The 121896-nt window shown below is 36.8% G+C and overlaps 1 protein-coding gene and 1 long non-coding RNA gene across 2 annotated transcripts; one reads left to right on the forward strand and one right to left on the reverse strand.

Moving 5' to 3' along the window:
- The first annotated feature begins 31897 nt into the window (after positions 1–31897).
- Positions 31898–36510, forward strand: TAS2R16 (taste 2 receptor member 16). Its single transcript, XM_021936237.2, has one exon. It carries the CDS (start codon positions 33835–33837, stop codon positions 34708–34710), a length of 876 nt encoding a protein of 291 aa, XP_021791929.1. The 5' UTR covers positions 31898–33834; the 3' UTR covers positions 34711–36510.
- A 30769-nt stretch (positions 36511–67279) lies between these two features.
- LOC116274486 lies at positions 67280–121371 on the reverse strand. Its single transcript, XR_004183152.1, has 3 exons — positions 121232–121371; positions 110402–110505; positions 67280–68894 (listed from the first exon to the last, which is right to left on the reverse strand). It is a non-coding gene; the product is annotated as an uncharacterized LOC116274486 (long non-coding RNA).
- Positions 121372–121896: the final 525 nt, after the last annotated feature.

Genomic DNA, 121896 nt, shown 5'->3' on the forward strand with positions numbered 1-121896 from the left:
GTTCCAGACCAGCCTGGCCAACGTGGTGAAACCTCATCTCTACTAAAGATACAGAAAAAATTAATTAATAATTAATTTTTTAAAAATTAGCTGGGTGTGGTGGCAGGTGCCTGTAATTCCAGCTACTTGGGAGGCTGAGGCAGGAAAATTGCTTGAACCCGGGAGGCAGAGGTTGCAGTGAGCCGAGATCGCATCATTGCACTCCAACCTGTGCGACAAGAGCAAAACTCCATCTCAAAAAAACAAAAAGAAAAGAAAAGAAAAGAAAAAGTCAACATCATTTTATTTCCATCAGTCACTTCACATATCTGGTCATGTGTCTTTAGTAACTTTGATTTTCTGTACCAACAGAAAAATGAAAAGGTTTGCTAGTCCTGTTGCTTCCTTTATGAGGACACATTTCTGCATCTGCTTTGACAAGTATTGGCATATGAACCTGTCTTTAGTCAGGGCAAACATTCAATATCTCCATGCTTGTTTGGCTTTAAAAAGATTTGTGAAGTGCAAGTCTGGGTATTGTCTGCACTTCATTTTCCTTCTTTCTAAGTGGCATATAATACTAAACAAAAACTGATCAGAGGTTTAGAATTATCCTTGGCCTATTGTGTTTCCATGGTTACAGGTCTGTGTTGTTCATCTTCCAAATTCAGCCTCAATGACTTAACCTGCCTTTGTGACCCATGCTTATTAGTTCTTGATTACCATGTTCCATCTGCATTGGCTGCTTAGTCACACACCACAATCATCTCTGAAGAAGGCAGTCTTCTTATATTGTGATTGAAGCACCTGAACACAGACATCATTTTTTCAATATTTCTCCCCTCACATGACAAAATCCACCCTAAAATAACTGACCCCTTTTCAAGCTACTCTTGCAACATTTCTTAGCTTCTTTTACCAATGTTATTACTTTACACTTCTCTGCAATGTATGATCCACTTTTCTACCTTCTTATGTAACCAAAGTATGACTTGTTTGTTTGTCTTGCTACTGGGATGATGAATGGATTAATACAATAAGTAAAACAACGAGGTTGTGCTGCCAACTAAGTAGAATATTATAACACTAATTAATAGCAAATATTTTGAAAATAAAAATGTAATTCAACTCATTTGGAGTGCTTACTGACCTTTGTGCGTAAAACTTGGAAAATATTTAATAAGTATGTACATAAAGTAGATAAAATCGAATTCTCAAAGGAAGTTAACTGAAAAGCATTCAATGTCAGATAAGATTTGGCACCTTGCATGTAACTCTAGCAACAACAATAACAAGAAGGCCAGGCTCAGTGGCTCATGCCTGTAACGCTATCACTTTGGGAGGCAGAGGCAGGAGGATTGCTCGAGCCCTGGGAAAGGAGTCCCTCCTGGGCAATATAATGTGACCCCCATCTCTACAAAAAGTTTAAAAATTAGCCTAGCATAGCGGCATGTGCCTGTAGTCCCAGCTACTCAGGAGGCTGAGGCAGAAGGGTTGCTTGAGTCTAGAAGATTGAGGCTGCAGTGAGTTGTGATTATACCACTGCACTCCAGCCTAGGCAACAGAGTGAGATCCTGTCTTAAAAAAATTAATTAAAACAATAACAAGAAAAATAACAATATCTTAAGTAAAATAGCTTATTTCTCTCATTAAAGAAAACTAAAATTAGGCAGTCCACGAAGGGATGGCAGCTCCATTGTCCTCAGGCTTTTGGTACCTTGCTGCCACCAAATCCTTAGCAGACAAGTTCAAGATCCAGTATGGCTGCTGGAGCTCCAACTCTCATATCCACATTCCAGGCAACAAGAGAAAAAGGGTCTCCTTGTAACTTCATTCATTATGTGTGCTTACATATTGGCCAGAACTCAGTTGTATGATCACAAGTAATTGCAAAGCAGGCTGGAAAATGTCTCTTAAATGGGCTACAAGTGACTGATATAGTTTGGCTATGTCCCCACCCAAATGTCATCTCGAACTGTAGTCCCTATAATTCCCATGTGTCATGGGAGGGAACTGGTGGGAGGTCATTGAATCATGGGGGTGGTTCCGTCCATGCTGTTCTCATGATAGTGAGTGAGTTCTCATGAGATCTGGTGGTTTTATAAGAGGCTTTTCCCCCCACTTCACTCTGCACTTCTCCTTGATGCCACCATTTGAAGAAGGGCGTGTTTGCTTCCCCTTCCGCCATGCTTGTAAGTTTCCTGAGGCCTCCTAACCCTGTGGAACTGTGCATCAATTAAATCTCTCTCCTTCATAAATTACCCAGTCTCCGGTATGGCTTTATTAGCAGTGTGAGAATGGACTAATACAGTAAATTGGTACCTGTATAGTGGGGTGCTACTACACGGATACCGAAAAATGTGAAAGCAACTTTGGAACTGGGCAACAGGCAGAGGTTTGGAACAGTCTGGAGGGGTCAGAAGAAGACAAGAAAATGTGGGAAAACTTGGAACTTCCTAGAGACTTGGGGGGCTCAGAAGACAAGAAAATGTGGGAAAGTTTGGAACTTCCTAGAGACTTGTTGAATGGCTTTGACCAAAATGCTGATAGTGATATGGACAACAAAGTCCAGGTTGGGGTTATCTCAGATGGAGATTGGGAACTTAAGTAAAGGTCACTCTTGCTATATAAGCTAACCTTTTGAAATGGTTATAATTATATTCCCATTTTACAGAAAACTAATTTAATGAGGCAGATAACTTCACCAAAGTCATAGAACTATTAAGCTGTGAAGCCAGGATTCTAATTCTCACTCTGACGAGGAAGTTTCTGTTCTCACTATATCATTTAACTGCTTTACTTACTGTACTTGTTTTTTTTTTGTGCTATTTTTATATAAAATGCTTACCCCGTGCCTTATGCTTTTCTATCCAATTACATTTTTTTCTACCCATTTTCCAACCAACATTAAATAAATAACGTAGCCTTTCTACTTAGAAGCAATCTAGGGTTAGTTGGTGTGTTTATTGTCTTATTCTCCCTCTTCACTGCCTAATTTCCTTGCATAAAGTAGGTTTTCATGAAATAATTAAGGGAAGACTAAAGGAATGCTAGAAGAAGGTAATTGGTGATACACTGGCAAGTGGTTTCCTATGAGTGGTTTCAGGCACATGGGGAGAAATAATTTATAAAGTGTAAGCATAAATAAAAAGTATAAATGTTGAGCGAGTCTACACCCTTGAGTTCTACATTAAAAGATTAGCAGTTAAATAAAGACCATAAGGATTCTCAAGGCTTTGTGCAATTTTGGTTCTGATTGTTTGGTTTTGTTTTGATATGATCATTTGGGCCTACTGAACATACTTGAGGGTAGAAAAATCCTAAGGAGATAGAGAGAGAGAAATAATGTTTGCAAGGAAGAGGACAAAACATGAAAGTAATCCCAAAAGAAGTGGGACAGCATAAGATGAGAGTGGCAAATGTTGAACAGAATCTCAGCAAAAAAAAAATCCATTTTCCTGAACTATATGGAAAGAGAGATGCAGGAAGAATGATTAACCTTCTTCACAAAGACTTAGTTAGGCACTATTGTTAGTTGAGGCATTGAAGATCGGAGAGGAAATATAAATGAAAGTGAATGAAAGAGGAAAAAATGTTGGTGTCCAACCAAGATGTGACTCATGGCTGTGGACTAGACATGAGAAGCTAAGGTATAGAAAAAACATCAAGCATATTGTTGAAGGTGGGAAAGTCAGTATGGTAGCAAGAATAATATTGAAGTAGCTGATCAAGAAGTCACAAGGGTAAAGTGAGGCTACTAATGTGAAAGGGAGCAAAGAAAATGGATGAAGATAAAGGGTTACTGGAAGCAGAGTTAGGGTATCTGGAGAAGGAAACTGGAGTGAGTGGGAGAGACGAGAGGTAAGTAGACTTTTTTTCTGATAAACGGTCTTTAGTTAGGTCATTGCATTCCAAGGTAATTTTTTTAAATGTGCTATTTTAGTGATGACAACAGAAAAGAGAAAGAAGAACATCCTGTACAGATTTAATCTTTGAAGTTATTCAAAGCAACAGCATATCTTTATTATCATATTTCATAATCACAGAGTCATTATACCCAACTGACATTTTTCTCAAGTACTCCTTCTATTTTCCTCATCAGTACTACATTTACTTCCATGATGCTGTTTACAAACTTACCTCTTTGGTTAAATTAAATCTAGAAGTATTGCTTCAAAAAATAATGAGTTAGTCAGTATATACTCCAGACACAAAGCTAAACTGCCACCAGTGGCAACATTTAGTTGTGTTAATGCAGACGCTAGATTTCTCCATGAAGACATTCTTATATTTTCAGTATAATTATAGCATTTCTGTTGAATCATTTCCCCAAGACGGATGGATTTTCAATCATCTGTTCACATTCCCTTGTCTGGTCCTCTTTGTAGTAATGAGCACACATTTTTAAGAACTTAGAAATATCCCTAGGAAAGCCTAAGATAACATTATAAAACTTCAATAGATAATTCAATAAAATGTTCCCTAGGCTCTCATTATGATCTAGACACTTGAGGGCAGTGGAGATACAATAGTGCACAAAACAAAGTTTCTGTTCTTGTGACACTTCTATTCTGATATAGAGAACAGACACACTAAATAAATAAGTTAGTATATGGTATTTCAGATGATAATAGGTGTCATGAGCAAAGAGTAAGAAGAGAAAGATAGGTCCGGTGAGGTGGGAATGAGGACGGAGAAAATGATATCTTTTTTTCTAGACAATGTGAAGGCCTCCTTGTGAAGGTGATATTTGAACAAAGATTAGGAATCAAGACAATAAAGTAGATATCTGAAGGCGCAACTTAAGTGGAACTGGGAATAACAAATTAGACTCTAAGAGACCCTGAAGTTGGACTCCGCATAGTCAAAGAAATGATAGGATGCAAGAAAGGAAGCTCTTAAGATGGGAAGCTATTGGAGGATTTTGTGCAGAGAAGTAACATGTTTGAAGTACATTGTAAAAGGATTTCTCTGGACATTGTGTTGAGAAAATACAGCGGATGGGCAAGAGTGAAATCAGAGAGACAGTAGAAAGGCTACTGCAATACCCTTGAAGTGAGAAAGCATGGCAGCTTGTTCCAGAATAGTAGCAACAAAAGAGGTAGGAAGTGACAGATTTCTGGGTATAGTTTGAACATTCATATTTGCCAATAGGTGTAATGTGGAATATAAAAGAAACAAGAAGTCAGAAATTATGCCAATATTTTGGCATGAGCAACTGGAAAGTTGGAGTTGCCATTTGCAGCAATGAAGATGACTGCAGGAGAAGCAAGTTGATGCTTTTCTATTGATAGAAAATTACACTTTAAAAAAATCAATTTGAATGTTAAGAAACACCACATAATTTTTCCAGATGACTTGAGTTACTTAGAGGAATAAATACTCAAGGACAGTTTATCCTAGTCCAGTTAAATACACAGCAAAATTGAATACTCATCAAGCCCAAACTCTTGAAACAAAGGCCAATTCTTTGTTTTTTTGTTGTTGTTGTTGTTGTTTGAGTCGGAGTCTTGGTCTCTCACCCAGGATGGAGTGCAGTGGCACCACCTTGACTCACTGCAACCTCCACCTCCCAGGTTCAAGGGATTCTCCTGCCTCACCTTAGCCACCCAAGTAACTGGGATTACAGGTGCACACCACCATGCCCAGCTAATTATTGTATTTTCAGTAGAGACAGAGTTTCACCATGTTAGCTAGGCTGGTCTTGAACTCCTAACTACAAGTGATCTGACCACCTCGTCTCCCAAATTGCTGGGATTCCAGGCATGAGTCACTACTGCAAAGGCCAATTCTTTTTGTTCCAAAGAACAAAGTAGAAGAGAAAAGTCCCACTCCCCACTTCCTCTATCTGTCACTTGTGGTTTTCTGAGAGGTTTCTCTCTCAGCTAGGGTGTCTTCCCTCAGGCTGGGGGACAGAGGCAGTGGATATAAGGCTCATTGTTCCTCTTGGAGTAGGGTTTTATTATGATGCAGTCCAGTAACATTTTCATAGCAAGAGTAGATGGTGAGTAACCAAAAACTGGAGATGACTCTCAAATTTTTATTGAAACAAGGATTTTAGAATCTTTTTTCCTCCTGTTCAGCATCATAAATAAGGATGTGAACCTTGTTTGTCCCATCTACCATCACCTCCCATCCCAGGTTGTTCATTAGTAGCAGGAGTTCACTTCCAATTTGCATATTGATGTCTAAGAAAAATTAAATTCTGATAGAGAATTCTGAGAACATGGCAGAGTAGGAAGCATTAGAAATCTGTCTCCTTACTGAGACAACAATTTTCCTGGAAGAACCTCTCTGACATAACTATTTTGAAATTCTGGAGTCTATTAAAAGTTTGCAACTTCCAGGGGAAGACTGGGATGGTAAATTGTGGCTAATTTCAGTCCATTTTGACTCTAAATACCGTAGCAGCTACTCATTCTGCACCCCTCATCCACATGGCAGGCAGCTGTGTGTTCCTGGAGCAGCTTGCAAACAGCTTGCTGGAGCCAGAATGGGCAGAAAAAAAAAAAAAAAAAAAAAGGTACCCTTTTCTCCAAATATTTGGGATCTGTGCTCTCATTCCTAATTGCTGCTTCTGATCACAGAGGTGCAAAAAGGTAAGTGGCCATTGTTGCTGCACCTCCCCTCATTATTACAAGCTCTTTTCCCTTTCACTGAAGTGACTTCCAGGAGATTTACAAGGCTAGTGCTCTTTACCCCCCATCTATTTTTTTTTTCTTTATTGTCTTTTGAAAGCCAGACTAAAGACTAGGGAATTTTTAAAACACAACTTCATCTAGGGAAAATTAGAAATTGACCATGCATGCCCAGTGAAAGACTAAGGAAAGACCCAAGAGGACCTTAAGTTTATACCTCAGGACAATCCCTAACACAGAGATCACCAAAAAACAATTAAAAAATAAAAATAATCAATAAAACCATAACAAAACCCAGCAAACTTTAGGAAACCTGATTTCTGGAGTTGCCACATTATTAGATTCAGACATTCAGTTTTGACTAAAAAATGTTAAGGAACACAAAGAAATAGAAAAATATGGCCCAGGCAAAGGAGAAATAAAAAAGAAAGAAACAGAAGTAATCTCTGGAAAAGACCTGATAGTAGATATACCAGACAAAGAATTTAAAACAATTGCATTAAAGATACTCAAACAACTGAAGGAAGACATGAAGAAAGAAAAAAAAAGAGAGAAAAAACTCAACAATTTATAAACAAAAAATTGAAGTATCAATAAAGAGATAGAAAACTTAAAAAGAAATAAAAAAGAAATTCTGGAGCTGAAAAGTACAATAACTAAAATGAAAACTTCACTAGAGGGATTCAAAGGCAGATTTAATCAGGCAGAACAAAAGCAGAATTAGTGAACCTGAAGAGAAGACAATAAGAATTTTTTAGTCTGAGGAACAGAAAGAAAACAAATTGAATAAAAGTAAACAAAGCCTAAAGGACTTGTGGAACACCATTAAGTGAACCAATACACATTGGGGGAATACCAAAAGGCAAAAAGAGAGAAAGAGACAGAGAGAATTTTGAAGAATAATGACTGAAAACTTCCCAAAATTGATGAATTACACGAATTGATTAATTACATGAATGTAAACATCAAGAAGCTCAACAAACCTCAAGTAAGATGAACTCAAAGAGAATCTTAAAAGCAGCAAAATAGAAGCACCTCATCACGTATAAGAGATCCTTAATAAGATTATCAGCAGATTTCTCATCAGAAACTTTGGAGGCTAGAAAGCAGTAGCCAATATATTCAAAGTGCTAAAAGAAAAAAAAAACTTGCAAAACAAGAATCCTATATCTGGCAAAATTGTCCTTCAGAATGAGGGAGAAAGTAAGACATTTCCAGATGGAAAAAGGCTGAGGGAGTTTGTAACCACTAGACCTGCCCTGCAGGAAATGCTCAAGGGAGTCCTGCACAGCAAAAGGAAAAGACGCTGTACAGTCACGGAAAACTGTATGAAGAAAAAAAGTTCTTAATAAAGGTAAATACACTAGCAATTACAAAAGCTAATATTATTGTAAAAATGCTTTGTAACTCCGCTTTTTGTTTTCTAGGTAATTTCAGAAACTGGGGTATTTAAAATAATTATTAGCTTAAGTTTTTGGGTACACAGTGTGTAAATATATAATTTTGTGACATCAATAACAAAAAGCAGCGGTGAGGAAGCTATGAAGAAACAGAGTTTCTGTATGTTACTGAAGTTAACCTGGTAGAAATTCAAGTTAGAGTGCGAAAACTTTAGGATTTTAAATGTAATTCTCATGGTAACCAAAAAGAAAATAGTTACAAAATATACACAAAAGGAAATTTAAAACAACATATTATACCAAAAGAAAATCAATTAACTAAACACAAAAGGAAATGAGGGACAAAACAGCTATCTGGCATATAGAGGACAAACAGTAAAATAACCAAATCCCTTCTTATCAGTAGTTACTTGAAATGTAAATGGTTTAAACTCTGCATTCGAAAGACAGACATTGGAAGAATTAATAGAGATACATGATTCAACTATATGCTCTCTATAAGTGACTAACTTTAGATCCAAAGACACAAATAGACTGAAAATGAAAGGATGAGAAAAGATATTCCATGCAAATAGTAATCAAAACAGAGCAGCGAGGGCCATAATATTAGTCAACACACACTTTCAAACAAAAAAGTTTACAAGGGAGAAGGAACATTATATGCTAAGGTAAGTTTTAACATAGAAAGATGCTTATAAAAATTAATAGAAATGCATAGAAAATGCTTATAAAAATTATAAGCATTTACACACCCAATAACAGACCATCGAAATATATGAAGAGAAAACTGACAGAATTGAAAAGAGAAAAAAAAATTCTATAATAATAGTTGGAGACTTTATAGATCCATTCTCAATAATGGGTGGAACAGCCAGACAGAAGATAAAGGAAGCAGAGAACTTAAATAACACAATAAATCAACTAGATCTAACATAGAGATGCAGAACACTCCACCCAACAACAATGGTATACACATTCCTCTCAAATGCTCATGGAACATTTTTCAGAATAGACCATATGTTAGGCCACAATTTGTTCTCAACACATTTAAAAAGAGAGAAATAATACAAAGCATGGTTTTCTTATCAAAATAGGATAAAGTTACAAATCAAAAATAGAAGTAAAACTGAAAAATTCCTAAATATTTGGAAACTCAACAGCACACTATTAAATAGCAAAGGGATCAGAGAAAATATCAGAAGAGAAATGGAAAAATGCTTAGAGATCAATGATAATGAAAACACAACAAACCCAAAAGTATGGGGCAGAGCAAATGCTAAGAAAAGAGCATTTGACAAAATTCAACACCCTTTTATGATAAAAAGTACTCAGCTCAACAAACTAGGAATAGGAGAAAACATTTCTAAAAGGGAAATTTGAAAATATTTACATTAGAAAACAAGAAAGATATCAAATCAACAACCTAACTTTGCAGCTTAATAAACTATAAAAATCAGAACAAACGAAACCCAAAGCTAACATAAGGAAGGAAATAACAAAGATTACTACAGAGATAAATAAAACAATGAATGGCAAAAAAAAAAAAAAAAAAAAAAGGAGAAAATCAATGAAACCAGAAGTTGGTTCTTTGAAAAGATGAACAAATTTGACAAACCTTTAGCTAGATGAAGTAAGAAGAGAGAAGGTTCAAATTGGTAAAATTAGAAATAAAAATAGGGACTTTACTACCCATTCCATAGAAACTGAAAGAATTACAAGTGACTACTATAAACAATTGTATCCCAAGAAGTTGGATAATCTAAATAAAATGGACAAATTCCTAGAAATATAAAATGTAAATCACAAATAAATAAATCTCTGAATAGACTTAAAATAGTAAGGAGATTGAATCAGGAACAAAAAAAAATCTCCTAACAAAGAAAAGCACTGGATGGCCTCAAAGGGAATTCTACCAAACCTTTAAGGAATATCTAATACCAACCATTCTCAATCTTTTCTCAAAAATTAAAGAGGAGGGTAGAGTTCCTGGCAAATTCTATGAGGCCAGCATTACTTTATAGAATACCAAAGCCACACAAAGACACCATAAGAAAACTACAGACCAATGTCTCTTATGAGCACTGATGCAAAAGTCCTCAATAAAATATTACTAAAGCAAATTTGGCAGCATATTAAATGATAATACACAATGATCAAGTGGTATATTTTGTCTTAGATGCAAGGATAGCTCAACGTTTGAAAATCAGCTAATGTAATACACCAAATTAACAGAAAGAGGGGGAGAAGATAACCACATGATCTAAGAAAAAAGTATTTAACAAAATTCAACACCCACTATGATGAAAAATACTAAATAAACTAGGAATAGAAGGAAACAATCTCAATATAATAAAATCCATGTTTTGGCTGAAACTGGTGGCTCAGCCTGTAATCCCAGCACTTTGGGAGGCCAAGGAGGGTGGATCACCTGAGGTCAGGAGCTCGAGACCAGCCGGCCAAAACAGCAAAACCTCGTCTCTACTAAAGATACAAAATTAGCCGGGTGTGGTGGCAGGCACCTGTAATCCCATCTACTCGGGAGACAGAAGCACGAGAATTACTTGAACTGGGAGGTGGAGGTTGCAGTGAGCTGAGATCGTGCCACTGTACTCCAACCTGGGTGACAGAGTCAGACTCTGTCTCAAAGATAAATAAATAAATATAAAAGACACGTTTGAAAAATTCACAAGAAATATCACACTCAATGGTGAAAGACTGAAAGCTTTTATTTTAAAATCAGGAAGAAAACAAGGATGCCCTCTTTCACCACTTCTATTCAACAAAGCACTGGAAATTTTAAACAGAGGATTAGACTAGAAAAAGAAATAAAAAGACATCCAAATTGTAAAGAAAGAAGTAATATAATCTCTGTTCACAAATATTATGATCTTATAAATAGAAAGCCCTAAATATTCCACACAAAAATGTTAGTGTTAATAAATGAATTTAGCCAAGGAACAAGAAACAAAGCCAACACACAAAATCAGTTTTATTTCTATACACAATGAACAATCTGAAAAGGAAGTTATGAAAGCAATTCCACTTGTAATAGCATCCAAAAAATAAAATAGTAAGAGTAACCAAGCCGATAAAACATATGTGTAATGAAAGCTGCAAAACATTCTGAAAGTCATTAAAGAAGACATAAATAAATGAAAACACATTTTATGTTCATGGATTGGAAGACTTAATATTGTTAAGCTGTCAATACTACTCCAAATGACCTACAGATCCAATGCAATCCCTATCAAAATCCCAATGATGTTTTTTGCAGAAATAGAAAAGCCTATCCTAAAATTTATATCAAATCTCAAGTGACTTCAAATAACCAAAATAATGTTGAAAGAGAAACTATAGCTGGAGGATGTATACTTCCTGATTTTAAACTTACTACAAATATGGAGTAATCAGAACAGTGTGGTACTAGCATAAAGACAGACATACAGGCCACACACACACAGAGCCTAGAAATAAACCATCACATATACAGTCAAATGATTTTTTTTGGAAAAGTGCCAAGAGGAAAGGACAAAGGGCAATCTTTTCAACAGATGCTGCTGGGAAAACTGGAAATCTGCTTGTAAAAGACTACAGTTGGACCCTCACCTAACATCATAAACTAACTCAAAATGGGTAAATGACCTAAGTGGAAGACCTAAAACTATACAACTCTTAAAAGAAAACATAGTACAAAAGCTATTTTGGACAAATTAGACAAACTGGACTTCATAACAAATTTTAAAATGACAACAAAAGACAATTTTAACAGAATAAAAAGGCATCCCAGAGAATAGGAGAAAATATTTGCAAATCGTATATCTGATAAGATATTAATATCCAGAAAGTGTAAAGAACTCCTGACTCAATAACAGCAAAAAACAAAAACAAAAACAAAAAAAAAACACGAATAAAAATGGGCAAATCCATATAGCCAAGACAATCCTCAGCAAAAACAACAAAGCTGGAGGCATCATGCTACCTGACTTCAAACTATACTACAAGGCTACAGTAACCAAAACAGCATGGTACTGGTACCAAAACAGATATATAGACCAATGGAACAGAACAGAGCCCTCAGAAATAACACCACACATCTACAACCATTTGATCTTTGACAAACCTGACAAAAACAAGAAATGGGGAAAGGATTCCCTATTTAATAAATGGTGCTGAGAAAACTGGCTAGCCATATGTAGAAAGCTGAAACTGGATCCCTTCCTTATACCCTATACAAAAATTAATTCAAGAGGGATTAAAGACTTAAATGTTAGACCTAAAACCATAAAAACCCTAGAAGAAAACCTAGGCAATACCATTCAGGACATTGGCATGGGCAAGGACTTCATGACTAAAACACTAAAAGCAATGGCAACAAAAGCCAAAATAGACAAATGGGATCTAATTAAACTAAAGAAGTTCTGCACAGCAAAATAAACTACCATCAGGGTGAACATGCAAGTTACAGACTGGGAGAAAATTTTTGCAATCTACCCATTTAACAAAAGGCTAATATCCAGAATCTACAAAGAACTGAAACAAATTTACAAGAAAAAATGAAACAACCCCATCAAAAGTTGGGCAAAGGATATGAACAGACACTTCTCAAAAGAAGACATTTATGCAGCCAACAGACACATGAAAAAATGCTCATCGATACTGGTCATCAGAGAAACGCAAATCAAAACCACAATGAGATACCATCTCACACTAGTTAGAATGGCAATCATTAAAAAGTCAGGAAACAACAGGTGCCAAAGAGGATATGGAGAAACTGGAACACTTTTACACTGTTGATAGGAGTGTAAACTAGTTCAACCATTGTAGAAGACAGTGTAGCAATTCTTCAACTAGAAACTAGAAATACCGTTTGACCCAGCAATCCCAAAGGATTATAAATCATGCGACTATAAAGACACATGCACACGTATGTCTATTGCGGCACTGTTCACAATAGCAAAGACTTGGAACCAACCCAAATGTCCATCAATAATAGACTGATTAAGAAAATGTGGCACATATACACCATGGAATACTATGCAGTCATAAAAAAAGGATGAATTCATGTCCTTTGTAGGGACATGGATGCAGCTGGAAACCATCATTCTGAGCAAACTATCACAAGGACAGAAAACCAAACATTGCATGTTCTCACTCATAGGTGGGAATTGAACAACGAGAACACTTGGACACAGCGCGGGGAACATCACACACCAGGGCTTGTTGTGGGGTAGGGGGATGGGGGAGGGATAGCATTAGGAGAAATATCTAATGTAAATAACGAGTTAATGGGTGCAGCAAAACAACATGGCACATGTATACATATGTAACAAATCTGCACATTGTGCACATGTACCCTAGAACTTAAAGTATAATTTTAAAAAATGGGCAAAGAACCTAAATAGACATTTCTGTAAAGAAGATATTCGAATGACCAATAAGTACATGAAAATGTGCTCAATACCACTAATCATTAGGAAAATGCAAATCAAAACTATAATGAGATACCACCTTACACCAATTAGTATTGCTATTATTTTTTAAAACTGACAAAATAACAAGTGTTGGAAAGGATGTGGAAAAACTGAAACCCTTGTGCACTGTTGGTGGGAATTTAAAATGCACCACTGTGAAAAACAGTATGGCAGTTTCTTAAAAAATTACAAATAGAATTACCATATAATCCAACAATTCCACTTCTGGGTATATACCCAAAAGATCTGAAAGCAGGATTGCAGAGATATTGTATACCAGCTTGATAGAAGGTTTATTTACAATAGCTAAAACATGAAAGTAACCTAAGTATCCACTGACTGAGGAACAAAGAAGCAAAATATATATAAACAATGAGATATTTTTCAGTTTTAAAATAGGAAGTAAATTCTGACATATGCTACAACATAAATGAACCTTGAGGACATTATGCTAAGGGAAATAAGCCAGTCACAAAAACACAAATATTACTCTCACTTCCATGACATAGAGTATTTAAAATTGTAGAGATAGAAAATGGAAAGGTGACTGTCAGGGGGCTGGGGGAGAAAGGAATGGGGAGTTATTGTTTAATGGGTACAAAGTTTCAGTTTTACAAGCTGGAAAGAGTTACAGAGAGATGGATGGTGGTGATGATTGCACAACATTATAAATTTACTTAATACCACTGAACTGTACACTTTAAATGGATAAAGTGGCAAATTTTATGTTATGTATAGTTTACCATAATAAGAAACTTTGAAAAACTCCAATACTAATGGATAACTTTTTCTTATTATCTCAACTGGCTTACCTAATAAAGCAAAGTTAAGTGATTCAGAAAGTAAAACTGCCGCTACATAAAACGTGTACATGCTTTTCTTCACATCAAATACTGTATTACTAACCTAAAGATCTTTCATTCCTCCTGTTCTATTTCCCTCTTTTCCAAGAAAGACTGTCTTTAAAATATTTAATAAAAAAAAAAAAAATCCCCAAGTTAGAAATGCTCAGTCTTAGCTCAACTAGTCAAGGTAATATTAAGCAAAAAGAACAAATCTGGAGGCATCAGGTTACTAGGCTTCAAACTGTACTAAAAGCCTACCGGATCTAGAACAGCATGGTACTGATACAAAAACAGACATATAGACAAACAGAACAGAATAGAGAGCTGAGAAACAATACCACATACCTACAACCATCTGATCTTTGACATAGTCAGCAAAAACAAGCAATGGGGAAAGGCTTCCCCATTTAATAAATGGTACTGGGATAACTGGCTAGCCATATGCAAAAGATTGAAACTGGACCCCTTCTTTATATCATATACAAAAATCAACTCAAAATGCATTAAAAGTGAAACCTAAAACTATAAAAAAATCCTGGAAGATAACCTAGGCAATATCATTCTGGACAAAGGACCTGGAAAAAATTTCATGACAAAGATGCCAAAAGCAATTGCAACAAAAACAAATATTGACCAAATGGGACCAAATTAAACTAAAGAGCTTCTGCACAGCAAAACAAATTATCAGCCAAGTAAACAGACAACCCACAGAATGGGAGAAAAAATCTGCATCCAACAAAGGTCTAATAACCAGAATCTATAAGGAACTTAAATCAACAAGCAAACAAACAAACAAAAAAAAATTAAAAATGGGTAAAGGACGTGAACAGATACTTTTTAAAAGAGAAGACACATAGACATACGCATGGCCAAGAAGCATATGAAAAAATGCTCAACATCACTAATCATTAGAGAAATGCAAATCAAAACCACAATGAGATACCCTTTCACTCCAGTCAGTATGGCTATTATTAAAAAGTCTAAAAATGGGTCAGGTGTGGTGGCTCACGCCTGTAATCCCAGCACTTTGGGAGGCCGAGGCGGGTGGATCACAAGGTCAGGAGATCGAGACCATCCTGGCTAACATGGTGAAACCCCATCTCTACTAAAAATACAAAATATTAGCCAGGCATGGTGGCAGGCGCCTGTAGTTCCAGCTACTCACGAGGCTGAGGTAGGAGAATGGCGTGAACCCGGGAGGCAGAGCTTGTAGTGAGCCGAGATGGCGCCACTGCACTCCAGCCTGGGCGACAGACGGAGACTCCGTCTCAAACAAAAAAATAAAAGGAAAAAAATAACACATGCTGGCAAGGTTGTGGAGAAAAGGGTATGCTTGTATGCTGCTGGTGGGATGTAAATTAGTTCAGTCATTGTGGAAAGCAGTTTGGCGATTTCTGAGAACTCAAAGTAGAATTACCATTCCGCCCAGAAATCCCATTTAGGGGTATATAGCCGAAAGAATATAAGTTGTTCTACCATAAAGACACGTGCATGTGTATGTTTATCACAGCACTATTCACAATAGCAAAGACATGGAATCAATCTAAATGTCCATCAACTGAATAAAGAAAATGTGGAACATACACCTCTTGGAATACTATGCAGTCATAAAAAAGAATGAGATCATGTCCTTTGCAGTAACATGGACGGAGCTGGAGGCCATTATCCTAAGTGAACTAACACAGGAACAGAAAATCAAATACAGCGTGTTCTCACTTATAAGTGGGAGCTAAACATCAAGTACATATGGACACAAAGAAGGGAACAACAGACACTAGGGCCTACCTGTGGGTGAAGAGAGGGAAAAAGGTGAGGATTGAAAAACTGCCTATCAGGTACTATGCGTGTTACCTGGGTGGTGAAATAATCTGTACAACAAACCCCCATGACATGCAATTTACCTATACACCAAACCTGCACATGCAACCCTGAACCTAAAATAAAAGTTTACTAAAAAAATAAATAAATAAAAGCTCAGCCTTCACAGTCACTCCCTGTTTCCTTTTTTTCTCACTTTGACTTGAGTTGTGGAGCATCTTAAAGGAGGACAGTGTGGGTCAGGCAGAAACCTGGAGATCCTGGTCTGGATACTGATTCCTCAGAAACCCTGTTCATGCTGCCGTGGGAATAAAATTTAATTTATAAACTATTAAGTGACCAGCTATTTCATCTAAGCTATGCATCCTTACTCCTCATTGGGTAGGAGGGTACTTTCTCCTGTTTACCTAGATGCAAATAAAAAAAATAAGCTGATGAATCATACTCAAAATAACAGATCAGTCATGAAAACCTGGAAAGGGATATTGAAACTGTCACGCTGTAGTTTTAACATAATTTGATTGAATCACATACATATGATAATATTTCAATTAATTTGTATCTTTTTGCACCCAATATCTTTCTCCAGGAGGAGATTAAAGGTAGGTATAAGAGACTAAATTTCAAATATCCATATATATATATGAAAAAAAGGAGCGAATACAAAACAAGTGAAAGTTTATGCTAACTGATAGTCAAAATATGTCACTAGTTTGATATAGTCTCCAAGGACTATATGATCTGTTAATAGAAATATTGTAGTATTTATAAGCAAATGAAAGATTGCAAATTACAGGTGGGAAAACTTTTCTTCAGAATTTTATTAGATGTTATACAAAGTCTTTGCTTTTACTAACATAATAAAAAGCATTATTTTTTTTTCACCATGTATATTTTCTAACAAAACTATACAGAAACTCTTAGATTTACAGTCTAAAATCAATAAAAAATATTTCACATTTTAGAGACTTATTTTTATGCTTCTTTTTGTTACACCTCATACTTACTTTTGAAGAGGATTTTTGGCAGAAGAATGGGTATTTCAATAATTTCAATAACTTGCATCATATTCTTAATACTTGTGGGTCATAGGCTACAATAGGAAAGAGCAGAGGCTCTGAGCCCGAATCCCCTCACCTCTACTAGCTGTGCAGCAGGTTCCTCACTGGTAATATAGAGTTAATGACAGTACCTATCTCATAAGATGATTTGCAAGTTAAGTGAAAATACTTATAAAGTAATTAAAAGAGTCGCTGGCACATAGTAAAGCATTCCTTTTGTTAGATTTTATTTTTGATGTGATATTTACACAGAGTAATAAAGATTTCTGTCTCTTCCAGGCAAGTCAAATGGACAATGACTAATCATGACTGGATAGGCTGAATAATGGTTCTGCACTGAGTGTATAAAATATTAAATTTGTGCTTTGTTCTTAAATCTTTAAGTTGTGATAATGAGGTAGGCAACCACTTATATAAAAATAGCCTAGAGAAAATGACCATAAAGAAAACCTAATATGGCAAGATTTTTCCACAAAATAGGAAATACCTTAATCCATCAAATGATCATATCTAAGCTGGGGAGAAAACTGAGAAAATATATTTTTTCCTCAAGGTGGGCAAATATCAAAACTCACATGACATCTTAATCATTATTTCTCTTTAATATTAAAAAAGAATTATTAAATATTCAGAGAATCCCAGAAAAAAACCATAAAGTCTTCCATATCTTAAGCTCATTCCACTCAAGGCTACAACAAGGGGAAAGAAGAGCATGTCTAAAAACATAAAAAAACGAAAGCTCATCTGTCAGAAATAGATCTCATTTCATACAACAGTTATTAGTGGTATGTCAACAAACAAGTATTCTCTAGACAAGTAGAACTAAGTGATAATTAATAGGAAGTTATTCCCTTATTCTTCCTTTGATTGATATAAGACTTAAGACTATGGTTAACGGAACATTTTATTTTTGCTGACAGTGTCTTTCCCTAGTAAGTTGACTAAATAATGTCCTGTTCCTCCCCTAAATCACTCAAAAAAGATTTAGGTAACCATATGTATTTGACGTATTTTCTTATTTCTATTATGCTAGCATCTATACACATTTTAGACTTTTAATTACAGTTGTAATCTCTAACCTGCAACTGAGATTCTCTATGTATTCCCTCCTGCCACATAGCGTAAATTCAGCCTTACAGCCTCCTGATTATCAGAGTCAATTACTCTGGCCATGATGATGATGCCTCAGCTGCTGGTTCTCAACACAAGCAGTATAAAGTGCCCTAGTGGTAGCTATATATTATAGTTCAATGGGACCCTGATCAGTCCCTTTGCAAAAACATGCCCTTATTGGGATTCGGCCCTCCAACCCTGAAGAACCCAGAGTTGCAGGTATATGAAGCAAATAATCTCCGGTAGATTTTTGGGAATAATACTGAGATCATTCCTACTTTGGCTCCCAGATCCATATATTCTTCCTATTTGTGCAATTATGCCATAGATAAGTCTCTAACTTCATGTATATACTACATCCCAAAGGATGGCATTCCATCCTTTTAAATTCTTGCCTCTGAGCTGACTCTGTCACTCTATCTTTAGAAGTATATTTTTTTCTAGATGTTGTGATATGTGATCAGTGGATCCCATGGTCATGGGTCGATTTCTATACCACCTTTGCTGTGATGTGCAACCTCCCACTTGATTTAAATCTGTGCTCTACAAGATTCTGTACATGTGGATCAGGCATTCCATTGTTTCCTACCAGAAAACTTTATCATTCCTTTCTTTTTCTGGTCTATACTTAATGTACCCTTTTTCTCTGGCTAGTTTTAAGAGTTTCCCTTTATCACTGATGTTAAGAAATTTCATTATACTTTGGTATAATTATCTTCATGTTTCTTGTGTTTAAGATTCATTGTGCTTCTTAGACCCATGAGTTGATAATTTTCACAAAATTTGTAAATTTTTTCTACTATTATTTTTAAGTGGATTTTATGTTTTAGAGTAGTTTTAGTTTCACAGGAAAATTTAACAGAAATTAGAGTTCTCTTATACCTCCTGTCACCAAACGTGCACAGCCTTCCCCATTGTCAACATCCTCCACCAGAGCAATACATTTGTTACAATTCATTAATTTACATTAAAACATGATTATTACCCCAAATCCATAGGTTACATTAGATTCGCTCTTGACATTGCACGTCCTATGGGTTTTAACCAAATGCATAATAACATATATCTAGCCTTATAGTATCATACATAACAGTTTCATTGCCCTAAAAATCTTGCCCCTGGTACCCACTGATCTCTTCATTGTCTCTATAGTTTTCCTTTTCCAAAAGGTCATATAGTTGGAATCACAGTGTATAGCCTTTTCAGATTGGTTTCCTTCACATAGAAATATGCATTTAGGGCTTCTTCATGTCTTTTTTTGGCTTGATAGCTCATTTCTTTTTAGTACTGAATAATATTTCATTGTATGGATGTACCACAATTTATTTATTCATTTACCAACTGAATACATAATTATTTTTTAAAATATCTTAAATTTATTTTCTGTTCCTTCCCCTCATCTTATCTCCTTCAAGTACTCCAATAATACATATATTACACTACTTGAATTTGCTCTACAGTTTTGTTCTCTTTTTTCTCAGCTCTTATTTACTCTGAGTCTTATTTTGGACAGTTTCCATTGTTAATTCCTCAAGTTTATTAATCTTTTCATCCATAGATCTAATCTGCTATTAATCCATTTAACTAATTTATGTAGTTTCTTTCATGATTGATCCCTTTTCTTTTTTATCAGGCCTGTCATGTCTGCATCTAGATCTTGCTGGGATTTAACCTTTGTTATCAGCCTGCCACCCAGGGGAGGAGATGGGGCAGCTGCTGTGGGCTGCATTTGTTGCTTTTTAGGGAGAGTATTCTGTAGCATCTTTTAGCATGGAAGATGAGCTAGCTCTTACCGGTGGAATACCTTTGAAATTTCTGAGTGTTCAGTCGTGTTTGTATAACCAAAATTTTCAGGAGCAGACATTCAGATATCTTCTATCCCATGTTTAAGTATCCCAGGTTTTTCAACAAGGGCCCTGACTTTATACTAATAGACCTGCCTTGGTCAGATATTTAAATGGCTCAGAGTCTCAGCAACACCACTAGCTATCAAAATTTCTTTTCATTGCTCAGTTATGTCTACTCTTTGTTCTTTCACTATAAGAGATAAGGGCCTCATTGTAAGCTGCCAAACATGCCTCTTACACTTAGCCTTCAACTGCTTATCAATGGCCCTCAGTATCTTTTTATTTATCTACAACTTAGTAGTAACTAACCAACTCTTTGTAGGTATTGTTCCTTCTGTATCTTTGAAATGACTGAATCATTCTAACTGCACGGACAGTTCATTCAACTGGGATGTTTTCCCGGGCCACCACTTGTAGTATCTTTAGCGACTAGGCCACAAAATTGTGTAAGAGACTATTTCTGCACCAAATAGTACTCACATTGAGGTCTTCTTTGCCTGATAGGATGAGTAAGTCCTAAACCCTAAATCCCATCTTATCATCTGTTTTTTGGACCACTCCTGGTACAACCTGGAAGTACAGACTTCCAAGAAGCAGACATCAGAACAGTATTAGATGTGCAAGAGGTTTATTAGGGAAAGTCATGCAAAACAAAATGGGGAAGAAGCTATAAAAGGCAGAGATAGAATTCAGACTAAGGTGCAAACCTGACATCTACAAAGGAGAAGTGGAGGAAAAAGAGTAGGTAGAAAAATTCTTAAACTACAGTTTTAAGAAAGTTTCGCCAGGGCTTGATAAGATTGTCCTACAGCCAAACTCACACAATCGAGGAGTCCCCCATCTCCCAGGAATGGACCTGCATTAATTCTCCTTCTACTCTTTGTGCTTAGTCGCTAAGTGAGAGCAGTCCATGGGGAGCATGGCTTTTGGTGCAAATGTGTTTGTGAATCTAGGATGGCAGAAGCTGAGGGCACTAGTCAATCAAGTTTCCAACAGCAGGGAATCTGACCAGCACATGTTCATACGCAGAGCTGCCACCACTTCCTTGCTGACTAGTCTATGTAAATGCCTCCCTCTAGAGTTCTGCAAGACACAACCCTCTAGGCATCCCTGACCCCTGAATATCTATGACACAAATTAATCTCTCTTCAACACTTCAAGTTTCATCCCTTCCTCAATCTCAGTGGGATCTCGCTTCCTATGGTAGAGAGAAAATAGGCACAATAAGAAAAGAACTTCTACATGCTATCACCATGTGTATACATCTTTTTCTTGCTGTTAGGGGAAGAACAGGATTTTATACAACAAAAGCCAACTCCTTCTCTTGCCTACTCAAGGTCAAAGTCTCTCTCTCTCTCTCTCCTTGTCCCCCTTGCATCATCAATCCCCCCACACACACTAGATCTAGATCACTTCCATCATATACAAATATGCTGTTGTTAGTCTTCAAAAAAGTTTACCCCCTTTCCCTTCCAGGAAAAAATCAATATATCTGTTTCCCTATACTTTTTTCCATTTCCTATCCTTATATTCTCTCTTGAACCAATCAGACTATTATTCCAGTCAGACTACTATTCCCACAATTCTTTCAAGACAGCTTTTCACATGACGTATTAGTTATCTAGGGCTGCCTTATAAAGTACCACAGACTGGGTAGCTCAAAAACAGAAACTTACTTTCTCATCACCCTGGAGGCTAAAAAAGTCCAAAATCAACACATCATCAGGATAGGTTTCTTCTAAGGCCTCTCTCCTAGGCTTACAGATGGCCATCTTTTTTGATAGGTTTCTCAAATATGGGTGCATGTTTGTGTCCCAATTTCCTCTTTTTATAAGGATACTAGTCATATTGGATTGGGGCCACCCTAATGAACCTATTTTAAGTTAGTTACCTCTTCAAAGACCCTATCTATAATACAATGCAGTTACATTCTGAGGTACTGGGTGGTTAGAGCCTCAGCACATGAATTTTGGGAAGCTCTAATTCAGTCCATAACACATGGTTACCAATAACTTTCATGTTGCTAAAATCCAATGGTCAATTCTCAGGGGTCACCTTACTTCATCAATCAACTACATTTCATATAGCTGACAACTCAGACCCCTGTGACACACTCTTTTCTTCTGCCTTACTGGGCATGCCTTATTGGTCTCCTTTGTTGGTTCTTCATCAGCTTGATCACTAAAGATTGAAGTATGCATGGGCTCAGTTCTCAGAATGCTTATTTATCTACAGTCATTCACTAGGTGATACCATGCAATCCCACAATTTTAAAGAACATCTAGATGTGTAGAGGAGTCCCAAATTTATATCTTCAACCCAAATCTTATCCTTGAACTCTGGATCTATATACTCAACTGCCCACTCATTATTTCCAAAATAATATCTAAAATAGGTATCTCTAATTTAACATCCACAAACTCCTTCTCCTTTCCCTTCCCCAGAGCCCAGAAGAGAGCCAGAATCATGATATTAATCAGATGCTTGATAAATATTTGCTGAATGAATAAATGAACACAATTATAACTCACATAGATTTCTCTTTCCGGAGGAAATTATCAGACTTGTGAAGTATATTAAGACCAGCTAAATGGTGTTTGCTTCCTTTTCTAGTTTGTGAAATTGAAATAGCAAGAAGAAACAGGATGCTCTTTGTTCCCAGTGACATTGCCTGTATGGATCCCATTGTTATATTTAGAATTTGTCTTTTATTTAAGAATAACTTTTTGAAAATTGTGCCTCATGTTTGCATTTTAGAATTTTCTCATTGTTTTCATGAAAAGGCTTACATGAGTATGTTCTAATTCTTTCTAAACCTATTCACAAGCTTCTACCTAATGCATATTCCCTTGTCAAATTGTTGGAGTGTTTTTGTGTGTTTTTTTTTTGGAGGGGAGTGTTGATTGTTTTTTATTATTGGCTTAAGTTATGTCATGGGTGGGGTGACTTGACTTAAAAACATTGGGTTAGACGAGATATTCACCTGATAATTTTCAGCCTTTGAATTTTTGAGAAAAGAAGTGACACATATTTATCAGGTATGTTTTGATTAAAGGCAGTTTACACTATTATACCCTCTTTTCCTGCTGTGAAATTATTAGCAGCTTCTATTCTTCTGTTCTTTGTGTGTTTGGGTACTAAGGTTTGGGGAGTGGGGGATGGGTCTAGCAGGAAAATGGCAGATGCATGGCATTTTTACCCTAGAGAAATTATCATTTTCAAACTCCATTTTTCCAGAAGCATCATCCCAACAGAGCCTTCCCTGCCTCTGCAAAGAGGTTGAGGCAGCCTGTGAAGGACTCTGAATAACTAGGGTGGCATAAAGGCGAGGAGGCTTGGGGACTCTTGTCCTTTCTCTTTTTAATTCTTACTCTTTCCCTTTTCTTCATTTTTCTTTCTCTCCTTCTTGCTATTCTCATTTCCCCATTCCTTTTTACCCATGCATATCTTTTGGGTCACACCAGGGTTCCAATGCATCCAAGGTATCCATGAGGGCTGGCATCCAGGGTTGACGAGACATCAACCTGTAATTGAGGAAGAGCCCGAAGATGACCAGGGGAAGATTTCTCACCGCTCCTAAGCAGCCCAGCTCCCTCTCATTCTTCTTTACCATGTATTACCAGGTAGGTATTTATTCAAAAGCCTCTCTCTAAGGCAGTTGAGTTCTGAGAATGTCATATTTCCTCAAAATAAGAACAAGGATATTTTCACAGTGGGGAATCATTTTTTAAAAAATGACTCACTTCAGCCAGGCATAGTGGCTCATACCTGTAATCCCAGCACTTTGGGAGGCCAAGGCAGGCAGATCACTTGAGGTCAGGAGTTGGAGACCAGCCTGGACAACATAATAAAACCCCGTCTCTACTAAAAATACAAAAAATTGCTGGGCACATGACTGTAATCCCAGCTTGATAGGAGTCTGAGGCAAGAGAATCGCTTGAACCTGGTAGTTGGAGGTTGCTGTGAGCTGAGATGATGAGACAGCATTCCAGCCTGGGCAACAGAGCCAGACTCCTGAAAAAAACAAAACAAGCAAACAAAAACAAAAAAACAAAAAAACACCTCACTTCACTTCTTTTATGTTTGGGCCCCTTTTATCTTCCACTGGAGACAGACAAATCTATTTATAACAAGAACCTCCTGAGGAATAGCCTGAATGTGCAAGAACTGAGTCATCCCAAGTCTAGAAGGAACTAAATGGTGTGTTTATATCCATGATTCTCAAACTTTATCAAGCATAAAAATCACCTGGAAGGTTGTTAAAATTCAGATTGTTGGGTCCAATCCCCAGAACTTCTAATTCAGTACATCTGAGATAGGACCCAGGAATTTGCACTTCTATCCATTTTTTTTTAGGTGATACTAATGCTGTTAATCCACGGAAAGCACTGCTTTAGGCCTTAAACAAGAGAGATGTTTCTGAGGTTATCGTTCTGCCCTAACCTCTCCCAGCCTCACAGATTTGTAGTATATCCCTGGAGAGAGAGGCAAAGTAAGTAAAACCTCTCTGAAGCTTGGGAGTGTGTGCTGAGCATTGGTAACCCTCTAATAGAATATAACCAGGAGAGGAAGGAGAGTTATTCTCTGCCACCTTCCTACAGATCACCAAAAGCTCTGCACTTTAAGTGTTCAGAGGTTCCAGGCAATCATGGATAGTGCTTGGTAAGAATTATAAAAGCAGGGGTAATGCCCATTGGGGTTACATACATCACCTGAATCTTAGATGCTTAGTTGGTAGTGGTGGTGGTTTTTAGCTCCTTTTGGTCAGAATTTACCTAAGGCCTGTGGATGGCTTCATTTAGTATTAAGTTACAGTTCTTGTATTTTCTATAATTTGCAATCTGCCATTTGACTAGGTACCTGCTCCCAGGGTTTCGGTAATGCGTACATTCAATAAATTGGAGACTAAACAAATTAGTGCCATGATGCTTATTTAAAGAATGAGATAAAAGGCAAAGAAAAAAATGACTTGCTTCAGGCCACACAGGTTGGTGGTAAAATCAGAAATATAAGAAAGGATGTTCTTTAACCTCATACTTGGACAACCTTGCCTTTTAGTTACTATTAGATATTCTTATAAAATGCAGATCATTTGGGAGCCATTGCCACATGAAAAAAATATCAATTCTGATTGTTATTGAATGTTAGTAACACAGGAAAAAAATGTGTTTGGCTAATTGGAAAATATCTGAATCTACTGTTTTGTTTTATAAATCTGTGATCGCTTTAACAAGGGTCAAAAGCACAAAACTGCATGACAGGCCTGTGGGGTAAGGAGTTCCAATTTTCAGGAAGGGGGTGTAAAAAGGGGAAGGCGGATAAACAAAATGTGCTGTTCCTTCTGAGGTGAGGATGAAATAGTTTTTTCCACAGTCTTGAAGGATGGTTGCAATCTTCTTCCACAGAACAGAAATATGTACTGGGAAAAATGAGTCTGAGTCACAGGCTGAAAAGAAGCTTCTCATACTATATGTAGAAGCAAGAGTAGATTTAATTACCTCTAAAGCTGAATTATCTCTGGATTTATGTAACATGGGGTGGTTAAAAGAGACATACAGAGTGTAAATTTTCATAGGATCTTTAGAGAAGGCTTTGTTTAGAAACCATGGTCCTTCATTTGCATAATGTGCAGGCTCTAATGCTCAGATAATTAAAGCACACATGGAGTTCATGAATGCTTTGAAAAGATTGAAGTACAGTATAGAGCATTAAACATTTCATTTGAAGTCACAGAAAAAGTGTAGCTTTTCTAGAATAATTAAGATATGCGATTTGGAGATGACATCAGAAGATTCTGATGTATCTTCAAAAAATTGGAGTGAGATTCACATTGCATGTATGAACTTAGGGATAAAATTGTATTTAAAGAGGGTCATCTTCAAAGTATGGATCAACAACAACAAAAAAACATTTTCCAGAGAATTTGACACCCCTGTATTTCTTCCAACTGCTGAAGTTACAAAATTAAGAACTCACTCTTCCCTACAGATTATTTTCAAGGTAAAAGTACATGTAGCAGGGTTTTTTTTTATTTTCACCACCCATGTAGGATATTTTTTTCTACAAAGGTAGCTCTAAAGCAGTGGATCTGAAACTGAGCCACCCTTTAGAATCAAGTAGAGAGAAAAAGGAACACTTATACACTGTTGGTGGGAGTATAAATTAGTTCAGCCATTATGGAAGACAGTGTGGTGATTACGCAAAGACCTAAGACAGAAATACCATTCGACCCAGCAATCCTATTACTGAGCATATTCCCAAAGGAATATAAATAATTCTATTATGAAGACAGATGTACATGTGTATTCACTGTAGCAGTATTCACAATAGCAAAGACATGGAATCTAAGTTCATCAATGATAGACTGGATAAAGAAAATGTGATACATATACATCATGTAATACTATGCATCCATAAAAAAGAACAAGATCGTGTCCTTTGCAGGGACATGGATGGAGCTAGAGGCCATTATCATTAGCAAACTAACACAGGAACAGAAAACTAAATACCATATGTTCTCATTTATATGTGGGAGCTAAATGATGAGAATATATGAACACATATAGGGGAACAACAAAACAACACACACTGAGGTCTTTCAGAGAGTAGAGGGTGAGAGTAGAAAAAGGATAAGGAAAAATAACTAATGGGTACTAGGTTTAATACCTGGGTGATGAATAATCTGTACAACAAACCCCATGACAGAAGTTTACCTATGTAACAAACCTGCAATTGTACCCTTGAACTTAGAATAAAAGTTAAAAAAAAGAAAAATTTAAAAAAAGAATCAGGTGAGGTGATTTTTAAAATCCTGACACCTACTTATACCCCAGACAAATCAGAATATAGAGATTGGACCCATGCCTTAGTTATTGCTTTTGAAACTTCCCAGTTGACTTCAAAGTGCAACTCTGATACTTATAGGCCTTTCCGGTGAAACTCAAGTATACAATAAATAGTTCCTAAATGACCTATCTTTTTGTATAACCCAATTTATCTCAGTAGTCTCAGTCTCTTCTGTCTGTTGTCTTTTCCCTTGTGTATAAACTCATTATTTTCCTAGTTACTAAGTATAGGTGCCTTTACATTACAAGTAAAGTAACACCAGTGTTTGGTTACCTGGCTCTTATAGTTGCTGTGTGTATTACTTTCCTATTGCCACTACAACAAATTACCACCAACTTAATGGCTGAAAACAATATAAATGTATTATTTTACAGTTTACAACTGCAAAGTTCCACTTGTCATATATGCTAATGTATTCACAGGTTTGGGGGATTAGGATATAAACATTTAGAGGAACCATTATTTTGTCTATATAACAATATAAGGAAACTAACATGTAATGGGGGCAAGACCAGAAAGAATGAATTCAGGTTGTGTTGACTTGTCACATCCATTTTACCAATCTCATTGGTCAAAACACTGCTTACCAATATACATTTCACAGTAGATCATGAGAACGACTCTTATCATAATGTTCATGATTATATATGATGTAGAAGAACTTATAATCACCATTTGCCTTATTTAGTTTTAATGTATTGTTTTCAGGTGAAAAGGCCCAAGACATAAGTTTCTCTCTAAAAAGTAGCCAATTTGGGCACACTTATGTTTTGGCATCTTTGCCAATTCCAGTTATTTGAATGAGTTAGGAATGTAATAACAGATAATAACAGTGTGTATTTCTCTACTATGTTAGGAAATTTGTTATATGATTTTATAGGCCCTTGCACTTGTAATATAGTAGAAAATAGAGTTGTCTAGTCTATTCTCCTTGTACTCATCACTCATTCAACAGATAATCTCTAAGTACCTACTCCATGCTACCATGTCCTAGTTGCTGAATCAAGGGACCTATGAACACCCATTTTATGTAGCATTTTACCTTCAAACCAAAAATTAAACCCGATTGTCAGTGTTCCCACTAAAAGCCATTGGTCTCTTATCATTGATTGACCTAAGTAAATATTTTAATTTCTATATAAGTAATACATAATTTATAATTATATATTATAATTATATAATTTATATATAAGTAATAAAGGTAAATTTATATAGCTAACAATTAGTTAAATGTAAGAATATGTGTGTGCACATGCACATACATCTTGTTTTGTTTTGTTTTTCGCTGATCTCAAGAGGTTTTTCTGCCCTCATATACCTAAAAGGACTATATGGACTTAAATATGGGGATTCTATCTCATCTTCTCCTGTGAAGTCATAGTTCTCTGTATTGGACCTTATTTTCCCTAGTGCAATCATTCAGGGATGCCCTTGGGTTACCATGTTAATATAGAGTCTGGGGGCTAAATACTGTATAACACTAGGAATTTAAAGATTGTTGAAGAAATGAGTGGAATTTCCAACCTAGGCTTTTTCTAAGACATTCTCCACTTCTGAATCAGTACTCCTCCCTCAGGAATCTCATGCCTACCCATGAGGAAGCAGCATTTTCAGGAAAATAGGCCACTCATTTCACCCCCTCCTCCCAGGTTCTTAGCTCCTGAAAGGAAGGAAAGTTGAATTAGTGGGTCCACTGACCTTATTGCTTATGGATATGAAAGTGTTTATCACTCCAGTTTATCACTAATTTCTCTACCAAGTCCCTGGACTTTCTGAATCTGGGGGGATTCAGAAAGAAATAATAAGCAATAATCATTACTTATTATAAATAATAAGCAATTTTATAATTACTTATTAAAACAATAAGTATTTGAAGTAATAAGTAGCTCTTTCTGGAGATAAATAATAAGTATTTGAAATAATACTTATTTCAAAGTATTATTGAAATAATACTTATTTCAAAGTATTATTGAAATAAGTATTTGAAATATACAAGTAAGTATTTGAAATATACAAAATAAGCATTTGAAGTGATGGATATTTTAATTAGTTTTATTTGATCATCCCACAAAGTAAATATGTATTAAAACATCCCATTGTACCTTACAGATATATCCAATTATTTTTAATTAATTAAAAATAAAATGGGACATGAAAAAAATCTTAAATTCTTCTAGCTTTGTCTGAAATACCCTAAAAATCCAAACCAATGCCTCTCTCATCCTGTAACGTTGTCTCAGCATGTCTGTTCATGTTGTATGACTCTGGAATAGAATTCTAAGAAACATTCTGGCATGGTTCGACTTGGCTTCCACTCCTTTGCACGAGTTTGTCAGAAATCAGAAATGCTTAATGCTGCACTTTGGGTCATCCATCCTAGGATAATTTAATCCCGGATATTGTTGGTTACCCTTGTAAAGAAACCAAAAATATAGCTCAATCATCACGTGAGCCTTTGAGATCCAGGTAAAGTTTGACTGAAATCCCAATTCTAGACTTGGGGCAGTCTGAGCTTTTCCAACAAGACCCGCACCTCACTTTCTCAGCTTTTCAAGACTGTACTCCTGAGTCCACAGGCATTTCTCAATCACTTCTCTCCTCAGAACCAGATTCAGAGTCCCTTCCCTATGCAACTCAAAAGTACTCATATTTGTGTTAGGCTCTTTCCTGTAAGTTTCTTGAGTTGAGCAGAAGAATCACATGACATAAGGCACATTTCTATTTCTTGCTGGGAAAACTTTCTCTGGCCTCTCTACTCAGTACCCGGTGCTCCCTCTGTGATGTCTTCCATCCACCTAGTGCAGGAGGGTAAAGTGTGGTCCTGTTCCTTGCTCTGGCTGCTTCACTTCCTGGGAATAACCAGACACATTGATCTGCTTTCCCCCACATAAGTTAGAATGCTGGTGAATAAATTTCTCTTTATACTATTTTCAATTTATATTTTTATGGAACACATGATTTATGTATGAACATAGGAACACACTTACTGCCTTATCTGCATATTATAATCTATGTTTTTATTGGATCTTGGTGATCATTTTTATCATTCCTTATGTTTTACTTGTGGAACTGAGGTACATGGAAATAAGTTTATTCAATTAATTATACTCCTGTGTGAGGGGAAAATATTATCAAATAAAGCACTTTCTCTTTCTCCCTTTCAGTGTGATCCCACCTGCTCAGTCCCACATGCTAGTTGTAAGTGGTTTAATCTATCAGAGTATATTCTGCTCACATAACAGGATATCAGAGGTACTTCGGCCCAGTACTAATAAGCATTACACAAAATCAGGCTCTGTGTTAGTTTCTTTGCAGTTTCCCCTGTTTTCCCTTCAGGGTCACAAAATGTCTACAACAGCTCCTAGCGTCATGCACAATACAGAATAACACCTAACACAGGATGAAGAGGGAAGAACCTCTCTTCATGAATCTCTCTGTTCTTATCAGAGAGGAGGTCTCAGCAGGCTTCTCCTCTATTCCCAGTGCCCAGAATCGATTCGTGTGCCCAAACTTAACAGGCAAAGAAGACATTAAACGAAGAGTCTGGCATTTAAAACCTCTCCAGAAAGAGACAGGTTCTGCCTATAAGGGAAAAATGTAGCAAATTAGCTTGTGGGGAGGCAAACATCTACATGTGTTTAAGGCATCATATGATTACACCACATTTTATCTATTATTTAACTGATGGTCAGGTACATAGTTTTCAGTCTTTGGTATTACCACAGTTCTGAAATAAACAGACTAGAAAATTTCTCCTTTTGTTATATATGTGTAAGGATTTCTCTGTAATATACAATATATACCTAGAAGTAGAATGTCTGCAAAGTAAGTCTGTACATTTTCTATTAAATATGACCAAACTGTTTTCCAATGTAACTATCTTAATTCATATTCCTTCTAGTGGTTCATAAAGACTCTGATTTTTTCATATCTTCTTTTAGAGTTGATATTCAAATTTTATTTTGTTTTTGCAATGAGAAAAATGAAAAGTGTCTACTCAGTATTATTTGTATTTTTCTTATTACTAGTGAGGTTAAGCATCTTTTTATGAACTTATTGGTATTGTTGTCTACTCTTTGGTGAATTGCCTGCTCTTTTATTTTCCTATTTTTAAAGTTTTTTAATGAAACAAACACATACATCAAGAAAGATTAATATCTAGAAACACCCTTAATTTATTATATATGTGTGTATATATACATATACACATATATACTGCATATTATCATCTATGTTTTTATTGGATCTTGGTGATCAGTTTTATCATTATCATTTATCATTAATATATATGTGTATATATACACACATGTATACACATATATAATAAATTAAGGGTGTTTCTAGATATTAATCTTTTATATATAAATATATGTGTGTACATACGTGTGTGTGTGTATATGTGTGTGTGTATATCTATAAAATATTTGCCTGACAATAGTAAAATCTAGAATCGAGCAAGTTATTCCTACCAAATTTGCAAATAAGATACAACAGTCTGCCTCCATCAGGCAGAAGTAAATAAAGTATTAGAGGAAACTAGGAGTATGCTCAGGGATAAGAAAAAGACAAAATCTCTAACAGTGAAGATTGTAGATGCCTACAAACATAAACTGGCATTCCTTTTCCCAGTGGGACATTAAGAAAAAAACTGGTGGGCCTTCCCTCATGTCTGTCTGAGAAGGGCGAAAGAGAACTGTAGAAATGACAGAGTAGAGAGGGGAAACAGCATGGGCCAACCTGCCATTGATCATTTTTACTGAAAAGAATGCCTGAGTTTGCCATAGATCAAGTGTATACTGCAGAAGGCAGCTGAGCTTCAGTCACCTTGCCAGCACCTGACCAACCAGGACTAGTTAATGAGCAACAATTCCCTGTCTGATAAGGGAAAGGGTATGAGCTAAAGGAGAGTGGAAGAAGGCAAACCAGAATCGGGATCATTGCAATGAGGAGACCCCAGGGGTGGCCCCAGAAGGTTCACATGCGCACATGGTAAAAGAGCCAGACTCTCAACTCTGAACCCCAGGGAAGATCAATCACCAGTCTAAGGACACTCTGTATGTCTCACCTTCAAACTTTCCCAAAAAGAGTATCTGGGTTATTTAATCAGCCACTATCACATAGAAAACACTCCAGTGGAATAGAGTAGTGCCAGGCCATCTCTCACACTGCAGGCCAGTCTATGAGGGGCTGCTTTGGACAGAAACTCATTCCTGTTCATGCTGTTGTGGCTGGAATCCAGTCATGAGGGGTGTAGTATGGTTGCCACACTTTCGGAACCCCTCAGACAGTGATTGAGAGCATCACAGTCCTTCCGAGTTTACTCAGAATGGGGCAGTGTATACAGCTGGCAACATGCTCAGTGTATTCAGGACATAAGGCAGAGGTTAATGCTATTATTGCATGTTTCACATACCAACATTTAATATCTCATCTTTCTCTCTTCTTATGTCTGGATACATCTCAACCAATTCACCTTTTAATAATATTGTTTTGTCATCTCAGTTTTTTATTTCCTGTTTCTTGCATTTTATTGAGAATGCAAAGCAGATGCTTCTTACACTTAATGCTGTTTTCTGGTGTAATTTTTTAAGCTATTGCTTACCTTTGCATCATGAGTTCAGTAGTGTCTTGTTTTGTGTTCAAGAATTGTAAGCTTCATGTTTGCTTGCTTCTGTGTTATCTTCCTTGAATAACTAAAAGTCCATACAGACTCCAAATTTATTATACATAAGGTCAATGACTTTCACTTTGTCTCTGTCACCAACTAGCAATTATTAGAATAACCTCTCATTTCTGAAGTCACTTATTACATGTTTGGTGTCTATTTGGAAGAGTTGTCCTGAACTGAAGGAAAATATATTCCTTTTATAGCCTTCTTGTAGAGCTATGAAATGATTCCTGCACATTTGGAAGTAATATGCTTTACTAGTGGTAAGAGGGTCCTCTTTCAATTCTTCCTGAGCAATGAGAGCAGTGACAAAAAGAACCTAGCCATGTAAGAGAGAAAAAAAAAACAAAAAAAACCCCACAAAAAACCACTGATGTTAATGGGACAAGAACAATTCCTGAAAATACATAAGGTATATGCTCAAAGCATTGGAACTGGCAGAAGAACAATAGCTAAGAGGGGCTGTGTGCGGTGTTTTATCTGCAGTTTGATTTCTCTGGGTGGGGGAATTCAATTGACAGTTATGCGAGTGGCCTGCATTGGATGGAAATACTTGAAGGTCTGGAGTTCAGCAATTTTGTGGAATTTCAGAGGAAATTCCCTCTGAATTTTTATTTACCCTCACACTTTGGTTGTAGCATCCACCACTAGCTGCCATGAGAACTGGGAAGATAGGGCTTCTGAGGTTCGCTTTGGTACTGCACTCAACAGAGCAAAAACATCATGCAGGACATGAACGAACAGGGAAGGATTCATCTTTCCTGTGGCTCAAATTTTAGGTTAAAAGAGTAAAGATGTCATTTAACAATGATAAGGAAGTAAGCTAAGTGCACCTCAGAAAAAAAGGAAATAAACATGGTTAGGAAATACGTATGCCTTTTTGGAATAATCAAATCCATCTCAGGAGCAGGAATCCACATTTAAACAATATTTCCCTACATTCAGATGTGATAGCAACCAGCAAGCAAAGCATAAACAAATTCTATGGATAGGAAAATGACAAAATTAAAAATGAGCTTGGGAAAATTTGCTTCCAGAGGGAGGGGTTTTCTTGCACCAGACAGTGGTGGAATCGGGAACCCATTCTCTACCTGGAAATTGGTACAGAGATTCAGTCTTTGTCCAGGAAGACACTTTGGAGTAGAAGAATGATACCCATCCAACTCAGTGTCTTCTTCATGATCATCTACGTGCTTGAGTCCTTGACAATTATTGTGCAGAGCAGCTTAATTGTTGCAGTGCTGGGCAGAGAATGGCTGCAAATCAGAAGGCTGATGCCTGTGGACATGATTCTCATCAGCCTGGGCATCTCTCGTTTCTGTCTACAGTGGACATCAATGCTGAACGATTTTTGCTTCTATTTTAATTTTAATTATGTACTTTGCAACTTAACAATCACCTGGACATTTTTTAATGTCCTTACATTCTGGTTAAACAGCTTGCTTACCGTCTTCTACTGCATCAAGGTCTCTTCTTTCACCCATCCCATCGTTCTCTGGCTGAGGTGGAGAATTTTGAGGTGGCTTCCCTGGCTATTACTGGGTTGTCTGATGATTACTTGTGTGACAATCATCCCTTCAGCTATTGGGAATTACATTCAAATTCAGTTTCTCACCATGGAGCATCCACCCAGAAACAGCACTGTAATTGACAGACTTCAAAAGTTTCATCAGTATCTGCACCAGGCTCATACAGTCGCGTTGGTTATTCCTTTCATCCTGTTCCTGGCCTCCACCATCTTGCTCATGGCATCATTGACCAAGCAGATACAACATCATGGCACTGGTCACTGCAATCCAAGCATGAAAGCGCACTTCACTGCCCTGAGGTCCCTTGCCATCTTGTTTATCGTGTTTACCTCTTACTTTCTAACCATACTTATCACCATGATAGGTACTCTATTTGATAAGAGATGTTGGTTATGGGTCTGGGAAGCTTTTGTCTATGCTTTCATCTTTATGCATTCCACTTCACTGATGCTCAGCAGCCCTACATTGAAAAGGATTCTAAATGGAAAATGCTAGGCCTAGAAGTTGCCTGAGGCACAAGGTACAAGACTCCCGGGCAATTGATATAATTAATACCAGTAAAGAGTATTGCTCTTATCAATCAATTCATTGTGAATCACCATGAATGCAAGCCTCATTCTCTTCCATCTTCGCAGCCATCTATTTCTAAATAATCAACCCTTTCTCCATCCTTTTCCACTGGTTTCCTTTCCCTTTCACAATCCTCAGGTTGGTTCCAACTTGCTCAAGACTGCCCCATCTCTCCTTAGTCCTTGCCAACTCTGGAATCGTACACCTGGTATATTCTACACAAGACAGTCAAAATCATGGTGTCCACACATTAATTTAACTTTCCCATGACTGCCAGTTACTTCACACATGAATATGAATACCATCCCACAAAAACGTATTGCTTGTACCCTGAATGCTTCCCATACTAAGCCTTCAATTGACTTTCTTTAGTCAAGGGGTCTCTTTCTCTCTCTCTCTCTCTCTCTCTCTCTCTCTCTCTGTCTGTCTGTCTCTCTCTCTCTCCCCCTCTCCATCTCTCTCTCTCTATCCCCTGGCTGTTTCTGGACTTTTATCTAATGATACAAATTTTCTTATTTGCTTCTCTTCCAAATGTCATGTCTTTATCTCTTCAAAACTCAAGTCAAAATTTAACTCTTTCTTCATTTCCATTAACCAAAACATTATACTCTTCCCCAGAATAGCAGACAATTTGCCCAATCCAGATTCATCCTTAATACCGCCCCAAATATTGACAATTTAATTGTGTCAACTATAAAACTATAAATGGTCTCCATTGGCTCAATTCTTGCCTCTCTATTGCATTATAAGTTGGAGTTAACTTGATGGAACATCTCTATATTGAGACATAGTTGATTTTTTCCCATATACAACCCAGATGTCAGCTAAGAACCACTCTTAGCTCATAACATCTGAATGGCATTGGCTTACATTTTCTACACTTTTTTATTCTGTGCAAAGCCCTCCCAAAATGAATAAGAATATAGAAATCACACAGTAATCAGTGAAAAATCACCTATAAGACATACTCATTCTTTAGATGTTCTTTCTGCCTCCCTGACAGCTTTCTCTCATACCTTCTTCCCTTGCAGGACCCCATGTTGCCTTATCTCGAAGGCATCTCACTCCTCATTTATGTCCTCTTCACCCTTACCTACCAGCAGCTATGTGTCTTGGTAATGTCCAACCACTAGGCCTTTGGGTCTCAGCCTCTGTCCACCCCAGATAGTTATTAAGGTATTCTTCTTAAAGTCAGTTGCATCTCTTACACCCTTCTGGTATCAAGTGTTAATAATATGATATTTTCTACACTTTGTATATATTGGGCATGTCTGGTGAACTTCTAGCTCTGCCATTAAAAGATTGAAACACCTCCTGAAAGCAAATTATCCTATGGGGAAAAGGATGCAAGTATCTCAGGCTTGACTGAAAGAATGGCTTAGTCCTGGAAAGGAATGGAAATTCTGATCTGCTTGTGGGTTTATCACTCTGATTTGTCTCTGAGTCAAATTCATATTTGAAACTGAGGGTGTGAAACATAAGTGAAAACTGAAAGACCACTTTTACCAAAGACTCTGTGCCATTTGGCATATCTCAGCAGCATTCCTACTGTTGTTCAGAGAAGGGAGTGAAGCATGCTGTCCCACTCCACAGAAGCACCCTGTCAGCCTTGGCATCTCCTTAGGGCCAATGGTTTCACTGCAGTAGAAGGTGGAACAAAACCTGGTGGATGCAGTAATGGCTGGGGAGCAGAGTCCTAACCATGGGTCTGAGAAGAAAAAAGGGGGAAAAAAAAAAAAAAAAAAAGGTAGATATTGGCATTGAGTTGACTCCCAGGAATGCTTAGGAGGCTGGTGGGGAGGTGGGTTACAGGGTTTGGGATCCTGCTGGAATAGATTGAACAAGAGCCAGTGAAATTAGGATTCTGTTGCTATTTGTCACTTGTATCCACAGCCAGATGAGGTCTTGCATGTTCAAAAACCTCAGATAGCTGAAATAAATAGAAACCGTTCTTCTCATATGTGTATAAATAGAGAACAGGAAAAAAAGAACACCCCCTCTCCCCACAATCACACACACAGACACTATTCCAGAAGCTGTTAAATATTTTTAGTACTCTCACTGTCTTCTTTTGAGAAAAGTGCAATGGAAAACTTATCCAGGATATGCATAATGTGGGAGTGTTAGAAGCAGTTGAAGGGATCCAGAAATCAGAAAAACATAAAATACAAACAGACATAATAACTAACCTTTATATTAATGGCACCTAATAGTTCACAAAAATATTTTACTTACATTTTCCTATTTTGGACTAAAAGACAAATCAAGGTCACTTAATCCAAACTAGTTGGAAAATAAACCTAATAAGGTCAAGTGATTCACTTAAATTAACACTGCTGGTTAATGCCAAATCTGAAGTCAATGGAAGAGGAGAGGGAACCAAGAGATAAATTTTAAAGGAGCAAAAAATTTAATTTGGAAAAACATATGATTTAAAAAGCAGATGCTGGCCAGGCACAGTGGCTCATGCCTGTAATCCCAGCACTTTGGGAGGCCGAGGAGGGTAGATCACCTGAGGCAGGAGTCTGGGACCAGCCTGATCAACATAGTGAGACCCCATCTCTACTAAAAATACAAAAAAAAAAAAAAAAAAAAATTAGCCAGGCATGGTGGCAGAAGCCTGTAATCCCAGCTACTTGGGAGGCTGAGACATGAGAATCGCTTGAACCTGGGAGGTGGAGGTTGCAGTGAGCCAAGATAGTGCCATTGCACTCCAGCCTGGGAAACAAGAGGGAAATTCTATCTCAAAAAAAAATAAATAAAAAGGAGATGTTTTGAAAAGAATTAGAAAGATTGTGACCAAAAGCTAGGAAATTTTTTTGACAGCTTCCTTTAGCTAGATATGAAATTAAGATACCCAGGAGCCAATGCACCTGTGTTGTTCAATTTGTAAATACTTTATCCTATATTATGCTTTTTATTCATAGTATAGTGTGTTGGTTGATAACTCACAAACACACACACACACAGAAAAAAAAAAAAAAAACAAGAAGGGAGAGGATGTGATAGGGGAGTAAAATAATTTACCCCGCTTTCTTCCCTGCTGTTCTCTAGCCTCTATACCACGCCTAAGATAGGAGAAGAGAAGAAGCCATTAATTGGGTATGAGATTAGTGTTTGATTTAGAATCTTTAAAGTCTAAACAGGAGAAAATTCTTAGAAAGCTATGGAATCTATAATGCCATCAAGGATTGGGAAAGGGTCATTTTAGGAATATTTTTGAACACAGAAGTCAGAGAAAAATTTGTTTCTTTGGAGCACAACCTATTCAATAACTTTGTTACAGGAGACAAAAAAGTCAGTAAAATGTGAAATGCCTCTACATTTTCTCTGAGATTGCTTGTCAGGTATTGTGCATTGCATTCCACTTATTAAACAGACAAATTTCCTTTCTCAAAAAGAGCTAAACCAGATGAGATCAGGCACATTCAGGGTGGTATGGCCAGTTGCAGTGGCTCAAGCCTGTAATCTCAGCACTTTGGGAGGCCATGAGGGCAGATCACATGAAGTCAGGAGTTCCAGACCAGCGTGGCCAACATGGCGAAACCCTGTCTCTGCTTAAAAAACAAAAGTTAGCTAGGCATGATGGTGGCGCCTGTAATCCCAGCTATGCAGGAGGCTGAGGCGGGAGAATCACTTGAACCTGGGAGGTGGAGGTTGCATTGAGGTGAGATTGCGCCACTGCACTCCAACCTGGTAAACAGAGCAAGACTTTGTCTCAAAAGAAAGGGAAGAAGGGAGGGAGGGAGGGAGGGAGGGAGGGAGGAAGGAAGGAAGGAAGGAAGGAAGGAAGGAAGGAAGGAAGGAAGGAAGGAAGGAAGGAAGGAAGGAAGGAAGGGTTAAGTCAAAGGCCAAAGAATTTAGACAGTGCAACATTAAATTTGGGGATTCATCACAATATCTTTCCATACCTAAGAAATTTTAACACAAAGTTCCACTCTCTTTCCATTCTGGCATTTGAGTTTATATTTTGTTAATGATGTTGGTTCTTATTGTTCTTGTATTTGTATTGTAAATTACGGCAAATTCTTTTTGTACTTGATCTTGCTGCTTTAAAAAGGAGATGAAGAAAGAGCAAAAGAAGACTACCAAGGATAATGATATGAGTAGCACTGCAGCAATAAAACAATAATGGCATAACTAAATGATAAACTAATGTTTTAAATTATCCAGATTTACTTTTGTTCCAGAAATGCATATTAAAGACCAGAATTTTGGAAATACTTATAAAGTCTAGAGGAGCATGTACTTTCAATTGGTATAATTCAATGATTTCTGTGTCTATTAATAATGTCAAAATTCTTCCTAATAGAAGGGAAAATGCAGCTTCTTTGGTCTTTCCACACAGATATTTTAATACAATCCCTGAGACTTATTTACAATCCATTAGCCGTGTCTGAAACTCCCAAAGTAACATTTATTTGAGACCATTTTTTCTATTTTTAATAAAACTTACAAAACTGATGCTAAGTGTAAACTGGTTTTTGCTAGTTTTGATAGCAAATATATAGTAGGATAAACTCAATTGCCAAGTTGCTTCAAATCATTTGTGGGATAAAATTTATAAAAAGTGACAGGCTATACTGGTTGAATAAAAGATAAATTTCTTATCATAAATTTTTTTCTTCAAATTTTAATCTAAATGCAGGATTTTCAAAAAAAATGAACTTTTATTTTTAAAATATGCTATATGCAAGTAATTCAAACACAGCCAAAGTGCAGTCAAAATGACTGAGAATAATCATTCGCATTTGCAGGGGAAAATAGATCTTAAAATTTAAGTTTAAAATTAGAGGCAAGATAAATTTCACAAGCTTCATTCTTATAGCCTAAAGATAGACTGTGTAGGTAGATATTTCTTGAGAATCTTGGCAGATCAGTGTTGTCAGTACTTGAGGGATTGAATCAGGCTCACTCCAAGAACTTGGAAATAAGATTGTCTTTTGATGGGTAAATCAAGAAATCAACTTCCCTTCCTACTTCTGCCCTAAATGAATCAATCTAAGAATTAACCAGAAAATGGGTGGCTAGGAGGTTTTCCAGTTAAATCTCAGGATTTAGGTCAAAGCAGAGTCCAGAGTAAATTACCTAGAAAGAGAAGTAAAACAGGTCTCAAAATAAACTTTAACGAGCAGATGGAAAGGTTATAAATTTGAACTCCATTATGTTCATCCAGACCTGCCCAGGGTAGGGGGCTGTTGGGTCAACCAACTTGAAGCTTTCTAGTCCTAGTGACAAGTCCTTCAAGCTGTTATCTGAAGAATTCATCACAAGGTCATATAAATTCCTTCATCTCTTATGCTGTCTGCCCTTGCCCACTCATTTGATTATGATTTGGCATTTCATGTTGTGATTGTGTGTCCAGGCAAATGGAAGATGCAAAACACACGTTCATATGTGAGGATGGCACAAGACTTTCAGGGCCCAATTCAGGATGTTAGGGCTGGTGGCTGATCCCCACACGGACTGCTTTGCCACCTTTGTCCCCATGCTGAGAGCATCCTGTGAAAAACAGAAGGTCCACACTGCAAAGCTGCACTCACTCTGTGCCTCCTGTTATGTTTTTGATCCTAGTATACATTGCTATATTGGTGCCCGTGAGATTCATTTTTGCCATCTTCACACTCAGTCCCAGTTTTCTTGACCTAGGCTATGATCACGTAGGTTGAATTGAGGCAGAAATTTCCCTGACATCTTGACCATTTAATTAATTCACGCTTGTGTCCACTTCAGTCTCATTTTTTCAGCTTCAGTTTCAGGTGTATGCATGTTTCTAAACCTGACCATCTTGGAGAACTAATAAGAACGGGTTTCTAGGCCCACAAAGCAAAGGAGCAGCCCTAGCATGGGGTAGCATCATTTTGGTACTCATCAATATATTATTTTGAGAATAATTCTGCTGGCATTTAGGATTATTATTCTCATTACCAAGGTCGCTCTTCTTAGTTGTAGGCAATGAAATATGGTCTAGATCATCTGAGGATGGAGAATCTACTACACATTTTTGTGCAGCATATACAGTTTCAGGGAGTAGTAGGAAAATGGCAGAAGCAGGGCAACCAGAAGAAATGTCCAACCATACCACTGTCTGCCAGTAGCACCATCTGCCACTTGGCTTCCATAACATTAGGGAACAGGCTGCAGAACTTGTGTCACAGCTGCCCCAGGGGCATCAAATACCTCCGACCCAGGATCACACCTCACCTATGCAGCCAGTACCCTACATTGCTCACTTCCTCTGTGACTCTAATGGGTGCTTCTGCTTGGCTGAACCTGAGTCACATATAGAACCTTAGCTGCTCTGTGTGTCTGAAGAACATCATGTTATCTTTCCAGCTTCCACGAAGGCTCACAGGATTGGGGCAAAGAGGGAGCAAAGTGAGACAAAGACCAATCTCTCCACAACTTTCTTATGCAAATACTCACAATCTGTAAATTACACGCTCTGGTGTACATCCCACATCTATCACCATTGTTCACTAACTTAATAATTAGGTATCATAAACATGTTTTTATACCTAAAATGCACATGAAAATAAATCGTAGACATTCTCAAGCAATTAATACTGGGGAAAAAACCTAAAAGAAACAAGGGTAACTAAATATGGCTACCTTGGTATTTGCTAAAATGAAGGGTCCTGAACTCTAATTTCAGGACTGGTAACATAAATGCAGAAATGACCAGTAAGAAAATGGTGAGCTTGACAGTACATGTTGCATGACAAGCTGTGTCACCCATGCTGTTTGCAGTCTATTTCAATGGAAAAATAAAACCCAAAAATTAATGGTAAGGAACAAAAGAAGAGATTATTAGCTGTAGAATATGGTCTTCATTTCTCTCCCTAATCCACTTTACCAAGTCAGTGTACTTATTTTCCAGCTGTTGTCAGTGCTGACTCCTAACAGTTCCCAGGTACCCCTTCTTTTGAGAGAACTGTCAACAAGAACAGGCTTACTTGGGAGATTATTCCCAGCCCACAATGCTGCAGCCTGAAGCTAGCTAATGGTTGGATGATATGGAGGTATAATAGGCCATTCCCCTTGAAACAGACTAACTCTATGGTGCAGTTCATGCTCAGAACACCCCTTTGGCTCAGTTCAAAACTGGTCTTCAGCCGAGGCCACATCCTTGCGTAGCTTTTTTCCCCTTGTTTTACCCAGCTTACTTCATTCATTTTCTCCTGATAATATTCCCCCATACATAACTTAAATAGGAATCTGCTTGGGTTTGTTTCCAAAGAATATAAATTAAGAAACTAGCTAATCTCAACATTGTTTAGTAGAAAACAAATAGAAAATAGCAAGAAAAAAATTATGTAGTTACTCCCCTGTCAAGGAAGGGGAGCTTAACTCGCCATACCTTCACTGTGGCTGTACTTAACAGCTCTCTTCTAAAGAGCAGAGTATAAAAAGGGAGAAAAAAACTACAGTGGAGAGCCTTGGCAAATATTACTTAGGCCAGGTGATCAAAGTTAATCTTATCAGTAATATGTCATGCTGATGGAATATACCATTGGTACGATGTAATGAGGATGACACTTTGCTTCTGTTGTCTTCCCCCTAAAAACCCAGTCTAGCCATGAGAAAAACATCAGACAAACCCACATTGAAGGACATTCTACAAAATATCTGATGAGTACTCTTCAAAATTATCCAGTTTATTGGAAAGTCTAAAACTCTTTCACAAACCAGTGGAGGCTAAGGAAGCATACTGACCTAATGCAATGTGATAACTAGGGAAGTTTCCTGGAAGAGAAAAAGGATATTGAGGAAACACTAGTAAAATATGAATAAATTTTATAGATTAGCTAATAGTAACATACCAATGTTGGTGCCTTAGTTGTGACAAATGTACTATATATACTCTCCCTCTCTTTCTCTCTCCCTCTTTCTCTCTCTCTCTCTCTATATATATACACACACACACATATATAGTACATATATATACACACACATATAGTACATATATATACACACATGTATAGTACATATATATGTATCCTAATTAACAGTAAAAGAACCAGGTGTTAGTGCTCTTTGTATTATCTTCACAACTCTACTTTAAATCCAAAACTATTCTAAAATGTAAAGCTTATTTCATAAAAAAATTAAATTCCCTAATATTACAGACATGTGGACATTTTTTATTTTTTGTCTCTATATATATTCTCTCTCTATATATATATATACACACACACACATATAGTACATGTATATATACACACACATATAGAGTACATGTATATATATCCTAATTAACCCTAAGAGAGCCAGGTGTTAGTACTCTTTGTATTATTTTTACAACTCTATTTTAAATCCAAAACTATTCTAAAATGTAAAGTTTATTTTATAAAAAAAAAGTAAATTCCCTAATATTTCAAACGTGGACATTTTTTTTAATCTCTTGAGAGTAAGTTTATTTTTCTTACTTCTGTGTCACATAATTTTTGGTTCAATGCCAAACATCTTGTGTAGACTAGTAGAGGCTAAAATAAAAGATATTTGTGGCCAGAGATCAGCAAGCTGTTTCTCTGTCAGGGTGTATGTATGGTGGCTGATAATTCTTCCCCTCCTGCTCTGCCATAGGTGATGAGTTCTACTCATCTCTTCCTCTCTTGAAGGAGGTTGTTCCTCCATGGATTTCAGACTGCTCAGTGCCCCGTGTCCTCAGGTACCTGATGAGTTCCAGAAAAGTTAAAATTTTTGTCATTTATTCATCTCTCTCTCATTTAGAGATAAGAGCAAATTCTTTTTAGCTTTCTACATTCTAAGAGCAAGCAGAATGCCAGAGATGCTTTTCTCCTTAATTTGGTATACACAACTATCATGTAGGAGGAACGAAAATAATTACAATAATGTATTTTAAAACAAGATATTTTAAATGTTTGAAAGCTCACAGGATCTTAAAGTTGGAAGAAATATTAGAAGACATCTATCTTAGTTTTAAAATATTTAAACCATGTCCTCTTTTGTTAAAATTAAATTTTACTCCTCATCTTCCCTTCAGGAGGAGATCACTTCTAGTTAAAAATAAGCATATCTTCTGCATATGTCCACTAATCAAAAAAATATTTGTTTTACTTTACCTTCAGCTGAAATCATGAAAAGCATAGAAATAATTGTTTCATTTTACAAATAAAAAATTATAATATTGAGAATGTTTTCAAACTATACACTCCTTTCCTGATTCTGGTTAAAAACACCATATGGAATCTTCTTCCTCCTCAGTTTGAAAATATTTCACCTATTCCAAACACCCACCAACCAGATTTTTTTGGTCTATATATGTACCTATAGAGAGAAGTTTATTATACATCAAATTCTTTATATAGACACTGCATATAAATATAGTAATCACAAGGATGAGGACATACAAAATGGGCAGAATGGGGGAGGTTAGAGTTAACCTTTTTTGCAAGGGGAAGGTTAAAAGATGGATGGTATAAAACAGAGCTAGGCCCCCTCTAAGAACTCTGTGCATCTGAGCCGAATGTTGCAAACACCAAACAACACAAGTACTGAGGTGATGGCACAGATTCAAATAAAACATCTGTATTCTCTTGCCAGAGGCAAAAAGCTATGTGAAGGAGAAATGACGAGCATCTACAACAAGATGCAAGAAGAATACAGCCCACCTTGTTTTTCTGTAATTCTCAAAGGTCAGAGAAAAAAGCCTGCAATGATTATCATTGAGTAGTAAGGTCAAAACTTCTAATAGTGTTTTCTAAACTTTCCTTATCATAAGAGTCATCTGACTTTTTATTAAAAATACAGATTCTTGGAATCCATTCCAGATTAACAAATCAGACTCTGGGAGAATTGCCTCAGAATGTGCATTCTTAAGCAAAGCCCATGGTATTCCTTTAATCAAAATCATTTGAGAAAAAGTCTTAGAACACAGTCTCTTCACAATTTCTTGTCCTGAACAGCATTTTCTTATTAGTAGCTAATCATTTCTGATGATCAAGGCATGCTAATACTGGTGCTTAACACTAAAATATTAAATACTAGGAACTGCTTGTGTGTTTGTTAAACTGTAATTTCCTTTCTGGAGGTATGAGCAGAAGAAACTCAACATTGAATTCACCTTATGGTAAGTAAATTTTAGGGAAAAGCTGATAGCAAACTAAACAATTACTCTATTTATTTTTGCTAGAGTAATTTTCAAGGAAAGAGATAAGCTTTAAAAACAAATTATTCTAGTGCATGTTAAATTATGTAAGCAGGAATAAATCAAAATTTATTCATGAACACATGACTGACGAATAGTGAAATCATTGCTCCAAACCTCTTGAGAGTATGTCTCAAACTGAATCTAGTTTGAGAGCCTCTTTGTGAAATTTACAGGGCTATACTTCAATGGAAATACATGTGTTTTAGATGAAAGGGAGGGTGTCTAATGAGGAGAACTTTGTCTTTTGTAGGAAAGACAAAAAGGTACTGAGTTTTGGTTTTAATTTGGGAAAAAGGGATGAAAATACTACATAGAGCTCTTTGAATTTTCCTACAAACTACCTCTTAAGCTTTCATTCTTGACTCTTAGGCAGTGTTAATGTTTGGCTCAGGATTATCTGATTACATGAATTGTTTAAAATGCTAAATGCTAGGCCTCCATGTTCTTATCGAGATTAATATTTCAAAAAAACATTTCCTGGGTTTCAAAAAAAAAAAAAACAAAAACCAGAAGGCTAAATTTTTAGAAAGGATTTAGATAAAGTTGGAAAATGAGTGCCAAAAGGACAGGTCACCAAATGTCTTCTGGAAAAGGCCAAATAGTAAGCATTTTAGCTTTTTGGGACCATACAGTCTCAGTCACAACTACTGAAATCTACTGCTATAACACAAAGCAGCCATAGACAATACATAAACTAACAAAAATGATTCTCTTCTAGTAAACCTTTATTTACGAAAATAAGCAACCAGCTAGATCTGGCCTTCTGGCCATAGTTTTCCAACCCTTTCCCTAAAGGATGAATCTTTGCTCTTTCTCACACCAAAGTCTGATAAAAGGAAAAGTAAGAAGAGAGATGAGTTAGGGTTGTTGAAGGAATGGGGGAAATGGAACCATTATAATCCCCTTCACTTTCTTTCTTGATCACTTAGAATGAGTTCTAACTCTGGTATAGCTATCTAGTGGAAGAGGTCTTCCTTATGGATATAATCAGCTGTCATTTAAGTCTCTTTATAATGAAAAAAGAGTCACTCAGCATTCTCTACCAATCTGTTTCCTGTCTTTCCAAGCAGCAAATAATAGGAGAAGGAGACAAAGAAACCAAATATCAACTACACTCCCCCACAACAAAAGTCTATACAGGTAAATAATGATCAAAAGAATAACACAATTACAGTTAGTTTTATGTTTATTTTCTTCCATGCAATAAAAAATAATTTCAAATTTCTGTTTTTAGGAAGACAGGGTAAAAATGACTACTTCTCTTCTCTCTATTAAACTATGCCAAAACATCATAGAGAATAAGAAGTTGAAATTGAACCTTCATATTTGATAAAATTAGGATTAAATTAAACTTTTTAAAACTTAAAAAATTAATATATATAATACATATATATGTGCACACACATACATAAAGATATATATATGGAAAGGTTGAAAAGCGCAATAAAAATTCAACCAAGATAAGTTTAGATTTCCAGACACCACATGTATCTCAGCAAAAGCTCACAGAATTGAGTGCAGTATCCTATGAAATAAACACTTACGATGACAAAGGCAATAAAATTGGAGTATATGGGCGACTTATAGAAGCCTCCCTGGTAAACACCTCTAAATATCTCATCTTTTTTCAATTTAATAAAAAGACTAAACAAGCTCATCTATGCAGAGAGTCACCAAATCTATAACGTGAAATCCATTTTATGAGCTAGATAAAACATTTGCTAGCTCAGAGCACCAAACTTGTTCCTCTCACACACAAATCTCCTATAAATAGTTCATCCAGGTAGAACTCGCAGTATTCAGCAATGAAAAACAATTCAATAGAAACAAATATCTAACATATACAAAACACACAAAAAGAAAGGAAAGAACAAGAATGCAGATGAAGATTACACTACTGCAAATGTCTCAATGCAGGAGATTAAAATTATGATAAAACAGATTTAAAAAAACTCAAAGAAACCCATGAAAATATCCTTTCTATAAAACAAAAACTCAATAAGAGATATGAAACTTTTGAGAAAGAAATAAGAAAAAATAAACTTGTGAAGTGAACGAGGGCAATAAAATCATTACAGCTAAAAGGAAAAATAAAAGAAACTGCTGAATACAAACTAAGAAATATGGCAAACAGAGTTGAGATAAGAAAGCAAAATGAAATTGAAAAGAGCAAAGAGTTTAAGTTAGGATGGCCATTACTTTTGGAAAAGTAGGAGGATTTGGAGTGTTGAGTAATGTTTCGTTTTTTGAAAAAATACAAAAGACAGTAGTTAAACAGATACGTCCACTCCCATGACTCATTGAATATGCATTTATGATTTGTTCACTTTTATATGGATACTATACTTCAAGAAAAATTGAGTTAAAAAAGAGAAGAAGTAGCATCATAAATATGGAAGGAGATCCAACATAATCATTATTGGTACTTTCTGAGAAAGAGAAAAATTGCCACTGGAAAAAATTTAACAATATAATTTAAGAAAATTGTTCTGAAACTAGAGAGATCTGAAACTACAGAATGAAAAACTACTCCAATTTTGAGGAAAATGAACACAAAACTTTCAACAAAGAGGCATATTCCAGTAAAATTAATAAATTTTTGCCAGGCACAGTGGCTCACACCTGTAATCCTAGCAGTTTAGGTGGCCAAGGCAAGTGGATCACATGAGGCCAGGAGTTCAAGACCTGCCTGGGCAACATGGCAAAATCCCCTCTTTACTAAAAGTACAAAAATTAGCCAGGCATGGTGGCGCACACCTGTAATCCCAGTATTCAGGTGGCTGAGGCAGGAGAATCACTTGAACCCGGGAGGTGGAGGTCGCAGTGAGCCAGGATCACGCCATTGCATACCAGCCTGTGTGACAGAGTGAGACCTTGCCTCAAAATAATAATAATAATAATAATAATACATTTCATGTAAAAAGAAAATAACAAAAAGAGAGCATTGAATCCCCAAAATATTAGTTGAAAAATAAAACAACCCGGAGAAAAATGGTTGAACAATTACATTTGTGTTTTAAACTATACTGATATAGAAACAATACTATAACTAACACATTTCTGTAGTTAATGGTGGGGTAAGGTTTTATGTATTACATAAAATTAGTTACAATGGTAAACATTAAGTATGTACATGTAATAAGCTTTTCAAATTGTCAGAATATAAATGCATTTACAAAAGTCAAGCAATGTAGGTCATATATCAAAAGATAAAAAGCAAAAGACCTATTAAAATATAATGTTTGACCAAAATATATCAGAAATAAAGTCAAATGTATGTGTTACATCAATGAATTTGAATAATCATCTACTAAAAGAAAAAGTTTATCAGATTTGACTATAAAGCAAAACACAATTATATGCTAAAATCAAGAGAAACACTTAAAATTAAGTTACTCATAAAGTTAAAGTGAAAAGAAGGGTAAAGTATGTTTGCAGTAAAATTCTGTAATTTGCCTTTCCAATTTAACAATAAATTAAACAGTTGACAAACAGTAAAAATTAATAACATAAAATAGATCTGATGGCCTTATGTCTAAGTCTGCACCAAGAAAACAGAAACAAAACCTTCTTTTCAAGTTTCCATGGGTCATTCACAAAAAGTGATCACATATTAAGCCACCAAAAAAGCTTCTGCAAATTTCAAAAAAATATAGCGCAAACAGCATTCTCTTTTCTAGTATGGTAATGCTAGAAATTAATATTAAAAGCACAAACAGTCCTATGAGATGGTGAAATTTTACTAATCTCTTCAATAATTTTTATTATAAAAGGAAAAGCAATCTAAAATTCTACAGTAGAGAAAATAGTAACAATAAAATACTAAACATCAAAAACCAGGATATGCCTAAAGTGCACAAATGTAATCATAAATATAAACACTTATATTAATAAGAAAAAATCAGTATATAATTAAGTGTCCAACTCATTAAATTGAAGAGATTAAATACTAAGGAAATTATAAGGGAAAAATAAAAATAAAGTGAAATTAATGAATTTAATAAAATGTTTTTAATAGACAAAAATAAAGATCTATTTACTTCAAAAATAGAATACAAACATCATGAAGTAACTGAATCAAAATATAAGGGAGAAAGTACACATAAGTTTTACATGAGTAGTCTTTAAAATGCTACTGAAAAACACAAAAGAAGACTTAAATGAAGGCAAGAGCGTTTTTAAATCTTGGACAAAATTACTCATAGAGATGTCAATTCTCAAATCAATAAATGTAAAGATTTTTCTTTAAGAATGTTCTCAACTTTTTAAAATAAACATTTTCTAAAATTTATATGGAAAAGTAATATGAAAAATAGGTTCTAATAAATTCTGAGAGTGGGAGAAGTAATAAGAGGAGGTAGTCCTCCAGATTAAAAAAAAAAAGTACTATAAAGCAATAGCAATAAAAAAAATGTGGTACTGATACATCAATATACCATAAGAAACAACCCCCGAGATCATTTAAATGAAAAAAAATAGAGTTCAGTGAGTGTCTTATAATATATTCTCCTGCATCTAAAACACTTAAGGCTATGTGATTCTATCTTTGACTACGCAGAAACTACCTCTGGAAGATAGCACAGATTGTTTCTGGGAAGATAATGGAAGATTAAGGCATTGGAGTGAGGGTGAAGTGATATACTTTTCACTATATATCTCATTGCTTGTTTCTTTTACACTTTGTGTTATCATTACACATTATTTTAAAATTTAAAGTAAATGAAATAAATTATTTAAAAAGTTACAATTACAAATGTTCACTCCAGAAAATTATAAAATTTAAGAAAACTTAAAAATTAAAACCAAAATTAATTACAAATTTTGTTAACTGTGGAACATATCTGCAGCACCAAAGTATGTTACAGTGGCGAATCCATACAGGTCTGCAGCGAACTCCATTCTTGCCTTCTCAGAAGAAGGAATTCGACAAAGGGGCATAAGGCAGAAGGAGAGATGGAGGCACGTTTTACAGCGGGAGTGAAAGTTTATTAAAAAGCTTTAAAGCAAGAAGGAAAAGAAGTAAAATACACGTGGAAGATGGCCTAGCAGGTAACTTGATCAGCCTGCATAAGGAGTCATGATCAAGTGCACAGTTTGACCTTTTGACTTGGGGGTTATACACTGACATTCTTCCAGGGTCTTCTATTCTTCTCCCCTGATTTTTCCCTTAGGGTAGGAGGACTCATGCTCTCTGATCAGCTAGCACCTAGGAGGGAAGCATGCACAGTGTGTTTATTGGAGTTGTATGCAAGCTTACTTCAGTCATTTCATCTTGCCCCTCAGTGCACATGCTTGAGCCCAGGGGCCCAACTCCTGAGATCTTATTGGGAAGCTACGATCACAAGTTTCAAGTGTTTTCATTTATTAGGAGACTGCCTTTCCCTGGTGCCAGCTGCGACCCATTATTATTTTAGAGAGACCGTTAACAACCACCTGACCGTCACCTGATGGTTGCCTGACATTCCTGGTGTTGTGGCAGGGAGCTGGGGTGGACCCCTCTCCTGCCCTGCTCGTGTCTGACTTGCTACCTACTGTAACAATTTCATCACAAGAAGTTAACTACTGTAAAGATTTTCATTTGTTCCTCTTTACTCTTTTGTTTATGTGTATTTAATATAGACAATATTTCCTATGCATGAGTGTGCCAAAGAGGCAGAAGGAGATAAGCATTGAGAAACTGGCTCTATATAATAAACAGCTAGGAATGAGGGAGAATGAGAGGGAGACAAGCCTCTCTGGCCACAACTTGAGGAGAAATTTGAAGGTTTGGAATATGTGAGACTGGAGTACCTCCAGAGTACAAGAGAATTGAAGGAAATAAAGATTTATGGGCTAGCAGTGGTGTCTCATGCCTGCAATCCCAGCACTTTGGGAGACTAATGTGAGTGGATTGCTTGAGCTCAAAAGTTCAAGACCAGCCTGGGCAATACGATGAGACCCTATTTCTACAAAAAAAAAATACAAACATGAACTGGGAATGGTGATGCATGCCTGTAGTCCCAGATACTCAGGAGGCTGAGGTGGGAGGATCGCTTGAGCCCAGGAAGTCAAGGTGGCAGTGAGTTGAGATAACACCATTGCACTTCAGCCTGGGTAACAGAGTGAGACCCTTCTCAAAAAAAAAAAAAAAAAAAAAAAAAGAATTTATGAGAAGGAATGCTATTGGCTATCTGTTGGGACCACTGTATATCCTTTAAGAAATATAGGGAATTATTACAGTTGCCTTTTTAGTAAGTTGAGGTTCAAGGTCATTCTTCCTTTAAAATGACTCCTTATGCAGGCTGAGCCATGTGGAGCCCTGCCATTAATCAGTTATTTAATGTAAAGTGTGTATGTGTACATATAGGAATCTCTTCCTTAATAAACATTTATATAACTTTTTTATTTTTAATAGTGTCTTAGAAGTATGTATGTCTTTGCTCTTCCCACAATTAAAAAATAATTTTATAAAATCACAAAGAAATGAAACCCTTAATGGATCTAATATTGCCCACCAGGGAAAATGTCCTATCTCAAAGAAAAACATGGAGTTAGCACTGATGCTTAGCAAGACTTCTTGCAGCAAGACCCAAGCAATACTAATGTTTACGCATAGGAAAAGGGTTACTCTTTGTGAGGTGCTACCAATGTGCCATTCTAAAAGCTTTTCACCTACTCCAGCCAGCAAACCACAATCCTCCCACTCAACCATTTGGGCATCTGAGCCATTTACACATCTACACATATCTGGTGACACTTTAGAATCAGAATTGGAGTGCAGTCATAAACCTATGACTCGGAGCCATAGTCATTCATCTCTTCCGAACTTCCTTCTTTGTTGCCTTCTCTCACATTGTTATGATAATTTTCTGTTCCATCCAGCTTCAACCCACCACTCAATCTCTAGTAAGTGCAAGTTGCCAAAACTAAAATATTTTGGCTCTTGGTTGCTTTAGAAAGTACGTGAGTGTCACATAGAGCTAGTAAGAAAACGTTGGAGCATTTTATTTTTTGCTGCCTTTTATAGCTAGAAAAAAATGTACTGTAGAATGCAATTAGCTAGAGGGATAAACAAAATTGTACTTCTATCCAGAACATTTTTGTGTTGCTTACCTTTAAAAACTTTATTCTAATTACATTTTTTAGTAAGAAAAATCAGAAAATCTAGTTATATTGTGTTCATTTTAGTTTATTTAGAAAATGGCTATGACTTTTGAAATTCTGGTGACAAAATATAATGTTCCCCATTAAAATCTCCACTCGAAGCCTTTTGGCCTAATGTCATTTCACCTTATGACTTTAATATTGTTAAGCAGGAAATTGATAAATGTACTTTTACCTTTTTAAAAAAATTATTTTATAACAAATACAAAGTTTTAGAGTTTTGTATGATTTTTTTTTTACATAATGTTGTAAGTGCTTTCTAACACCATTAAAATGCTAAAAACTATGATTTTTGATAACCACTATTACACAAAATAAGGTTCTTCTTGTATCTCCCCCGCCCCCAACATTAACCAAGTTTCAGGACAAATTCCACAAAGTCACAGAGCATAGGGAAGAAATAGGCTTTTTTCTGAAGAGAAGGGGAACTTACATAGGCTATGGATCAGTAAGAGGAAGGAAGGAACAGGGCACCCAATCCTCCCATCATTTCTCAAAGACTCCTGCTGGGGCTGGTGTACCAGGGTAAGTGTGCATTCCAATGGAGCACACCCTCATGGAAGTTCTTTTTTTTTCTGGAAAAAGGATGAGAAAGTAGCCTCTGGGCGTGAACATAAGCTGCATGCCAGCCATTCACAGGCATTGTCTGAGAATGACAGCAGTCAGGCACCTTGAGACCTGGAGACCATGGGAAACTGCAGTTCTGACTGCCAGGGGAAAAAGCCACCATCCAGTCCTGGGGGAATGTGAGCTTGGCTGCAGCCTCTCCTTCTGGGAGGAGAATGGGAATCCCAGGTACCAGCTGGTTAGTTGTCTAGACAACCCAGAGTGACTCTCTAGGACTATTTTCAGCTATCTTATTCATTACATTACAAATGCATAAATTCATCACATGTAACTATCATAGTTTTATTTAACCTTTCTTCTGGTTGTTGCTATTTAGACTATTTTTCTATTTTTTACTTTTGTTAATAATGTTAAAATGAACAACTTCTGCATAAATCTTTGTATGCATTTCCAATTATCCTTTAGGCTAAATTCATAGAAGTAACATTGCAAGGTCAAACGGCAACAATTTCTTTAAGATTATTTATATCTCCTGCCAACTTGCTTTCTAGAAAGATTATGCTAATTTACAATTTCATAAGCAGTATATGAAAGTGTCTGTTTCACCAATTCTTCCCCAATGGGGTATTATCTTTTTAAATGTATTCTCTATTTTGATAGATGAAATATAGTATCCTGCTAATATTTAATTAGCATTTCTTTCATTACTAGTGTGAAATGAATGTGGTTTTTAAAAATTGTTTGCTTACTAATTATGTAAGTTCAAATTTCCTGTTCTTGATCTTAGTTTATTGTTTTATTTGGGTATCAGTGTTCTATTATTGATGTTGAAGAGTTCTTTGTACATTAAGATATTAAACATTTTTCTATTACATCTGTAGCAGATATTTTCCCAGTTAATTTACATTTTAATTAAAGATATAATTTCTATTATTCCTTTGAGAACTACACATTTACTCACTGACTTCTGATCAATTATTCCTCATTTCAGACATGTTTGATATTATGAGGAATTTGAGGAAGGGGGTGTGTATTTTTATTTGAAAATGATTTGTTGTGTGTGTGCATATAACTAATAGTAAAATCAAATGCAGCCTTTGAAGAAAAAGAAAATTAGAGAAAGACATTTTAATTCATTTACTAACATTTCTAGGAAAATATTTTGCCAATGTCAAAAACAGTCTTTCTAATTAAATTTCATCTGGTTTCCAAATATATACTATGATTTTCTAGTTTGAAAGGTATATAGTGTGAAGCTTATTTTTATTTCTTGAACACGAACTGCATATGTAGTAACAGTAGATAGAGGAAGTATTAAGGAAAGGCATACATTGTGGATTATCAACCAAACAGTACAAACACAACACTTCTCAGAACATAACAATCAAATTGAGGCAATTTTTCTCACATTCATTTACCTTAAGCCTGAATTGCTATCTCTGATATTTGAGACCTGTCAAATGACTCAATTGGTAATTCTGTCAAAATCTTTTAAAGCTGACTTCCTGATTTACTTTTTTCTCCCAGAAGATGAGAAGGAGAAGTAAATTGCCACTTATGTAGTTAAACAAACTATAACTTTTCTCTTTCCACCTATTCTTTGTCAAGAGTTTGCATTTCTGAATTACCTATCCTAAACAAAGTCAGAGGCTTAATTATATTCTACTGTATAGAGAGTCAGCTGCCTATAACTTTCTATATCTAATATCAAAACGCTAGGCTAGCAGCATCAACTTTACTTTTATTTCATACTGAAAAAGTAGGCTGGGCACGGTGACTCACACTTGTCACCCCAGAACTTTGGGAGGTTAAGGTGGGCAGATCACTTGAGCCCAGGAGTTCAAGACTAGCCTTGGCAACATAGTGAGATCTCCGTCTCTACAAAAACATACAAAAATTAGCCAGGCATGGTAGTGCACTCCTGTGGTCCTGGCTACTTGGGAGGCCAAAAGTGGGAGAATCACTTGAGCCCTGGAGGTTGAGGCTGTAGTGACCCATGTTCACGCCACTGCACTCCAGCCTGGATTACAGAGAAGGTTCTGTCTCAAAAAATAAACAACAAAGCACTATGTCCAAGGAGCCTAAAATGCTTTTCAAAGGCAAGCTTTTTCCTACTAAAGGTGTTCCTAAATACCAATGGTTCCTAAGCATTGTATATTCCCTTTTTGCCTTTGCTATTCCCATTCTTCAGTCATCTCCATATCAACCACATACATGTAGATAAACTCACACTGATAGACACTGCAGAGTCTCTCTTTTTTCACAGACACCTAAACATTGTTACTTGGATTTTGCCTACTTCATAACAAAGGTTTGCAAAGGAGAAAATTTAACCGATAATAAATAACAGGGAAATAGCAAGGAAATTTAAAAGAATGTAAAAAGTATTACTTGAGGAAAGCAATGAATGAAGTAACCGCATAAGGAAGGCAGCTGCATATAAATCTCTGCTCTCGTGATCTTGAAAGAATCTGACAACGTGAATGTGTTGACACAGATTTGAGAGCTAGGAGAGATGTTTGAGTCCTTTAGTCCAAAGGCTTTAGTTAGAAGATAAAGGAAAAATAGGATCAGAAAGTAGATGACTTGCTTCAGTAACTCAAGTAGTTGTTGGTAAAACTAAAATTAGTACCTATATCTGTCAGTTTTCAATTAAGATGTTATTTTTTTTCTATGCATATGGCCTTAACAGAGTTTATTAATCCTAACCCATTGTATTAGGGTTCTCCAGAGGGACAGAACCAATAGGATATATGTATAGACATAAAGAAGGAGTTTATTAGGGATAATTGGCTCACATTATTACAAAGCAAAGTCCCACAAAAGATTGTTTGCAAGCTAGGAAAGAGAAGCCAGTAGGGGTTCCGTCCAAGTTCAAAAGCCTCAAAACCATGGAAGCCAACAGTGCAGTCTTCAGTCTGCAGCCAAACGCCTGAGAGCTCCAGGGAAGCCACTCATGCAAGTTCAAGAGTGCAAAGACTGAAGAACCTGAAGTCTAATGTCCAAGCACAGGAGGAGTGGAAGCAAGTGTCCAGCTCAGGAAGAAGGAAGAGAGCCAGAAGACTCAGCAAGCAATGTTATCCCCCTTCCTCTGCCTGCTCTATTCTAACCATGCTGGCAACCAGTTGGATGGTGCTCACCAACATTGAGGGTGGGTCTTACTGTCTCTTCCAGTCTACCAACTCAAATGCCAGTCTCCTCTGTTAACAGCCTCACAGACACACCTACAGACAATACTTTACCAGCCATCTGGGCATCCCTCAATCCAATCAAGTTGTTACATAATATTAACCATCACACCCTTGAAAGACAAGACTGATATTTTCATGTCCCTTCTTCCAAGATCATTATAAGCACAGTATTAGTGGCAATGAAGTCACCATTACTCAGGGTTATAGGAACTTCATTATATTCAGATTACACAAGGAACAGAACTATGGTTAGTTTATGCTAATTAATCTGGGCTTATTGAATGGATTTACAGGAAAGAAAATAGAATAGTGAACAGTATAGACACCCTACAGTACCTCACAGAGCACTGGAAGGTTAGTAGAAAGAAATTCTAGTAACTCAATTTTTTCTAGTACTCAATTTTTTCATTTCTATTCTGCCACAGGTATCCCTTATTCCCTATTCCAGTGTTTCAGTATGATGTTGACTCAGCTAATCTCTAAATATGATGCTCTTGTTTTTACTAAAAGTAGATTGCTTTCTCTTTCTATGTGTGTAAGTGTCTAATACCAACTTCCTTAGAAAAATAACAGTCGCCATTCAATATGGAATAACCCAAACAGGACAGAACATTTGTGTGTGGCCATTTCAAAGGCAATAACTTACCCCACAGAATTCCTTTGAGCTGGATGCTCATCTCTGCTCAATCATGTGGGGCCAGGGTGTTGGCACAAAACATGGCATCATGTGACCTATAGATTCTTCAATTCTTCAGTAGTGCTGCTATAGATATGGCAGCACTACAGTTTTCTGAAGAGTTGTAACTGCAAGCACTTCACATGGCCTACTCAGTGCAGAAACAAACTTTGAAAAAATAAACACAGTGAATCTGTAGCTAGTATATATGTGTAATATGCATAAAGCACAAAGTTCTGGCTGAAATTGAATGTGCATAGCAGTCACTGCTTCCTCTTTAAACCGCACTAAAATGATAATAAAGGTGGGGAGCATAAGCCTATACAAGCAAAGAGGAAGAAAGAAAAGATAACAAAAACAAGATTTTGGAAGTTGGAAAGCAGATGTTTGGTAACTGACTTAGCATTATCTAGAAAGTTGAATCCTAAATTGGCAATATGAAAAGCCAAGAAACAGGCTTTTCATACCCCATGAAAGAAATGAAGAACCAGACACCCCTGGGAGTGAAAGTGAAGTCAGAACAAGTGATTTTGCTAAAGTCTATTTAAGCAATGGAATCTACAGTTCCCCTGCCTCCACCGGCAGAACCTGGAGGTCTCTAGGGAGGATCAAACAGAGGGTTCCTGAAATGGAGAACACTGGTATAGCTGAGACAGAGTACGATACTGAAATCCGCCTCTATCAGGACTCAGCCTAGAGAATCCTAGCAGCCATGTTTATGCCTTCCAGACAGGACATTTCCTGAAGAATTTGACAAAAACAAATGGCCCAGCCAGATAGCTCTGCAGCTAATCTCACCTTTAACAAGCCCCAAACTGTGCCCAGAGCTTCTAATCAGCCTCCTAATGCTACAGCTTTTCATACTATTAACCAGCATCTCCAGATATTTGAAGGATCTCCAGATATTTGAAGTAGGCTTCTAACAGGAAAGGCAAAGAAACAAGAACACAGTAAATAGGAACTTAGTAGAAACAAAAATTAAAAATAACTTCTCAGTAAGTACGTCCCTAAGAAATTGTATTTTCCAGGGTATATTGCTGCTTCTCCCATCAACCGTCCATTTCTTCACTCCCTTGAATCTAATCTGGCTTGAGTGCTTCTACAAGTGGACCAATGTTGGAATGAGAGTTTGTCTACGAAGCCTGTCAGCCTCTGCTCCTGCATTCTTACAGCCCAGGGGCTGCCCAGCCAACCCACAGAATCATGAAAAACAGTGAACAGTTTTTTTAACCCACTAATTTTGTCATGTGTTCATTTTAAGGTTGCATGACAGTCATTATATTACCTTTTTTAAAACTCTACTATAGCAATAGCCAAATCTTCGTCTTTCTCTAATCAAGGGATAATGCCTAAACTTATTTATTTATTTATTTATTTATTTATTTATTTATTTACTGAGATAGGGTCTCACTCTGTCACCCAGGCTGGAGTGCAGTGGTACGATCTCAGCTTACTGCAACTTCTGCCTCTCCCCAGTCCCTGACTCAAGCAATCCTCCCAACCTCAGATTCCTGAGTAGCTGGAACCACAGGAATGCACCATCACGCAGGGCTATTTTTGGGGGGGGGGAGGGGTTTCTTTTTTTTTTTTTTTTTTCCACCGCCATGCCCGGCTATTTTTATGGGGGTTTTTCTTTTTTCTTTTTTTCTTTTTTTTTCAGTAGAGATGGGGTCTCACCATTTTGCCCAGGCTGGTCATGAACTCCTGAGATCAAGCAATCTGCCAGCCTCAGCCTCCCAAAATGCTGGGATTACAGGCGTGAGCCACAACAAAAATTTCTTTAAAGGCAAAAATAAGAATGTTACTTAGAATAATGGGGTTAATATCAAGAGAATCCGTTGAAACTTGAAAGTACCATTTATCTTAATAAATTTTGCAGAACTCTTGTTCTTTTAAAGCCTTGTGCATGTATAATGTGGATAAAAACTAAAACTAAGCTACATTTTGAGATACAAAAGCCAAAGAAAAAAGATTAAGAAGAAAATACATCAAAATGTTGATGATATTATTGGTTGTCTTAATGGTAGGTTGCAATTGATTTTTGCTTATCTTGCCATTTCTCTATTTTCCAAGTTTTCAACAATAAATACATATTACTTACATCATCAGAAGGTGGGGGGAGGAGAACTTGGAGAAACAGATAAAAATATATGAAAAGAAAGCTCTCTTAACCAGTTTTAATTCCCAGGCTCTCTAATGCCTCACATCCTTTCCCATTAATTTTTAGTCATTCGAAATGTTTTCATGCCTCTCTTGACAACACAATCAGCTACTCTACAATAGTCCAATTTACTCTAGGTTCTAGGTTATTCCTGAACACAAAGTTTCTCTAAAAAATAAACTGGCCTATATATTTCAACTTTCTTTGATTTCTTAAAAAAATCTCTGTGTTTCTCCATAACTTTTTGCCGCTAGCCTATCCTAACCTAAAGCTACCCAGTTTTGCCTACCTTTTCTATCCTCCTCTTCCCCTACCAGGAGATACAAACCTCAGATCCTCAATGTTCATGATTTGAAAAGCAGGTTAAATCATGATTCAACATATCTGTGTGGAATTACAATCTACTTTCCCAGGCTGTTTTCCTCACAGTCTAGCTGATGTCGGTCAGAGGAGTGACAGAAATTCCACTGTCTCTGGTTAAGGGGAATGTGACATTGAATGTCATTGTTCACCCTGTAATAGTATAGCCCAGGCCCTCATCACTGTTGCCCAGGTTACAAGTTGATCTGCATAAAACATATAATCTCCATGAAACTAAGGATCCTGAAGAGCCAATCATTTAAGGAGACAAATCATATAAGAAAAGAAAGCTGTTTGTAGAGTGTTTGTGCTTTCATTCTTAGAAGAAAGGCTACTTTCAAAACTACAACCTCGTGGAGACAGGGAAGGTGGCAGGAAAGGGCAGATAATGATTTGCTATTTACTAAAACATAAATATTTTATATGTGAAAACTGAAACCAGCTTCTGTTCTGGTGTTTGGGTTTTATTCTCTAGCTAACATTTGCTTTTTCAAATTTTAGCAGTAATATTATAACACAACAGCATTACCTAATATTGTTACTATGCCTCACTCAGCCATCATGGATCACCTCTTTAAATGTTGCTTCAGTTACATATATAGTCATTATTAATATTTCAGGCATATGCTTTAAAAATTATTTCCCATATTTAAATTCTTAGTGGAACAAAATACTGCCTGATCCTCTTTTCCTATTTATATGGGGGAAGGGTGGGGATCAGAGAGAGAAAATTATTATCAGCTAAGGTCAGGGTCACAAGTAAAGTATTCATTCCCACCTGAAAAATATTTTTCAGTCAATTGTTTGGTTAAATAATTCTAAGAGCATAAAAAGGTCCTTGTATTTACATGCAGCACAGCTTGTATTTACATACAGTTTAAGGTCTTGACGTGTAAACACGAGAAGCTGATGAAGTCTCTCCCTCAGGAAATAACACCTACTTCCTTTGTGCTGAAGAACTGGGAAGCTCTCTAGTGTGCAAGGAAAAAAATCATTCAAGGGAAGTGTATTAGGTCGTTCTTGTGTTGCTATAAATAAATGCTTGGGTCTAGGTGATTTATAAAGAAAAGAGATTTAATTGGCTCACGGTTCTGCAGACAGGACAAGTATGGTGCGGGCACTGGCTTCCGATGACGGCCTCAGGAAGGTTATAATCACAGTGGAAGGTAGAGAGGAGCAGGCAGCTCGCAAGGCAAGAGCAGTGGCAAGATGAGGGGAGATGCCATACACTTTTAAACAATCTCATCTCACAATACCACACTCACTATCACGAGGACATCACCAAGCCATGAGAGATCCACCCCATGACCCAAATACCTCCCATCAGGCCCCACCTCCAGCCTTGGGGATCACATTTCAACATAAGATTTGGACGGGACAAATACCCAAAGGAATGAAGGAAGAAAGGAAGCGAGGGAGGAGGGAGGGAAAAGAAAGAGGAAAGAAAGAAAGAACGGGGAGGCCGAGACGGCCGTATCACGAGGTCAGGAGATCGAGACCAACCTGGCTAACACGGTGAAACCCCGTCTCTACTAAAAAAATACAAAAAAACTAGCCGGGCGAGATGGTGGGCGCCTGTAGTCCCAGCTACTCGGGAGGCTGAGGCAGGAGAATGGCGTAAACCCGAGAGGCGAGCTTGCAGTGAGCTGAGATCCGGCCACTGCACTCCAGCCTGGGCGACAGAGCGAGACTCCGTCTCAAAAAAAAGAAAAGAAAAAGAACGAACGAACGAACGAGAGAGAAGGGGAAGGAAGGAAGGAAGGAAGGAAGGAAGGAAGGAAGGAAGGAAGGAAGGAAGGAAGGAGGGAGGTGGAGTGGTGGAGGGAGGGAGGGAGGGAGGGAGTGGAAGGAAGGAAGGAAGGGAAGGAAGGAAGGAAGGAAGGAAGGAAGGAAAGAAAGGGAAGGAAGGAAGGAAGGAATGAATGGTAGGTAGATAGGGTGGATCAACTTGAATCAAGAAGAAATGGAGAATGGACAAGAAAGATGCATTTATTTATGTGTATATGGGGAGCAAATATTGGATGTGTGTCATATCAAAAAAGAATATTAAATTCTACCTTATAAAGCTGTGAGCAATCACAATATGTAGTTCAGACTTTTTAAAAAAGGCACAAAAGACAATAAAAGACTGAAAAGAAAATTAAATTGATATATCTCCTGAGTCTGTGGACATGGCCAACAGTGCATGGTGCAGCAGGAGCTGGAGTGGATGGGCACTGGGTCAGCATCGGAGAGGCTGGTTACAGCACACTTGGCTTTAGAGAGCTTTTGGAAGATGACAATCCGGTTTGGTTTTTTTTGTTTTTTTTTTTTTTTTTTTTTTTAATTTGTCAGAGTGTATTAAATGTTTTTAATTTTATAAAATAAAGAAAAAAGTTAGACAAAGAAAACTGAATGTGATAGAGTTTAAGATACTAAAAGAATATCTACAAAGACTGGGAGTGGGATGGGGAAGTTAATTACCAAAATTCATTCTGATTCTTCTACCTATATTTTATCAGAGCTTTTGGATCTCATTTTAAACACCTTTTCTTTTCCTTGTAACATCACTCCAAATTTTCCTTATTTCCCTTCCAACTTCTAATATTTTCCCCTCCACTTCTTTTCATCCTTGTTTTCCTCTAATTCCAATTTTTCTTTCTTTAATGCAAGAGATATGCAAAGTATAGAACAAAATGAAAGGATCATTTTAAAATTAGATGAGGAAAAATTTGCAGCAACATAGCAGAACATTTGGGGTATCAATTCAATTCTGTTCCTCCTCTCCTTTGCAAAAACAGGACCAAAAAGAAGGATAAAGAGGAGAGAAGAAGGTGGAGAAGAGAAAGAAATGAAGAGGAGGAATGGAGAGAAGGAATAGAAGGAAGGAGAAGGAGAACAAGAAAGAAGAAAGAAGGGAATTTCCACAAATAGTATCCAGTAACCTGAGCTTGAAACACTCAGGAATAACCCGGCCAAATTGTTCTCCCTGGGAGTCAAGGGAGAAGTATAAGAAAGAGTGGCAATGAGGAAGGCAGGGTATAGTATTACTGTTGAATATAAAACAAAGAGGACAATGTGTAAGTTGGACTGTTAAAATATATAGTCAGTGCTTTTACTGATGAAAGCAAAAGTATGATAATCTATTATAAAAGTTCTTTCTTTGCCCATTGCTATCAAATGGCATACTAATTAGAAAGCAAAATCATGGTGAAGTGCATTGTTTACAAAACATGTTTCTAACAATTTAAATTATAGTACATATAAATTCTTAAATACTGCCCACACAACTTTTAATAATTCAGTTTAGTATGTAGTTGCTAGTTCAGATAAATGGTTTCAGCATAGTTATTTATTAAATAATGAAAGATCATTTATTAAGAAGGCTGGAAGTGGCTAGAAAAATATTCAAGTTGGTTTCTTTTTATATGTTCTTATAATAAATGTGAAAATACTGTAAGTTTAAGCAAAGATCAGATTTGCAACCTATTGGAACACCAAAAATTAAGGGCTGTAATATTGCCAAACATTTATTTTTACTCCATATAATACCATACTATAAGGCTTCACATTTTTAAAAATTTGATGATTATACCCCCACTGATTTTATGATCATAATGAGTCCAATTGTCCTGTGGAATTTCTAAAGAATAAATTTTTAGAGACTTGGAAATATAATCATTAAATAAAACATATTTTAGAATACATAGTGAAGCTATCAGTAAACTCAGTTTCTATTAGTAAGACAACTGTGCTAGGGCAAAGTGGTTTGTAAAAAATAAATGTCTTTTTAAAATATATTCTCTAATTCAATCAAAATTGCTAACAGCCATTCTTTATTCAAGACTCTGTATTAGGTATTAAGGTAGATTAAATGTAATAGGTGAGAAACACATACAAATAATTACAAAACAAAACTTGCTTTTATGAATGTTTTAATAGTTCAATAGTGCAAAGAGAGAATGGGTGTGGGTAAGATGAAAATAATATTGGCATAATCTGGAAAATCCCTATGGAGAAGCGAGAAACATGCATTGCTTTCCATAGACATTACAGGAAAAGGAAGTTTCAAGAAGATGGAAAGTAAGGGCAAAGTCCCCTAAGTAGAAATGCTTTTACTTTCAAAGTTTCTTCACTGTATCAATTTGAAATTTGTTCCCCTGTGATCTCAAGTCACTGATATTTCTCCTCTCTCTGGGATCACATGCACTAAAACTATTCATTGCTTTAAAAGAAAAAGCCATTGTGACATCTTGAGCAATTTACTAAACCTTTCTGTTCCTCACTTTATCAATAAAATCAAGATAATAATAGTATTTACCTCATAGGTTTATTTTGAGGTTTGGATTATTTTATTCATGTTGCATACTCAATATAGTTCTTGGCACATGTACTGAGTTCATTGTTATGTGCTCTGAACAGTGTCTGGTTCAGTAATGTTAGCTGTCATTATTATCATCATCATGTCTGTCATCAAATATAATAAAAAGCCTGTTAAATAAGAAAGCCTTTAATAATTGCTGATTGTATCACTGGGTCTTCTGTAAATACACATCCTCTATTCTTAAGTTATAATTTTTAAAAATTACACCTATTTTTTCCTTTTATTTTTATTTATTATTATTATTATTATACTTTAAGTTCTAGGGTACATGTGCATAACATGCAGGTTTGTTACATATGTATACTTGTGCCATGTTGCTGTGCTGCACCCATCAACTCGTCAGCACCCATCAACTCGTCATTTACATCAGGTATAACTCCCAATGCAATCCCTCCCCCATTCCCCCTCCCCATGATAGGCCCCGGTGTGTGATGTTCCCCTTCCCGAGTCCAAGTGATCTCATTGTTCAGTTCCCACCTATGAGTGAGAACATGCGGTGTTTGGTTTTCTGTTCTTGTGATAGTTTGCTAAGAATGATGGTTTCCAGCTGCATCCATGTCCCTACAAAGGACACAAACTCATCCTTTTTTATGGCTGCATAGTATTCCATGGTGTATATGTGCCACATTTTCTTAATCCAGTCTGTCACTGATGGACATTTGGGTTGATTCCAAGTCTTTGCTATTGTGAATAGTGCCGCAATAAACATACGTGTGCATGTGTCTTTATAGCAGCATGATTTATAATCCTTTGGGTATACACCCAGTAATGGGATGGCTGGGTCATATGGTACATCTAGTTCTAGATCCTTGAGGAATCGCCATACTGTTTTCCATAATGGTTGAACTAGTTTACAATCCCACCAACAGTGTAAAAGTGTTCCTATTTCTCCACATCCTCTCCAGTACCTGTTGTTTCCTGACTTTTTAATGATCGCCATTCTAACTGGTGTAAGATGGTATCTCATTGTGGTTTTGATTTGCATTTCTCTGATGGCCAGTGATGATGAGCATTTTTTCATATGTCTGTTGGCTGTATGAATGTCCTCTTTTGAGAAATGTCTGTTCATATCCTTTGCCCACTTTTTGATGGGGTTGTTTGTTTTTTTCTTGTAAATTTGTTTGAGTTCTTTGTAGGTTCTGGATATTAGCCCTGTGTCAGATGAGTAGATTGCAAAAATTTTCTCCCATTCTGTAGGTTGCCTGTTCACTCTGATGGTAGTTTCTTTTGCTGTGCAGAAGCTCTTTAGTTTAATGAGATCCCATTTGTCAATTTTGGCTTTTGCTGCCGTTGCTTTTGGTGTTTTAGACATGAAGTCTTTGCCCATGCCTATGTCCTGAATGGTACTACCTAGGTTTTCCTCTAGGATTTTTATGGTATTAGGTCTAACATTTAAGTCTCTAATCCATCTTGAATTAATTTTCGTATAAGGAGTAAGGAAAGGATCCAGTTTCAGCTTTCTACTTATGGCTAGCCAATTTTCCCAGCACCATTTATTAAATAGGGAATCCTTTCCCCATTTCTTGTTTCTCTCAGGTTTGTCAAAGATCAGATGGCTGTAGATGTGTGGTATTATTTCTGAGGACTCTGTTCTGTTCCATTGGTCTATATCTCTGTTTCAAACTACCATCAGAGAATACTATAAACACCTCTATGCAAATAAACTAGAAAATCTAGAAGAAATGGATAATTTCCTGGACACTTACACTCTTCCAAGTCTAAACCAGGAAGAAGTTGAATCCCTGAATAGACCAATAGCAGGCTCTGAAATTGAGGCAATAATTAATAGCCTACCAACCAAAAAAAGTCCAGGACCAGATAGATTCACAGCTGAATTCTACCAGAGGTACAAGGAGGAGCTGGTACCATTCCTTCTGAAACTATTCCAATCAATAGAAAAAGAGGGAATCCTCCTTTAACTCATTTTATGAGGCCAACATCATCCTGATACCAAAGCCTGGCAGAGACACAACCAAAAAAGAGAATTTTAGACCAATATCCCTGATGAACATCGATGCAAAAATCCTCAGTAAAATACTGGCAAACCGGATTCAGCAGCACATCAAAAAGCTTATCCACCATGATCAAGTGGGCTTCATCCCTGGGATGCAAGGCTGGTTCAACATTCACAAATCAATAAACATAATCCAGCATATAAACAGAACCAAAGACAAGAACCACATGATTATCTCAATAGATGCAGAAAAGGCTTTTGACAAAATTCAACAGCCCTTCATGCTAAAAACGCTCAATAAATTCGGTATTGATGGAACGTACCTCAAAATCATAAGAGCTATTTATGACAAACCCACAGCCAATATCATACTGAATGGGCAAAAACTGGAAAAATTCCCTTTGAAAACTGGCACAAGACAGGGATGCCCTCTCTCACCACTCCTATTCAACATAGTGTTGGAAGTTCTGGCTAGGGCAATCAGGCAAGAGAAAGAAATCAAGGGTATTCAGTTAGGAAAAGAAGAAGTCAAATTGTCCCTCTTTGCAGATGACATGATTATATATTTAGAAAACCCCATTGTCTCAGCCAAAAATCTCCTTAAGCTGATAAGCAACTTCAGCAAAGTCTCAGGATACAAAATTAATGTGCAAAAATCACAAGCATTCTTATATACCAGTAACAGACAAACAGAGAGCCAAATCATGAATGAACTTCCATTCACAATCGCGTCAAAGACAATAAAATATCTAGGAATCCAACTTACAAGGGATGTAAAGGACCTCTTCAAGGAGAACTACAAACCACTGCTCAGTGAAATAAAAGAGGACACAAACAAATGGAAGAACATACCATGCTCATGGATAGGAAGAATTAATGTTGTGAAAATGTCCATACTGCCCAAGGTTATTTATAGATTCAATGCCATCCCCATCAAGCTACCAATGAGTTTCTTCACAGAATTGGAAAAAACTGCTTTAAAGTTCATATGGAACCAAAAAAGAGCCCGCATCTCCAAGACAATCCTAAGTCAAAAGAACAAAGCTGGAGGCATCACGCTACCTGACTTCAAACTATACTACAAGGCTACAGTAACCAAAACAGCATGGTACTGGTACCTTTTATTTTTATTTGATACATAAGTATACATATTTATGGGATACAGAATGATATTTCAATACATGTATGTAACGTGTAATGATCAAATCAGGGTAATCAGCACATCCATCATCTCAAACATTTTTCATTTTTTAATGTTACGAGCATTCAAAATCCTCTCTTCTGGCTTTTTGAAAATATACTTTAAATTATTGTTAATCATATTCACCCCACAGTGCTACAGAACTCTAGAACTATTCCTCCCATCTAGCTGTAACTTTATATCTTTTAGCCAACCCTTCCTATCTTTCCCTCCCTCCACCCTTCCCAGCCTCTAATAACCACAATCCTACTATTTGCTTCTATGAGCTGAATTATTTAGCTTCCACATATAAGCAAGAACATATGGTATTTATCTTTCTGTGCCTGACTTATTTCACTTAATATTGTGTTCTCTAGGCTCATCTATGTTGCTGCAAATGGCAGTATTTTATTCTTTTATGCTGAATACCATTTCAGTGTATATGTGTGTATCTCATATTAAATTAAACCTTTTTTTAATTATACTTTAAGTTCTAGGGTACATGTACACAACACGCAGGTTTGATACATAGGTATACATGTGCCATGTTGGTTTGCTGCACCCATCAACTCGTCATTTACATTAGGCATTTCTCCTAATGCTATCCCTCCCCCAGCCCCCCACCACCTGACAGGTCCCGATGTGTGATGTTCCTCGCCCTGTGTCCAAGTGATCTCATATGCAGCCATGAAAAAGGATGAGTTCATGTCCTCTGCAGGACATGGATGAAGCTGGAAACCATCATTCTCAGCAAACTATCACAAGGACAGAAAACTAAATTTTTTTCTTAGCTGTTTTTTCTTAGTGTTTCTTAGCTGTCAAAGTTTTGAATCACTTTATTATCTCCATTATTTTCTTCCAAGTCTGTTCATCGATCATAGTAGTTCAAAGAGGGTTTGCAAAAGTCATTTTAAAGATGGTAAAGCAAAACTGGATTGCAACACCTCCTGCTCCCAAGTGCAAATTAAATAAACAACAATTAAAAATGACAAATTTATTTAAAACAAAGAGAAAAACAGAACATTCTGGGGCTTCAGACTCCCAAGAAGTGTCACTGAAGGAGAAAGTAAATTGATGAAATCCTAAGGATTTTCACTAATACTGTCACTGAGAAGACAAATGCACTATAGGGTGAATAGAGAGGAGAAAAGGAGAGGGAAAAGCTTGAAGCCAATAGGACTTACTCATTTTTAGTCTGCCACAGATACTCACTTGCCTACAATCCAGAACTTTCTACCTGATAGTTATCCCAATGTACTTCAAAACAGAACTGCTTTTAATACCCTGTAAATATGAATCACCAGGACTACAAGTTAGGGGACTTTGTCCATAGATTTAATGATTAAGTAAATCAATGATCTTGGACAAATCATTTGAACTCTCCAAGCCTCCAGTTTTTCATCTGTAAAACAGATTTTAGATTATTTTTATTAAGAGGCATGTCTTTTTTCTTTAAGTTTGGAGCACTCAGCCTGAAGAGATGTTGATCCTAAAGTCCTGGAGCAGATGGTGGAGAGGGCATGACTCTCCTTCCTGCTTGTTGTGTATTGAAGGTAGGCAGTGATGTGCTGCACGGGCTGCAGACAGATCTGTCAAGTAAATGCCTGGTTTAGACAATCTTTGGTTCTGTTTCAGCCTTTAAAACTATCACCTGTAACCTGATACTTTTGATCATTCTGCATTCGTTTAGGGACAACCTCAAAGTATCAGTGGATCAACACGATAAAAGTTTATTTCTTGCTCACATGAAGTCCAATTAGTGAGAGGAAGAGGCGATGTTTATGTTCTGTAGTCCCACCGTCTCCTCAGAACTCCCAGTCCTTGGCTGAATTCTTCGACATTAGAGGACTGACAGAGGAAGAGAGAGACAGCAGAAAAGATCATGCAGTTGCCCTTATGGGCTAGACCAGGTTGTCCAATCTTTTAGCTTCCCTGGGCCACATTGGTAGAAGAAGAATTGTCTTGAACAAAACATAAAATACACTAACGATAGTTGATGAGCTGAAAAAGAAATAAAAAATCGCAAAAAAAAAAAAAAAAAAAAAAAATCTCTTAACATTTCCAGAGAGTTCATAAATTAGTGTTTGGCCACATTCAAAGCTGTCCTGGGCCACATGCAGCCTGTGGGCTGTGGGTTGGACAGGCTTGAACTAGACGGAAAGTGGCATATAACTCTTTTGCATTCCATTTACTAGACCTCAGTTATATAACAACACTTAAGGGTGAGCAACGTCTCTCTGCGAGCCCAGGAGCACAAGGAAATAGATTACTGTGAATACACAGCTATCTGGCACATAGGATAATCTTTAAATCATGGTTTTGTGCAAATCCAGATGAAATCTAAAATGAAAACAGATAAGAAAATTCTTTAATGTTTCTTCTGTGAGGGATGCATAATATAAAGTGCTAAATGGAGAACCTGAACAAATGAAAGTCACACTCCTCTGGTAAGCACTATGAAAAAAGACTATTTTGTGAATGCAGAACTTTAAATGACAAGCAGAAACATTCATAAGTGTATTATGGATGTTAAAATCCTTCAAAACATGCTAAAGTTCCCTGTTAATGACAAATCTATGTCAATAAAATTATCAGACCTTTTTTGATGACCCTGTGTGTAAGAGAAGCCCTGTAGGGAGGCTCATACAACATCTGCCCACGTCATATTCCTTTTTATAGAAAGCACTCTTATGCCTGCACTTTTGTAGGCATCACATTTACAGACCATTTCAGCAGTAGCACATCATTGTATTCTCGCAGTTTCCAAACAAGAATTACTCAAAGGTTTGGAAAGTGCTCTGTAATCAGAATCCATTCAAATTAAATCTGTACTTGCTTGTAAAATGACCCACTCTCTTTTCCTCTTCCTCTTTAATGACGCTTATTATTTTCATGTACAAGGTTAAATGTCCATTCATGCTTAGCCAGTTTGCTCCTGGCATTCATTTCAGGCTTATGCCACAATGATGTCGGGATTTTACTCTAGGGATCACAAATTGGTTAGGTGAAGTTACTTATTAAAATTATGTAATGTCTAGTTCAAAGGCAAAAATTTGAGAAAATATAACAAGTAGCAAGGACTGCTAATGTTTAGGTAGTTGACTGCCTTCCCATTTACTTTCAGAGGGATGGATTATATAGGGAGGGAGTAAAACAACACTACATGCTAGAGCTGTAATAAGGCTGATACATCCTTCCCCAACATTTTTTCTGATCATTACTGTCTCTTGTTTATGAAAAAAAAAAAAAAAAAGAATCAAAGAGCAGAATTTTCTGAAGTGCACAATGTGTACTCTTGAATGATTTTAGGTTTCATGAGGCATTATATAAAACTGAATCACATACATATAAAGATTTTTCCTCTTAATTATCTTTCAATTGATTACACCAAAAAGAAAGTTTCAACTTCTTGCTAGCATGTCTTAAATACGCCTCTAAATCTTTTTTTTTTTTTTTTTTTTTTTTTTGAGACAGAGTCTCACTCTATCACTCAGGCTGGAGTGCAGTGGTGCAATCTTGGCTCACTGTAACCTCTGTCTCCCAGGTTCAAGCAATTCTCCTGCCTCAGCCTCCTGAGTAGCTGGGATTACAGGCATGCGCCACCACACCCAGCTAATTTTTTTGTATTTTTGGTAGAGACGGGGTTTCACCATGTTGGCCAGGCTGGGCTCGAACTCCCGACCTCAAATGATCCACCGGCCTTGGCCTCCCAGAGTGCTGAGATTACAGGCATGAGCCACTGCACCCAGCCCAATAATGCCTCTAAATCTAATTGATCTCTTCAAATAAACAGAGATAAAGTCTCAGGCCCAAGGCCTTTGGCAGGCAATAGCATTTTGTTTTAATTATTGTGTGATTTCAATACATTATTTTTATAAAGACTGTCTACTCCAAGTCATCTAAGTTATTTAAATTAGTTGTATTCGGCCAGAGTGGTGGCTCACACCTGTAATCCCAGCACTCTGGGGAGCCAAGACCAAAGGATCGTTTGAGGCCAGGAGTTCAAGACCAGCCTGGGCAACATAGCAAGACCCTGTCTCTACAAAACTTTTTAAATTAGCTGGACATTGTGGCATATGCTTATAGTCTCAGCCACTTAGGAGGCTGAGGTGAGAGGATCACTTGAGCCCTGGAGTTTGAGTCTGCAGTGAACTTTGATCATGCCACTACACTCCAACCTGGACAACAGAGTGAGACTCTGTCTCTAAAAAAAAAAAAAAAAAAGAAAAAGAAATAGTTATATAAAGTCAATTTTTAAAAAATATTAAATCAATAATATTAAAAGCAGCCATGGATATAACAAGTATTACGAAGGCAGTATAAGACTGAATGAACTTTGGAAAATAGTGCAAGGGGAAATTATACACTATAGACCTATTCACCATGTGGTTGTCATTACCATGAATAATATACAGAAAGGCAATACCATTGGATGTCTTTTTTTTTTTTTTTTAACTAAAGCTACTGTATTTATATTTTACATTGTTCTTCACAGGAATATTTTATCCTAAAGAATAGCTATTTACATGTGTAAAACCAGATTGCATTATAATACAGGTTGAGCTGCTATTACTAGTAACTAAATTTTAAAATGGCTCAGATATGATAGAAGTTTTTTTCTTTCTCCTGTAATGGTCATACAGCAAGTGGTCCAGAAAATTCCCATTTTTCTTGTTGTTCCTCTCTCATCCCTGGAGCATCTACAGATTCAAAGATATATTAGTATCCTGTCCACATCCCAGGTAGCAGCTGAGTGAAGGAGGAGTTCAAAAGAGAGAAAGCTCCCTCCCTTTAAATGACAATTCTTGACAAGAAATAATTCATATGGCCATATTTAAATATGATGGAGGTTGGTTGGTCAAATGATTTACTGAAGATTTCATTAACATAGAAAAAGAAGGAAATACATATTGATGAACAAATAGCAGTCTGCTTAAAGCTCCAAGGGACTTCTCAACCACAGAAACAATGAAATTATATTTAGTATACTGTTATCATTACAGCATTTTATATCTTTGTTCCATTTCATACCAAATTAAATACAAATCCCTTGACCTAATGTTCAAGTCCCTTCACTATTGTCCACAATATAAAAATATGACACTGAGCTGCAAAGACAGTTTGAAATGACTAGAGATGTTTCTTTTAAAAACCTGCACAATGTGACTGACTTTATCTAGGTAAGTCTGAGAGTTAAGCCAGATGGCAATTTGAGCAATTAAAAGCTTGTGTTTAGGATTTGTTTCCTGAAGATATTAACTGACACTAAAGCCTAGGAAGGTATTCTTATACTTTTAGCTCTGCTAAATGACCAGGTCACAGAAAGTAAACATAAGATTCCCACAGAAGATGCTGACGCTGACAAATGAAAATGAGGTTAAACAGAGTCATTATAAAAATCCCTCTGGTAAAACTTCAGAAAAACAGAAGTTAAAGCCAGATGCTTCTATTACCCAGCTCATCCAATTTAAGTCTACTCAAGAATCGATAAAGCTCTATTCTGAGATTTCATAGCAACTGTTCAAGGTTTTGGGAGTTGCAGGAGGCTTGATTAGCATTTGCCAGTGCTGGGACATTTTTTAGGAGATACCCCAAATCATATAACTTCAGTTATGAGAAGTCCATGAAATATGTCCTAGATATAAGAATCTTAAATAACATCCATCAGGATATCACCACTGGGAAAATAACATCATACGTTTCAATAACCTGGAAGCAACTGTGAGGTGTAACAAGCAGAAAGTTGAGTGAGATTCCCCCCTCACCAAGAAAGTAACATAAATACAATTTCAATATGAAAATGAAAACAGAGTGAAAACAATGATTAAATAACTGGAGTAACAGTACTTATTACTCAAATGCTATCAGAATATAAGAATTCACTTATATTTCAGGACAGAGCATGTTCTCATTCAAATATATTTGACCCAATACCATTTCTTTTTCAAATACTGGAATATTTTTAAGTGTGAAAAAATGTTTCTATCGATTCTTCAAAATTAGTGCTGAGGCTGGGCCCTGTAATCCTAGCACTTTGGGAGGCTGAGGCGGGCAGATCACTTGAGGTCAGTTCGAGACCAGCCCGACCAACATGGAGAAACCCCATCTCTACTAAAAATACAAAAATTAGCCGGGGATAGTGGTACATGACTGTAATTCCAGCTACTCAGGAGGCTGAGGAAGGAGAATTGCTTGAACCCAGGAGGCAGAGTTTGCAGAGAGCCAAGATTGTGCCACTACACTCCAGCCTGGGCGTTTAGTGCTGGATATGAGGACATCTGCTCAATTGTTATTGGATATAGTTCTAAGCAAAATTGTAAAGTAGGCAGAGCCTACAGCTCCACTTCTAATCTAGTCATACTGTAATTTCATCTTTTTTGGCCTCTTCTCCTAATCATTCAAGAACCTTGTCTCCTTATGTTCTCTTCTACTGTGTTCTTCTACCTCTTTACCCTGTCCTAGCCTTGAACCTGCACCATTCTAGTCTAGTCCTCAGAAAAGGAGCTTATAGATAATGGTAACATATGTTATATTTAATTTTGGAGAGAAAAGACTGACTATGGACAGGGCAACTGGATATGTGTTTGTCATCTCATTCCCAGCTTTTCCACCAACAGTACCCTGGTTCCCCATGAAAGAGTTTGCTTCCCACTCATTATTGGTCATGTAATTTTTGTTGGATGGAACCCCATCCCCAGCTCTAGGGATGAGCTATAATATCACTTTTTGCTATCTGGAATCAAGTGTCTATGGAAGGCCAGAGTTTTAGTGGAAATAAGAGTATAGGAATTATGAGATTGGTTGGTTGCTTTCAAGCACACAACAACAACAACAAAAAAAAAAAAACAAAAAAAAAAAAAGGAAAAGAAAGAAAGAAAGAAAATGATGAGGTTTGGGGTATGACTGATCTCTGATCTCGTCACCCAGGTACTGAGCATAGTACCCAAAAGGTAGTTTTTCTAGCCCTTGCCCTCCTCACTGCCTCCCCTTCTAATAGTCCCCAGTGTCTATTGTTCTCATCTTTGTGTCCATTTGAACAACTGAAAAAAAAAGTGATGAGTTTGGAACTTTCGAGTCCCAGCTCAAGGTATGGGGAATGAACCAGAAAGCTTCTGTGCCTCCCTTCAAAAAGTCCTGTATCCTATAGCTAAAGGGTTGAGGTTTTTGTTATCAAACTCAAAGTCCAATCATTCAGGTGGCTAAATTATATTGTACACAGAGTTCACAGCCACAGACTCTCTTATGTTAAAGTGACAGCATTACTTGGAAAAAAGTAAAAACCAAGAAAATTGCCATGAGGGCATCTGGGCACATTCCAGAGAAGCTAGGGACCTTGAACCTCCAAATTCTACTATGACTTCCTTGCCATAGAAGCATCCCATTCTTGCAATCTAAGGAGATTAGACTCCTCTTGCCTAAATAACCTGCAATGACCTTTCCAAGAGAGTTGCCTTGCATGAAAATCTTAATCTTCCTCTTCTCATTACTCCTAGTAGATAATTATATTCAAATGTAAGGTATTGAGCACAAAATATGATCTGGGAGAAGGTAGCATACATACCAATTGCAAGATTTTGCCAACATACATTAATTAAAACTTGGAGAATATTTATCATAATGGATTCTAAGAGTTTCAAATCAGCTAGAATAAATGGCCAAATTGAATGACACAGTAGAATTAACCAGATTTAATTTAATGTGTTAACTAAAGTAGCTTGGAGTGGCTCTGGGGGTTCAATTGCTTGGCTGAAACTCAGAACCAAAAGTGGTCTATGCTGATGGAAATTGAGATATCAGAATTACCTTGGTATTTTGTAGAAACAGTTATCAAATATTTAGGGAAATTGAATGCTATAATGACTTTATTATGTGTGACCTCCTTACTCATCTTCTAATTCCCAGGAAGTATACTTACACTGGAAGGGGAATACCAGCACCCTGGAAGTCCTCTGTCATAGCTATTCTCTAGAGGCCAGAAGTAACAGTGGGAAATGCTGCTATTAAAATAACTTATCTGAATTCAGTCTGGGATGATGCAATCCCAGTATAATAAGAGCCACGTTGCAGGTCTTAATTGCCAGAGTCAAAGTAGGTCTGGTTATTATAATGGGAAGCAGACTAGTTTGAACAGCAATGATCTTTGGTACTGGTTTATTGATTATGGTCATCCTAGTTCTAAAATATATGGCAGGGAGAATCACTGGAACCCGGGTGGCGGAGGTTGCAGTGAGTGGAGATCACGCCACTGCACTCTAGCCTTGGTGACAGAATGAGACTCTGTTTCAAAAAAATAATAATAAAATAAAAATAAAATAAAATATATGAGGACTGGGCGCAGTGGCTCAAGTCTGTAATCCCAGCACTTTGGGAGGCCGAGGCGGGAGGATCACGAGGTCAGGAGATCAAGACTATCCTGGCTAACACGGTGAAACCCTGTCTCTACTAAAAAAAAATACAAAAATTAGCCAGGCGCAGTGATGGGCGCCTGTAGTCCCAGCTACTCGGGAGGCTGAGGGAGGAGAATGGCATGAACCCAGGAGGTTTGCAGTGAACCGAGATCATGCCACTGTGCTCCAGCCTGGGCGACAGAGCAAGACTCTATCTCAAATAAATAAATAAATAAATAAATAAATAAATAAATAAATAAAATATATGGCAGGCTACACACGTTGTACTTTATTTGAATAATCAGAACAACTCTTAGCATAGTAAACAGAAATCTAACTTAAACCACCTCCATAGAGAGTCCTGGTCCCTCAACCAATTCCCAGACTTGAGCCAGTTTACAGACACCACATCCCTTAAATGAAAGAATGCCTAGGTTCCTTGAGGAGCGACCTTCTTACATTGTCTAAATTTACCTTGTAACTTTTCTTCCTAGCCTTCCCCAAAGGGACTATGGACATTTACCAAAGTTACTATGCATTGAGGAAAGGAAAACACCAAACTTTGAGGGAATTTTTGGACCTTAACTCTAAATTAAATATAGTGTGGGGGAGTAAAAGCTCACTTCTTCTCTACCAGTCCAGACAGAGGCTTATGGAAGACAGATGATAAAGCTTTGATGTACATCTGTCTGACAGTGGCCCCAGTAGGTCTTCTACTCACCCTGCAATGTCTTCAGCCCCAGAAAGCAGATTTGAAACAGACATATTTAACAATTGGTAGAATCCTCAAAGCAGTTTTCTGACTCATTAAGTGAGGGCTATTATAGTAGGAAAGGCCAAATAGAAGCCACTAGAAATGTGAATGCACTGAATTATGATAAATTTAATTAGATGGTAACTCTAGTTGCAGTGACTATTCTAGATGTAGTTTCTTGATGAGAACAAATCAACATAGCCCTTGGTACCTGGTATGCAGCAATTGAACTAATGGGTGAATTTTTTTTTCTTTAAACTTGCTTGTAAAGATCACTAGGAGTTGTTTGTTTTCAACTCTTCATCCCTCTGTCATATTTCCTTTTCAAGCACTTTGATAACCTCTTCATCCCATAGGACATCATGCTGGTCTAGCACAATATCACATTGATTAGAACTTCTGGTGAGAAGGAAATGGAGGCATCAGTATGACACATGTAGACCAAAGGGTGGGAAAGAACTTGCATTAAAATTCAGGGATCTCACACCTTAGTGAAATTGCTAGGAGTCCAGTGATGTGGGGTACAGTGAATTGGCCCTTATGGTGAAAAAGCCTCTCCTACCATGAAGAAAGAGACCTAGAGGCTTCTTTGTAATTTGGGGGCATCACCTAATTTATTTGAGTGTGTTCTTTCAAACCATTTACTAAGAAATGTGAAAGGCTGCAAGTTTTGAGTGGGCCCAAAGCAAAAAACAACTCTGCAACAGTTCCAGGCTGCTCTACAAGTTTTTCTGAAGTTGGGTCATATGACCCAGAAGATTCCCCAGTGTTTGAAGTGTCTGTGGCAGATAGGGATGCTGAATGGACTCTTTGACCAGCCACTACAGGTGAAATACAGCATAGACCTGTAAGATTTTAGCACAAAGTATCCACTGTAGACAACTATTTCTCTTTCGAAAAATGGGAATGGCTTACCAGTGGGGCCAAATAGAGATGAATTGTTTATCATTGGCCCTAAAGTTTCTGAGCTGCCCATGATGAACTGGAAGTTATCTGGCCTCCAAGCTATAAAGCTGAATGGGAACAGCAATACTTCTTCATCAGGAAAAAGCAGTATAGATGAGATCAGGACTGAGTAGGTCCTGAGGTATGAGTTTAAGCAAATGGCTCCAACTGCTGTAGCTCCTACTAGAGATACATTTCCTCTTTCTCAGTCTACACCAATCAGCTTATGAGACTTTCACTGTGACCAGTTGAATGATAAAGAAAATATTCAGATGAAGAAATTGTATTCTACATAATATTCTGGCATGACCCAAAAGTGAGGAGCCACAATGTTACAGCCTCACTTCAGGGGTGGCCCTAAAGGATGAAAGGAAATCCTCCCAGTTGGCAGACTTTAGAACAATACTCCTGATTTTTCATCTTGCATGAAAAAAAAAGATGTTTCAGTATGTGGATCTACACAGATTCATGAGCATTGATAATGGTTTGGCTTGATGTCAAAAATTTGGAATGAACACTGTTAGAAAATTTATGACAGGCAGGTTTGGGGATGAGATATGTGACATCTCTGAATGGGCACAGAGAGTAGGAATGTTTATATCATAAGTAAATACTCACTAATGAGCAATCTCAGCAAAAGAGGAACTTGATGATCAAATGGCCCAGATACCTCATTTTTAGCTGTCACTCAGCCTCTTTGCACAGCCAACTCCATCCTTGGCAATGTGTTCATGAACACAGGGGTCATGGCAGCAGGGACAGAGGTTTTGCTTTCACTTAGTATCACGGACTTCCAATCACCGAGACTTTACTACTTCTGAGTGCCCAGTTGGCCAACACAAGAGAACAACACTGATTCTCTAAAATAACTCTCCAGGACATAAATGGCACTACTCCCCTATGAAAAAGAAAGCATTATGTTCTCTTTGGAACAGGCACTTACTCTGGATATGTATTTGTCTTCCTTACCTTTAATGCTTCTAACAAAAATCACCATTTTTGGATTTATGGAAAACCTATTCATCATTAAGCTAGAGAGCATGGCTCTCTACCAAGGAACTTGTTTTAGAACAAATAAACTTCATCATTGGACTTATGCTAATAAAATCCACTGAGCTGGCCTGATACTATGGTATAATGGACTTTTGAAAGTGCAGTTACAGTGTCAGCTAGTTAACACATTGTGAGGATGGCTGATATCCTCCAGAGTGGGCTATATGCTCCAAATCAGAAATTAATATATGGTGGTGATTCTCATGTGGTAAGGATTACTGGGTCCAGACACCACCAGATGAAAACAAGAGTGGTTCCTCCTATTAGTACTCCTAGGAATCCCCTAGCAAATATTTTCCTTTTTGTCACTACAACTTTAAACTCTAAAAACTCTACTGGTTTAAGTCCCAAGGGACGAATATTTTGACAAGGGAACACAACAATTGTTTCCTTAATTTTGAAGCTGACAATGTGACCTGGCTATTTTTAACTAATTATACAACTGAACCAACAGGCAAAAAACAAAGAGAGAGAGATTACATCATTAACTGGGATTTTAAAATTCTATCTATCAAAGAGAATTTGAGTTTTTATTACATAATGAAATAGGTAGGGATGCAGGGGATCTTTGGGAGTATGGGTCAGTTTTGATCATGCAGAAACAGATGCTAAGTCCCAGAAGGATGAAAGAATTAATGAGGTATTGCTTGAGAAAAACTAAAGAGAGAGGAAGCAGAAACATACAGCAAAAGCCTTCAGACCGTCTTGACTTACCTGGGGAATGTATTTAGTGGGTGGAATAGAGAAAAGTACATCTGGTCCATCTTTCTGGAAGAGAAAGTCCAGTTTGTGCCCTTTTAAAATGTAACTGCTATCATTGCATCCCATACATTAAGCTCTTCAATGATCTCCCTTGATATCTAAAGTAAAACTCTGACAATGGTGAACAACATCCTACATGAATTAGCTACCTTCTTGCCTAACATTTTCCTCCTCACTCAATCTTTAGTACCTAGAAGAGGGCTGGCCCAAAATACATAATCAATAAATACTCTTCAATTAATAAACTGAGCAAGTTATCTCTTTTTAATATTGAAATCAAACACTTGATCTAATATCAGGAACTGTATGATATATGCCCATGAATATGGCCCATTGCATGGTAAGTGGGACCTTGTAGATGTAATTAGGGTTACTAATCAGTTGATGCTAAAATGGGAGACTGTTGTGGATTATCCAGGTAGACCTAATGTAATCACATCAGCCCAAGCAGAAGAAGAAAGCAGAAGAGAAAGAAAGAAATGTGAAGCATGAGAAAGACTTGACATGCTGGCTAATATGGAGCGGGCCACATTCAAAAGAGAGTGAATTAAGAAGTCGAAAAAGGTCCCCTGGTCAAAAGCCAGGAAGAAAACAATGACCTCAGAGACTTGCAGTTGAAGTAAAGCTTCTACTTCTTGAACATTTTCCTTCCACTTCATTCTTCTTATTTGCAACCTAACAATTCCATATACCATTAACATACTTAGAGTTTATTAGTTTCACTCATTTTTAAGAATTCCAAGAGACAGTAGAAGAGAAGTACTCTTCAAACTTCTACACTCATGCTGTCTTCATTGAACCACATTCAACTAGGAAGCACCTAAGCCACTTACCTATGTGCATCTTCCTGGAAAAAAAATTAAATTATAAAGAAATGTTCCATAAACATGCTCAGTGCAAGATATCCAAGTGTTGACTTTCAAGACTATTTTTTTCACACGAATTAGAATTCTGGTTTTGTAATTTTTCTCTGTTACTATTAAAAGAGAGCAGAAATAAACAAAACTGGTCATTAGAGACTTTGATGTTTTTATAAAATGAAAATAGCTTTGTTTCTATTACTGACGGTCTCTTTCCTTTTGCTGGTCCTGAATAGCAACTATTAAATTAGTTTTTATGCAATTCTTTGTTGAGCTCTCTGAAGTTGCAAGGAAAAACCAAGCCTAATGAGATGGTAGCAGGTTATTGGAAGGATGCGTTGGAAAGTAAAACATGAGAACCATCTCAGCGGCTTGACTCCTGTTCGAAGGTGCATCACTCAAATCAAAACCACAATGAGATACCATCTCACACCAGTTAGAATGGTGATTGTTAAAAAGTTAAGAAACAACAGATGCTGACAAGGTTGTGGAGAAAAAAGGAATGCTTTTACACTGTTGGTGGGGGTGTAAATTAATTCAACCACTGTGGAAGACAGTGTGGTATTCCTCAAAGATCTAGAGGGAGAAATATCATTTAACCCAGCAAGCCCACTACTGGATATATACCCAGAGGAATATAAATCATTCTGTTACAAAGATACATGCACACTTATACGTTCATTGAAGCACTATTCACAATAGCAAGGGCATGGAATCAACCCAAATGCTCATCAACGATAGACTGGATAAAGAAAATGTGTTACATATACACCATGGAATACTGTGCAGCCATAAAAAGAAATGAGATCATGTCCTTTGTAGGGACATGAATGGAGCTGGAAGCTGTTATCCTCAGCAAACTAACACAGGAACAGAAAACCATACACTGCATGTTCTCACTTATAAGTGAGAGCTGAATGATGAGAACACATGGATACATGAGAGAGAACAACACACACTGGGGCCTGCGGCAAGGGGTTGGGGGATGGGGGAGGGAGAGCATCAGGAAGAACAGCAAATGGATACTGGGCTTAATACTTAGGTGGTGGGTTCGTCTGTGCAGCAAACCACCGTGGCACATGTTTACCCATGTAACAAACCTGCACATCCTGCACATGTACCCCAGAACTTAAAGTAAAAGTCGAAGAAAAAACAACTACAACAAAGGTGCATCACCTCCAGGACTAGGATTGCACTGAACTCTATGAAGAACCAGAACAGGTGCCAATTTTTAGCCAGGATACTTCAAACTAGGAATTGATTTATTATTGGGGCAGTCTCACATTGATGAGATCACCCATTATGGAACATTCCAATTGGGCCGAATTTTGCACCAGGTTGTCTCAGTAGCAGATGGCATTCTTTTAAGTCCATCCCCTAGAAGTTTACTTTATGCAGGGCACCTATCCTTCACTGGATCCATGGGTAGCTGTATTAGTATAATTTTCTGCACCTGAAATAAACCACAGAAACTTAAAGCATAAGCTCATTTTTTAAAATGCATATAGATTAAAACTTTATTTATTATACTCTAAGTTCTAGGGTACATGCGCACAACATGCAGGTTTGTTATATATGTATTAAGAAAATGTGGCACATACACACTATGGAATACTATGCAGCCATAAAAAAAGGATGAGTTCATGTCCTTTTTAGGGACAAGAATGAAGCTGGAAACTATCATTCTGAGCAAACTATCGCAAGGACAGAAAACCAAACACTGCATGTTCTCACTCATAGGTGGGAACTGAACAATGAGAACACTTGGACACAGGGTGGGGAACAGCATAAGCTCATTTTAAAATTTATTATTATTATTATTGTGAGACAGAGTCTCGCTCCGTCGCCCACGCTAGAGTGTAGTGGCACGATCTCTGCTCACTGCAAACTCCGCCTCCCGGGTTCTTGCCATTCTCCTGCCTCAGCCTCCCAAGTAGCTGGGACTACAGGCGCCCGCCACCACCATGCCCAGCTAATTTTTTTGTATTTTTAGTAGACACGGGGTTTCATCCATTAGCCAGGATAGTCTTGATATCCTGACCTCGTGATCTGCCTGCATCAGCCTCCCAAAGTGCTGGGATTATAGGCATGAGCCACCACATCCAGCCTATAAGCTCATTTTTAAAGAAAGTGTCTAAAGGATGCACTTGTCCACAATTCCTCTACGGTATCACTACTTCTGTAGGTAGGTATTTTCTAAACAAAACATCAATTCCCAAACAAGGGTAAGATTGACCTGTGATGCTTATTTATCATTTTATTGAGATGGAGTCTCACTCTGTCATCCAGGCTGGAGTGCAGTGGCATGATCTCGGCTCACTGCAACCTCTGCCTCTCGGGTTCAAGTGATTCTCCTGCCCCAACCTCCTGAGTAGTTGGGACTACAGGTGCCTGCCACCACACCCGGCTAGTTGTTTTCTTCTGTTGTTGTTGTTGTTTCATTTTTGGTTTTGTTTTTGTATTTTTAGTAGAGACGGGGTTTTGCCATATTGGCTAGGCTGGTCTCGAACTCCTGACCTAAAGTGATCTGCCTGCCTCAGCCTCCCAAAGTGCTGGGATTACAGGTGTGAGCCACCACACCCATCTTGTGATGGTTATTTGAAGTGCAGGTTTCAATCCGCAGTGCCTAGATGTTTTGATTGAACAGAATTAGAGATTCTGGTTTTTTGCCTTCATTTTTATAAACCACCTTTAATCTTCTGATGAAGGTGGCAGAGGATCATTCATTGAGAAATTCTGTATAGAGAACATTAAGAAATTGATGTTTTCTCAGGGTGCTGTGCTTTATCCAGAGTTACTTGAAACTATTTAGAGTTTTACCTGGCCACATAATACTGCACTAAGGTTCTTCAAAGTCTGCTTTAGTATAGAACCAAGACACCCATAGAGAAGAGAACTCATTAGACAGAAAAGGCAGTTTTAGACGTTACCTATCACATTAAATCAGGAAGAAATGCTGTATCAGAGATTACTTTATGCAAAGTGGCTGTAATTCACCACCATCATCATTTCTGTGCTGTTAGATGCTGTCAAAATAAGGGTCATTAGAAGGCCCCACTCAGCTGGGCTTGGAAACCTGATGAGATCATAGCCCAATAGCAGATGGAAGCAGGGAAAATGGAGCAAAGTACAACTCATCATAGCAGGAAATGAGGATTCATACTGGGAGGCAGTGCACCATAATCTTTAGCTAACCAATGAGAAACTAAGTTTAGTTAACTAAGATTATCTAAGTTTTCAGTATTATACAAAGTTGACCCTTGAATACTACAGGTCTGAAACATGTGTATCCACTTATATGTGGATTTTTTTCAAAAAGTTATATTGAGTGTGCCTGCCTCTCCTGCCTCTCCTGCCTCCTTCTCCACCTCTTCCGCCTCTGCTACTCCTGAGACAGCAAGACCAACCCCTCTTCTTCTACCTCGTCCTCAGCCCAATCAACATGAAGACAACACGCATAAAGACCTTTATGATGACCCACTTCCACTTAATAGTAGATATATTTTCTCTTTCTTATGGTTTTCTTAATAATAGTTCCCTTTCTCTAGTTTACTTTATTGTAGGAATACAGTATATGATACATACAACATACAAAATGTGTTACCAATTGTTTATGTTATTGGTAAGGCTTCTGATCAACAGTAGGCTATTAGTACTTAAGTTTTAGGGGAATTAAAAATTATATGTGGATTTTCGACTGTGAGGGGTTCAGTACCCCTAACTCCCACATCATTCCAATGTCAACTGTAATATGAGATTTTAGAATTTTTGCCAAAAAAAGATCACTTATTTAATAGAGAATTTAAACAAACCATGTGTCTTCCTATATTGTTAGAGATTTTTATTTCCAAACCTTTCGTCAAATAATTTTTAATTGACTAGTTCTGTAATTAATAGGTAAGCGTTTATAAATAAGATTAGAAAGATACATAAAACATCACTGGAAAATTTTGCTGCTACGTAACCATGTGAAATTTATGAACTACTTTATTAGAAAGCAGTAGAGGTGAACTCCTCCCAGCATGTACCTCCCCAGGAAAGATTAAATGGGTAATACTTCTAAGACACTATGGGAGAGTTAATTAAAACTACATGATTCAGCGTATAGGATTTGGAGAAGCTGCTTATAAGCAAGCTTCTCCAATAAGCAAGAATGAGAAGATGCGCTCTGTAGGAAAGATAAGAAAAGTTAAGCATGAAAGATGCTGGGGTAAGTGAGGAACCATGGCAGCATAGGGTGAGGTGCCAGAAATGCAGTGGTTGAGAGCATGGAACTTCTTCCTTTTCCCTTTTGTTGCCTGAATTTGTAATCCTAACTCTTCCATTCACTAACAGCAAGTTTCGGGGCTTAACTTCTTGATGCTTCAGCTTCTTTATCTGTAAGTCGGGATAATGATAATACAGTAATATCAGTTACCAACTATTTCACTTTCTGCAATTTCAGTTACCTGCTGTCGACTACAATCCAAAAATATTACATGGAAAATTCCAGAAACAAACAATTCATGTTTTAAATTGCATGCCATCCTTAGTAGTGTGATGAAATCTCATGCCCTCCTGCTCTGTCCCACCTAGGACATGAATCATCCATTTGTACAGTGGCAGCCTAGCCACATTGCACACTATTTTACCTGCCCATTAGTCACTCAGTAGCTACCTGGGTTATCAGATCAATAGATCACAGGAAGAAGAAGGGTGAGTACAGTGCAACCAGATATTTTGATGGCGAGTGAAAAAGATCATATTTACATAACTTTTATTATAGTATATTGTTACATTTGTTCATTAGTTACTGTTGCTATTGTCTCGTTATGCCTAATTTATAAATTAAACATTATCACAGATATGTATGTATAGAAAAAATATAGTGTATATCAAGTCCAGTTCTATCTGCAGTCTCAGGCATTCTCTGGTAGGCTTGGAACACATCCCCCATGGATAAAAGGGGACTACTGTATCTGTTTTACAGGACGACTGCAAAGAGTCAATGAGTTAACATAGGTAAGAGGCTTAAGGCAATCCCTGACACATAGTAAGTTCCAAGTAGCTCTTAGCTCTTATTAACTACAGGAGGTTCATGCTGCTCTAAGATAGAAGGGTTTAAATAATAAAACCTTCCCTATGGGTAAGCCAAATCCCTTCTTCTCTTTCAATTTAAACTCATATTATCTTATTCTGTCATTCATGGCAATAGGGAAAAGTCAGACACTCTTCTCTGCATGATGACCCTTCACATGCTGAAGGCTTTCATGTAATCGGAAACATTTGTGGATGTAGAGCTCTTCAGGGAAAAGTATGTCCCAATCTAATTTCACAAAGTCATATCAGGAAGGAAACAATCAATGAGGTTACTCCAAATCAGCTCTTAGAGAAAGTCTTTTAATCCATCTTTAGTCCAGCAAAGCATGGAGAATCACTGATGTCCAAAAGACGTGTAGGGAAGGATGTTTTACTTCTATACTTCTTACTATGTTTTGAAGTTAAAATCAAAGGTTTTGGAAAGGTCTAATCTACTAAATCAGAAAAATTTAGAGTCAATTTCTACATTAAGATATCACAGTATTTATAGTGATTCTTGAGTTTTATAGCACACACAGTTTATTCTAATTTTGGTTTAACTTTTAATACCACCTTGAAGGCAGTAATATCACCTACATATATTTGGACTCTTACAAAACCTAGCAAGCATTTTACCTATTATAGGTATTCAGTAACATTATTGCTCAATGAGTTCATAGTAGTCCAATTAGAAATTTAGGAACAATAATGTCTAAATGTTTATTGGAAATTTCTGCAATTGGCGAACATCAGACAGTAATATAAGCATCATATATATATACGTCTCTTCAAACGTTGAAAACAAATAGGAAATAAAATGTAACTTTCATCTTCTTTTATGTTATTTTAGGATAATTTTCAAAGGTAAAAATTTGACTTCTGTTAACTTCTTCTCCAGCTTAAGAGAATATGGTGAAGATTTTCCAAAACAGGACAAAAATCAGGACACACGGTATAATTTTAAAAATTATTTTCTGGTTTGGACGTATATTTTTAGTGTTTTCTAAAATTGTTTTTTAAGCCACACTCAAAAAGTTGACTATTAGCATTTAAAGTTAAATGTTAATTAATCGTTTTAAAGAATAAAGTTATATGAAACTGCTTGCCCACAGTATGGTTATAACTCCTACACGATCACCTTTTATTTTTAGCTCTACTGGCCACATTTACTTTAGAGGATTTCTGCTGCCCTGGACATGTTACAGTAGGGAAAGCCAAGAACCAAGTGGTGAGTGAAGAATCTGGTTAGGTATGACCTAGGACACTGTCAGCTGTGAACTGCTGCTAGTCTCCCCTGGCATGGGAATGAAGAGGCCAGGAAGAAAAGTCAGGTCAAGTATCCATTCCCCTCCCCTCCCCAGCTGCTGAGTGAATACACTTGTAAAGTCGATTCTGGCATCCAAAGTTTTTCCAGAACATATCATAGGCAAGATATTTTCCCATCTTGTCTATGTATAAGCCTATGCTCTTAGACTTATCTAAGTTACACTAAAACCAAATTATTATTTTTCAACTATCTTTAAATATATTTAGAAAGCATATTTTTCATCTTAACTAATACAGCATAGTTGGGTGTGGGTTATTCACTCCACAAAAATTTAGGTAACTCTTTCTTTAATATAAAACATCCAGAGAACAAGAGGGAGAGGGAGGGAGGGAGAGAGATAGCTTAGTGAAATTTCAGAACACCAAACACAAAGTCTTAAAAACTAGCAGGTATAATACAGTATGTCATCATATGACCATACCATAATTTATTTAACAGATATCCTAATTTAAGATATTTAGTTTCTGATTTTCTACTGTTGTGCAAAGTGATCTTATGACGTTTGTTGTAAATAAAGCTTTATGTATGTTTCTTATTATTTCCTTGTAATAAATCATGTAAATTATATTGCTGGGTCAAAATGTATGTATTTTCATACATACATATAGCCTTCATACATATAGCCAAATTGTCTTCTAGAAATCAATTTATACTTACTGTGTATGATCATTCTTATCTCTCAAAAAAATTGCAAAACATATTTTAAATTGTTACATATTCCTTCATTATTACATATCCAATGTCAATCAATGTAACAATTATTTATATTAACAATTTCACAAACACTTACGTGGTCAACATTTACACCAAATTCAGAACATATTTTGTAGCATCTTTTAAATGTATCTTCCATTAAGTATATGACAATTAATATAGATCTATTTTAGTTTTTATTACCTTGCCTTGTCTTTCTCCCTCTCCTCTTTGTCCTTCAGAAGAATCTCCCCCAATAAATATTTTCCATGTTTATTTTGTATATTTTGTGATATTTTTGTATATATGAAAAATGTTACCCTCATATATGTTACTGTTTTTCCTTGATACTTTATTGTGGAGTTTGTTTTGAGGTTTATGTTGATTATCACTTGCTCCAACAATTTATTATATATTTTTTTATTTTTATTTTCTGCCAAACAGTCAAAGGCACCACAGGTAATGAATATTTGGGCTACAAATCCACCTTGGGACCACATGATGGCTATCAATTTTCTGAGGTGATATCCCTGCCCACTCAACCTAGAGCCAAGTTTTGTTACAATAAATTTTTCTCAGCAGTCCTATTTCTGAGTTTCCATCTTGGCTTCGTTTTGGTCTAAGCTCAATAATCCATTTAAAAATTACAAATAAAGGGGCTGGGCGCGGTTGCTCACACCTGTAATCCCAGTACTTTGTAAGGCCGAGGCGGGTGGATCACCTGAGGTCAGGAGTTTGAGACCAGCCTGGCCAACATGGTGAAACCCTGTTTCTACTAAAAATACAAAAATTAGCTGGGCATGGTGATGTGCACCTGTAATCTCAGCTACTGGGGAGGCTAAGGCAGGAGAATCACTTGAATCCAGGAGGCGGAAGTTGAAGTGAGCCGAGATCGTACCACTGCACTCCAGCCTGGGAGACAGAGCGAGACTCTATCTCAAATAAATAAATAAATAGATAGATAAATAGATAAATAAAATAAAAATATACAAATACACAAATAAATATCACTAATATAAGTAGCAGTTTACCCAGAATTTTAACTGCTTTGGTGAACTATCAATCAGGGTTCTAGCCTCCCATATTGCCAAAAATAAAAGTCACATTTTATTTAATAATTCAATTTTGTTGCAATAATTATGACATGAAAATTATGCACAGTATATTTGAAGTACAAAAAGTAGTATGATGTCAATTATGTAAAGTGTACAAACTATAGTAGAGAGTTGTAATATCACAGGTTTGGGAAATAAATAAAATTCTAACTCTGATACTCTTCAGTTTGTGACTTGTGGCTAGTGTGGGAGTCATGATGTATTGCTCAGACTTGCTTTCAAGGGAATTTGCTGTGAGGTATGAAGTTGGCTGACAGCTGCCCCATCATTAGATCTATCCCCAAGTTTACCATGACCACAGTTTCCCTAGGTGTGCCCCAGACAGTATAAATGCTTGTTGTAGTGATTGGCATTGGACATGTAATAATGAAGTACATCTGTAACAACTGAGTATGGCTAGAGAATGAGAGCCAAGCCATTTCTCCTAAAGGCAGAATTCTCCTATAAGAGGCAAACTTTGCCCCAGAAGACATCTCTACACCACCTCCACCTACCTAGAGCCAAGGTTTGTGACAACCTGGCTGAGATTTTCCGAGAGCTGCACTGTGGTCTGAGTTTCTTCCTACACAACTGTCCTTCCTTCCCCTCCCTTTTCACAAGTACCTGAAGGCTCTCCATGCCTTCCCCCTTCCCCTCTTCTCTGGATCCTTCACAAAAATCTCCCCCGATAAATCTTTTGCATGTCTAATTCCATCCCAACAGACCCAAATTAACACAATAATTTACCTGATTTCTTTGCTTTTCAGATCCATTATGTATAACTGAGGATAATAATACTTATATAACTGAGGTTTTTAAAGATTAAAATAAATAATTTAGTTAAAGCACTTATAACTGGGCCAAGGACACAGAAAGTACTTAAGAAAGGATGCTGCTATCATAATTTATCATTTTAAAAAAACCAAAAATATAAATTAGATTAGAGGTGATTTTTGTTTTCCCTCTACTTACTTCTTCCCATATTATTTAAAATTTTTTCAATAATTTTTTTAAAAAAATAAATGTAGACTCACATATTAGATTTGGGTGACCTTAAGCTCAGAAATTTTTTTGTTAAATAATTTAGTAAAATCTTCAACTAACTGTTACTGACATGATAGATTAAATATTTGGAAATTTTCTCTGGCAAAAATTTCCATTTGTATTCATACCCCAAAATAGCCTTTTAAATTAAAACAAAATAAAACACTATCAGGAAAACGATGCTTCGTAAGTAAAACACATTTGAAATTTTACCCAAAGTCATTATGTTGAAAATTTTATACCTAAAGTAACAAAGAAGCTTTAAAAACTACATAGACTGTAACTCCTTTAAGGATTTTTCATAATGTTTGTGTTTAATGTATTTGCTTCAAAGGTTATGTCTTTCTATTAGTAAATCATGTTCTTAGAATTCAGGCGATTACACTTTTGATCCTCATTAGAAAAATGCACATACCTTTAAGTTTTGAGATCTGTATCGATTTTTTCTTTCATTTGGAGCCTACCACATATTATTATCTTCAGAAAATAGTTTTATTTTTAAAACGTCAAACTATTTTGTAATTTTTGTGAAATTGTTAAGCTTCAATAGTCATATATTTGCCAGTGGAAACTAAAAAGAAAACAGAACTCTAACAAATAGTCATATGAAGATCGCTGCTAATGAATTTTCATTTTTCAAGATGCCTCATAGTATGAGGCAATGCTAGTAGTTGCTAACTACTTATCTTTCTCCCTCTTTTTCTTTGCCAACAGACACCTAATTTTATTGGTGAAGTCAATGTGCTCAGGTGAAAACTCACTTCCCATACTCCTTTGCATCTAATTGTGTTCATGTGACTGGGTCCTAATCAGTGAGATGAAAGCAAAAATCTGCAGGGGGAGAAAAGAGGTGGCCTAGGAAAGTTTAAGCTTTCTTGAGAACAGGGTGACAAACAAATACAGCTGGTGGTATTCATCTTCTCCACTTCCTAGAACTTAGATGTAATACTTTGAGCTGCAGCAGCCATTTGTGACATGAGGTAAGAAGCATAAGGAGGAAAATAAACCCACAACATAAAAATGGAAAGATCCTTGTGTCTTGATGGCATGTTAAACAACTGACAATAATCTCTATTTTTTGAGACAGAGTCTCGCTCTGTCATCCAGGCTGGAGCACAGTGGCACAATCATGGCTCCCTGCAGCTTTGACCTTCTGATCTCAAGCAATCCTTGCACGTCGGCATTCCCAGTAGCTGGGACTACAGGTGCATGACACCACACCCAACTAATTTTTTAATTTTTTGTTTTGTTTTTTTGTTTGTTTGTTTTTTGTATAGATGAAATCTCACCATGTTGCCCAGGCTAATCTCAAATTCCTAGGCTCAACTGATCCTCCTGCCTCCGCCTCCCAAAGTGCTGAGATTACAGGTGTAAGCTACTGCACCCAGCCTGAGCATATTCTGACCTGATACAGATGCCTCCCTAATTGAGAATTATAATTTGTACTGATAAAGATTCCTCCTTAAATGAGCACTATACATTGTTCCCTATGTTCTATCATCACCCGTCTGCATTGAACCACTACCAGTCTCAGGCCTTCCCAGACTTAATTCTCATCAAGTCTGAGGTTGCTTCATTAGACTACTCTTAATTCCTATAAGATAAATCAGAGTCTTTGGCAATAGCAAGAGTTCTTTCTTTCAAATAGTGCCAGGATAAACATTAACATGTGTGATTAATTTGTTGTTTCCCACAAGACAGAATTGGAAGATACATAACAAAAGAGAATCGGAATGTTTCGGAGTGATTTTTTCCTAAGAAGCCTAACATATTTTTGAATGTTTTGTATTGTTGATACCATCTCTGACACATGTACTAGGAAAATGGGCAAAGAGCTTTAAATTACTTAAGACTATGCAATGTGAATCTGAAAATTAGAATACAATGACTACAAACTATTTGAATTACAGGCTTGCAATAATCTTCCAGTAATTGCACGGGCTTAAAATGTTTCCCTTGCATTTTGAATCTTTTAAATATAAACTTATTTTATATTGTGTTCTACAGGATTTTACTTTGCTTTTACTTATGCTTTTCATTTTCTGTATTTAAAGTTTAGCCAGTTCTTTACTGAATTGTCATCTCCTGATGAGCTTGGTGAGTGACTACCGATGACATTTGAATGGTGGAGAACATACAAGTGCCCAAAATATGTCTTACTTGCATGAACTTTATGAATTTTTATATTAAAATATTTAGTCTCCAGAAATCTCCTGTTAAATTTAAATGTGGTTCTTGGAATAAATTATCTTAAGCCATTATCATCCACTAACACGTCTTGTAATCAAATTAGTTAATACACATAGTTCATTGAGTCTTAAGTAGATAAGCTTTAAAATTAATTCAATTCCTCTGGTCGTGAATTTATTATTTTTGACTGTTGTTTATTAAATGATCTGTGTTTCAGCTTTTGACCACAGTTACAGCAGGTTAATGTACAATTCCCGATAGGGTAATGAACATTTCTTTCAGTGACAGAAATTTTTTTAAATAAAATAGGAGATTAAGAGGTCAAGGCAGAGAAATTAGCTTAAACCTCAGTTGTACTTACAAAGTTAATATATGAACTTTAAAAGTTGATGGTTTCAAAGATCAAACACTATAGCTTAAAATGAAAATTGAACATCTTCTCTTCAACTGCTATGAATTACACAAGAACAACTCTAGAGGAAGGGGGCGACTCATGAAACAAAAACTATGGCTAACAAAGATTAATAATTCATGACTAAATATTTAAAAATAAAAAATATATGAAAATAGCAACAGGACATTAGGGTTGTTTACCTCCCAAGTTGCCATATATTAAAAATTGATGGCCGGGCGCGGTGGTTCAAGCCTGTAATCCCAGCACTTTGGGAGGCCGAGGCAGGCAGATCACGAAGTCAGGAGATCGTGACCATCCTGGCTAACCCGGTGAAACCCCGTCTCTACTAAAAAATACAAAAATCTAGCCGGGCGTGGTGGTGCGCGCCTGTAGTCCCAGCTACTCTGAGGCTGAGGCAGGAGAATGGCGTGAACCCGGGAGGCGGAGCTTGCAGTGAGCCAAGATGGCGCCACTGCACTCCAGCCTGGGCGGCAGAGCAAGACTCCGTCTTAAAAAAAAAAAAAAAATTGATAACAGATATTGTGTTGAAACCAAAAAAACAAATAAACACAGATAGTCCCTTATATTGATGGAGGCAATGTTAAGTGATATTGCCTTCCTGGCAACTGGGTGATATGTAAACAAACTTTCTGGCAATTAAAAAATATATACCAAATATCTTGAAGTATATATTTATAGATTCCTAAAATTTTTTCACTGAGGAAATAATTAATGGTATCTGTAAAAATTTAGCTACATTATTAAGGGACTGAAAATGTACAATAATCCAGGATTGGTTAATAAAGTAACTGTGTTTTATAAATTATTAGGTAGTCTTTTACGATGAAGTTCTTAATACATGTTTGTTGACATGTAAAGTTATTCAAAATTATTGCTAATAGGAAAACCCATTTTGTAAAGAATTTTTAAAAACAGGGAGATTTACATATGAATCAGTGTAATTTTGGTAATATATATCAGTGTGGTTGGAGTTTGTATCTTTTTTTTATTTCAACTAATCTATATTTATACTTTTGTGCAGTGAACATGTGCTTAACAAAGCTTTTTTAAGCGATCTAATAACTATTATACACAATGGATTATGGCTCAAATATATCCTCCAAAAAATCTTCCTAAGGTTTGATCCCTTTCAATGAAAAAAAAAAAAGAAAAAAGAAAAACAGAAACTCTTTGAACTGTACACACAGCACAAAGTCCCTCTCTCTGACCACTGCCCTTCTGTACCCCAGTAAAGGAGACCAACAGCTGTATTTGTAACAGCTATAAGTGGTGAGGCCAGGTGAGACATTTATGCAAACAAGAGCACTCAGGGTCTCTTTCCTCCTATCTGAAACTGGACTGCCAATTAACTAGGAAGCATCATTTGACCTGAAAACAAACCCAGAGCAATGGCGTGTTATGATATAAAGGTGGAGAAACTTGGTCTACTAAGAGAGATTTTTTTTTAAGGTGAGGAAATAATAGAAAAGATGGGAGGCCATAGTTCCAGAGAAGCCAAAAGGAATAACCTTAGTTACAGGCTCTTTTCCAAAGCTTACAAAGCCAGATTGTACTCCCTGTCCCAGGATTCCAGGGGAAACCTGTATTTTTATGATAAGTCTGTTTTCTTCTTAACCTAGTTTAAGTAAGTTTCTGTTATTTGCAAAGAAAAAGCATAGATTAAAAAATGTTGTATCAGTCAGAAAAGCAGAAATCACACTAAATAAGAGAATTTAATAGAAGAAGTATGTATAACAGGCACCAGAGGATGAAAAAACAAAACAAAAAAGAAACACTGAAGTATCATAAAAGAGGCAACTACAGTAAGCAAGTTACCACTTCTAAAGCTAGGGTAATAAATGGTTGAGTGGGGGAATACTAAAAACTAGTACTTTGAGGAGAGATTGCCTGGCAGTGCTTGTAATTCATGATCTTAGAGAGGTCTCAGGGAGCCAGGATTCTGAAGACAGGATGTCGGCCAACTGGTGCTAGTCTCTCTAAGAAGGCAAAATAAGGCTGGTTGTAGGAATTTGGGGAAAATAACTGAAACTAACTGCTATTGTTACTACCATTTCCAGGATGAAAAACCATTGCTCAGGTGATACTGACAGTCAAAGGAAGAAAAACAGGAGCATATGTCATTTTTAATTCCTCCAGGCCTCCAGTCTTCCTTTAAAATTCACTATTGTGGAAGCCTAACAGGAAGCCAGCTGAAAAAGTGAAAATGTAGTTTGCAGAGCCCCAGACCTACTAAGACAAGGCAAAATACAGGGGTGTGTTTGAAACTAAGTGACAATGGCTTAAAAACAAGCACATATGATAAAAGTAAGTTTTGTTTTACTTCTTAATTTCATGTTTTACACAGTGCAAAAATAATTGCAAAATGAATAAATAATATTGTAGAGAAACCATAGGAACCTCTCCATAGATAAGTTAAATTCAGGGGATGTTTGCTATTTTGGCAGCCTGTGTCATACTAAAAGAAAAGTCTTTTAATTAGCTTTGCTTAGTTCTAAATACAATTAAGTTTGTGAATTTAAAAGGAATTTTATGTTTTGGTTGAAGAAAAAATGAAAAATTAAGTTAGTGCATTTCTTTGTTCAAACATCAAATTTTGATAGTATTTGTAGGTTAACATATTCTATCAATTGAGATATACCAATTAAGCTATTCTATTATCTTATTAAATTCCAAAAATAAACATACAATAACACTTAAATAGTATCAGGTTTGTAGCTGTGTGTGGAGTTCTTGCTACAATAGCAGGCCTTGCTATAGTAGATAGCAGTAGGCCCAGGAGTCACCACCAAAACATCTAAATGAAAAAACAAATGAATTTCAAGAATTATACTTTTAAGAATGTTCCATGCTCTGACAGGAAGAACATAAACTCTAGTGTTGTTGGGTAGGATGTTCTGTAAACATCTGCTAGGTCCATTTAATCTAAAGTCCAATTTGAGTTTGGGGGGTTTTTGTGTTGATTTTCAGTCTCCAGGATCTGTCTAATGCTGTGAGTTGGGTGTTAAAGGCCCCTATTATGCTGGGCCACAAAGCAAGTCTCAATAAATTTTAAATAACTGAAATAATACCAAGTATCTTTTCAAACAGCAGAATAAAACTAGAAATAAATCAAGAGGAATTCTCAAAACTAAAAATACATGGAAATTAAACAACAGGCTTCTGAAAAGTCTCTGGGTTAATGAAGAAATTAAGATGTAAATTGTTTAAATGTTTGAAATGAATAAAAATAGAAACAACATATCAAAACCTCTGGGCACAGAAAAAGCAGTGCTAAGAGAGAGAAGTTTATAGTGCTAAATGCCTACCTCAAAAAATAAAAATCACAAATCAGTAACATAATGTCACACCTCAAGGAACTAGAAAAACAAGAACAAACCAAACCCAAAGCTAGCAGAAGAAAATAAATAACAAAAATCACAGCAGAACTAAATGAAATTGCGGCCAAAAAAATAAAAATAGATTGCTAGATGCAGTGTTTGATGCCTGTAATCCCAGCTCTTTGGGAGACCAAGGTGAGAGGTGAGAGGACTGTTTGGGTCCAGGAGTTTGAGAACAGCCTGGGCAACATAGTGAGACCCTGTCTCTACAAAAAAAATTTTAAAAATTAGCCACGTATGGTGGTGCATGCCTATAATCCTAGCTACTCAGGAGGCTGAGGTGGGAGGATTACTTGAACCCAGAAAGTCAAGGCTGCAGTGAGCCATAATTGCACCACTGCACTCCAGCCTAGGTGACACAGCAAGATCCCATCTCGGAAAAGAAAAGGATCAGCAAAACAAAAAGTTTGTACATTAAAAATATAAACAAAATTGATACACCACTAGCTAGACTACTCAATATAAGATCCAAAAAAATATAAGTAATTAAAAAGGAGACATTATAACAGATATCACATAAATACAGAAGATCGCCAGAGGCTACTATGAACAACTCTACATTCACAAACTAGAAAACCTAGAGAAAATGGATAAATTCCTGGAAACATACAATGTCTCAAGATTGGGCCAGGAAGAAACGGAATCCCGAATAGACCAATAACAAGTAGTGAAATTGAATCAATAATTTAAAAATCTCTCAATTAAAAAAACCCAGGATCACATAGATGCACAGCCAAATTCCACCAAATGTACAAAGAAAAACTGGTACCAATCCTCTTCATACTGTTTCAAAAAATTGAGGAGGAGGGAATCCTTCCTAACTCATTCTACAAAGCCAGTATCACCTGGACACCAAAGTCAGACAAGGACACAGTAGAAAAAGAAAACTGCAGACCAATATCCCTGATAAACACAGATGCAAACCTGCTCAACAAAATATTAAAATACTAGACAACCAAATCCTATGGCATATAAAAAAAAATACACCATAATTAAGCAGATTTTATTCCAAGGATGCAAAGATGGTTCAACATATGAAAATCAATAAATAGGATTCATCACATAAACAGAATTGAAAAATATATATGCACACACACATATATGTATATATATTATATATAATCATCTCAATAGATGCAGAAAAAGCATTTTATAAAGTCCAACATCACTTCATGATAAAAGCCCTCAACAAACTAGGCATCAAAGAAACATGCCTCAAAATAATAAAGGCCATATATGACAGACCCACAGGCAACATTATACTGAGTAGAGAAAAGTTAAAAGTATTCCCCCTAAGAACTAGAACAAGAGAAGAATGCCCACTTTCACCACTCCTATTTAACATAGTGCTGGAAGTCCTAGCCAGAGCAATGAGGCAAGAGAAAGAAATAAGTTATCCAAATTGGAAAAGAGGAAGTTATTTCTGTTTGTTGATGATATGATCTTTTGTCTATAAAATCCTAAAGACTCTTCCAAAAATCACTTAGATTTGATAAATGAATTCAGTAGAGTTTCAGGATACAAAATTAACATACGAAAATTAGGAGCATTTCTTTTCTTTTTCTTTTTTTTTTTTCCAGATGGTGTTTCACTCTGTCTCACTCTTTCACCCAGGCTAGAGTACAGGGTGCAATTACAGATTACTGCAGCCTTGACCTCCTGGGCTGAAGCAATACTCCACCTCAGCCTCTTGAGTAGCTAGGACAACAGTCATACACCACAATGCCCAGCTAATTTTTTTTTTTTTTTTTTTTTAAGAGACTGGGTCTCCCTATGTTGCTCAGGCAAGACTCGAACTCCTGGGCTCAAGTGATCCTCCCATGCTGGCCTCCAGAAGTGCTGGAATTACAGATATGAGCCACTGTGCCCAGCCAATAATAGGATTTCTAAATACCAATAACAATCAAGCTTAGAACCAAATCAAGACCCCAATCTTATTTATGGTAGTTATAGAAAAATAAAATAAAATACCTAAGAATATATTTAACTAAGACGGTAAAAGATCTCTACATGGAAAACTGTAAAACACAGACAAAAGAAATTAGAGATGATACAAATGGAAAAGCATCCATGTTCATGGTGGGAAAAAGTCAATATTCTTAAGATGACCATACTACCCAAGCAATCTACAGATTCAACAGTTTCTATCAAAATATCAATGTCATTTTTCACAGAATCAGGGAAAACAAATCCTGAAGTTCAAATAGTATCAAAAAAGAGCCAAAATAGCTAAAGCAATTCCAAGCAAAAAAAAAAAACAAAGCTGGAGGCATCACATTATCTGACTTCAAATCACTCTACAAGTCTATGGTAACCAAAACAGCATGGTACTAGTATAAAATTAGACATACAGACCAATGGAACAGAAAAGAACACCCCGAAATAAAGCCAGATATCTGCAACAAACTGATCTTTGACAAAGCCAATTAAAACAAAAACTGGGGAAAGGACACTCTTTTCAATAAATGGTGCTGGAAATATGAATTGCCATATGCAAAAAAAAAAAAAAAAAGTAAAACTGGACATCTATCTCTCATCATATGCAAAAAATCAACCTAAGATGGATTTAACACTTAAATGTAAGACATGAAACTCCAAAAAATTGCTAGAATAAAACTAGGGAAAACTCTTCTGCCCATTGGCCTAGGCAAAGAATTCATGACTAAGACTTCAAAAGCACAAGTAACAAGAATAAAAATGGACAAATGGGACTTAATTAAACTAAAAAGGCTCTGCATAGCAATAAAAATAATAAACAGAATGAACAGACAATCTGAAGAATGGATTATAATTGTAAAGCATGCATCCCTCAAAGGACTAACACCCAGACTCTACAAGGAACTCAAACAACACAACTACAACAAATAAATAACCCTATTAAAATTGGGGTAAAGGACATGAGTAAACATTTTCCAAAAGAAGACACACAAATGACCAATAGGCACATGAAAAAATGCTCAACATCACTAATCTTCAGAAAAATGCAAATTAAAACAATGAGATCATCTAACACCAGTCCAGAATGGCTATCATTAAATAGTCAAAAATGGATGTTGGCAAGGATATGGAGAAAAGGAAACACTTATGTACTGTTGGTGAGAATGTAAATTAGTACAACCTCTATAGAAATCAGTATGGATATTTCTCAAAGAACTAGAAATAGAACTACAATTTGATCTGGCAATTCCATTACCAAGTTTCTACCCAAAGGAAAATAAATCATTATATCAAAAAAATACTTGCACTTGTATATTTGTTACAGCAGTATTCATAATAGCAAAGATATGAAACCAACCTAAATGTTCATCAATTGATGACTGGATAAATAAAATGTAGCATATATACACAATAGAATACTATTCAGCCAAGAAAAAAAAAAGAATGAAATCATCTTTTGCAGCAACATGGATGGAACTGGAGGCCATTATATTAAGTTAAATAATTCAGAAAGGGAAAGTCAAATACCACCTTTTTCTTGTAAGTGGGAGCTAAGTAATATGTACACATGGAAATAGAGTGTGGAATAATAGACACTGGAGATTCAAAAGGGTTGGAAGGTGGAGGTTGGTGAGAAATGAGAAATAACTTAATGGGTACAATGTATATTTTTCAGGTGATGGCTACACTAAAAGCCCAGACTTCACCACTGCAATATATCCAAACTGCACTTGTACCTCTTAAATTTATACAAATCCAAATAAAAAGAACATATTTTTAAGAACACTGTTGAATCAGTGAAGACCATTTGATTTAAAATACCAGAATAAAAATCTCCCTTCTTTAGTAAGCTGAGAGTCACCAGATATTTTCTCCCCAAAAGACATTCGCCAATTCTGGGAATGAGTTGCAGATTGCTTGCAAAAATTGTCATGATAATGCATCCCATTCATGTACGCATGCCCTTGGCAATGTGACATTGACACTTCTTCCATCAAGAAGTAGAATCTTTTTCTCCATTCCTTGAATAAGGGCTGGCTTTGTGAGTTCTTTTGAACAGTATATTGTGACAGAACTCAAGTTGTGAGTTCTGGAGCCTAAGACTCAAGAAGTCTTTTTTTCTTAGAACAAAGACCTGAGACTGCAATGTAACAATGTCTAGTCTATCCTACTAGATTATGATAAGCCAAATAAAGGAGAATGGAGATACCCAAGACTAGAATCAACACCATGTACCAAATATGGGAATGAGGCCCTCTTGGACCATCCAGTCCCAGAGATGGCCATAGCTGCATGAGGATCCTAGGTGAGGCCAGTCAATAAATCACCTAGCTGATTGGAGCCCAAATTGCTGACCCACAGAATTATAATCAAATAAATAATTGGGATGGGTTGTTAAATAGTAACAGATAACCGATAAAATTGTGTGTGACCTAGGCAGAGGGACTCTACTGGAAGACAGAGTAACAAATGAGCTTTTGATGTCTGTGGAAGCTGGCATGATGGATTAGAATCTCAAAGATCCCTAAATATATTCCCATGTTTCCTTATGGGAACTTTTGGAGGAATGGGTCAAACAGGAAGGTTGGGTGTGCCTAAGCCAGACACCTCTAAGAAGCAGAAAGGAAATTCTCACAATCTTCCAGTGATTAGAAAACAAAGTCTTGCTAGTGTGAGAGAGTTTGTGTCAAACATATGTACAGTATCATACTCAAGATTTTGAAGCTACATAATGTGGAAGGATACAAATTTAAACTTCTGAAAGTCCAAACATACATTAAACTTCTGAAAAGCAAACTGCATCTTTCATATGCTTCATATCTGAGGTCACAGATGACTGCCAGGCTCTTCATCAAAAACCCAGAGGCCCTATGCTCAATAAAACAGATAAATCAGAAGTAAACTGAGGCCCAATAAACGGCAACTCAATTCAATCTTTGATTAGATTGAGGCTATCAGTCCCTCACAATTTCTACCTAACAAAAAAAAAGAACAAAATCTCCCTGGGAAAAAATAATATCAACTGTAACACTGTCATTATTTTCTACATACTGTCTAACATGAAATAAAGACTATCAAGACTTGCAAAGAGTCAGAATAACAAGACCAATAATAAAAAAGATATAGCAGAGAACAGAGGCACACCAAGAGGTAATCCAGATATTGAAGTTAGTAAATGACAATTTAAAAATAATTATTTTAAATAAAACATTCTGTAACATGGACAAAAAGTTTGAAATTTTTCAAAAGAGAATTGAAATTTATAAAAATAATTAATAGAAAAATCAAGGATAATAAAACATAATATCTATCATTAAGAATTTACTGAGTGTGCATAACAGTAAACTAGACACAGCAAAAGGACAACAGAAAATATCTAATCAGAAACACAAAGAAAAAAGAATGGAAATAATAAAATGCATTTATAATAAACATATGGGAGGCACATTGTCTAAATCTGGGTAACAGTAGAGCCAGAAGGGAAAGAAGAGGATAGAAATTAGGTAACATTTAAAGATAATGGCTGAAAATCAGCAGGGCATGGTGGCTCATACCTGTAATCCCAGCACTTTGGGAGACTGAGGTGGGTGGATCACCTGAGATCAGGAATTTGAGACTAGCCTGGCCAACATGGTGAAACCCTGTTTCTACTAAAAATACAAAAATTAGCCAGACGTGGTGGGTGGGCACCTGTAATCCCAGCTACTTGGGAGGGTGAGGCAGGAGAATCACTTGAACCCAGGAGTCAGAGGTTGCAGTGAGTTGAGATCTTGCCATTGCACACCAGCCTGGGCAACAGAGTGAGACTACATCTCAAAAAAAAAAAAAAAAAAGGGCTGAAAATCTTTCAATGAATGATGTGAGTTCACAGATTAAAGATGCTTTGCAAAACCTTCGCAGGATATTACAAAGAAAACCACACATAGGCACATAATAATCAAACTGCTAAAAACCAAAGATAAGAGGAAAATGTATATGCAGATAGAAAAAGATTATGTATTTATTTCAGAGAAACAATAAGAATGATGGTTGACTTTTCAACAGAATTGCAGAAAGCCAGAAGATAACAGAATGCCATCTTTAAACTGACAAAAGAAAAAACAAATTTGTAAAATGTAATCAAGTGACCCTTTTAAAACTGGAAAAAAAAGAGCATCTAAAATTAGAAATTTGTTTTAAAAATTTCACAGCAGACTAGACACAATATAAATTATTATAGGTCAATCTGAAAATTGAACAAAAAAACCCATATAACCTAAAGCACAAATAAATAACATAATGGAAAACACAGAAAAGTGTTTAAGAAGCATTGGGAAACAGTTAAAGGCCTAAGATACGTATAATCAAATTTCCTGTAGGAATGGAGATGGAAAAGAGACAGAAACAATATTTGTAGAGCTAACAAGAAATAATTCCTCAAAATAGACAAAAGAAAGTAACTCACAGATTCAAAAATCTCTCTACACGCCAAATAGAATAAATACAAAGAAGAACTCATTTAGGCATGACAGAAAAAGAACAGAGAAAACCTGGAAAGAATCTAGAAGGAAAAGGCACACTATATTTAGAAATATCACAATATGGTGACAAGTGCCTATAGTCCTGCTATTCTAGAGGTTGAGGTTGGAAGATTGCTTGAATCTAGGAGGTCGAAGCTACGATGGGCCATGATTGCACCACTGCACTCCAGCCGGCGTGAGAGAACAAGACCCTGTCTCAAAAAAAAAAAAAAAGTATAACACTAAGACTGACAATACACTCTTATCAGAATGATAGAAGCCAAATGACAATGGAACATAACATTTAAAGCTCAGGGAATAGAAGAGGATGGCCAACATACTGCCCAAGGTAATTTATAGATTCAATGCCATTCCCATCAAGCTACCAATGACTTTCTTCACAGAATTGGAAAAAACTACTTTAAAGTTCATATGGAACCAAAAAAGAGCCCACATTGCCAAGACAATCCTAAGTCAAAAGAAAAAAGCTGGAGGCATCACACTACCTGCCTTCAAACTATACTACAAGGCTACAGTAACCAAAACAGCATGGTACTGGTACCAAAACAGAGATATAGACCAATGGAACAGAACAGAGCCCTCAGAAATAATACCACACATCTACAGCCATCTGATCTTTGACAAACCTGACAAAAACAAGAAATGGGGAAAGGATTTCCTATTTAATAAATGGTGCTGGGAAAACTGGCTAGCCAAAAGTAGAAAGCTGAAACTGGATCCTTTCCTTACTCCTTACACGAAAATTAATTCAAGATGGATTAGAGACTTAAATGTTAGACGTAAAACCATAAAAACCCTAGAAGAAAACCTAGGTAATACCATTCAGGACATAAGCATGGGCAAGGACTTCATGTCTAAAACACCAAAAGCAATGGCAACAAAAGCCAAAATTGACATATGGGATCTAATTAAACTAAAGAGCTTCTGCACAGCAAAAGAAACTACCATCGGAGTGAACAGGCAACCTACAGAATGGGAGAAAATTTTTGCAATCTATCCATCTGACAAAGGGCTAATAATCCAGAACCTACAAAGAACTCAAACAAATTTACAAGAAAAAAACAACCCCATCAAAAAGTGGGCAAAGGATATGAACAGACCTTTCTCAAAAGAAGACATGCATACAGCCAACAGGCACATGAAAAAATGTTCATCATCACTTGCCATCAGAGAAATGCAAATCAAAACCACAATGAGATACCATCTCACACCAGTTAGAATGGCAATCATTAAAAAGTCAGGAAACAACAGGTGCTGGAGAGGATGTGGAGAAATAGGAACACTTTTACACTGTTGGTGGGATTGTAAACTGGTTCAACCATTGTGCAAAACAGTATGGCGATCCCTCAAGGATCTAGAACTAGAAATACCATATGACCCAGCCATCCCATTACTGGGTATATACCCAAAGGATTATAAATCATGCTGCTATAAAGACACATACACACATATGTTTATTGCAGCACTATTCACAATAGCAAAGACTTGGAATCAACCCAAATGTCCATCAGTGACAGACTGGATTGAGAAAATGTGGCACATATACATCATAGAATACTATGCACCCATAAAAAAGGATGAGTTCATGTCCTTTGCAGGGACATGGATGCAGCTGGAAACCATCATTCTCAGCAAACTATCGCAAGAACAGAAAACCAAACACTGCATGTTCTCACTCATAGGTGGGAATTGAACAATGAGATCACTCGGACTCTGGAAGGGGAACATCACACACCGGAGTCTATTGGTGGGGGGGGGAGGGATGGCACTGGGAGTTATACCTGATGTAAATGATGAGTTGATGGGTGCTGACGAGTTGATGGGTGCAGCACACCAACATGGCACAAGTATACATATGTAACAAACCTGCATGTTGTGCGCATGTACCCTAGAACTTAAAGTATTAAAAAAAAAAAGAAGAAGAGGATGGCCAAAGTAGAATTCTATATGCAGCAAAAATACTTTTCAAAGATTAAAACAAAATAATCCAGACTTCATTACGAACCTAAAATAAAAGAAATAGTTATTTAGATAGAAGAAAAATTATTCTAGAGAGAAAAAAACCAGAGGAAGGCATAAAGGATAACACTAGTGGAAATTGGGGGATAGGGCATAAATAGAAATTACTCCTTCACAAAACAATACTAGTAATGTCACTGGGGTTTTAAATACATGTAGAATTTAAATTTATGGCAACAATGATTCTAAAAGCATCATTATAAAAATTATCAATTTTAGAAATAAAAGAGCCCTAACAGAACTGAAAACATAAAAGAATATGAGAAAAATTTTACATTAATGAATCTGACAACTTAGAAGCAATGAACAAATTCCTTGGAAAATACAATGCACCAAAATTAGTATAAGAAAAAATATAAATAAATACTCTGAAATCTGTTGAAGAAATTAATCAATTATTTTTTAAAAAACAAAGAAAACTATTTTCCCCAAAAGCTTCACTAGTGAAAATTTTCAAATATTTACAGAAGGAAATAGCAATCTTAGGCAAACTCTTTCCCAAGAATTAGAGAAGTGAATAGTTCCCATTTTATTTTATACAAACATGAATATTACAAGAAAGAGAAATTACAGGTCACCATCTCTTGTAAATATATACATGTATGCAAAGATCCTTTTAAATTTTATCAAATTAAGTATAGCAACACATTAAAAGGATAATAAATGCATTATTACTTACTGGGGTTTATCTCCGGAATGCAGGGTTGCGTAGCCATGCAAAATCAATAAGTATAATTTGTTATATTAACAGACTAAAGGAGAAAAGACATATGATTTTAATAAATGTGAGAAAAAGTGTTTGGTGAGATTCAACACCTACTCATGATTTTTAAATAAAAATTATTAGCATACTGGGGCCAGAAAGGAACACACTTGCTCTTACACTGTTGTCTGTGAAAAATCCATAGCTAACAGTATACTAAATAATGAATGAGTAAATGTTTTCACCCTGAAGTCAGGAACAAAACTCTCATGAATTCTATTCAACATTGTATTAGATGTCCTAGCATGTGTAATAAAACAAGAAAAAGAAATAATGGGTAAAAAGATTAGAAAGAAGTAAGCAAACTGTTTATTTGCAAATAACATGGATATGTACATATTTTGAAATCCAGAAACCACACAAGAAAACTAAAACCAATAAATGGGTTTGTCAGTGGTGCAGGATTAACAAGGTTAATATAAAATATCAATTGTTTTTCTGTATGCTGGCAATGAATAGTTGCACTTGAAATGGCCTGTGGTCCTGTCTTCAGAACCCCTGGTGGTGCAGAAGGGGCCCTGGCCATGGTCGGCAGGGGCAGAGTGATGCCCAGGCTCCTGATGGATGGCTTAGGTGAGAGTAATTTTGGCTATGCTGTAGTCCTCCTGCTGGGTGGGCTGGGTTGCTGCCAGTGGCTGGGACTTCAGTCACATGGCAGCAGCAGCCTGCAACCATGGCAGATGCGGGTGAGGTAGACTTTCCTTAGAGCACCCTGAAAACGTACAGCCACCCTGCTGCTGAGGTGACAGGGGTTACTGCCAGTGGCTCTGGCTTTGGCCCTAGCAATAGCAGCCAACAGGGACAGTGGTTACTAATAGCTCTACTGAGTGACAGTGGCTCTACTAAGGATGTCAGTGGGGCTCCAGGAATGTGGAGATGCAGGGGCTGTTGGACCTCAGGGGAGGATGCAGTCTGGAGGGGACTGGACTTTCAAAATGGTGCTGTGCTAACTAGGGGTTAGGGAGATACTCAAAGATCCTTTTAAATTTTATCAAATTAAGTATAGCAACATATTAAAAGGATAATGAATGCCTTATTGTGCACTGTGATCTCCCTCTCTGGAGCAAGGCCCTTGTGCTGTTTTCAGGCAACTCCTTAAGTCAGTCTCAGTGGCCCAGAGGGTGGAAAGGCTCTCCTGTATCTAGCATGGCAGGAGTCCACCCTGAGAATCCGGACCTCTGGAAGATCTCTCACTTACCTTTTTTGCCACACTGGGGACCCTCTCTGGGCTCCCAGCCAATCCTGGCCCAGTAAGCTACCTTATTTTCCTCTCCTTCCTTGCTTCAGGTGTTTTCTGTCACTTCTCTGTTGAATTCCAGTGTTCTCTTTTAGATGATCTATTAGACGTATGATTATGTACTCACTATTTGGGTTCTTCTTTGTGGAGGAAGCAAATGACAGTTGGCCCTCGAGTTAGCCATCTTGATGTCTCTAAATTTGTGTTTCTATTGTTTTATTAATTAATATTTTTGATTCATGGTTGGTTGACTCCACAGATTTGGAACTCACAAATATGGATAGCCAATTATGCTTTAAATACCATTCGCATTTCTCCAAACAAGTCAAAAAAAACTATAGTTGGTATTTATGATTTCTTTCCTTCATTATCTCTTCAATGTTGCCTTTGCCCTTAGTCACCAACTCAGCTGATCAAGGTTTTTTTGACAGGGAAGGAGAACCAAATTTTATTCCTTAATGAAGTGAACCCTTGATGACCCTGCCTGAATGGATTTGCTTTAGTATGCCATTAACTCTAGTGAACATGATAGTACAAGAGGGCAATAGGGGATCACCAGGTTTCAGCTATACTCATCTCAGCCCTTATTATTTATTTTGCTATGATATACTCTGAAAATGCCTTCTGCTGCTTTTTATAATCTTGAGAAGGAACCAAAAATACATATATGAACACAAAATTGTCTTTAGATAACATAAATAATATTACTTCCCTATCGATACATTGCTATTTTTCAAAAATGTGCAGATGCACTTCTGATTAATAACATGAAGTTTTGTTCTCACATATAAGTAGGCTAAATAATAGGTACATGAAATAATAGACATTGTAGACTCCAAAAAGTGGGAAGATAAAAGAGTGGGGTAAGGGATGAAAAATTACCTATTGCGTACAATGTACACTATCTGGGTGATGAGTACACTAAGAGCCCAGACTTTGCTGCTGTGCAATATACCCATGTAACAAAACTGCACTTGTACCCCTAAATCTACAAAAATAAAAAAGTTCAAGGAAGTTTATTTTATTATTTCACTCATTTAACAGTTATTTATTAAGTGCACACATGTGACATGTGCTATTTTAGGCACAGGTGTTCCAGGAGTATATGTACACAAAACTTTTCCTGATCCAGCCTAGGAACCCTTTTCAACAGTTTGCTGTTGTCACATGTGCCATTCTTATCTAATTTCACATCTCCCACCATGAGGTAAAAGCAACAACTCTTCATTATTCACAGGGCTTAGAATTTATTAGATTGAAACAATATAGATTTTCATGCCTCTGCAATCTCCTAATATCTCTTATTAGGGATGGTTATATGATGACCTATGACACTGTGTTATTCATTTAGCTATCCCTGAATGCAGACTCCCAATAATTTTCTTAAAAATTGTTATTGTGGTTCACTGATAATGACCACAAATGCAGGTATTAACCACAGCATGTGGGGAAATATGAACAATAATTTGCTTTCTGATTATGTTAAATTTGCTATTCAGGATTTTATAATTATATGTTTATATAAACATATAACAACATATTTTACAACAATTTCTTCTTTTGAACTCCTTAAGCTATAATTGCTGCATTCCTAGAAAACTTTATATTTTGATACTGATCTCATTTTTACCTTTCATAAATCAACAGTGAGGAAAGATACATAAAGAGACCTTGGGCAGAGTGAGAAGAATGTTCCTTCTTCACAAGGACTGTCCATCTTTCATCTGGCATGGCCTAAGATTGACTGCATGAATACGACTTTACCACACTGATCAGCGGTGAAAAAGACATCAGCTGAACGGGCCTGTGGAAGTTGCAAAGAAATAGCCTTGGAAGACCTCAGGGGAGACAGATGTAGTCACTTGCAGAGGACTGCCTAACACATGGTACAGAGCCCTAGGAGGAATTGGGTGACTTCCCCGAGTGCCAGTGGCAGGGGAGGGGGAGAAAAGGAAAGTACATAAAGAATGCCTGCCATCACTCTTACTACCCTTGCATGCAACAGACCACAGACAGTACCACATCAGTGCAGAAATTGGTGAGAGGCAACACATGGGCACAGATACGCAGCTCAAGAAACAGCAGTGGACTGTCAGTAGTCCAGACCCCTGCAGTTGTTCTCTGTCCAAAATGAAGCCCAAATCAGCACATCAGCCTGTTCTGTCATCAATCTAATCTTAAGGGGTCTCATGAAAGAAACAATGCATCAGGTGGTAGGAATGACTTGCTCACAAAGGCACCTTCCTGTAACCAGAACCTGGCTACAGGACCATAGCATGAATTTGGAGCTTCTCGGGGCATCTGGTAGATGTGGGGCAGAGGATTGTGAAGCATACCAAAGAAAAACAGGAAATGGAAAACAAAAATCCCTGTCCAGACTGGAAGCATACCACCCAGATAGCACTACATGCTCTGGCTAATTACAGACAACACAGGGGCACTTAGAAAATGTCAAGAAAGGCAGTCCAAAATGTGGCCTGAGGTTAAGGGCCCAGCACAGGGACCCTGCTTGCCTAGATCTAGGAGAAGCATGCTCCTGGAGTCCTGTGATCCAACCTTGGTCTTTATCAGAAGCCAGCAACAAGTGAGAAGCTGTTTCTTAAAAGAAAGATATTTTCTTTCCAAAGACAACATAAAATATACTGTTTGTTTTACAGCAAAATAGTTGTAAAAAGGTAGAGGCTTGTGCATTATTTTCTTACATCATAGGTTTCATAAGTTTGCCAAAGTCAGTTTAAGTGCCAGTGCATCTGCTGGGTCATGTGTGTCGAGAGAGTAATTTGCACTCCATTTTCAACCAGCTAAAGAGACTTGTTGCTCCACATCCCACCCAAAGCAGATGTCTTATGGGATATCTGCTGAAGACATTAGAGTAACTTACTCAAATAAGATACCAATGGTTTCCAAACCTCAAAGAGGTTCACTAAGCATTGTGCCTCTTTCTTAAAACAGTAAGGAGTGCAAATTATAGCAACTTTTAACTTTAGAGGGGCTATTTCAACTTATTTGAGATTACTGGACACCAGGAACTTCACTGAGGTGGCAGGCTACCCTACTTTTACAGGCTTTGTTTACTATTCCTTGCATGCATGTGTGTATCCATGATATCTGCAATACCTGATACCTGCTCTGATTATATCAGCAATATAGTGGCCTAGTATGCTATCTTGTAGGATGATGAGATGATTGAGGTTCTTGTGGATTAAACTGTAGCTTAAATCAAGGGAGTCAATATTGTTTTTAGGTAGGATAACAATGCTATGTTGCTATCCCTCCTAGATAAAAGTAAACTGCTTTTGATATTCTCTCTTTGCTGGATATAGAGAGCAATTGTTACCAGCTAAATTGTTTCACAGTAGGCTTTGTTGATTTGGTCACATAAAGAGAATATATCTACAACATCAGCTGTTGTTGAAGTCATCACCTGATGAAATTTACAATTATATTCTACCATTCTCTAAGACCCTGCTGTTTTCTAAACAAACCAAATAGACAAATTGAATAGGGATATGATAGGAATCACCATCCCTGCATATTTCAACTTGTACATGGTAGAACTAATCTTTGCAGTTCTCCTAGAATGAGTTTGATTTTGGATTCAAATTTTGGTAAGGGGAAGGAGTCCCAGAGGCTTCTATTTAGCCCTTCCTCTAATAGTCATAATAGTCATGACTTCATGTGCTAGGCAGCCAACACAGCAATTCCACCAGGTGTTAAGTATATCTATTTGAAATACACACATATACATGCAAAGACACATGGAAGCACTTAGAAAAAAATACAGGATATTTCTGGGAACCACTAGGCCCACTGTGAGACAGTCATGAACCAAAATTCCTTTTATCACCTGTGGTCTAGTTGAGAAAGACATTCTGGGTCCCCAAGAATTGGAACTAGCTCATTGTTAGTATCTAATTACCTTTCCCAACAAAGTTTATGTGTTTCTCTTTCCCAATGCATACATTTTTTTTTTTTTCCTTTTAGTAAATGTTATTGATTCCCTTGGAGTGGGCTAGGGGAATTTTCTGGTACATGTTTATAATGTTATTTTGCCTATCCTTCAGTTAATGTGTTTTGGGTCTATGAAATGAATTAAGTCTGTGAACTACCTTGAATCTGGTAATAAGATGAGGGACAAGGCTGGGACTGGGGTGAGGCAAGCGACGTGCCTAGAGCACAAAATTTCACTCTGGTTCGTGCAAGTGTTGTTACTGCATCAAACCTTGTATCTTAGATGATTTTCTTGCCTCATCCTATTCCCAGCTTTTCAAGGGAGAATGGTTGCTGTGGTCTGAATGTGCCCCTGAAAAATTCATATGTTGAAATCCTAACCACCAAGGTGATGGTTTTACGACATGCGGTATTTAGGAGGTGATTAGGCTATAAGGGCAGACCCCTTATGAATGAAATTACTTTCCTTATAATAAGGCCTCAGCAAGACCCTCACCCTTTTTGCTATGTTAAGACACAGCAACAAAACGCAATTTGTGAACTAGAAAATGGGCCCTCACCAGGCACCAAATCCGCCAGTGCCATGTTCTTAGACTTTCCACCCTTCAGAACTGTAAGAAACAAATTGTTCTTGTTTATAAGCCACCTAGTCTACGATATTTTGTTATAGCAGCCTAAATGGACTAAGACGACGATTCTTTTGTTATTTTTTTTAATTCAAGCCTTTTTTTTTTTTGACAGACCTAGAGTGTTGTTTTTGTTGTTATATAGTTCAAATGAAATGTTAATAGATTGTCCATACAATTTGGTCTTAAAGATCTCATCATCAATAAACCCTATGTGTCAGATCATGTTGATTATCTCCACAACTATTGTCTTAGATTGGAGAAATGCCAGGTCTTTTTCAGGTATGATCCTATAACCTTCACGGAAGAGACTTACTGAGGCTATAAATTCAAATCAAATTACAGGCCAGGCGTGGTGCCTCATGCCTGTGATCCCAGCATTTTGGGAGGCCGAGGTGGGTATATCACTTGAGGTCAGGAGTTAGAGACCAGTCTGGCCAAAATGGTGAAATCCTATCTCTATAAAAAAACACAAAAGTTAGCAGATATGCTTGCTTGTACCCAGGAGACAGAGGTGGCAGTGAGCTGAGATTGTGCCACTGCACTCCAGCCTTGGCGACAGAGCAAGACTGCATCTAAAAAAAAAATTATAATCTTAATAGGTTTTAGGATCTGATTTTTCTGCTATGCCAATTAAATTAGAAGAAATCCTTTTAGAGCAGTCACAGAAAAATCCCTGATACTTTGACCAAATCTTAAACAAAAATTTAACATGTGACTTTGTTGTTTTCTTTTTTTTCATTTTACTTATGCACTACAGTTAGAAGCAGCCTTACATTCTCTCCACCCTTTATAATAGTCAATGGGCACAGACTCTTCTGTCTGCAACCTTACCTTCAGTAGGCACTTTTCTGTTGAGCACAGATAGTACTATAACTTTTCATAACAGAAGGTCATGGACTTCTGGAGCCTCTTCATGGTCACTGTGTCCTCGTTACCTTAAAATTTAACCAAAAAGATAAACAGTCTCCACTTCCTTGAGGGTCCATTTCCTGCAGTCATTTCTGGTAGCAGTAAATGTATCAGTCAGGGCCCCCAGTCATAAACAACACAATCTACTATCATGAGTCTAAGCAAAAAATGAATTTATCAAAAGACATAAGCTAATTCACAAACTCTCTGGAAGGGCCAGGGAGCTACACCCTGAAATCACGCAGCTAGAAACAAATGCCCATTCACGCTGTGCAGGCTGCTCTAGTCTTGGTGCATGTGAAGCTGAGGAAGCAATGCTGAAAGCTCCCCCAGTACCACACCATAGAATACAACATAATTCCCCCACATCTGGCCATTTCCTCACATTATCCACATATATACATCTAATTGCAGAATCTAGTCAAAATCAACACCTTTTTGCAAGGGAGTCTAAGATTAGGAGTTTTCTTTTTCTGTCTTGGGAAAACACAACTCATGATAGACGGAAGCTATCAAAATGGAAGGATAGTATCTTAAGAAGTTGGGCAATCACTGCCTTTTAAGGCTACTATACACTATTGCCCAAGGAAAGCTGCCTTTCACCTCCTTAGTCTGAGAGAAAGCCCACATTTAAAGGCGTATTCTGAAATTAACTCTCGTTTCAGTAGTGAAAATATGCTAAATATCCTTTTTATCATTGAATTATTTTGGAAAAGGCATTGTTAATCTTGTTTGCTTTTTAGATGCACATGTAAAGTAGGAGAGAAGCTGACATATAAGGGCAAAAGTTTTATACACATATAATGAATAGCATAAAATAAGTACATATTTATTTGGAGAGATCTAGGTCTCAGTCATTTTCTGATTTAAGCTTAAAATTCCCAGTTTAAGTGTACAAATGATATGCAACTTGTGTTGTTTCCCTAATTAACTAAGAACTTTTGTACACGTTTAAGCTATTATTAAAAAGTGTTTGCAAAATGGTCAAGATTATAATATTGCTGAATTATATAAAAGTCCTTTTCAGGTTGAGCTAACATTTTACTTTAGCACAAAAAAGAGATATTTTAGAACACATGAAACAATATTTTTAGTTTTTCTCATTTTGTTACCAAATTTCAAACCTTACATGGAGGTTATTATATTTGACACCCTATATTCCTGTGATTAGAGATGTGTATATATATATGAGGGCTAGGCATGCTGTGTGTCTGCGCTTTGTCTAAATATTATGCAGAAGTTTGTAGAGTTAAATGTACATAGGTTTAATTCATGCAAGGTAAACAATAAGTGCTCTCTTTTATACAATATGCATTGCATCTGGACCTTAAACATATAAAAATGGTCAGTGAAACTTCTGTGAACATGAAGAAATTATTTTAAAAGGCATTGAAACAAAAAAAAGAAGCTGGGCAATCATAACTAACAATTGTCTGGTAGTTTCAGAAGCTAATGATAAAGTAACAGTTCATCCCAACATTATGCACATTTTCTTTATTTTCCAGAGGATATTTCAAACTCTTTTTTGAAGCTAGTTTCTGTATCTATTTATCTATCTATCTAGCTAGCTAGCTAGCTAGCTATCTACCTATCTACCTAACTATCTACCTATCTCTGTACATATCTTGTATACTTCTTAAAAGCAGAAAATATATTTTTCCCTTTTGTGTCTAACATAGCTCCAACAATTGCACCTGGCTCATAATAGACTGTCAATACCTGCTTGCAGAAAGAATGAGTGGATGGAACTATGTCAGATTTATCAGACTCACAGCATAAAAGCCATTCTAAAGCATAGGGATTATTTTTTGCTTCAAATTATGCCATTTTCTGTACCTCCAATTATCCCCATTACAGTCCTTTGCATTTTTTGGGAAAATTATTTAAAACTATAAGAGGTTTTATCACATTATTGCTTATAATAAAGAAACATTAGAGACAAGCTAAATGTCCAATGATAATGCCCCAATTTAATATGTTTATGTATATTATCTTAAATAACTGACTACCCTCTAGTTATTAAAAATTGTCACAGTGTACATCTCCTATTTTAACTGCCAAGAATTTATTCTTCTTTCATTTAATAGTAGCATCCAAATTTTTCTTTGGGATATATCCCTGCCAACATTGGACATAACCTTGATGGTGACCACCTTCTCTTGGACCAATGGTAAGCATGTGAGCTAGGACTGGACAGATGTTCTGGGCATACAATTTGAAAGGCAAGAGCTCTGAAGTTGAAATTTATTCATCTTATTTTGAATAAATTATGCATTGCATTCTTCTCTCTCAATTCATGAAGCAAGATGATTCCTTGAAACTCTTCTTTATATTTTCTTAAATTTTGCAACTTTCCCTGCATTGTGCACATAAGTTATTTTTCTGTTTAAGATAACTAGATCTCGTCTTTTGTAAACAAAAACCCTAAATGATAAAATTGGGTTTTAGAAGAATGTTTTGTTGACCTGGAGAAAGAGTTACAACAAATTACTCCATGAAAAAAGTAACTTGCAAAGCCATGTAATATGTTCAATACAAATTATACATGAATACATGTATATAAAAAACATTATAAATGCATATATTAAAATATAATTAGTTTTTCTAGGAGATGGTGCCATTAATTTTTATTGTATTGTCTTTGTTAATTCTTCTTTTTCAAATATTTTAGAATACCTATATATTATTTTGTCAATCAGAAACATACTTCAAAACAGAAAAAACTTTCATTCTTGATTTTAAATATCAATTACTTAATTAAAAAACTTATGAAGAATGCTAAATTAATTTGAGAACCAAAGGAAAGAATAAATCTGAGTTTATTTACCCAAATAAGAACCTGAAGCTTCAACATAGAGAGACAAATTGACCATAGCCAGTGTACTTGGTTTATGACTTAGACAGGCATCAGTTAAGTAGGGAAGATGACTAGCTCTTTTGGAGGATTTAATTCTACTATTAACTTTGGCCATGGCTGATGAAACTAGAATATTTCTCCCAATAGCCCCCTAAATCCTTTCTATCTCTTCAACTCTCATAGCTTCTCTTTTTTGTATTGCTTCATTACAACTTGTAATAAACCAAATTCGAATCTCCTTAAGCAAAAAAAAAAAAAAAGAAAGAAAGAAAAAGAAAAGAAAGAAAAAAAATGATTTATAAACTTCAGTAATAAAAATGTCCAAGGATAGAAGTAACTTCATACCTGGCATTCAAATAATATATTCAGGAGTCAATCTCCCGATATTAATTCTGTTTTCATCTGTATTGGCTTAAAATTTATAAAGGCTCTCTTGGTGATGCCCCAAAAGCTCCAAATCTCTGTCTTTTCTGATTAAGTGTAACATAAAAAATATTTTTGTTTTCAACAACTCAAAGTACCAAACTGAGTCTTCTGGGACAATGAGTCATGTGCCCATCTACGAACAAATCACTGTTGACCAAGGGATTCTGATTGGCCAGGCCAGACTCACCCACCCATGGGGCCAGAAGGGCGTCAGTCTATCCCATCATGTGAAGTAAAAGCAGGGGTGGAATGGATGCCCAAGGGCAACATTAGTTCTGTCACCAGAAGGGTAATCCATTTGAAGCAGGCAAAACTAGCAAATATTTACCTCACCATTTCTTTTTAAAATCTATACAAGCATGAAAAGATGAGAGTGAGGATTGAAGTTTTGAAACTTGACAGTTCTTTTCTCTTTGAAGCTCTGTGTACAAAGAAAATGACCACCATGAAACAAATGGAATGTCAGAAAATCTGAGCTTTGCTCTTAGTAATATCAAAACAAGATTATTTAATATCTCTGAGCATCAGTTTTATCATTTGAAAACTGTGGGAGGGAGAGAAGAGTGTGAGAGAACTGATTAAGATGTCCTCTAAAGGCCCCTTGTAACTGAGTTGTTTGGCTTTAAAATGCATTTTAAAACTTTTTTGTCTTCTCTCTCATATTAGCCTCGAAATACACTTTGAAACTCTTTGTGTCCCTCCTTTCCCACCAGGAACTCCTCTGTACTGTGCTTGCTTATCTAATTATGTGCTTGCTTAAAATTTCCAGGGGCTAATCTTAAAATAAAACAGGCGTGGAGACCCAGCTATGCAATTCTTCCCATGTAGAGATCGCCCCAAGGCTGTTAATCTACGACCAGCCATTGTCAACATGGTGTCAGCACATACTCCAGGTGGACAATAACTCAAGACAGCCATTGGAACAAGACACACAGATGCTGCACTCTGCCCCACTCCTGTATGTTTCTCACACCAGTTTTCCCTTTTTAAACCCCTTCATTCAGCCTAAACTTTTGAGATGATTCTTTTGAGGCCTGAGCCCAGCCATCTCCCAAGTGCTATTATCTGAATAGAATTGTTTTCCTTTCATCGTACCTCAACTGTCCTATTTTGGCTTTTGAATAGTGAGCAGCCAGACCTGAGTTCAGTTACACCATCAGTACCAAAATTCTATCTTTCTTGATCTTTTAAGATTATTGATTAGATAAAATTTTGGGGTTTTTTCCCCCTTTAAGAAAGTGTTATTTCTAATACATCATGCCTTATTTAAAAAAAAAAAAATACACCATGGGAATAAGGTTATTGCTTGATGATCAGGTGTTGAGTAAAAACAAAACTGTAATATCTGATGACAAATATGTAAGGAACATTTTTTCTAAAAGCGTGAATACATATTTTGATGGGATTGTTTTTCAGACCTGACAGACTAACACATGATTTGGATGCTTTTGCAGGAAAAGGATAATGTGTTAGGAACGAATTAGAGCTCATTATGAAAACATGGTGCACTAATACCAGGTACAGAAATTATGCCATCAGAGTCCAAAGAGTGACCAGCAAATTATAATTTTCATTTTTCAGTGCTCTCTAAAGAGGATGCTATAGAACCTTTGATAGGAAAATTATAAGAGCTATCCTTTATTGAACATCTGCTATATGTCAGCTGTTTTGTGTGTTCTTCTTTACACTCTATTATAAACCATGTTATGCTGTAATCCCAGCACTTTGGGAGGCCGAGACGGGCGGATCACGAGGTCAGGAGTTTGAGACCATCCTGGCTAACACGGTGAAACCCCGTCTCTACTAAAAATACAAAAACTAGCCAGGGCGAGGTGGTGGGCGCCTGTAGTCCCAGCTACTCGGGAGGCTGAAAGGCAGGAGGAATAGGCGTAAAAACCGGGAAGTGAGCTTGCAATGAGCTGAGATCCGGCCACTGCACTCCAGCCTGGGCGACACAGCGAGACTCCGTCTCAAAAAAAAAAACAAAAAACCATGTTATGGTATTATGTATAGTGACTATAAGGTAAAATACACATATGAGAAAATTAAGGCTCAAAGAGATTAATAACTTACGCAGCTCACAAATCTGGTAATTAGCAGAGATGGATCTGTTCTCAGGTCTCTTGCATCTTATGAGTATGTTGTTGTTTTCACTTTGAGACCATTCCTTTTTGTAATCTCCAAAGAGAGAGTGTCTCACAATCTTGCCTTGTATTTGGAAAATTGTTCCCTAGAAATATCTTTGGCACATTTGAATTTCAGGCAAATGTATACCAATTGATGGACAGTCTATAATAATGCAGGAGGAGTCACAGCTTTTTTATAAATTGCTATTATCTGGCAGAGAATACAAAACATTGACCTTAAAACGAGTGAATTGTTCGTAAGTGGGAGCTGAACAACGAGAACACATGGACACAGGGAGGGGAACATCATACACCGGGCCTGGTGGGAGATGGGGGACTAGGGGAGGGATAACATTAGGAGAAATACCTAATGTAGGTGACAGGTTGATGGGTACAACAAACCACCATGGCATGTGTACACCTATGTAACAAACCTGCACATTCTGCACATGTAACCCAGACCTTAAAGTATAATAATAATTTTTTAAAAAGAGTAAATTGGCTCTTATTTCTAAACCCAGACATGCAGTTAGTAGTGATCTTGCAGAAACTGTGTTACTAGAACGTCTTGCAGAAACATTACATTTGGTTACTAATATAGGATATGTTTAAACATAGCAGTATTAATTTCTCTTTGTTTTTCATGTTATCCATGGCAATACAAAACAAAACAAAACAAACACACACACCCCTTATTTGAAGGAACATGCCTCTGAAGCAAGAAGCACAAACTAACTTAGCAGCTGAAAGTCTCCTACTCTTAGGAATGGTGAATTTTTCTTATTAAATCAGTGGACATAGGTCAGCAGAGCTGCCTCCAATGGTAATTTTGGATGAATCGAGCCCAAAGGCAATCAAGGCAAAGGTTCCCTATGTGCATGTTAATTTGAGTGTCTCACAGTGCCAAAGGCAGTAGCAGAACCCACAGCAATGAACATGCTAATAAAGTAGCTGGATAGCCGAACAGGGAAACAGAAGCTGAATAGGTCACTAGTCTTAGTTCAGCTGCAAGGTTGCTTTCTATTCTAAATTTTCACAGCAAAGTATTATACAAGCTCAGGTAAATCTCAAGAGGTTAAATAATGATTCACAAGCCAATTAGAATGTTTCCATTTTAGATGTAGTCATTATTTTGGTAATGTCATTGATTGCTTAATTCTGCTAGTTTCTTTAACAGCAAAGGGAAATGGAAACCATTCCTGTAATTGCCAATATACAGCTTTACACAGAAACTAGTTGAACTGGAATGAAACCTATGCCAGGCTTTCAGTTAATGAGGTTTCTCAATCAATCCTCAACAGTTGCTGAGTGCCCGCTCTAGGGTACTCCAGGTAAACTGTGTCGTTAGATTTTTTTATGTAGTACCACATAAGAACTTGGAAGAAAAGGAAATGAGTTTGCCTTAAGAGACAAACTTTGAAAATCAATGTAAGCAAATTTGCCTCAGATTGAATAGCTCCCCTGGCTAATGGTAATCTGATTGAATGAAACATATTAAAGGAAGAATGTGTTAATGGCTGGAAAAGTGAGTTTGCTGATGGTGGATGCGGAGTGGTTGTGAGAGACTGAAAAGCAAAGGTAGAAAGCAAATTCCCAACATCTAGAAGGACAGCCAACTCAAGCATGATGCAAATTCAGCATTGGAATATCCCAATTCTGAGGGCAAATACAAATTAAAAGTAAGAGGCTTAATTCTCCCTGTTAAAAATAAGGGAGGAGACTATTCTCCCCTTCTCTTTCCTTCAAGCATTTACTTTTAAAAGCTTGTAAACTCTTTCTCTTCTTTTTAAAATATATGTGATTCCTTTTACAAATTTAATAAGCCTCTTGCCAGCCTAATGACCCAAAAATGTCCTTCTCAAGGACCTTAGAACCACCTCTTTGAAATATAATCATCAAGGAACATAGCACTCTATCTCCCAGTTTCTGTAGGAGAATGGGAGCTAACATCAGTGGAAGCCTCATTCCAAGTTGCAAAATTATCTCCTGTCATAAATATGTGAGAAATTGATTTTTCTTTTGAATAAAGCCAATAAACTGACACAGAGTCACCCCAATTACCAAGTGAAATGAGGACAAACTAGGTGTGACAAATGGTGCTGTTAAGTTCTCCCACTGGAAACCTACTTATTCTTCATCTTGAGAACATGTATGAAATGGACTGTATCTGTTGGCTACAAGAGGGTGAGATCTCTTTTTGCCTTTGCAGTCTCTTTAATAGATTGCCTGTGATTCACATCACATTGTGGTTTAATGCATTTTCAATAATAAAACTGTTTTATTTCTCTTTTCATCTTTGCAGTAAGGTTTTCTGGATTGGGCAGAGGTTTTGTTTCTAATTATATTTTACCAACACAACTTCCTTTGCTATGGTTCCATGTTTATTCCAAACTCCTGACTATAAGTGATTTTTCCAAAAACGATTGTGTCCAATGCATTAAACAGGTGCAAAGATGTTGATTTGTATGATTATTCTTTTCATTGGACAATAATAAGCATTTGATTATACAGATCGGCCTCAATGAGTTTGATTATTAGTAATCCATTCTTAAAGAAGAGTTTGTTCTTGATATGCTATCAAGTTTCTACGTTTATGGGTCTGAGAACCAACTTCCAGTCTCTGATGAATTGCCAAGATTAATGCTATTCTGTGAGGAATAAACAGCCAACAGGCCTTCCCTAGTGAATTTAGACATGCACATTTTCATACAAAATTTCTTCAGAAACAAGAAGATATGAGATTGGAAAAATGGTCTCCCTATCAAGAATTGATAAATGTTCAAAGAAATGTTGTCTGTTCAGGTGTTGCTCTTAGCTTTGGACTGAAAAAAGGTAAATATTCGTGAGCCTTCGAATTTCAATCTGGGATATCCAGCTGAATTCATCAAGGTAGAAAGAAACAGGTATTATACTAAGGAATAAAGAAAAAATAAACTCATTATTGTACAGTGTCCCCTTCCTAACATCTCAGACACAGGGATTGGTAGACAGCAGATGGAGGATACCACTTTATTTTGACCTTAGCATTAGTGTCCACTGTTTCACGTGTACAACAGCGTAGTGCTTTTGGTTTTGTTCTTTAACTTAACAACCTCATCACTAGCAGAATATGATAATCTATAATTTACAGAGATTTATGTTATGTACCTATGGAAATTCCTGAAAAGTATGCTTGAGTATCCAGACTCTTATGTAGCATTGAAAGAGAAAAGAAACATCAATTTTCTGAGAGATTTCAAGACCCATTCATTATCCAGAGCTGACCTTTTAACTTGATCACATACTTGGGTCATTGCTCCTTCACTTGAAGCCCTAATGAAAAGCTCTCGACTCCATTTATTCTATGCTCATTTTGTCATCTAGCCTCTTAAAATAGTAGCATGCCTTTTCCCAGAGCAACTTGACCTTAATATAACAGCTTTTCTCTGTTGACCAAAAAAAGCAAACTCTGTAAATATTTATAGAGGTTTATTCTGAGCCAGGCCTGAGTGACCATGGCCCAAGGCACAGTCTCAGGAGGTCCTGAGAACATGTACCCAAGGTGGTGGGGTTACAGCCTGGTTTTGTACATTTTTTAGGGAGACATAAGACATCAATCAGTATATGTGAGGTATACATTGGTTTGGTTCAGAAAGGCAGGACATCTCAAAGGATGGAGGTGTTTCTAGGCCATAGGTGGACCCAAAGATTTTCTGAATGGCAATTGATTGAAAATGTTAAGTTAATTTCTAAAGACCTGGAATCAATAAGAAAGGAGTGTCAGGGTTAAGATAAGGGGTGTGGAGACCAATATTCTTGTGAAGTCTCTTAGGTAGCCACCCTTAGAGACAATAGATGGCAAATGTTTCCTATTCATACCTTTAAAAGGTGCTAGATGCTAGACTCTCAGTTCATCTCTTCAGGATTGGGAGGTCCTGATGGGGAAGCATCTAGTTATGTTAATAGAGATCTTTACAGATGCAAATTTCCCCCCAGGAAAGATGACTTTGCAAAGCTATTTCAAAATACGGTCAAAAAACATATTTTGGGGTAAAATATATTGATTTCCTTCATTATCTGTCATGTGATGTTATATCAGAGTAATGCTGGAAAGTAAGACATGCTACATAGGGATAAATAAAACCCATCTAATAAGATTTCTTTTTTTTTTTTTTTTTGAGATAGATCCTTGCTCTGTCGCCCAGGCTGGAGTACAGTGGCTTGATCTTGGCTCACTGCGACCTCCACCTCCCGGGTTCAAGCAGTTCTCCTGCCTCAGCCTCCCAAGTAACTGGAATTACAGGCATGTGCCACCATGCCCAGCAAATTGTTTTGTATTTCTTTTAGTAGGGGGTTTCACCATGTTGGCCAGGCTGGTTTCGAACTCCTAACCTCAAGTGATCCGCCTGTCTTGGCCTCCCAAATTGCTGGGATTACAGGTGTGAGCCACCACACCTGGCCTATCTGATAAGATTTTATGGTTTATAGAGCATGACTCCCCAGTCCCCTTAAGAATGTGGGCAAGAGAGAAAAAAGGTTCTGAGTTTAGGCCTCATTTCTATACTATATATAACCTAAACCTATGGATATAACCTCACCTAGGCACACCCAGGCTGGACACCTATATATTGCTTAAGATACAAAACCACTAAAATTTATTTTCATTTGAAGTTTGAGGTACTTAATTTAGATTCTACAGTCTCTTACCCTCCAGCTTTTCAATTACAGCGTTCTTTTTTAACTAAGAAATCTTTTAGTTTGTGAATTCTTGGTTTTACATTAGGTTAAATTCTGGTTATGAAACATTTTGGTGGTGTGCCATGGACTAAATTGTATTCTCAAAATTATTATCCATTTGAACTTTATCCAGAAACTAAAAATATTAATGAATACAGTGGCTGGTTTCACTTTAGTCTCATCCCTAGTTTCCATGCTTTGTAAGAAAAAAGGGAGTAGATGACTAGGATAATAATCTCTAAGACTTACCCCAACTTCAGTCCCCAAATGCATAACATATATAATCATTGTCCATCATACTCATCAAAGATGAAAAACAACAAATATAGAGAAAATGGGCATTTGGCAATGGGAAGAATAGTCTATACACTTTCTTCAATCTACCATATGATTTTAAAATGGAAATTAGTTGGGCAGTGGGGAGAATGAATGAGAATGGGGAATGTTAAAAACTCATTATTTTCAGATTTAATTAAACAGTGCTTCTGAACTTCACCATAATACCTGTTTATCCATCTATTTCTATATATAATCACATGAAAATACATACAACATATATATGCACACATACACACACTCACATACACAATATTTCTTTCTTTTCTGAATTACCCATAATATTTTTACCTTGCTTGTGATTGAGATCCATATTTGAAGTTTCCTTCTTAGAGCTTTTTATAAATTCTTAATCTTTTCAAAAACTTGTTTTTAAAATGCTCTATTTTATATGTTGATACAGGAGTTAAGAAGAAATTACTGGCCCAGCATGGTGGCTCTCGCCTGTAATCCCAGCACTTTGAGAGGCCGAGGCAGGCAGATCACGAGGCCAAGAGATCAAAACCATTCTGGCCAGCATGGTGAAACCCCATCTCTACTAAAAATACAAAAATTAGCTGGGTGTGGTGGTGTGTGCTTGTAGTCCCAGCTACTCGGGAGGCTGAGGCAGGAGAATCGCTTGAATCTGGAAGGCAGAGGTTGCAGTGAGTGCTACTGCACTCCAACCTGGAGACAGAGAAGACTCCGTCTCAAAAAAAAAAAAAAAGAAAAAACAGAAATTACTTAGGCAGATAGTGAGGGTACAGAAGTCCTCAGTCAAGTTTTCCTTTTAATGAAAAGCAGCCCCGAATCATTTTCTTTTCTAACAATGAGCAGCCTATAAAATCAAGCTGCAGACATATATGCTGGCATTTGTGCCAACCATGCTCAAAATGGGAGCCCCATCTTCCCTTCTCTTTATCAGCTACGTGTAGTCAGGAGCAGACAAGATGGCGCCAGTCAACGGGCGAGTTCAT

The sequence above is a fragment of the Papio anubis genome, chromosome 4 (assembly GCF_008728515.1).
Source record: "Papio anubis isolate 15944 chromosome 4, Panubis1.0, whole genome shotgun sequence".
NCBI classification, from domain to species: domain Eukaryota; kingdom Metazoa; phylum Chordata; class Mammalia; order Primates; family Cercopithecidae; genus Papio; species Papio anubis.

What these genes read in the sequence shown, in the direction of transcription:
- TAS2R16 (XM_021936237.2), top strand. Translation starts at nt 33,835, where the DNA reads ATGATACCCATCCAACTCAGTGTCTTCTTCATGATCATCTACGTGCTT.